The 144,179-nt window shown below is 35.7% G+C and overlaps 1 protein-coding gene across 8 annotated transcripts; it reads left to right on the top strand.

Moving 5' to 3' along the window:
• The first annotated feature begins 62,446 nt into the window (after positions 1 to 62,446).
• Positions 62,447 to 131,121, top strand: TMEM161B (transmembrane protein 161B). Of its 8 annotated transcripts, none has more exons than XM_036845981.1 (12): positions 62,447 to 62,560; positions 83,036 to 83,139; positions 94,451 to 94,534; positions 96,650 to 96,747; positions 100,220 to 100,376; positions 119,412 to 119,563; positions 120,023 to 120,083; positions 120,583 to 120,723; positions 123,433 to 123,546; positions 127,261 to 127,435; positions 128,439 to 128,535; positions 129,713 to 131,120. In XM_036845981.1, exons 1-12 carry the CDS (start codon positions 62,558 to 62,560, stop codon positions 129,988 to 129,990), a joined length of 1,464 nt encoding a protein of 487 aa, XP_036701876.1. In that variant the 5' UTR covers positions 62,447 to 62,557; the 3' UTR covers positions 129,991 to 131,120. The 8 variants fall into 8 exon arrangements, with proteins under 8 accessions (XP_036701876.1, XP_036701877.1, XP_036701878.1 ...); XM_036845984.1 differs by lacking the exon at positions 62,447 to 62,560 and adding an exon at positions 91,612 to 91,677 and having other exon boundaries at positions 83,052 to 83,139; positions 129,713 to 131,119; XM_036845982.1 differs by lacking the exon at positions 120,583 to 120,723 and having other exon boundaries at positions 129,713 to 131,121.
• The last annotated feature ends 13,058 nt before the right edge of the window (positions 131,122 to 144,179 follow it).

Genomic DNA, 144,179 nt, shown 5'->3' with positions numbered 1-144,179 from the left:
ATACTGTTCTCCATAGTGGCTGTATCAATTTACATTCCCACCAACAGTGCAGGAGGGTTCCCTTTTCTCCACACCCTCTCCAGCATTTATAGTTTGTAAATTTTTTTTTTTTTTTTTTTTTAGTTTGTAGATTTTTGATGATGGCCATTCTGACAGGTGTGAGATGACATCTCATTGTAGTTTTGATTTGCATTTCTCTAATGATTAATGATGTTGAGCATTATTTCATGTGTTTGTTGGCAATCTGTATATCTTCTTTGGAGAAATGTCTATTTAGGTCTTCTGTCCGTTTTTGGATTGGGTTGTTTATTTTTTTGATATTGAGCTGCATGAGCTGCTTGTAAATTTTGGAGATTTAATCCTTGTCAGCTGCTTCATTTGCAAATATTTCTCCCATTCTAAGGGTTTGTCTTTTGGTCTTGTTTATGGTTTCCTTTGCTGTGCAAAAGCTTTTAAGTTTCATTAGGTCCCATTTGGTTTATTTGTGTTCTTATTTCCATTTCTCTACGAGCTGGGGTCAAAAAGGATCTTGCTGTGATTTATGTCATAGAGTGTTTTTCTGCCTATGTTTTCCTCTAAGTATTTGATAGTGGTCTCTGGCCTTCCATTTAGGTCTTTAAATCCATTTTGAGTTTATTTTGTGTATGGTGTCAGGGAGTGTTCTAATTTCATTCTTTTACATGTAGCTGTCCAGTTTTCCGTCCCAGCACCCACTTTATTGAAGAGGCAGTCTTTTCCTCCATTTATATTCTTGCCTCCTTTATCAAAAATAAGGTGACCATAGGTGCGTGGGTTTATCTCTGGGCTTTCTATCCTGTTCCATTGATCTATATTTCTGTTTTTGTGCCAGTACCATACTGTCGTGATTACTGTAGCTTTGTAGCATAATCTGAAGTCCCAGAAGCCTTATTCCTCCAGCTCCGTTTTCTTTCTCAAGATTGGGCTTTTGCTATTCGGGTCTTTTGTGTTTCCATACAAATTGTGATTTTTTTGTTCTAGTTCTGTGAAAAATGCCAGTGGTAGTTTGGTAGGGATTGCATTGAATCTGTAGATTGCTTTTGGGTAGTATAGTCATTTTCAACAATGTTGATTCTTCCGATCCAAGAACATGATATATCTCACCATCTATTTGTATCATCTTTAATTTCTTTCATCAGTATCTTATAATTTTCTGCATACAGGTCTTTTGTCTCCTTAAGTAGGTTTATTCCTAGATATTTTATTCTTTTTGTTGCAATGGTAAATGGGAGTGTTTTCCTAATTTCACTTTCAGATTTTTCATCATTAGTGTATAGGAATGCAAGAGATTTCTGTGCATTAATTTTGTATCCTGCCACTTTACCAAATTCATTGTTTAGCTCTAGTAGTTTTCTGGTAGCATCTTTAGGATTCTCTATGCATAGTATCATGTCATCCGCAAACAGTGACAGCTTTACTTCTTCTTTTCCGATTTGGATTCCTTTTATTTCTTTTTCTTCTCTGATTGCTGTGGCTAAAACTTCCAAAACTATGTTGAATAATAGTGGTGAGAGTGGGCAACCTTGTCTTGTTCCTGATCTTAGTGGTAATGGTTTCAGTTTTTCACCATTGAGGATGATGTTGGCTGTGGGTTTGTCCTATATGGCCTTTATTATGTTGAGGAAAGTTCCCTCTATGCCTACTTTCTGAAGGGTTTTTATCATAAATGCATGTTGAATTTTGTCAAAAGCTTTCTCTGCATCTCTTGAGATGATCATATGGTTTTTCTCCTTCAATTTGTTAATACGGTGTATTACATTGATTGATTTGTATATATTGAAGAATCCTTGCATTCCTGGATAAACCCCACTTGATCATGGTGTATGATCCTTTTAATGCGCTGTTGATTCTGTTTGCTAGTATTTTGTTGAGGATTTTTGCATCTATGTTCATCAGTGATATTGGCCTGTAGTTTTCTTTCTTTGTGACATCTTTGTCTGGTTTTGGTATCAGGGTGATGGTGGCCTCGTAGAATGAGTTTGGGAGTGTTCCTCCCTCTGCTATATTTTGGAAGAGTTTGAGAAGGATAGGTGTTAGCTCTTCTCTAAATGTTTGATAGAATTCGCCTGTGAAACCATCTGGTCCTGGGCTTTTTTTTTTTTTTTAATTATTAGCACCTTTAATTATTATTTATTTATTTATTTATTTTTTGTTTTTTTTGTGTGTTGGGTCTTCGTCTCTGTGCGAGGGCTTCCTCCAGCTGCGGCAAGTGGGGGCCACTCTTCATTGCGGTGCGCGGGCCTCTCACTATCGCGGCCTCTCTTGTTGCGGAGCACAGGCTCCAGACGCGCAGGCTCAGTAATTGTGGCTCACGGGCCCAGTTGCTCCGCGGCATGTGGGATCTTCCCAGACCAGGGCTCGAACCCGTGTGCCCTGCATTAGCAGGCAGTTTCTCAACCACTGCGCCACCAGGGAAGCCCTGGTCCTGGGCTTTTGTTTGTTGGAAGATTTTAATCACAGTTTCAATTTCAGTGCTTGTGATTGGTCTGTTCATATTTTCTATTTCTTCCTGGTTCAGTCTCGGAAGGTTGTGCATTTCTAAGAATTTGTTCATTTCTTCCAGGTTGTCCATTTTACTGGCATATAGTTGCTTGTAGTAATGTCTCATGATCCTTTGTATTTCTGCAGTGTCAGTTGTTACTTCTCCTTTTTCATTTCTAATTCTATTGATTTGAGTCTTCTCCCTTTTTTTCTTGATGAGTCTGGCTAATGGTTTATCAATTTTGTTTATCTTCTCAAAGAACAAGCTGTTAGTTTTATTGATCTTTGCTATCATTTCCTTCATTTCTTTTTCATTTATTTCTGATCTGATCTTTATGATTTCTTTTCTTCTGCTAACTTTGGGGTTTTTATGTTCTTCTTTCTCTAATTGCTTTAGGTGTAAGGTTAGGTTGTTTATTTGAGATGTTTCTTGTTTCTTAAGGTAGGATTGTATTGCTATAAACTTCTCTCTTAGAACTGCTTTTGCTGCATCCCATAGGTTTTGGGTCATCGTGTTTTCATTGTCATTTGTTTCTAGGTAATTTTTGATTTCCTCTTTAATTTCTTCAGTGATCTCTTGGTTATTAAGTAGTGTGTTGTTTAGCCTCCACGTGTTTGTATTTCTTACAGATTTTTTCCTGTAATTGATATCTAGTCTCATAACGTTGTGGTCTGAAGATACCTGATATGATTTCAATTTTCTTAAATTTACCAAGGCTTGATTTGTGACCCAAGATATGATCCATCCTGGAAAATGTTCCATGAACACTTGAGAAGAATGTGTATTCTGTTGTTTTTGGATGGAATGTCCTATAAATATCAATTAAGTCCATCTTGTTTAATGTATCATTTAAAGCTTGTGTTTCTTTATTTATTTTCATTTTGGATGTTCTGTCCATTGGTGAAAGTGGGGTGTGAAAGTCCCCTACTATGATTGTGTTACTGTCGATTTCCCCTTTTATGGCTGTTAGTATTTGCCTTATGTATTGAGGTGTTCCTATGTTGGGTGCATAAATGTTTACAATTGTTATATCTTCTTCTTGGATTGATCCCTTGATCATTATGTAGTGTCCTTCTTTGTCTCTTGTAATAGTCTGTTTTAAAGTCTATTTTGTCTGATATGAGTATTGCTACTCCAGCTTTGTTTTGATTTCCATTTGCATGGAATATCTTTTTCCATCCTCTCACTTTCAGTCTGTATGTGTCTCTAGGTCTGAAGTGGGTCTCTTGTAGACAGCATATATACGGGTCTTGTTTTTATATCCATTCAGCCAGTCTATGTCTTTTGGTTGGAGCATTTAATCCATTTACATTTAAGGTAATTATCGATATGTGTGTTCCTAGTCCCATTTTCTTAATTGTTTTCGGTTTGTTATTGTAGGTCTTTTCCTTCTCTTGTGTTTCCTGCCTAGAGAAGTTCCTTTAGCATTTGTTGTAAAGCTGGTTTGGTGGTGTAGAATTCTCTTAGCTTTTGCTTGTCTGTAAAGGTTTTAATTTCTCCGTCAAATCTTAATGAGATCCTTGCTGGGTAGATTAATCTTGGTTGTAGGTTTTTCTCCTTCATCCCTTTAAATATGTGCTGCCACTCCCTTCTGGCTTGCAGAGTTTCTGCTGAAAGATCAGCTGTTAACCTTATGGGGATTCCCTTGTGTGTTATTTGTTGTTTTTCCCTTGCTGCTTTTAATATGTTTTCTTTGTATTTAATTTTTGATAGTTAGATTAATATGTGTCTTGGTGTGTTTCTCCTTGGATTTATCCTGTATGAGACTCTCTGTGCTTCCTGGACTTGATTAAGTATTTCCTTTCCCATATTAGGAAAGTTTTCAACTATAATCTCTTCAAATATTTTCTCAGTCCCTTTCTTTCTCTCTCCTTCTTCTGCAACCCCTATAATTCAAATATTGGTGCGTTTAATGTTGTCCCAGAGGTCTCTAAGACTGTCCTCAATTCTTTTCATTCTTTTTTCTTTATTCTGCTCTGCAGTAGTTTTTTCCACTATTTTATCTTCCAGGTCACTTATCCGTTTTTCTGCCTCAGTTATTCTACTATTGATTCCTTCTAGAGAATTTTAAATTTCATTTATTGTGTTGTTCATCATTGTTTGTTTGCTCTTTAGTTCTTCTAGGTCCTTTTTAAGTGTTTCTTGTATTTTCTCCATTTTATTTCCAAGATTTTGGATCATCTTTACTATCATTACTCTGAATTCTATTTCAGGTAGACTGCCTATTTCCTCTTCATTTGTTTGGTCTGGTGGGTTTTTACCTTGCTCCTGCATCTGCTGTGTGTTTCTCTGTCTTCTCATTTTGCTTAACTTACTGTGTTTGGTGTCTCCTTTTTGCAGGCTGCAGGTTCGTAGTTCCCGTTGTTTTTGGTGTCTGCCCCCAGTGGCTAAGGTTGGTTCAGTGGGTTGTGTAGGCTTCCTGGTGGAGGGGACTGGTGCCTGTGCTCTGGTGGATGAGCCTGGATCTTGTCTTTCTGGTGGGCAGGACCATGTCCGGTGGTGTGTTTTGGGGTGTCTGTGACCTTATTATGATTTTTCACAGCCTCTCTGCTAATGGGTGGGGTTGTGTTCCTGTCTTGCTAGTTGTTTGGCATAGGGTGTGCAGCACTGTAGCTTGCTGGTCATTGAGTGGAGCTGGGTCTTGGCATTGAGATGGAGATCTCTGGGAGATTTTCACCATTTGATATTACATGTGACTGGGAGGTCTCTTGTGGACCAGTGTCCTGAACTTGGCTCTCCCACCTCAGAGGCACAGCCCTGATGCCTGGCTGGAGCACCAAGTCTGTCATCCACATGGCTCAGAATAAAAGGGAGAAAAGAAAGAAAGAAAGAAAGAAAGAAGAAGATAAAATAAAATAAAAGTTATTAAAATAAAAAATAAAAAATAATTTAAAAAAATTTTTTGAAAAGTAATTTAAAAAAAAGAGGGGCTTCCCTGGTGGCGCAGTGGTTGAGAGTCTGCCTGCCAATGCAGGGGACACGGGTTCGAGCCCTGGGCTGGGAAGATACCACATGCCGCGGAGCAACTAGGCCCGTGAGCCACAACTACTGAGGCTGCACGTCTGGAGCCTGTGTTCCGCAACAAGAGAGGCCGCGATAGTGAGAGGCCCACGCACTGCGATAAAGAGTGGCCCCCGCTTGCCGCAACTAGAGAATGCCCTCGCACAGAAACAAAGACCCAACACAGCCAAAAATAAATAAATTAATTAATTAATTTTAAAAAAAGAAAGAAAGAAAAAAAGAAGAGAGCAACCAAACCAAAAAAACAAATCCACCAATGATAACAAGCACTAAAAACTATATTAAAAAACAAAAAAACAGAAAAAAACCGGACAGACAGAACCCTAGGACAAATGGTAAAAGCAAAGCTATACAGACAAAATCACACACAGAATCATATACATACACAGTCACAAAAAGAGAAAAAGGGAAATATATATATATATATATCATTGCTCCCAAAGTCCACTTCCTCAATTTGGGATGATTCGTTGTCTATTGAGGTATTCCACAGATGCAGGGTACATCAAGTTGATTGTGGAGATTTAATTCACTGCTCCTGAGGCTGCTGGGAGAGATTTCCCTTTCTCTTCTTTGTTCGAACAGCTCCTGGGATTCAGCTTTGGATTTGGCCCTGCCTCTGCATGTAGACGCCCTCGCCTGAGGGCATCTGTTCCCGCCCAGGCAGGATGGGGTTAAAGGAGCAGCTGATTCGGGGGGCTCTGGCTTACTCAGGCCGGGAGAGGGAGGGGTATGGATGCGGGGCGAGCCTGCGGTGGCAGAGGCCAGCGTGATGTTGCAACAGCTTGAGACGCACCATGTGTTCTCTCAGGGAAGTTGTCCCTGGATCACGGGACCTTGGCAATTGTGGGCTGCACAGGCTCCCAGGAGGGCAGGGGTGGATAATGACCTGTGCTTGCACACAGGCTTCTTGGTGGCTGCAGCAGCAGCCTTAGTATCTCATGCCCGTCTCTGGGGTCCACGCTGATCGCCACGGCTCGTGCCCGTCTCTGGAGCTCCTTTAAGTGGCGCTCTTAATCCCCTCTCCTTGTGCACCAGGAAACATAGAGGCAAGAAAAAGTCTCTTGCCTCTTCAGCAGCTCCAGACTTTTTCCCGGCCTCCCTCCCAGATAGCCGTGGTGCACTAGCCCCCTTCAGGCTGTGTTCATGCAGCCAACCCCAGTCCTCTCCCTGGGATCCGACCTCCGAAGCCCGAGCCTCAGCTCCCAGCCTCCGTGTGCCCCGCCGGCTGAGCAGACAAGCCTCTCAGGCTGGTGAGTGCTGGTCGGCACCAATCCTCTGTGTGGGAATCTCTCCGCTTTGCCCTCCGCACCCATGTTGCTGCGCTCTCCTCCGTGGCTCTGAAGCTCCCCCCTCTGCCACCCACAGTCTCCGCCCGCAAAGGGGCTTCCTAGTGTGTGGAAACCTTTCCTCCTTCACAGCTCCCTCCCACTGGTGCAGGTCCCGTCCCTATTCTTTTTTTTTTTTTTTAAACTTTGGGTTTATTTATTTATTTATTTATTTATGGCTGTGTTGGGTCTTTGTTTCTGTGCGAGGGCCTTCTCTAGTTGCGGCAAGTGGGGGCCACTCTTCATCGCGGTGCGCGGGCCTCTCATTATCGCAGCCTCTCCCGTTGCAGAGCACAGGCTCCAGACGCGCAAGCTCAGTAATCGTGGCTCACGGGCCCAATCGCTCCGCGGCATGCGGGATCTTCCCAGACCAGGGCTCGAACCCGTGTCCCCTGCATTGGCAGGCAGACTCTCAACCACTGCACCACCAGGGAAGCCCCCGTCCCTATTCTTTTGTCTCTGTTTTTTCTTTTTCTTTTGCGCTACCCAGGTACGTGGGGAGTTTCTTGCTTTTGGGAGGTCTGAGGCCAGCGTTCAGTAGGTGTTCTGTAGGAGTTGTTCCACATGTAGATGTATTTCTGATGTATTTGTGGGGAGGAAGGTGATCTCCCCATCCTACTCTTCTGCCATCTTGAAGCCATTTCCCCATGAATTCTTGAAAAATATTTATCCTCTGTTGATGGGTTACAGAGTTAAAAATATACATATACGGGGCTTCCCTGGTGGCGCAGTGGTTGAGAATCTGCCTGCCAATGCAGGGGACACGGGTTCGAGCCCTGGTCTGGGAAGATCCCACATGCCGAGGAGCGACTGGGCCCGTGAGCCACAACTACTGAGCCTGTGCGTCTGGAGCCTGTGCTCCGCAGCAAGAGAGGCCGCAATAGTGAGAGGCCCGTGCACCGCGATGAAGAGTGGCCCCCACTTGCCGCAACTAGAGAAAGCCCTAGCACAGAAACGAAGACCCAACACAGCCATAAACAAAAATAAATAAATTAAAAAATATATATATATATATACATATACATGTAACAGTTAAACTTTAAAAACTCTGCTGTTCAGTTACCATATAAAGTTATTAATGTTTTACCAACTCAACGTATCAAATACTAATAGAATTTTTATTGTGTATTTTATAGTTGTTTATACATTTTGATGATAGGTTATATACACAACCACTTATGTCTGTTATAGAGTTATCCTTTATAAAAACAAAATAATCAATCTTTACCCTCTTTAGTGCTCTTTCCTTACCTTGGGTTCTACTCTGACTAGCATTAATAATATCTGCTTTTGTTTTTCTTTTGTCCTTTTTTTTTTTTTTTTACTTTGTCTGACGTAGTATTATTTTACCTTAAAACATTCTTATTTTGTTTGACAATGTGACTCCTTGTAAAGAGCACATAATTGACTTTGTATTTTGACTCAATCTGAGAATATTTATGTATTTTAGTTGAAAAATTTAACCCATTGATTGTTACCATCATAGCTGACATCTTTGTACATGTTAACATGTCATTTTGATTTTGTTTTTATGTTTCTTTGATATTTCTATTGATTCTTAGTTTTATCTTATGAAAACTAAAATATACCTAATTATTCTAGCAATTTTGATAATATCCATTTTTATCATTCTACTAATGATTACCATCATATTAAATAAATAAATTCATGTTTCCTTATTGATTACTCTATCAAAGAAAGTATAATATGTAATACAAAGAAATTAATACCCCTATCCACCCAACGTCTGGGTTATTCTTAAATAAGAATATACTATTTTACTATACGTCCTTTTTTTAAAGTGATCTTTGCTTCTTGTTTCGAAATCATTTTAAAAACTTTTCATTAATTCTATATTTCATTGTCTCTGATGTTTACAACTAATCCTTCAATGCCTTATTAAGTTTTATATTTACCTTGTCTCTCATTTAGCTGAAATATGTCTTTTATTTTTTATCAGTTTATTTGTTTATTTTATCTCAGTTTATTTAAGGAGAACAGATGAGTGGCATATGTCCGAAGGCCTTTCATAACTGAGACGTATTTCTACTGCCTTCACACACAAATTTGTTTTTGTATGAAATCCTTGAGCCTCAGTCTTTTTTTTTTTTTCCTGAAAACTGTGGATGGTGTTCTGTTTTCCTCTAGTTTATTATGAGATGTTTATTTTGTTTATTATAAGGTGTCTAAGACAAGCTCAATTCTTATTCTAGGATAGGAAATCTGTTTTATTTTTCCTAAAGCCTTTAGGATCTTTCCTCTTGCTTGGAATTCCCTACCCAATGTCATGGGAGTATATGTAAAGAGCAGTCTCTTTTTATAGTGATGTCTTTTCATTAAGGTGAGACTGCTCAATCTATATATATCAGTCTTTCTTCAGACCAGAAATTTTCTTCTATTAGGTCTGAAGTGTCACTTCTCTTTCATTTGTCCTCTGCATTCTATTTCTATGATCTTCTCTTTTGTAGTTTAATTTTTCCTTTTTTTATTATAGTAGTTACCCTAGGGTAGCTTCCTTATTGCCAGAACATTTTTCTACATCTGCAGTTTATTACTTATGACAATGTCTTCAATTCTGCAGATGCATTTTTTAATTTCTTTCTGATCTTTCACTTTGTTCCCAGCCAACTCCCCTTTCATCCCAGTCTGTTGTCTCATCTTTTACTTCCTGATTCATAGAATCTAAATTTTCCTGGATTTAGGGAAATACAGGGAAAAGCTTTAAAAAATTTCCTGTAGTAAATGTTCTTCAAAACTGTGCTGTCCATTTGTATCATAAAAGTGATGTTTGAATTTGACACTGCAGAAAATTTTCATAGGCCTCATTTTTTTTTTCTATGCATTTACAAATTAGGAAAAATCTATCTAGTCCAGTCTTCTCCTCATTGTCTCTCTGGTTGTTCTTGGATCCATTGTCTTAAATATTAAGTTGGAGGGCTGGCTGATGTGTATAATTTTTATCCACCTTTCTGGATATTTAAAGTCTCTTTACTAATGTGGATCTGCTGGTCAAAGAAATACCTTGATCCTGCTGCCTGAGTATCTTACTATGACAAATGTGGTTTATGCTTGGATAATATGAGGCAACTATGAGTCATTCTCTTGCCATGGCTCTTCCTGGTAGACCTCCTCTTTAACATATCCAGATATAAATTGACACCCACTTTAAACTTCTGAGCCCTCCCAGCTCTTCTTTTGGAGTTCCTATCAAGTTAAATAGAGAGGTGAAACTTCAGGAATGGGTGTGGGGAGAAGTGGAGCGTGAGGAGATTGCAAATAGAACTGTCCTCCCTAGAAAGCACCTTCTGCCCAGCGTGAAGATGGTTTGCTTTTTGATGGTTGATGTGGACCTCTTGTCTTTAAGGTAGGGAAACACACCATAGGTGGATATATGGAAATCTCCCACTTTTTTTCACCCAGAGCCTGACCTGGCACTATAGCATCCTGTGCCCACATTTTAGAAAATGAAAATTTCCATTATTCTTGCTCCACTGTATTGCCTTCGCTCATTTGTCAAAGATAAGTTGACTACATTTATGAGGTCTATTTCTGGACTCTCTATTCTTTTCCATTGATCTATTTACCTATTATTTGGCTAATACCACACTGATTTGATAACTGTAGCTTTATATAAAATCTTGAAATTGGGTAGTGTCAGTCTTCCAACTTTGTTCTTCTTCAATATTATATTAGCTATCCTGGGTCTTTTGCCTCTCCATATAAACTTTAGAATCAGTTTTTCGATATCCATAAAACAACTTTCTGGGATTTTGATTGGGATAGCATTGACTCTATTGATCAAGCTGGGAAGAACTGATATCTTGACAGTATTGAGTCTCCCTTTCCATGAACATGAAATACCTCACCATTTATTTAGTTCTTTGAATTCATTCATCAGAGTTTTGTAGTTTTTCTCACACAGCTCTTGTGCATATCTTGTTAGATTTATACTTAAGTATTTCATTTTGGAGGATGCTAATGTAAATTGTATTGTGCTTTTAATTTCAAATTCCATTTGTTCATTGTTGGTCTATAAAAAAGTAATTGACTTTTGTTTCTTAACCTTGTATCTGGACAACTTGCTACAATATTAGTTCTAGGAATATTTTTGTCAGTTCTTTTGGATAGACAATCATGTCACACATTACACAAAAATTAATTCAAAATGGATCACAAAACCAAATGTAAAATGTAAAACTATAAAGCTTTTACAAAAAAATATACAGGAGAAAAGCTCTGGGACACAAGGACCAGGCAAAGAATTCTTAGGCTTGATACCAAAAACATGATTCATAAAAGAAGACTGATAACTTGATTTGATAAAAATTTTAAACTTTTGGTCAGTAAAAGACTCTGTTAAGAGGATGATATGAGGGGCTTCCCTGGTGGCGCAGTGGTTGAGAGTCTGCCTGCCAATGCGGGGGACACGGGTTCGAGTCCTGGTCTGGGAACATCCCACATGCCGCGGAGCAACTAGGCCCGTGAGCCACAATTACTGAGCCTGCGCGTCTGGAGCCTGTGCTCCGCAACAAGAGAGGCCGCGATAGTGAGAGGCCCGCGCACCGCGATGAAGAGTGGCCCCCACTTGCTGCAACTAGAGAAAGCCCTTGCACAGAAACGAAGACCCAACACAGCCATAAATAAATAAATAAATAAATAAAATTAAAAAAAAAAAAAAAGAGGATGATAAGAGAAGCTACAGAGTGGGAGAAAATATTTGAAACCACGTATCTGACAAAAGATAGGTGTATCTTCGACAAAAAGATATTCTGCATCTAGGATATATAAAGACCTCTCAAGACCAACACTAAAAAGGCAAGAATCCAGTCAGAGCATGGGAATTGTAAAAGACATGAAGAAACAGTTCATCAGAGAAGATATACAGATGGTAGATAAACACATGGAAAGATGCTCAGCATCATTAGCCATTAGGGAAATGTAAAAAAAGCATAATTAAGTATCACTAAACACCTACCAGCATGGCTTAAAAAAACAGTGACACCACCGAATGTTGGTGAGAATGAGGAGAATCTAGATAACTCATACACTGCTGGTAGAAATGTAAAATATATATTAGTGGTACAGCCATTTTGGAAAATAGTTAAATAGTTTAAAAATAATAAAATAATTTAATAGTGGTCTTAAAAATCTAAACATGCAGATATTTTCCAGCATAACAAATGTACTCTTGGGCATTTATCCTAGAGGACTGAAGACATAAATTCACACAAAAACCTGTATATGAATATTTATAGTAGCTTTATTTGTAATAGCCAAAAACTAGAAAAAAAACAACAGATGTCCTTTAGCAGGTCTATGACAAGACAAACTGGTACACCCATACCATGGAACACTGCTCAGGAATAAAAAGGAGCAAACTATTGAATCACTCAATAACCTGGAATAATATCACCAGAGAATTATGCTGAGTGAAAAAAAGCCAATGACAAAAGTTTGCATATATATGATTTCATTTACATGACATTCTTGAAATGATGAAATTATAAAAATAGAGAACAGATTAGTGATTCCTAGGAATTGAGGAAGGGCTGGGGATAGGTGGGAAGTGGGTGTGGTTATAAATGGGCAAAAGAGGGCTCCTTGTGTTGATGGAAATGTTTTGTATATTGACTGTATCTATGTCAATATTCTGGTTGTGATATTGTGCTATATACTATACCACACTGTACTAGTATCATGTTACTATTGGGGGAAACTGGGTGGGTAAGGGGTTACTGGATGTCTGTATTATTACTTACAACTGCATGTGTATCTACAATTACATCATAGCAAAAGCTTTAATTTTAAAATAAAATGTTTTATAAATAGGATATTTGAACATTTACCAAGAAACCACAAGAGTGGCAAAATGGAAAGATTTTTAAATGGAGGTGGGGAGGGAGCATAGAAGCTGGAGAGGGAAGAGAGCCTTCCAAAAATAAAGAAATGCTCATAGGCTATATTCATGCTTACACTAATGTACACATAAAGTACAGTCAAGTACTTGCTCAGGCAAAATGAACTGACTCAGATCCTCCGGTTGTGACCTACTAAAAGATTTTGTCCTGAGAGAAGGAAGGATAGAAAGTGAATCTCAGATTGATAAGCACTCTTTCTCCAGGGCATGGTTTACTTACCTCAGTATGAGACCTTTGGAAAAAGACCCCATCTGAACCTTCTAGGATTTAACTTGACTGAAATGCCATCTGATTTGCTTAGAGGTTATTTATTTTGCAGTTCTAAGCATATTAACTGAAAATTGCTGTGAGTTGGGAATCCTGTGTTTTTCACCTCGTCTTTAGCTGGTGCTAAACAACTGTAAAAAAGCAGAATTTTCTGCAATTATTCATATAGCTTAACGGAGAAACTGATGGCTTTTTCTTCTCTGGCCTCTGCTACCACTTTTCTACATTTCATGTTATATAATATCCACTTCACCATTAAATTGCTACAGCCCTAATGTGAGAGTTCTAATATGATGATAATGGCTAATCTTTACTGAGAACTTACTACATGTCAGACATATGCCAGGCACTATTTAAATACTTTACATTTATTAAACTCATTTAATCTTCCTAACAATCCTATGGGTTAGATTTTGTTATTGTCACCATTTTACAGGTGAGGTAGAGAGAGGTGAATTAATTTATCCTAAGTAACACTGGTGCTACAAATAGTGAAGCCAGGAAACAAATCCAAGTGATTTTAACTCTAGAGTTCATACATTTAACCACTGTGCTTTATTGCCTTCTGTGAAACTATACTACATAGTGAAGTATGACAGTCCTCTAATAACTGTATGATACAAACATAAGATGTGACAGCTCCTGACTAGTTGTATCTTGCATTTTGGTGTAGCTGGGTGACTGAATTTTGTTAATGGTATGTGGGCAGAAGTGATACACATCATTTCCAGGACTGACCGTAAAACCTTCTGACCATGATTTTTCCATGTGCTTTCCTCATCTTTTGGCTGAAGGGTAAGGAGTTCAAGGACCTAGAGGAGGGCAAAGCCACAAGCTGAAAAGAGCCTGAATCCTTACATTGCTGCTGATGAAATAACTGCTACACAGAAATATCCATGCTGAACTCTTGCTTGAGTGAGAAATAATTTATTGTTTTAACCATTTAAATTTGGCATTGTTTCTTGTTAGCCAATCTTGAAGAAATATAAGATGTTATTGGTAGTATTACTGAGTTCTCTTCTGTCTTTAGCTCTTTTTTTTTTCTTTTGTATCAAACCAAACCCTTAATTCCCCAAGATTTTGTTCTCAGCCCTCTTGTCTTTGGTCTCTTTACTCACTCACCTGCTCAGTAATTTCATGCTTCAGTGGTTAATTCATATGAATCCCAAGTTTCTCTCTTCTCCCATTCCTCTCACATAGAGGGTATCTTTTGGTTACCTCTCTCTAGATGTCCTCCTCCTAGCCCTTCAGATTTGTGATGCCTACAACCTACCTTGTCTTCTTCACTAATTTGGATACTACTGTAACCGAGCAGGACGCTATAGGGCCATCCCAGAACAGACCCTCCCACCATGTCTTCTGCCTGCCTCTTGTCTGTAGGACAACTTTAGCCTCCTAGGCCTCCCCCAAGTTCCAAAGAATAAATTTAATCAGAGAAGTGAGAAAATGCAGAAAGAAAGGAAAACAGTCAAGCAAGACAAAATAATAATAGTTTAGCCATTAAACAAAGTCAAGGACCTTTAGTTCCTCCTCAAGGGCTTTAGATAATATTCTGAGCCATATCTTGCAGCTACTGAAACCCCCAGCAGGTGGAAGGAGTTAACTATATGCTGCCCACAAGCACTAGACCCCAGACGGATTGAAACCAGAAGGTCGATGATGTTGACTCCCAGTTACCTCACCACCACCAAGTCAGAGGAATGTCCACAAGCTGATCACACATCCCACAACCCCCCTCTCTCACCCTGTCTTTAAAAATCTTTCCCTGAAATCCTTCAGGGAGTTTGGACCTTTTAAGCACTGGATACCTGGATTCCTTGCTTGTTGCCCTGCAATAAACGCTGCATTCCTCCACCACAACCTGCTGTCACTAGATTGGCTTTACTGCATGCAGGCAAGCAGATCCGAGTTTGGTTTGGTAACACTGCCAACCTGACTTCTCTGCGCCCAGACTGGAAACAAAATTTAAAAGTTATCTTTGACTATCTCTGTTCTCTGTCTCTCTCCTCACGATTCAATCAATTGTCCTAATATTCTCCCTCTAGAGCTCCTCTCTTTCCTGGACTTTCTATTCCATGTCTACTGTCACTATTCTTTTCTGGATTGCATAGCCTTCTCCTGAACTTTGTAATATCCTTCTAACTGGAATTTGGATTCATATCTGCTTCACTCCAGCCTCTTTATTTCCCACATAATCAAAACTTTTTTTTTTTTTTTTTTGAATTTTTTTTTTTTTTTTTTTTGTTGGGTCTTCGTTTCTGTGTGAGGGCTTTCTCTAGTTGGGGCGAGCGGGGGCCACTCTTCATCGCGGTGCACGGGCCTCTCACTGTCGTGGCCTCTCTTGTTGCGGAGCACAAGCTCCAGACGTGCAGGCTCAGTAGTTGTGGCTTACGGGCCTAGTTGCTCCACGGCATGTGGGATCGTCCCAGACCAGGGCTCGAACCCGTGTCCCCTGCATTGGCAGGCAGATTCTCAACCACTGCGCCACCAGGGAAGCCCTAATCAAAACTTTTAATCAAATCATAGCGAAGTCACCAATGGATATTAACTGCTGTAATAATTTTAAATGTCACAATTTAATATTCAAAGTCATTGAGACAATAATAAAAATAATTTTTAGTTTTATATCATTCTCCTATATCCCAGTATATACTTTATGCTTTAGCTAAGCAGTATAACATGAATCTAATCAGCCTAGGGTTTTTCCAACTACTGTCAGGATCTTGCTGTTTCTACCCACACTTCTTGGTTTATGGAATAGTGCCCTTTTGTCAAAGTCTATCCTCAAATACCACTTCATTCATGAAGCCTTTTTAAGAAGCACTTTTTATTATGAAAAAAATAAATGGACGAAAAATGGACAAAAATAATGTAATGAAGCCCCATGTACCCATTAGAATAGCTCAATAATTATCAATTCATGCCCAGTCTTTTTTCACCTCTACCCCTACCCAACCTCTTATCAGATCCCAAGCTGAACATAATCACTCCATCCTCTTTGTTTCTCTCTTGTAGCACTAATGTTGCACGTGAGCATTTAATAACTATTGGCATACATTTTATACTCTCTCCTAGATTTAAAGTCTGTTGAAGGTAAGGTCTGCATGTTGCTGCCCTTCAGCACCTATCCAGCACAACATAGTACCCTGAGTCTAAAAGGAACAACAACAAAAATTTTAATTTGACTTGAAATATCTAATGCTATTTTAAAAGAAATTATTTTCCCCAGAGTTAATAATTGTATCTTTTGACAAAATTATCTCTATACAAAGCCAACATGAGCACCAATCCTATTTTTAAATTTTCTGAGAAGGAGATCCATGTGCTTCTTTAGTAATCCAATGCCCTGTTTGGATTATCTCAATAATCACTCAATTCTATGCTGAGCCTCAGCTCAGGGTGACATTGGATAAATCATGTGGAATTAGCATAGTGAATATATTCTCTTTGCCTGTTTCTTTATTAGCAAATTGCATCTTCCCATTCTAGCTCACAAGAGAATTATGAGATTAAATAGGGTAGTCACCTATTGATTATTCAAGTTATGAACCATTCAGAATTTTTTTGCCCTTTTTAGATCTGTCGTCCAATTTTGTGTTTTTATTATTCACTAGCTCTCCCCTCAAAGGATGATGCAAAGGGAGAAATGGCATATTAAGCTTAAATTATTTAGCAGTGGGGTCAGTTAAAAATTTGGTAGGGTGGAAAATTACAGCCATTAACTAAAATGAAGATCATCTGCCCTTCATTAACATGAATGATAAAGAATCATCTGTGAAGCATTTTGAATTCCTTAGAGAAAGTCTTTATGTTTTTTTTTTTTTTTTTTGCATCTGAGTGTATGTGTATTTTTATCATGGACAGCCTTAAGTTTTCAATTTTGATATTTCACTAATACAAAAATTTCATCATACCTTAAAAGTACATATAGAATTGGAACATGAACGTCACAAAATCATTCACTGTTTCCATAATTTCTAATGCTGAGAATGAAATTGTGGGTTGTATTTAGTTTCTATTATGCTTATGCACACTTTGAAATGAAATACTAAATCCAACATTAAGTCAAAATTGGGATTATATAAAAAATTATGCAAAAACTCTTCCTGAACAGTTATATTATCCTAAGTTGATGTGAGGGAACAAGTTACGTAGGTAACCATGAGCCTAGGGAATTATCCAGCATTGTCATTTCAGGATGTTTCTGTAGTTTTCTGCTTATTTTATGTGCAGTAACTCTGATAAAATTATGCTATACTGGGTGAGAGGGAGTGTATGATCAGGCCACCGAAGATGGCTGTTCTCTTGCCCTCCGTACATCCCCTGTTAGACCAGTGCCTGCTTCACCTACACCCTCCTCACAAGACTGACCTTCCTACATACTTGCCCCAGGCCCCAGCTGGTGATTGTTCTAATCTTTAGATCAGAGCATCCCCACCTTGAGAGCTTATCAAAGGGGCGGTGAGGGGAGTGCCCTTCTGCTAGTTTCCCTGGTAACAGATGAGCCAAACTAACGTCATTTCCCCCTATTACTGGTAACCTCCCCCTCCTGCAAAGACTGTGGCCCTTGTGCCACACACACTGGGGTGTCGCTCAGGACCTTGCTTCAGACATTTAAGATACCCCCCGCCATCCATTAAACCACTGATGTCTCTGTCGCTGATTCCAGGCTCTTCCTTCAGTCTTGAAGCTGGGCAAGTACAGGGCTTGCAGGCCTGCTTGGAGTGCAGCCCAACAGGGAGTTAGTGGGAATAATTACATATTTCGGTGGTATTGGTTAATCTGGAGATTTGCAACAATCTAAGGACACACCTTTATAAAGGCCAGGGTGCTTTATCATTGATGAGGGAATATGGAGGACATGGAGAAGTCATCTAATCCTCTTTACTTGTGTTGGTAATGCCCTAAAATTGTTCAGGGAAGCTTGGGGGCCATACTGAGACATGTTGGGTGCCCCATCCCCATGTCAACCAAAGCAGTTCTGCTTTCATTGGTCTTAGTGAAACGTTGTACATGGTTGCTTCTTTTTTATTTTTAAATTTAAATGCTCACTACTAAAAATGCTTGAAAACTATTTATCACCACCACCCCCACTGGCCTCTAAGATTTCACTTGAACTTAAAGACTCTCTGACTTATCAGTTAGGATCCCGTTTTGAAGTCCAATTATAGATTGTATGATTATTAGTACAGATTATTAGTACATGCCTGAGTTAGATACTGTCTTTCAAAATCTTCATTCTGAATTCTTTTAGTTACCAGTTCTTTACACTAGGTAAATTATTGAGTTCCTTTCCTAAGAATTTATTTTTAAATTATAACCCTCCCCCTATTTGCCTCTTAATCTTCAGTTGTTCTTCACTGCTTGACAAATTATGGGCAATCTCTGTATTCTGACATTTAAAGTCCTCAATCACATGGCACCTGAGCTATCTACCATTGCACACCACCACACACCTTGGAGTGCAGCAGAGTTAAAGGGCCAGGGCAAGTTCTCACGCATGCAGGGTTGAATGAAATCTCATAGCAATAATATCAAGCAACCATATCTCTGCTATTGTCTCTGTTAATGCTTCCTATTATTAGCCCCAAGTAACTAATCTTTTAAAAAAACTCTAATTGAGGGAGAAGAAAAATGTTTTATTTTTCTTCTCCCTCAAAAAAACAAAAAAATGCTTCTTAAGTTTATGACTAACCTGTTTCTTAGTTCTGTATTTCTTCTGTCTTTGAAGAAATAGCCTATTTCCTCCCCATTTAAAAAAAATTTTCAGGATATACAAGCAATATATTTAACATTAAGTCTGATGCATCGTTATAAGGTTAATAAATGCTTAATAAAATCACCAGTTTGTTTACTTTCTGAAATCAAATAAGAAAATAAAAATATAATTCCTTTTTTATACGTATAAATGTAGCACTTCTGAAAGATGCCAAATGAAGGATTGAAATCCTTCATTTATGACCCAGATAAATAAAATAAAGGAATAAAATACAGAACTCTGTCATAGTTATTTAAGCTATTAAGTATTTATGCTGTTAAGTTTTATTTTAGGAATAATTTAGAGGAGGCATTTTTCACATTTACAACCAGGAAATTTTAAATCAAAAGTTTAAAAACCATGTGGTACATTTTAACTTAATATTAACTACAATTATGCAAACAATTAGACTTACCTGTTTTCTGTTTAGTTCTATTCCTAGAATACTTCTAATACAGTCTTAGTGACCAAGTTTCTAGACATAGCTTGCAGTTTATCAGCTTGCTTCTATTTAGTAATCATTAGAGCATTTGGATGCATTAAATAGAAATATGAGGTATACCAGATTTTGATAATATATACAATTTACCTTCAGTATGTGTGGTGATTGCCTAGTGACTATATTTATGCATAATATATCTCTATTTATATATGTCATATATAAATACATATATATTTTAGAAACTATATTATAGAATGAGTGAATGTTATGTGTCTTCTATTACAGTATATATTTTTCTTTTTCCTTGAATGGCTCTTTTCAGTTTATTGTATGAATCAGCTACTAATCACAGCTAAAAACTAGCATTGCTTTCACATTGCTTGTGTGTATGGGGGAAGTGGCAGAAGGGAGGGAGGTTGCAGGTTCTGGAAGCATAGAGAATGGTGAGGAATCTCAGTGTATGGGTCCAATAGTTTCTTTAGAAACCATAATCCAGTCCAGTTCTCCTAGGCTTTGAATTTGCAATTATTGGAGGTTAGTAAATATTGTCTTTTGTTTAACATAGTAACTTGTTTTTCCCATGTTCATGTCCTCCTATGAATGTATTATCATTAAAAAGAAATAATTTGCTATTGCTGCTTTCTCTGGAGTACCATACCTAGAGTTGCCCATGTGGGAAGCAGCCAATTGCAAATCATCCACTGCTTGGAATCACTGTCTCTTAGAAACCATTGCTTATTTACTCCCTTCCATTTGCATCCCGTTGCCTGTGGCTTGTCTCTCCCATTGAGTAGTCACATGGGCCCCTTATTGTGCTTCAGTTTCAGCTGCCCTGAGGGATTTTCACATTTTCGAATCTTCAGTTTCACTCAAATCATCCCAAACATAATCTCAAATCTGGCGAAAATCAGTTCTTTTTTTTTTTTTTTTAAATAAATTTATTTACTTTATTTATCTTTGGCTGCATTGGGTCTTCGTTGCTGCACACGTGCTTTCTCTAGTTGTGGGGGCTACTCTTCGTTGTGGTGCATGGGCTTCTCATGTTGTAGAGCAGGGGCTCTAGGTGCATGGGCTTCAGTAGTTGTGGCACGTGGGCTCAGTAGTTGTGGCACATGGGCTCAGTAGTTGTGCCTCGCAGGTTCTAGAGTGCAGGCTCAGTAGTAGTGGCGCATGGGCTTAGTTGCTCCACGCCATGTGGGATCTTCCCGGACCAGGGCTAGAACCCATGTCCCCTGCATTGGCAGGCAGATTCTTGACCACTGTGCCACCAGGGAAGTCGCGAAAATCAGTTCTTAAATGCTGTGCTATTTGTCACAAAATGGAAATGTTTTATTTATGTTACATCATTTTTATTTATTTATTTATTTATTTATTTATTTATTTATTTATGGCTGTGTTGGGTCTTCGTTTCTGTGTGAGGGCTTTCTCTAGTTGCGGCGAGCGGGAGCCACTCTTCATTGCAGTGCGCAGGCCTCTCACTTTCGCGGCCTCTCTTGTTGTGGAGCACAGCTCCAGACATGCAGGCTCAGTAGTTGTGGCTCACAGGCCTAGTTGCTCTGCGGCATGTGGGATCTTCCCAGACCAGGGCTCAAACCTGTGTCCCCTGCATTGACAGGCAGATTCTCAACCACTGCACCACGAGGGAAGCCCTATGTAACATCATTTTATTCACTTTACTTATTCCTCAGTACAACCCTATGAGTAAGGTATTCTTATTATTCCCATTTTACATATGAAGAAACTGAAGCTTAGAGAGGTTAATAATTTGCTGAAGGCCACATGAATAAGAGAAGCTAGGAATCACACCTGCTCTATCAACCTTCAGAGGTCAGGCTTTTAAGCAATGCATAATATTTATCCAGCCCTGGAGGTACTGAAAAATCTAATTAAGAGAGAAAGAAACAAAAAATGAGAGAATTTAGGAACAAATTAGTAAACAATTATACCCCATAGCATAAAACTGTTACATGGTAATAACTAGCTTTTCTAGTTCATAATCTGGACTACTATTTAAAAAAATTATATACACTGGGGAAGTAGATCACATCTAACTACATTTTAAGAGAAGAAAAGTAACTGTAACCTCTAAATGTGGGTTTCCTCTGTAACTGAATAGCTGAAAGTTACCTTGATGTCAATTAATTAACAATTTATTTTATTTTATTTTAAATTTGTATTTTATTTATTTATTTGGCTGCATCAGGTCTTAGTTGCAGCACATGGGATCTTTGTCGTGGCATGCGGGGTCTTTCGTTGTGGTGCGCAGGCTCTCCTTTGCAGTGCGTGGGCTTCTCTCTAGTTGTGGCGTGCGGGCTCCAGAGCGCACAGGCTCAGTAGTTGCGGCATGCGGGCTTAGTTGCCGCATGGCCTGTGGGATTTTAGTTCCCCGACCAGGGATTGTACCTGCGTCCCCTGCGTTGGAAGGTGGATTCTTAACCACTGGACCACCAGGGAAATCCCAATAATTAATTTTAAATTAATTTTAAACTACCATGAGTTTGCTCTCCTATATCCACTGAACCTTATTCTCTATCTCCCCAAGGAATTGCCTTTCTCCTCCTAGTCTCACTGCTTTAGGTACCACCCATCATTCAGACTTTGGCACTCAATCTCCTTCAGTTCGTTAGAGATCCCATCCATTCAACTTTAATTACTAAGCAGATGATCCTCTGTTAGATTCAATGTGACAGTCTTCAAGACAGAACAAGAGTTGAAGTTACTACTCCTTCCTTAGTTTTTTTCTTCTTTCTCATTCTTTTTATCTTAAGCTGACCCCTGGTAAAATCTATCTCATAGAACTTTGCTATTCTACACTCCAGAGAAGGCTTATCTGGAGAGAAAATCTCGGCTCAGTACAAGAGTCCATACTCTTATGCCTTTGGATATCGTCTGGCAACTGCATAGTCCACTTTCCTTATTTCCATTCATCCAGTTCCTGAACTTGACTTGGAATGCCTTTTCCTTGACCATCTGCAGGTACTCACCTCAGACTGCTCTTAGGCCATTATATTCTCTGTGATCTGTTTTTCCCCTGAGTCTCTCAGTTTAGTTTTCCTGTGCTCTCCTGTACTGTTTGCCTGGTTACATTTTAAATCAACTGAAAAAGAACCATGTTCCACTTTACTTCTGTTCATAACCCTGCATTGGTTTTCAGATTGTTGAACCTGGATTCTAGCTAATGAGATGCTCCTGGGGGAATCACGCCTTTAAAGGAAAGTGCTTCTTAATTTTGGTATCAGTTTTATAGTTTTGTATAGGGTTAACCACTGGAGGAAAAAGAGATATTTTGAACCAGTAGTCCCATTTTTACAAGAGAATTTATTTTATAATTTCCTAGGTAGGCAAAGTTACTTAAATAAAGTTAAGAATTGAAGACTAGACACCAAGTGTTCTGCTTCTCTTTTACTTTAAGGCAAATATCCCAGTTGCTGGATTCATTTTGGCATCACATCTGTGGAATAAGTATTGCATACACTGAACATGAAGTAGGGCATATGCTTAAAACAGGCTTTTTATACTTCAAACTGTAAAATTTGCAGCAAAAATAATGATAAAGAAAACAATGACAGGCATTAGTATCAAGCTTTGCTATTTTAAATATGTATCTACTTAAAATTACTATTCTAAGAAAGACCAATTAAAGTAAAATACAATCAAAAGTGAAAAGATAGTAGCACCTCTCTTTGAAGTGAAAAAAATTCCCTTGGTCCAACTAGGAAGTGCTGATTTGGAAAAATTGGTAGTTTGACACTGTGAAAGAAATAAAATTGTCATGAACAAAGGTGAAAAGGGATTGTATTTGTCAAGAAAAGGCTCCTACTGGATGAACTGTCTGAGGGCTGTGGCATGTCACATCTTGTCTTGGAGAGTTAATGACTGGTAATGTTGAAGGAATAGGTCTTTTGTCAGATCATTACAGCAGTCCTAGTTACAACTGCCTCAAGTGTAGTGACTGGTTCAAATAAGGGGCCAAAATACTTCATGTGAAACATGACTTAATCCAATCACCTTCTCCTGATTAGGAGAGGGAATCCAAGGCAGCTTTACCTAGAAAGCACTGAGGGTAAGTCCTAGGGCATGAACATAGGAGCTGCTTTTGGTCCTCAGGAAATGAGGGCTGAAGTTTGCTTGGTCTCTAATTCTGCACATGTAGTACATTGCTACATGTACTACATGTACAATGTGCAATACATTGCTCAGCCTTGCTCTGTTATGACTATACTCTTCTTACTTAAGCATTCTGAAAGAATGAGAAGAAAAAATTAAACTGGTAAATTGAATGAGGCTGGATGAAAGGTGTTATTGCTCCTGAATTAAATGAAACATTTTTATTGCTCCTTAGAAGAAAAGACAAGATCCCACACAGTTCAGGTAACTCAAGAATATCAGGAAGACACAAGGAAATTGTCCCTTTCCAAGATTACCAGAGGTTAAATTTAATGCCTGGGGTTATTGAAGGAACATTGGTTTTTCTCACCCATACTGCATACCAGATATTGATGTGTATCTAGAACTCGTTGACTAATGTTAACCTGTGCAGGACACAGAAAGGCTCCTATTGAAAAACAAACAAACAACCAAGAGACATCATTATGATGAAAAATAAATATACTTTTAAACCACACTTTAACAGTTAACTAAAAAAATATTTTCCTCTGGTTTAAAAAATATCTAAAAAGTGTTAAATGAGACAGTGCCTAGTACGCTACCCAGCTCATGGTAGGTGCTCAGCAGATGTTAGTGCTCTTTCATTCCCTTTAGTAAAAAAGAACTAATATCTTCATTTCAATTGTAAAGCAGTTCAATTACAGAGATTTGGAAAATTCTAAAAAATCGTGAAGGAGAAAACAAATCATCTTATAATTCCACTATCGTAAGGTGAACACTTAAAATATTGCTTATTCATTTTCTTACCAACATTCTAAATACTTCACAAACACAAAAATCACCTAGCAATCTTTTCTTTATGACTCCACCAACAGTAGATTTCAGAGCTAGCAGTGATCCATTCATATGCCTCTACTAGTTAATTATTTCAGAAAGCCATAGCTACAAATTGGTGGATGTCACTTAAACACCTAGATTCATCAGACACTGTATAAGTGAGGGGCATTGTAACAGAGTTGTTATAAGCTTTAAAAATTAGCCTCCATTTCTGGCAAAAGGAGAGTAGCTACTATTGAGCAAACTGTTCCACAGGTAACAGTGATAAAATATGGACAGTATATCAAAAACAACTATCTAAAGGCATGAGAATATGACCAAAAGTTATAAAAAACAGGAGGGAATCAGAAAAAGTAATTGATAAAGTGAATGACACTAAGTGAACTTCCTGTTTTTATGGGTTTTTTGGCCATCTGTTGCCATGCTGGGTGACTAAAAACCAGATAAAAACTTGCAATCTTACAGGCCTAAAGCACTAATGTTCAATTAGCCTAAAAATTGTGGATAAATAGACAAAGAGGAGCAAAAAGCTAATGGGACAAACAGAAAGCAAACCGTAAGTGGTAAGAATAGAGACAGAATAATAGTTACATTAAATATAAATTGGTTAAAAACTCCAGCTAAAAGGTAGAAAATTTCACAATGGATACTAAAAAAGCAAGACCCAACTACATGTTCTGTAAAAAAAATAATTTACTTTAAATACATGGCTAGGTTGAAAGTAAAAAGATGGAACATTATATAAACCATGAAAACAATCAAAGAAGGCTGAAGGGGCTATGTTAATATCAGATGAAACAGACTTCAAGGCAAAGGAAATTAACAAAGATAGGGATAATTCATAATAACAAAAGGATCAATTCATTAAGAAGACATAATAAAAGATCTTTAAAGCACATGAAGTAAAAATTGACAATTAAGTGAAGAAATAGACAAATCTAATCATGGAATATTTAACACCCCTCTCCCAGCAATTCACAGAACAGCCAGAAAAAAACCAGTAAAGATGTAGGTCTGAATACTACCAATTTCCTTGACCTAACTGACATTTATAGAATACTATACACAACGACTGATAGAATATCCATTCTTTTCATGTACACATGGTATGCTCACTGAAATAGATCATATGCTGAGCATATGATAAAACAAGTCTTAATAAATTTTAAAAGACTGAAGTCTTGAAAAGTATCTTCTGTAATCACAATGAAATTAAATTAAAAATCAATAATAATAAGATATATTTCCAAAAATGCAAATATTTGAAATTCACATTACATGTTTAATTAGTCCAGTGGGTTAAAAATGGAAATCACAATGGAAATTAGAAAATATTTCAAACTGAATGATAATGAAAATATATCAAAATTTATGAGATGCAGCTAAAACAGTGCTGGGAGAAAAAGTTACAGTTCTAAATGCATATGTTAGAAAAGAAATTATAAAAGTGGTAACTTAAGTTTCCAAGTTAAAAAGTTAGACAAAGAAAAGGAAAGTAAACTCAAAATAAATGGGAAAAGAGAAATAATAAAAATAAGAACAGGAAGTAATGAAACAGGAAACAACAGAAAAAATTAACAAAGCCAAAAAAACAGCTCTTTGAAAAGATTAATAAAAGTGATAAATTCCTAGCTAGACTGATGAAGACAAAAAAAAAAGAGAACACAAGTTATCAGTGTGAAGAATAAAAGAGGGTGTATCAGTACAGATCTTAAAGAATTAAATGGATAATAAGGAAATATTATTAATATCTTTACGCCAATGAATTCAACAATTTATATGACATAGACAAATTCTCTGAAAAATATAACTTACTCTACTGACAAAAAATGAAACAGAAAATCTGAATAGCGCTTTACTTGAAGAAATTGAATTTTTCACTGAAAAACGTTCTGGCAGAGAAAGCTCTAGGCCCAGATGATTTTATTGGTGAATGCTATCAAATACTTAAAGAAATAACCCTTGTCAGATACAAACTCTTTTAGGAAATGTACCAGGAGGGAACACTTCCTAAATAAATAAAATAAATGGTAGCCATTTTTAAAGTAGAGCAATGTAATTCTAAACTGAGAAAGCATTAAACATTTGAGCCTAAAACAAAGAAAGAAAATATCCATCTTAGTCCGTTTGAGCTGCTACAACAAAATATCACAGACTGGGGAGCTTATAAACAACACAAATTTATTTCTCATGGTTCTGGGGGCTGGGAAATCCAAGATCAAAGTGCCAGGATGGTCACGTTCTGATGAAGGCCTTTTTTGGCTCATAGCTGGTGACTTCTCTTTGTGTCCTCACGGAAGGGGGTAAGCAGCTGTGTGGGGTCTCTTTTATAAAAACACTAATCCCATTCATACGGATTCCACCCTCATGGCCTAAGCAACCCCTCCAAAACCCCATCTCCTAATACCATCATCTCTCAGTGTTAGGATTTCAACATACAGATTTCGGGAGGACCCGAACATTCAAACCATAGCAGTATCTTTTTCAGTTTACAGGTAAACAGCAGGAAAAGGTATAAGGAGAGTTAGCTGCATGGCTTAATGCTTTATGCTCTTGGTCCATCCATATTGTTGTAAATGACAAGATTTCAGTTTTTATATGGTTGAATAATATTCCATTGTACAAATATACTACATCTTCTTTATCCATTCATCTATTCATGGGCACTTAGGTTGCTACAATATCTTGGCTATTGTAAATAATGCTTCAAAGAACATTGGAGTGCATGAGTCTTTTCTAATTAGTGTTTTTGTTTTCTTCAGAAAAATACCCAGAAGTGGAATTGCTAGATCGTATGGTAGTTCCATTTTTAATTTTTTGAGGAATTGCCATAGTGTTTTCCATAGTGGTCATACCAATATACATTCCCACCAATAGTGCACGAGGGTTCCCTTTTCTCCACATCCTTGCCAACATTTGTTATTTGTTGTCTTTTTGATAATAGCCATTCTCACATGTGTGATGTGATAATTCATTGTGGTTTTGATTTGCATTTCCCTTATGGTTAGTGGTGTTGAGCATCTTTTCATGTGTCTGTTGTCCATCTGCATGTCTTCTTTGGAAAAATGCCTACTCAGGTCCTCTGCCCATTTTTGAATTGGGTTGCTTGTTTTTTTGATGTTGAGTTGCATGAATTCTTTGTACATTTTGGATATTAACCCCTTATCAGATGTATTATTTGCAAATATCTTTTCCCATTCAGTAGGCTGCCTTTTTGTTTTGTTGACAGTTTCCTTCTCTGTGCAAATGCTTTTTAGTTTGATGTAGTCCAATTTGTTTTTTGCTTTTATTTCTCTTGCCTGAGAAGACAGATTAAAAAAAAAATATTGCTAAGCCTGATGTCAAAGAGCACTCTGCCAATGATTTCTTCTAGAAGTTTTATGGTTTCAGGTCTTAAATTTAAGTCTTTAATCTATTTGAGTTTATTTTTGTATATGGTATGAGAAAGTAGTCCTGTTTGATTCTATTGCATGTAGCTGTCCTGTTTTCCCGACACCATTTATTGAAGAGGCTGTCTTTTCCCATTGTGTATTTGTGTCTCCTTTGTCAAAGATTAACTGATAATAAAAGTGTGGGTTTATTTCTAGGCTCTCTATTCTGTTCCATTGATTGATGGGTCTGTTTTTATGCTAGTACCATATTGCTTTGGTTACTGTAGCTTTGTAGTATAGCTTGAAATCAGGAAGCATGATATCTCCAGCTTTCTTCTTTCTCAAGATTGTTTTGGCTACTCAGGTCTTTTGTGTTTCCATACAAATTTTAGAATTTTTTGTTCTAGTTCTGTGAAAAATGCCATTGGTATTTTGATAGGGATTGTATTGAATCTGTAGATTGCTGGGGAGTATGGTCATTTTAACAATATTAATTCTTCCAGTCTGTGAGTATGATACATCTTTCCATTTTTTTGTGTCATCTTCAGTTTCTTTCATCAATGTCTTATAGTTTCCAAGTACAAGTCTTTTACGTCCTTGCTTAGATTTAGCCTAGGTATTTTATTCTTTTTGATGCAGTTGTAAATTGGATTGTTTTCTTAATCTCTCTTACTGATAATTCATTATTAGTGTATAGAAATGCAACAGATTTCTGTATATTAATTTTGTATCCTGCAACTTTACTGAATTCATTTATTAGTTCTAATAGTTTTTTGGTGGTGTCTTTAGGATTTTCCATATATAGCATCACATCATGTCATCTGCAAACAATGACAGTTTTACTTCCTCTTTTCCAATTTGGATTCCTTTTATTTCTTTTTCTTGTCTGATTGCTGTGACTATGACTTCCAATACTATATTGAATAATATGATGAGAGTGGGCATCCTTGTCTTGTTCCTTCTCTTAGAGAAAATACTTTCAGCTTTTCACTGTTGAGTATGATGTTAGTTGTGGGCTTATCATATATGACCTTTATTATGTTGAAGTATGCTCCCTCTATACCCACTTTGTTGAGAGTTTTTATCCTTAATCGATGTTGGACTTTGTCAAAAGTTTTTTCTGCATCTATTGAGATGATCATATGATTTTTATGCCTATCCTTTTAAAATCCTTAAAATATAAAATAGTTGAAAATATTAAAGTATTTTATTTGCTAAAATAATCATTTGATCACTTCTTGTTTTTTCTCTCAATTCCTCTCTGTTATACTTTTTAAGACAGGTGGTATTGCATAGCTATGGATATTTGGGGGGATTTGGACAGGGGGAGGTTGAGTTGAAAAAATCATTTAATTTGGATTTAGGGGAATATATTTAGGTGGTTCACTGTCAATTTGTGAACCATTAACTTTTCTTCCATAGTGCCCCCAATGTAGGAAAGATCTTAGGAATCCTGCTTCCAACTGTGCTGACTCACCTGGCAAAGCTACAGAGCCTAGGGATGTATCATGATGTAAGTGTGTCCCATGGTACCCAGCACTGGAAGTTATGTAGACAGTGAGGGGGACAGAGGGACCAAGCATGAAATATACACAGCTAGAATACAATTTGCTTCTATTAGCTTCCAATAATCAGAAATGCAAAATTATAAGAGAAAATGTAGGGGAAAAAGTACTACAGAAGTGTCCCAGGCAGTTAATAAAAATATTATGTTATTTTCTGGATTCTGTTATGTTTGTGGAACTACCATTTTTTAAAGATTTGTAAATTTGTAAAATTTAAAAAATTATATTTTGTTCTGATTTCTTTTCTCATTCTAAATAAACATTCACTTTCTTACCCAATTTTTAAATTTAGAATTTCAAATTATTTTAAAGAGTATACCCCAAATTGTGTAAGCTTTGGGCTGTACAAAAGTTGGATCTGCCCCTATTTGAGTTGTAGGAGAAAGTGGGGGAGAAGGGCAGGATCAGGGCAGGATACAGATGCTGCTTAATTCTACACTTTAAGAGCAAATATATATAAAATGGAGGTTAAAATTTAAATATATAGGAGCAGAATACAAAATAAGACGTATACTTTCTAAACTACTAAAATAAGAAAAAAAGCAAGCTTGATTAGTTCCACAAAAGGCAGAAAAGAAAAAAAAAGTAGTAAATAATATAAATAAAATGGCAGGAATAAATACAGTCACAATAAATATAAGTAACTTGAATCCCCCTAATAAAATAAAGCCTTAATCTAATTGGGCTTTAAAAAAAATCCAGTCATATGCTTTTTAAAAGAGTAAAGGAAAATAGACTTTTAAATTATGTTGGAACAAACTCGTATCAGAACCACCTAGAAACTTAATATCAGAATCACCTAGAGAAGTCATTACATTAGAATCAGGGGGTGGACTTTGGGATAAAGGGCTTTCTCTATTCAGGACCCTAGAAAGTTAAGCAGAGTTGTTGGCATATCTGGGCACTGACACTTGTCATTGCTTCTGGAGAAAGAAATAGACTACAGACGAACAGAATAGAAGGTACATTTATTTCTGCTCTTCACCATTTGCATTTTTGTACCTTTTTGAATTTAGTTTCTTCATTAATTTGTTTTGATTTTCTTACCAGTTGAATGTATTGTTCACTCAAATAATACATTTAATAGAATAGTTAGGGGAAATCATCACACATGAAGAATTATGTGATTTATGACAAAGGTGCAAGTCAGTGGAGGAAAGGATAATCTTTTGAATAAACTGTTCTGGATCAATTGAATATTTATATGGAAAAATTTTAACCTGACCCCTTCCTCACGTTATACATAATATTAACTCAAAATGGATCAAAGATCTAATGTGAAGAGTAAAACAATGAAACTTCTAGAAGAAAACATAGGGAAATACCTTCATGACCTTAAGATAGGCAATGTTTTCTTAAATACAAAAGCACAAACCATGAAAAAAGAGACTGATAAAATAGACTCCATTAAATTAAGAACTTTCATTTATCAAAAGACATTTTTAAGAGAATGAGAAAATGATACACAGAGTAGGAAAAGAAAAATATAAAATGACTATTGACAAAAAACTTACATCCAAGATATATAAGGCACCATTATAAATCAATAAGAGAAAGACAAAGAACTCAATTTTTTGAAAAATGGGCAAAAGATATGAATATGTATTTCATAAATCTAGATATCTAAATGATCAACAAGCATATGAAAAAAGATTCAGTATCATTATTTATGAGGGAAATGTAAATTAAAACCATAATCAGATACCACTACACACTAAAATTTTCAGAATCAGATACTACTAGTCTTGTACATTGCTGGTGGAGTGTAAATTGGGACAACTCCTTTGCTCCTACTGTTTCCGTCTTCCCTATACCCACCAGCAAATTCTCATCCTGCCAGAAACTTCTTTGCTCATCACAAGGTGATAGATTTTTCTCACACATAGTTTTTCCTTTCCAGCTCAACTGGCAAATATTAAGCACATAATAATAGTTAATTGTATAAATCTGTACCAGCCTCCTTCCTTATCTATTCATCTTACCTTTACTCTTTGTATGTTCCTTGGTTCCTTGCTGCAAGACAAAGGGACCTGTGTTTCCTCACTTTTTAGTGGATGGGGTCTCAACCTATCACATTCAGTTTAATAGGTAAACAGTTTATGCATTGATGAGTGAATTACTGGAGAGAGGATAAATGGAGAGCTTCTCAGAAACAGAAAACTTAAAAATTTTGTCTTACCCTCAAGATGCTCAATATATACTAATCACTCTACAAGTAGGGAATGAATTTAGCATGATTATGGTCATAAGAAAGCTAATCAGGACATTTAAGAAAGTTGAGCTGCTGTCACATTCTAGGCATGACTCTCCTATTTTGTCTGTGTCATTTTCATTGTATCTCATCATATAGTAATATATTTTCTTTCTTCTATTGTAGATGCCCAGAGCAACAAATCAAAAAAGAAACCCACTTCTTTTTTCTCTTTCTCCTCACAGTCATCACACATTATAACCACTGTTTTCTACGGCCACAGATTTCCCTCTAGCCTCTCTTCAAACATAACCTGTACTCTTCCAACCTTTTTTCTCCATAGCAGTCCTACTGTCAAGTCAGAGTTTTCAGGAGTTAGTGTTACCTCTTGGTCTCAGTGCTTTCAAAATTCACTTTCAGGAAAAAGAATTGATAGAGAATTCAGTTTTTTCCACAGGTAACTGCTTTAAGGAATTACTGTTTAAAATGCAAACAAATGAATTTCTAATGGTGGAATTTTAAGTTCTGACAAGGCGGTAGAGGACTGGGGGTTGGTTTTTTAGGCTAGTAACCCCTCTAACCTTTCCTCTGTTCCTTATAACTATAACACATAATCTCTTTTCCAGTAAAGCTAGCTCTGTTTTCAACAGACTACAAAGTATAGCTATCTGATCTGCCCTTAGCCCCATGTATCTTTGATCTATTTTCTTTCAGAGGTATCGCCTTCTCAAAAAGCGAGGAGGAACTGGCAAGGAGTTGAAAAGAATTCTTTTCTTTTTCCCTCCCAAACTAAAATGACCTCAGTTGCAAGGACTGGGTGATCTCAGTTTCTCTGGAAAGTACAGTGTTGTTTTTCATGGTTGGTAGTAAACAAAGAACAGAACACATCATTTGCAATACTTACCTAAAACAACCCTTCAGTTTATGACCTATTGCCCAAATTAATGGCAGCTTACAAGAGACCTATCTGTAGGTGGGGACCCTGAATATAATAAAGTGCAAGCATTCACAACTTCTATAAGAAGCATTAGCAGCTAAACAAGATCCAACCATTGCTGCCTTTGCACTGAGCATGAACATTTCCACTGTCAAGTAGGGAGACATCATTTCAACAGTTTATAACATATGGTGTTCAAAAGTTACAAACCTGCAGCTTTAACATTTTAAAGTCAGTGCCTCAAAGTATAGAAGGTCTATAATACAAAGAGATCAACAGTATTACATATTATGATAATATCTTGCCATTATTTGAACTACAAGTAGGTAACCAATGCAAAAAACTCAGAGATGGTGGGCTCAATTCTTTTTGGTGCGTGAACTGTGCCCTAGTAAAAGACAGCTATAGAACTCTTTGAAGTTCTCATTTAATTCAAACACTGCTTTGTCTTTTTGTATAAATAGTAAATTACCAAAGAAACACCAGTGATAAGAGGGTTAATATTAGTATCCTTATACCTAAGTCAAAACTGGACAGCTCAAAAAGATTTATAAGCTCTGCCCTCAATTTGTGTCTTTGACATAGCTTCTTGTTTTTACATAGACACTTGGAATTTGTTATCTGTAAGAAAAGAATGAACTTATCCAAGGAAGTGGTAGCCATGGCCTAAGGAACTAGCATGACAAAATGACTAAGCATGTTAATAACAATAATAATAATAATTGCACTTGCCATACATAGCACTTAATGTGTTGGGAATGGCTTTAAGCCCTTAATGTATATTAACTCATTTATTCCTCGCAATACCCTATAAGGTAATTATTATTCCCAATTTACAGAGGACGAATCTAAAGAACAGTGAGGTAAAATCATTTTTAACATTACGTAGTTAGGAACTGCCAGAATTTGAACCTAGGCACTCTGGCTCTGAAGCAACATTTATATCCACCTGAGTTCATTCAATTAGTTAATCAGTTATTAAGTCTTTAATCAAATATTTATCAAATATGCAGTATGTTCTTGGGCTCCAGGGCATACATAAATGAGTTAAACTATATATGGTACCTGCTCTTATAGAATGTATAGCAGTAAACACAAACATTAATCAAATAATTACACAAACAAATGTAAAATTGCAATGTGACAGGTACACAAAGGAGGGAATGTATGATGCTGAGAGTCAGTCAGGGAGACTGGGGGAAGTTTTGCTGAAGAACTGACATATGCACTAGATATGAAGGATAGGAAGACTTGAACTGGACAAAGAGGAAAAGGAAGAGATTTCAAGGTAGAGGAAACACCACATACAAATTCTCTGTTGTGAGTAGGAACAGGAAAAGTACTAGTAATTGAAGGAAGGCCAGTGACGGGCAATCAAAGAGAACAAGAGTGAGAAGAGTTCAAGACAACGCTCAAAGGGTTGGCAGGACCAGATCGGGCAGGAGTTTGGTAGGCTATGTTAGGCTATGTCTTTACCTTATGATCTTCTCTGAGTCCTAAAAGGTTTTAAATAAGGGCAGGGGTGGTGGTGGAATTACTTGAGTAGATTTGTGTTTTAAAAGGATCACTCTAACTTTAATATTGACAGTGGCATGGAAGAGGATCAATGGGTATAACTAGATGAGTGAGAAGATTGTTATAGCGGTCCAGGGTGAGAGATGAAGGTAGTCTGGACTGGACTGATGGTGGTGATAAAGAGAAATGGATAGAGCCAAGCTGTAGTAGGCAGAAAAATCAATAGGCCTGTCTTGCAAAATTAGCTAAGTCAATTTGGTCACGCACAACTATTTTGTTCTTTTTGACAGATATAAGTAACCACCAATTTTTGATATAAGTGAAGGGGGTGGTTACTTTGACATAGCTTTGTTACTAAGTCGCAGTGCAAGCAAGTATTAGACCAAATTCTGTCACATAAACAGACATTTTAAAAAATAAAGTTATTAACAAGGAGGCTTACACGCAACAGTTCATACAATCTCTTCTATAAGTTCAGTTAAGTTCCAGCTCTCTGTCCTTTTATGTACTATGATGTATTAGTTATCTATTGCTACATAACAAATTACCTCAAAACCTAGTGACTTAAAGTAACAATAAATATTTATTATCTCATAGTTTCTGTTGATTAGGGATAAATCAAGTTGGCTGGGTAGTTTTGGTTCGGGGTCTCTCATGAGTCAAGATGTTGGCTGGGGCTGTTGTTACCCAAAGGCTTGACTAGGCCTGGAGAATCTACTTCCAAGACGAGTCACTCACACAGCTGGCAAGTTAGTGTTGACTACCAGCAGGAAACCTGAGTTCCTCCCCACATGGATCTCTCCGTAACAGCTTCACAGCATGGTGGCTGACTTCCTCCAGAATAGATAATCCAAGAGAGAAAAATGCAGGGTCTGCAATATCTTTTAAGACTTATCCTTGGAAGGCACTGTCTTCATTTCCAGAATATCTTATTCACACAGGTCATCTCTATTCAGTGTGGGGGAACTACAGAAAGGGATAAATACTAAGAATCATTGGTATTAAGGGCACTAAGGATCAGTTTGAAGACTGGCTACCACATATGACTACAACATGCATGAAAGGTTCACTTAAGGTAGATGCAGTAATATTTAAAGACAGGATTCAGGCAACCAGAGTCCAATGAAACAATAGCTGGATACAGGACATTTTGGGATCAAATGTTGGTACCTTTCCTAAAGATACAGATTACGGTGCTTGCTAGATTTTTATACCCTATTCAGCAAAAGTGGAATGTCTAAAGTATATTAGCCAATCCATATAACTTGAACAACACTAATTTCACCAATGAAAACTGATTGCTAATATTTATTATGCTAATTAGCAAAATTCTGGTGTTGGTCAAGATAAGTATGACTAAAGCACTTGTCATAGCTTCCTCTGGAGTGTGGCCTTATGGCTAAATATCAGCTGACCATACCTGGGAGTGTAAGTTCCTAATTAGGGCAAGCAACAGCACTTATGATGTAGCCTAAATTAACACACATATATATTCACACATAATATCACATTATCCATGCTTAATTATTTTAAAAGTAAATTACAGACATCATAATGCCATCCATGATTTAGAAGATGCAGCCCATGAAAAGAGTAACTGTCTTGGCCAATGACAGTTACTGAATGGGACTGCTCATATTAGATAGAGTAACTTACAATTGAAATTACTGAATGGTCATTAGCAAAGCATTTCTGGGATTGGGGTATGTTGCAGAAAACACCTATATTGATTTTCATTTTTGAAGGCACAGCATTTAAGATTATATTATAGGGTTATTTTGGGAATTACATGAGTTAATAATTTCAAAGCACTTAAGATGTGCCTGGCGCATAGTAAAACTGTCAGTAAATATGATAGTGATGATGGTGGTGGTGATCGTCTAACAGATAGATAAATGCCTCTTCATGATTATCAGGTGTACTGGACACTGGGATAGATTCCACTGACACCATATTCCTCTTCAGGACTGAAGGACTTGTTTGCCCAGCTGCTGGGAATGCTGTGGCTCACAGCTGTCAAGATGTCAGCTCCATCCAGAAATTGCCTTACCCAAGGTCACACCTACTTCCTGGGAGCAGTCTTTATCCAACGACTGATCATTGATGGGTATACAAGGGCCCAGTACCCTTGTCTCAACTTGGAACACTTCTGAAGGGCCACCCTAGCTTCAGAGCCACCCTCAGGGTAGGGTTAGTTTAGGCTTTGTTATAACTATTTCACAGCCCAGCTTCTCCTCTATCCAATCCTGCATTTCACCACAAGTATTAATTCCAAGAGAACCCCCTAATAAATTTTCCTGCATGCAAATCTCTATCTCAGGGTCTGCTTCCCAGGGAACATGACTAGAAACATCAGGGGTTATTTAATGAATTAAAATACTGTATAAACAAATGCATCCTTTTTTATTGGTTGGTAATGATTAGCACAGGGTGTAAGTTTGAGATATAGGTATATATAATTTAAAATATTGTTCATTTAGATTCAAAATTTGAGATGTTAAGTTGGTGGTAGAGACTAATAGAATAGGTTATTAATTAAAATGCTAATTGTATTAAATATTATTGGAAAAGCTGTAACATATAACTATCATCTGACTATGGAAAACACAAAAGGCCATGAAAACCTTTAACATAGGCAAAGTTAGTATACAGATTCTATTTGTCAGGTTAGGCTAGGGAATGCTGCAGTAATAAACTATGCCAAAATTTCAGAGGCTTATCACATAGAAGTTTCTTACTCAGGCAAATCTGCTAAGAGTCCAGGAGTTTCTCCAGGGCAGCCCTTCATGTAGTGGCTCAACATTCCAGATTGCTTCCTTCTTCTGGTAACTCCATCTGAATGATACCTCAGGGTTCTTTGTGCCAGGAAAAACAGCACGGTGAATCACGCATAGACTTGTAAATGCTTTGGTCTGGAAGTAACATATCACCTCGGGTCACTGTTCATTAGTGGAACTAGTCACACAGTGCTGCTTAACTTGTAGAACTAAGAAGTGTAAGCTTTTGCATATCCAGAGAAAAAAAGAGAATTGAAAATATTGAGCATTGGTAATGTTAGCCACAAGAACAGCCTTATACCGTCTGAGAGACACTAATATTTTAGTATTTGTAAGGATCATCTTATAAGAGAAATTCACTTTTGGGACAAACTCTCTGTGTAGATCTTATCCTAGGATAGGAATTAATTTTAAGCTTCTATGTTTATTATGCAATTTGATTGGAGGTAAATTTAGTTCAGTATAAATAGAGAGAATCAGCAGCTAAAGTAGAACCTGGCAAGGTGTGGACAATCTCCTAAGTCATATGATAAATAGTTAAAATATAGATCACATTTGAGTGAGCTGTGAAAATTTATATAAAAATATTTTCCCAGAGGCTTCCTTAAAAATGGGATAGTAAAATTTAAAAATAAGAATAAAATATCAATAAAAGTGAGCTTTACCTGAATTTACTTTCACATTTGACCATTTATTCCTTTAAAGAAAAAGAATAAAATTACTGTTAAGTAAATACACCTCACACCCTATTTCTACAGCACTCTTCAATAAAAAAGTTTCATATGAAAAACATTCTATATTATTGATTATAAGACAGTCCAAAGCTAAACATAAAAAGTCAATGTAAACAAAAAAGTGAATAATGATACAAATTTTATTGCTTTCCAGAACCTTGAAGATAAATGTAATTTTTTTTGGTGTATAGTTGTATAAAATTGTATTGCATGTAATAAATTAGTGATCACCACAATTAGGATATGAAATTATTAATTATTCCACTACCCTAAAGTAACTTCCTCATGTTACCCCTTTATAGTCATACCCTCCCCCCAACCCTAACTCCTTGCACCACTTATTTTTTCTCTATCACTATAATTTTGCCATTTTGAGAATGTTATGTAAATGGAATCATAGCATATGTAACTTTTTGAGATTGGTTTCTCATCAACACAGTGGCCTTGAGATCCATGCAAATTGTTACATGTATCAAATTCATTCCTTTTTATTGCTGAGTAGTATTCCATGTTATGGGTGTACTACAGTTTATTCATTCACCCATTGGAGGGTATTGGGTTGTTTCCAGTTTTTGGCTATCATCACAGATAAAGCTGATTTGAACATTTATGTACAGATTTTTGAGTGAATATAAGTTTTCATTTCTCTAGAGTAAATATCCAGTAGATGGATATCTGGGTTTTACAATAAGTATATATTTAACTTTATAAAAAACTACCAACTGTTTTCTAGAGTGGCTGTCCCATTTTACATTCTCCTCAGCAAAGTATGAGAGATACAGTTGCTCCATATCTTGTCAGCACTTGGTATTATCAGTATTTTTTTATTTTAGCCATTCTAATAGGTGTGTAGTGGTATTTCATTGTGGTGTTAATTTGCATTTTCCTAATGGCCAATGACGTTGAACTATAACAAAGTCTTACATAGAGTTTTGCATTTTTACAAATACTTTTTTAAACATCTAAGTTAATTCTCACAACTATAGTGTGATGTATTTCAAGTGATAAGAGGCTGATATCAAGTAAATCTGGAAAAATCAGCCAAACGTAATAACACCAATGCAGAATCAAGCATGGAATACTATTATTTATTGATTTTTTTTTCAAATTTGTTCTCCTGATTTGCTTATAACTGAGAATGAATTTTTAAATATGTTTTTATATCTCTATTGGCTATTTGTATTTCCTCCTTAGGGTGTTTAAGTCCTTGTTAATTTTTAGAAGATCGATTTGTATGAGCTAGAATATCAGCCCACTCTCACATTCTTAAATTTTTTTTTTTTTTTTTTAAATTTTTTTTTTTTTTTAAGGCATTGTTTACTTTGTTTATTTATTTATTTTTGGCTGTGTTGGGTCTTCGTTTCTCAGCGAGGGCTGAGTTGTGGCAAGCGGGGGCCACTCTTCATCGCGGTGCGCGGGCCTCTCACCATCGCGGCCCCTCCCGTTGCGGGGCACAGGCTCCAGACGCGCAGGCTCAGTAATTGTGGCTCACGGGCCCAGTTGCTCCGTGGCATGTGGGATCTTCCCAGACCAGGGCTCGAACCCGTGTCCCCTGCATTGGCAGGCAGATTCTCAACCACTGTGCCACCAGGGAAGCCCCACTCTCACATTCTTAACAAACATTATTTTGTTCAGCTTATTAAACTCTTAAAGGCGTTTTACATATGCTAATGCCAGTCCATCCGAAACAATTAAATGTAGTTAATTAAAAATTTTTTTTGCTAAATATAAGGCCTTACAATGAACATACTGTAATATATCTTATCTCTTTACACATCTGTTTCACCTACCATATTTTAAGCTAGTGCAAGTCAAGGACAATACCTTAATCATCTTTCTAAAGCTTAACATAGACATTTACAGAGAATAGATGTTCCCTAAATTTATGATATCTAAATGAGTGAATAAACTTAAAAATCCCTATTAGTTTGTTGGATTCTGCTTGTATGGTTACAGATTCCCCCAATTTTTTGAATTCTAATTATGGCTATCTAGAACTTAGCCCAGAGTCAACGTTAAGCTGTTCTAAGGTTTGTTAAACCCCCTACCCTTTCCAACTTTGAATCAGGTAAAAATTTGGAAAATATGGGTTTTCTCAAGTCAGTGAAATACAGTGTTGACCGATATAGGGACTGTTGTTCTACCCTAAAAACCTCTGGAGAGGCTGACTGCCCTCCAGGAGTCAGTACCCATTGGGTATTAAGTCATTGCCTGAAGGTACTATCATCTAGCCTTTTTGCCTCCCCAATTTACTTGTAAGTAAATGATGAAAAATGTCAATAATGCCTTTTGGGCACAGATAAATATTGTCTACTGCATTTTATTGGCGTACTGGTCTAGTATCCCTGTCAGGAAGAAAATAAAATTAGACAAATTCTGGTTGGTAAACCCATACTGTATTTGACTGATTACTGCTTTCTCTTATAGATGCTCCCAGAGCATCCTTTTAATAATTCCTTTTACATTCTTGCCTAAGATCAAAGTAGTCCTGGTGGAGGGTTAGAGGTGTTAGGGACTCTCAAGTGAATGACTGAAGTCCCAATCAAGTAAGGATTGAAGGGAGGGTTTCCAAATGATATGGATTTCCATTCTATATCACTGGAACCCCTTTAGTTGTCCATGATCTTTTCTCTTTTTCTGAGTGTTTGAGACTGCCAGCGACTAATGAAAAAGTACCTTTTCCTATGGGTAGTTTGGATAGGATTGCAAAAAGTATTGGCATACACACAGCTGTTACTCCTGCTACAGATCAAGGGAGTGGGGAGTGAAAAGCATTTGTCAATCAAACAGAAACTCTTTTTGATGATATAAAATACTCTTTGGGGGAACTCTGAATATTAGATTGCCTGCCACATGGCTTTCTGGTTCTGGCAATGCATGGTAACCCTGTCAGGTCTCTTCTAAACTCTAACAATCTCTGTCAAAGCAAAGACTGTGGGGTCTGTAATTTGCTAACTCCACCCTTGTTCATATATTTCCTCCAAGGAGTCCCTCAGACCTTCTTCACCCTCCACCATCCATTTCATAATCCCCCATTCCCTCCAACCCAGGGAAGTCTAATCTTGAGATTCTCTTTAAAATCTGTGTATTAACTTCATAGGGTTGCTGTAACAAATGACCACAAACAGGTGGCTTAAAACAACAGAAATGTATTCTCTTACAGTTCTGAGGCCAGAAGTCTGAAATTAAGGCATCAGCAGGGCCGCAGTTTTGGAGGACCTAGGAGAGAATCTGATTTTTGTTTCCCCCAGCATCTGGTAGAGCTGGTCAGTATTCCTTCACTTGTGGCTGTATTACTCCAATCTTAGCCTCGTTGTCACACTGCCTCCTCTTCTCTGTCTTCTCTTCCGTCTGTCACATAAAGATACTTTTCATTGGATTTATGGCCGAGCAGACAATCCAGGGTGATTGATCTCTTCATCTCCAGATCCTTAACTTAATTACATCTGCAAAGACCCTTTTTCCATATAAGGTAACATTCACACATTCCAGGGATTGAGACATAGACATATCTACATCTTGCTTAAGGATACCATTTTTTTTTTCCTTCTTCTTTTAAGCTTTACCTCTTGAAGCTTTGAGGAAATTCAAGAAACCTCTTCTTTCTTCATCACCTTAGCTTTCAAGACTGCATCTTCACATTGAGCACTTTGGAAAATTCAATCTACTCCTTTGTTTCAGTTGCTTTTTTTCCCTGGAATTTCCCCTTCCCTGGGCAAATGAATATTACACCAGTGGGAGGAAACATCCCAAATAATTCCAGGTTTTAGATTTCCACTTTTCACCTTGAAGGCAGACATTTGCCCATGTTTAGTGTTCTAGCACCTATTCTGTTTACCATAATTCCTCAAAGATGGGAACAGTTGTTCTCAGGTCTCATTTGTACTCCCTGCCCCTCCACCCCCAAAAGCCTGCGATATAAGCCATTCATATCAGATGATGGATTCTAAATTGGAACTGTTAGGTACTTCTTAGAATTCCTTCTTCTATTTGGGAAGAGTATTGCTTCTTGTCACTATTTATACTACTCTTTTGAGTAATATTAATAAGTTCCTATTTACTGAGTCACTACTATAAGCCTGGCTCAGTGTTTTGAATGTGTTACTTCCATTACTCAGAACAATCCTATGAGAAAGATATACTTATCTCCATTTTACAGATGGGGAAAAGGAGACCCTGGGTAATATAACTATTAAGTGTTGAAACAGAGAATTAAATCCAAGTTTGCCTGACCCCACAAATACACATAGTTCTTTCTACTATGTCAAGCTGCTTCTCAAGTTTCCTTTGTAGAGAATGAAGAAAATAATATTTAGGGACTCTGTTTTCTCTCTCAGATCTAACCTTATACCAGCAGCTGTAAGTGGGCTTTTCCCTTCCTTGATCATCTTCTGCCTTTGAAGAGAATTTTAAAAAGCCCGTTCTTTGTCCTCTCTTAGCATTTTTTACAAGTCTCACCTCATTTGGGAGCTTCAGATTTCTTGACTATGCTTTAAGGCCCATGTTACCTTCTTATAATTATCCTTGGTATGTGGTTGTTTTCTCCCAAGGTTTCTGTCACTTCCAATTAGCCAAGCAATTTCTCCTTGTTGGTCAGAATTAGGTTCCCCAGTTGCTCTGCTGGGACATCAAATCATGAGAAAGGCAAATCAAAAACTTGTCAGATGTTTTGCTTTTAGCCCAATGAAACTTTTAGGAGGTGTCCAGCTATTTGAGTTTTCTTTTTTGATTGTTGCATTGCTACATGTATTGACAAATAGTATACTGTAGGGTATTATGGTATCAATAATGAATTCTTTTATGAATAATTGCATGTGACAGTACATGTTTGGAACCAGTTTTAAACCTCTTAAATAAAACACTCTAAAGCAGTTCCAAGCTTCCCATTGTCTATGTGTACACCTAGTCATTCTAACACATTCCTGTTTCTCATTCCCCACTCAAGTTTATCACATGGAGAAATATTTTTTATTTCTAGTAAACTAGTTTGTGTATCTCATTTTGAGCATAATCCCAAACCAGAAAGTGGAAGATAGGCTGGGGAATATGACCTCTCTGAAGTAAAGCATATGTTAGGAAGTCTATGAATTAAGGTCACAAAACAGAGGGCTGTGAATTTCTATGAAAAAAATATTATAACCTAATTTTTGCTAACCTCTAAGTGAAATTTAGCATTTCTTTCAATTGTGAACATAGGCAACAAACCAGTGTTACTAGAAGTACCACTGACTTTTTCACCAATAAAAATCACAAATATTTTCCCATCACATTACTATAGTTGTAGAAATCTCAAGATATAATTACTGTTCACTACTTTAAAATTATAGATATTATTCGACCCTCTACTAGATTTTGTTTTTCAACGCATTAATAAAGAAGCGCATGTACAGAACACTTTTGTTGAATAACTTGATTACTGTATTTTAGTATAATTGGTTTCATTCATGATCCTATGCATATTTTATGCATTTAAAAACATGATTCTACAAAGGGCTTTATAGGCTTCACCAGACTGCCAAAGGGATCCGTAGCACAAAAAATGATTAAGAATATCTATTATGGATTCTGGCATTGCGTTAAGAGCATGTAGTCTGGTGTCACATTGCTTAGGTTCAAATTCTGCTCTGTCATGGTATGACTTTGGCTAAGTTACACATACATTTTGTGCCTCAGATTCTTCACGTGTAAAAGGGAGATAATATTATAATACCTACCCAAAAATCTTGCTATGAAGATGAAGTAATATCTGTAAATGGCTTAACACAATGCCAGGCATATAGTATGTTATTTATCTCCACATGTACCCAGATGACAAGGGTTTCATTCAAATCCTATTTACATTTATTCTATGTACAGATTTTCTTTTTTTTACCATGTTGTCACTGTCTAAAATTTAAAATTACATTATAAAATATTGGCTATTTTCAAATGGATATTTGTAAAATACATGTGTGATATAAGGAAGAATTATACAGTGAAGATCCATAGGCCTCCCATCCAGTTAAAGGGAAAAAAGATACTTTAAAAAGAGTGAATATATAATTTACTATCCAAACTAGGACACTTTTGAGAGTGAAAGAGAGTGCTGTTAGTTATTACACCAGGAATATAGGCAAACCAGGACTGTTCTGACTAAATTAACAAGTATAATCACACTACTTTTATGTTCCTTGTGTTCCCCTGCCTTAGTCCATTCCCTTCTTTCTGCAGCTAGAGAAGATCACTATCTTGATTTTGTGGTTATCATTCTGTTGCTTTACAGATTTACTTCTTATGTTTGGTCTCTTAAACAAAATATTGTTTACTTTTACTGGTTCTTTAATTTATGGAAGTGAAATCCTACTGTACTATGCTTTTGTGAATTGCTTTTCTGCTCAGTGTTGTTAGAGATTCATCCATGTCCATGGATTTGTGATTCATTTTTCCCACTGTTGTATTCTACTGTGTGAGTATATGTGATATATTTAACCACTCTACTGTTGATAGGCAGTTGGGTTGTTTCTGATTTTTACTGTTATAAATAATACTGTTAGGAATTTTCTTGCTCATATATCCTGATACACATTTCTCCTGGGCCATAAGAGACATGCAACTTCAAGTTTACTAGATAATGCCAAATTGTTTTCCAAATGGATATATCAGTTTATACTCCAACAAGTAACGTAGAAGTGTTCTGGTGATATAGTCAGACTTTAAAATTTTTGCTTATGTGGTGGGTGTGAAATGATATTCAGCATGTGGTTGAGCATCTCTTTGGGTTTCCTCCTTTATGAATTACCTATTTATAGTGTGGTAGTTAAGAGCATTATCTATTTTTAAAAATATTTAAATTGTAGTAATTCTTTACACAATTATTATTACAAGTATTAATCCCTTTGCCAATAATATGGGTTGTAAAGATCTCCCAGTTTGTATCTTGTCTTCTACTCTCCTTATGATGTCTTTTTTTTTTTTACTTTTTATTATGGAAAATTTTAAACATACATTAATGTATAAAAATATGCAGAATAAAATAATGAGCTCCGATTTACCTATCACCCAGCTTCAGCAATTATCAACTCATAACCAATTCAGCTTCATTTATACTACCACTCACTTTCTCCATCTCTTAGTATTTTAAAGTATATCCCAGACATTATATCATTACGTCTAAATATTTCAATATGCATCTCTAAAAAATAGGGATCTTTAAAAATTACTATTATAAACACACAAAAAAATTTACAATACTTCCCCAATATCATCAAATATTCAATAAGCATCCAAATTTCCAATTATCTTAAGTGTGTGTGTGTGTTTTAAAGTTTGTTTGAAGCATGATCCAGATAAAGTCTTGTGGTAGCAAGCCTCTAAAATGGTACCCAATGATTCCTACTCCCTGGTATTTACACCCTTGTGTAATCTCCTATGTATGATCAACCTGTGGGTCACATATCTGTGTAATGGTATGTCACCTTTTTTTTTAATGGTTTTGATTTTCACATCGTTGATAACAAATCATATCAAGCATTTTTTTAAACTTTTTACTTTATATTGGAGTATAGCTGATTAAAAATGTTGTGATAGTTTCAGGTGCACAGCAAAGCGACTCAACCATAAATATACATGCACCCATTCTCCCCCAGAATCCCCTCCCATCCAGGCTGCCACATAACATTGAGCAGAGTTCCCTGTGCTATACAGTAGATCCTTGTTGGTTATACTTTTTATTATTTTTCTTTATATTTTTTTTGAATTTTTGAATTTTATTTTTTTATACAGCAGGTTCTTATTAGTTATCCATTTTATACATATTACTGTGTACATGTCAATCCCAATCTCCCAATTCATCCCAATCCCCCACCCCCACCACTTTCCCCCCTTGGTGTCCATACATTTGTTCTCTACATCTGTGTCTCTATTTCTGCCCTGCAAACCGGTTCATCTGTACCATTTTCTAGGTTCCACATATATGTGTTAATATACGATATTTGTTTTTCTCTTTCTGACGTACTTCACTCTGTATGACAGTCTCTAAATCCATCCACGTCTCTACAAATGACCCAATTTCATTCCTTTTTATGGCTGAGTAATATTCCATTGTATATATGTACCACATCTTCTTTATCCATTCATCTGTTGATGGGCATTTAGGTTGCTTCCATGTCCTGGTTATTGTAAATAGTGCTGCAATGAACATTGGGGTGCATGTGTTTTTTTCAATTATGGTTTTCTCTGGGTATATGCCCAGTAGTGGGATTGCTGGGTCTTATGGTAATTCTATTTTTAGCTTTTTAAGGAACCTCCATACTGTTCTCCATAGTGGCTGTATCAATTTACACTCCCACCAACAGTGCAAGAGGGTTCCCTTTTCTCCACACCCTCTCCAGCATTTGTTGTTTGTAGACTTTCTGATGATATCCATTCTAACTGGTGTGAGGTGATATCTCATTGCAGTTCTGATTTGCATTTCTCTACTAATTAGTGATGTTGAGCAGCTTTTCATGTGCTTCTTGCCCATCTGTATATCTTCTTTGGAGAAATGTCTATTAGGTCTTCTGCCCATTTTTGGATTGGATTGTTCGTTTTTTTAGTATTGAGCTTCATGAGCTGTTTACATATTTTGGAGATTAATCCTTTGTCCATTGATTCTTTTGCAAATATTTTCTCCCATTCTGAGGGTTGTATTTTCGTCTTGTTTGTAGTTTCCTTTGCTGTGCAAAAGCTTTTAAGTTTCATTAGGTCCCATTTGTTTATTTTTGTTTTTATTTCCATTACTCTAGGAGGTGGATCAAAAAAGATCTTGCTGTGATTTATGTCAAAGAGTCTTCTTCCTGTGTTTTCCTCTAAGAGTTTTATAGTGTCCGGTCTTACATTTAGGTCTCTAATCCATTTTGAGTTTATTTTTGTGTATGGGGTTAGGGAGTGTTCTAATTTCATTCTTTTACATGTAGCTGTCCAGTTTTCCCAGCACCACTTATTGAAGAGACTGTCTTTTCTCCATTGTATATCCTTGCCTCCTTTGTCATAGATTAGTTGACCATAGGTGTGTGGGTTTATCTCTGGGCTTTCTATCCTGTTCCATTGATCTATATTTCTGTTTTTATGCCAGTACAATATTGTCTTGATTACTGTAGCTTTGTAGTATAGTCTGAAGTCTGGGAGCCTGATCCCTCCAGCTCCGTTTTTTTCCCTCAAGACTGCTTTGGCTATTCGGGGTCTTTTGTGTCTCCATACAAATTTTAAGATTTTTTGTTCTAGTTCTGTAAAAAATGCCATTGGTAATTTGATAGGGATTGCATTGAATCTGTAGATTGCTTCGGGTAGTATAGTCATTTTCACAATATTGATTCTTCCAATCCAAGAACATAGTATATCTCTCCATCTGTTTGTATCATCTTTAATTTCTTTCATCAGTGTTTTAGAGTTTTCTGCATACAGGTCTTTTGTATCCCTAGGTAGGTTTATTCCTAGGTATTTTATTCTTTTTGTTGCAATGGTAAATGGGAGTGTTTCCTTAATTTCTCTTTCAGATTTTTTCATCATTAGTGTATAGGAATGCAAGACATTTCTGTACATTAATTTTGTATCCTGCAACTTTACCCCATTCATTGATTAGCTCTAGTAGTTTTCTGGTGGCATCTTTAGGATTCTCTATGTATAGTATCATGTCATCTGCAAACAGTGACAGTTTTACTTCTTCTTTTCCAATTTGTATTCCTTTTATTTCTTTTTCTTCTCGGATTGCCATGGCTAGGACTTCCAAAACTATGTTGAATGATAGTGGTGAGAGTGGGCAACCTTGTCTTGTTCCTGATCTTAGAGGAAATGCTTTCAGTTTTTCACCGTTGAGAATGATGTTTGCTGTGGGTTTGTCATATATGGCCTTTATTATGTTTAGGTAGGTTCCCTCTATGCCCACTCTCTGGAGAGTTTTTATCATAAATGGGTGTTGAATTTTGTCAAAAGCTTTTTCTGCCTCTATTGAGATGATCAAATGGTTTTTCTTCTTCAATTTGTTAATATGGTGTATCACATTGATTGATGTGCATATATTGAAGAATCCTTGCATGCCTGGGATAAATCCCACTTGATCATGGTGTATGATCCTTTTAATGTGTTGTTGGATTCTGTTTGCTAGTATTTTGTTGAGGATTTTTGCAACTATATTCATGAGTGATATTGCTCTGTAATTTTCATTTTTTGTGATAATTTTGTCTGGTTTTGGTATAAGGGTGATGGTGGCCTCATAGAATGAGTTTGGGAGTGTTCCTTCCTCTGCAATTTTTTGGAAGAGTTTGAAAAAGATGGGTGTTAGCTCTTCTCTAAATGTTTGACAGAATTCATCTGTGAAGCCTTCTGGTCCTGGACTTTTGTTTGTTGGAAGATTTAAAATCACAGTTTCAATTTCATTACTTGTGATTGGTCTGTTCATATTTTCTATTTCTTCCTGGTTCAGTCTTGGTAAGAATTTGTCCATTTCTTCCACATTGTCCATTTTATTGGCATAGAGTTGCTTGTAGTAGTCTCTTAGGATGCTTTGTATTTCTGTGGTGTCTGTTGTAACTACTCCTTTTTCACTTCTAATCTTACTGATTTGAGTCCTCTCCCTCTTTTTCTTGATGAGTCTGGCTAATGGTTTATCAATATTGTTTATCTTCTCAAAGAACCAGCTTTTAGTTTTATTGATCTTTGCAATTATTTTCTTTGTTTATATTTCATTTACTTCTGCTCTGATCTTTATGATTTCTTTCCTTCTACTAACTTAAGGTTAGATTGTTTATTTGAGATTTTTCTTGTTTCTTGAGGTAGGATTGTATTGCTATAAACTTCCCTCTTAGAACTGCTTTTGCTGCATCCCATAGGTTTTGGATCGTTGTGTTTTCATTGTCATTTGTCTCTAGGTAATTTTTGATTTCCTCTTTGATTTCTTCAGTGATCTCTTGGTTATTTAGTAACGTATTGTTTAGCCTCCATGTGTGTGTTTTTTACGTTTTTTCCCCTGTAACTGATTTCTAATCTCATAGCGTTGTGGTCAGAAAAGATGCTTGATATGATTTCAATTTTCTTAAATTTACTGAGGCTTGATTTGTGACCCAAGATGTGATCTATCCTGGAGAATGTTCCCTGCACACTTGAGAAGAAAGTGTAATTTCCTGTTTTTGCATGGAATGTCCTATAAATATCAATTAAATCTATCTGGTCTATTGTGTCATTTAAAGCTTGTGTTTCCTTATTAATTTTCTGTTTGGATGATCTGTCCATTGGTGTGAGGTGTTAAAGTCCCCCTCTCTTATTGTGTTACTGTCAATTTCCTCTTTTAGAGCTGTTAGCAGTTGCCTTATGTATTGAGGTGCTCCTATGTTGGGTGCATATATATTTATAATTGTTATATCTTCTTCTTGGATTGATCCCTTGGTCATTATGTAGTGTCCTTCCTTGTCTCTTGTAACAGTTTTTATTTCAAAGTCTATTTTATCTGATATGAGTATTGCTACTCCAGCTTTCTTTTGATTTCCATTTTCATGGTATATCTTTTTCCATCCCCTCACTTTCCGTTGGTATGTGTCCCTAGGTCTGAAGTGGGTCTCTTGTAGACAGCATATATATGGGTCTTGTTTCTGTATCCATTCAGCGAGCCTGTGTCTTTTGGTTGGAGCATTTAATCCATTCACATTTAAGGTAATTATCGATATGTATGTTCTTATTACCATTTTCTTAATTGTTTTGGGTTTGTTTTTGTAGGTCCTTTTCTTCTCTTGTGTTTCCCACTTAGAGAAGTTCCTTTAGCATTTGTTGTAGAGCTGGTTTGGTGGTGCTGAATTCTTTTAACTTTTGCTTGTCTGTAAAGCTTTTGATTTCTCCATCAAATCTGAATGAGATCCTTGCTGGGTAGCATAATCTTGGTTGTAGATTCTTCCCTTTCATCAGTTTATATATGTTATGCCACTCCTTTCTGGCTTGTAGCGTTTCTGCTGGGAAATCAGCTGTTAACCTTATGGGAGTTCCCTTGTATGTTATTTGTCATTTTTCCCTTGCTGCTTTCAATAATTTTTTATCTTTAATTTTTCCCAATTTGATTACTATATGTCTTGGCGTGTTTCTCCTTGGGTTTATCCTGTATGGGACTCTTTGTGCTTCCTGGACTTGGGTGGCTATTTCCTTTCCCATGTTAGGGAAGTTTTCGACTATAATCTCTTCAAATATTTTCTCTGGTCCTTTCTCTCTCTCTTCTCCTTCTGGGACCCCTATAATGCGAATGTTGTTGCATTTAATGTTGTCCCAGAGGCCTCTTAGGCTGTCTTCATTTCTTTTCATTCTTTTTCTTTATTCTGTTCCGCAGCAGTGAATTCCACCATTCTGCCTTCCAGGTCACTTATCCTTTCTTCTGCCTCAGTTATTCTGCTATTGATTCCCTCTAGTGTATTTTTCATTTCAGTTATTTTATTGTTCATCCCTGTTTGTTTTTTTTTTAATTCTTCTACGTCTTTGTTAAATATTTCTTGCATCTTCTCCATCTTTGCCTCCATTCTTTTTCCGACGTCCTGGATCATCTTCACTATCATTATTCTGAACTCTTTTTCTGGAAGCTTGACTATCTCCACTTCATTTAGTTGTTTTTTTCTGGGGTTTTATCTTGTTCCTTCATCTGGTACATAGCCCTCTGCCTTTCATCTTGTATATCTTTCTGTGAATGTGGTTTTTGTTCCACAGGCTGCAGGACTGTAGTTCTTCTTGCTTCTGCTGTCTGCCCTCTGGTGGATGAGGCTATCTCTGGTTATCCTTTTTAAATATTAGCAGTGTGTACATGTCAATCCCAAACTTCCTAACTGTCCCTTCCCTCTACCCTTCACCCCCAGGTAACCAAAAGTTCATTCTTTAAGTCTGTGAGTGTGTTTCTGTTTTGTAAATAAGTTCATTTGTATTTCTTTTCTGATTCTGCACAGAAGTGATATCATACGATATTTCTCTTTATCTGTCTGACTTAATTCACTCAGTATGACAATCTCTAGGTCCATCCATGTTGCTGAAAATGGCATTATTTCATTCTTTTTTATGGCTGAGTAATATTCCATTGTATATATGTACCACATCTTCTTTATCCATTCCTCTGTTGATGGACATTTAGGTTGCTTCCATGTCTTGGCTATTGTAAACAGTGCTGCAATGAACACTGGGGTGTATGTGTCCTCTCGGACCACACTTTTCTCCAGATATACCTGTGATCAACCTGTGGGTCACATATCTGTGTAATGGTATGTCATTTTTTTTTTTAATTTTTAAATTATTTATTTATTTTATTATTTTTGGCTGCATTGGGTCTTCTGTGCTGCTTGCGGTCTTTCTCTAGTTGCAGAGAGCGGGGGTTACTCTTTGTTGTGGCACGCAGGCTTCTCATTGCAGTGGCTTCTCTTGTTGCGGAGCATGGGCTCTAGTTGCGTGGGCTCTAGTAGTTGTGGCCCATGGGCTTAGTTGCTCCGTGGCATGTGGAATATTCTTGGACCAGGGATCGAACCTGTGTCCCCTGCACTGGCAGGGGGATTCTTAACCACTGCACCACCAGGGAAGCCTGGTATGTCATTTTTCAGGGTAGATCAAAAAAAGACATAAAAGGCATGGTAGCTTCTGTCTCTTTCTCTTAGATTACTTGCTTAAGGGGGAGGCAGGCAGCTCTCTGGAGAGGCATATGGTGAGAAACTGAGGTATTGTGCCAGATAGCTAATGAAGAACTGAGGCATCCTGCCAATGTGAGTAAGCCATCTTGGAAGTGGATCCTCTAGCACTAGTTAAGCCATTAAATTATTGTTGCCCCAGCTGACAGCTTTTACTGTTACTTCACAAGAGACTGTGAGCCAGAACTACTCAGCTAAGCTACTCCTGGATTTCTGACCCTCAGACACTGCATGAGTTAGAAATGTTTGTTGTTTTAAAAATTATGTTTTGGGGGTAGTTATAAAGCAATATAAAACTAATAAAGATTTTGGCACCTGGAAGTGGGGTGCTGACATAACAAAAAGCTAAAATGTAAGAGTGACTGCGACTTCCCTGGTGGTCCAGCGGTTAAGACTCTGTGCTTCTACTGTAAGGGGTGTGGTTTCAATCCCTGGTTGGGGGAGCGAAGATTCTGCATGCTGCACAGTGCCGCCAAAAAAAAAAAAAAGTGCAGTGGGCAGAAGCTGGAATGACTTGGAGGAGAGTGTTTGTAGATGCATGATAACTTTGAGGAGGCTGCAGATGAGGTCTGACAGATTTAAAGTCTTAATGGAAATTAGAGGAACGTGGCAGATAGTTTAGCAAATTTGTCACCTGCAGTTATGTGCAAAGTAGAAAATATGCCTAATGAACTGGGTGATCTAGTTAAGGCAATGTCCAGCCAGAATAATGTTAAAGATGTCACCTGGTTTCTCATTGTTGCTTATAGTAAAATGTGAGAGGGAAGAGATAAGTTAAAGGAAGAATTGTTAAACAAAAAGAATGCAGAACTTTTGGGATTTGAAGATTCCCAGTCTCTCTAGGTGACAGATGTTGTTAAAATTAGTAAATGGCTCAGAACAAGAACAAATACAGGGACTTCACTGGTGGTGCAGTCCTTAAGAATCTGCCTGCCAATGCAGGGGACAGAGGTTCGAGCCCTGGTCTGGGAAGATCCCACATGCCGCGGAGCAACTAAGCCTGTGCGCCATAACTACTGAGCCTGTGCTCTAGAGCCCACGACCCACAACTACTGAAGCCCGCACACCTAGAGCCCGTGCTCCGCAACGAGAAGCCACTGCAATGAGAAGCCCGTGCACCACAACAAAGAGTAGCCCCCACTCGCTGCAACTAGAGAAAGCCCATGCGCAGCAACAGACACAATGCAGCCAAAAATAAATAAATAAATTTATTTAAAAAAAAAAAAAGAACAAATGCAAAGCACTAACAGGAAAATATGAAGTTGAGGATGTAGTTTTTTGTTTTTTTTTTTTAAAGATTTCTTGATTGATTGATTGCTATGTTGGGTCTTCGTTTCTGCGCTAGGGCTTTCTCTAGTTGCGGCAAGTGGGGGCCACTCTTCATCGCGGTGCGCGGGCCTCTCACTATCGTGGCCTCCCTTGTTGCGGAGCACAGGCTCCAGACGCACAGGCTCAGTAGTTGTGGCTCACGGGCCCAGTTGCTCCGCGGCATGTGGGATCTTCCCAGACCAGGGCTCGAACCCACGTCTCCTGCATTAGCAGGCAGACTCTCAACCACTGCGCCACCAGGGAGGCCCCGAGGATGTAGTTTTAAAGCCCTTTAAGACCTCAGAAACATCTAGCATGGTGCTTCAGAGTATATTTATTCAGACATAAAGGATGTGCCTGACGAAACTTCTCAAGTTACAGGTTCTAAGAATTTTAAGGGTGTGGTGCATCAAAAGCCCAAGGCAGAGAAGGGTTTATATGGAAGATATTTATGGGTGTTGCTTTGTCTAATGGCGTGAACTCAAATAAAGTTCAGAGGAGATCCACAAAGTTTATAAAAGAATTATATGAACAGAATATAATGTTTTAAAAGAGGATTATATTAGTACATTTTTTGCCCGCCTGAACTGAAAGGGACAGAGCACCAAATCAAAAGAGGCTTTTGGATATCCAAGCTTCTACAGGCAGAGACAAGTACCTAGCTGTAAATGTGGAAAACAAAGGATGACTCAGTGGGTGGATCCAGAGTTAGGAGACCTGGAGATTTACTCTCAGGCCTTGGATCTTAATGAAGAAACTGCCAACCTGTTCCCAGGTGGATTTCAGAATTTCTGTGAACCTGTGTACCTCATTTCCCTCCTTTTAAACACACATCCATAGTGGATGCCCTATTTTATATTAAGTGTGTGGAGGCAGATACCGTGTGTCTTTAGTATACAGCTCTTCAGATCAAGAGGAACTCTATTTAAAGAACTGTGCTTAAGGAAGTACACACACAAGTCCTCATCTACACCTAGAATTGATTTACATTTCTAGACTTTGAGTTAATGCTGTAATGGGATGAAAGTTTGGGGGAGCTCAGGTGGAGGATGAGTATATTTGGCATACTGGAAGAGTGTGACTCTTTGGAGGTCAAATTGTGGTAGCCAGCTTCCTGATATTCATGCTTTTGCATAATTTCCTCCCACACTCTTATCAGGGATGATCTGTGGGATTAAGAGAATACAGGACAAGTAATGCATCACTTTGAGTGATTTTAGCTTGTCTCTTTCTTGGATCACTTGCTCTGGGGAAGGCCAGGTGCCATGTTGTGAGGACACGCAGGTAGCCCTGTGAATGAACCATCTTGGAGGTGAATCCTCTCTGACCAGGTCAAGTGTTCAGAAGACTGCAGTCCAGACAATAGCTTGACTGCAAACTCATGAGACACTGGGCCATGAGACCTAGCTAAACCACTCCTGGATTCTGACCCTCAGGAACTGTAAGAGATAAGTATTTTTAGTTTTAAGCTGTTAAGTCTTGGGGCAATTTGTTATACAGCAATAAATAACTAATACAAGTTCACACATTGCTTCATATGTCTTTTAGGTGAGTCTCTTTTTAATCTACATTTGTTTCCATCTTCTCTCCCTCCTGCAATATATTTGTTGAAGTTAATTTGTCCCATGATTTCCATAGATGAAAATTTTCTGATTGCACAGCCACTGTGTTTAACACATTCTCTGTATTTCCTAATATCAGGTTCAATTTTTTTGGCAAAAGTTTTTAATTAATAGGTGATGGTGTGTTTTTCCATTAAGAGGCATATAAAGTTTCCTTATTTGTCACGTTAGCAGCTGTTGATATACAATGAATAAACCTATTTATTCATTAGGAATCTTAAAATTTTCTAATTTTATCATTCATTCTTCATTTATTAATACATTTATATAAAAAACTTCCCCTCATTTACTTACCTGTGGTACAGTTCATATAGGAAAGGCAGGACAAATAATTACCTTTTTAAAAACTGGTTTTCAAAATAATGATTCCAGAACATCCTTCAATGTTGATTAGATGCTTTTTGTTAGTTTTATTATCATTAAGAACTCATGAATATAAGGACATTTGATAATTTCAGATGTTCCAATCCATTGCATTTGGTATGCCCCAGTTTGTGCTCAAGGGGATTTCAGAATTTCTGTGAACCTGTGTGTCCTTCCTGATACTCAAAGTGTTCCATCTTTGGCCAGAGGGATGCTTTTCAGTTGGCTCCTGACTCCATTTGACATGATCCTAGTAGCCTATGACAGCTTCCTTGCTAAACTGCACAACAAAATGTTCCAGGCTCATTGTGTACATTTCCTGTACCTAAATGAAATCAACTATTACTCCAAGGGCTTATGATGTCTTTTGAACAGAGATTTAAAAAATGTATTTGAATGTAATTCTTTTATAGGTTTTGCATTTACCTACTATAAGAGCATAAAGATATCTCACTATCTTGTCTTCTGAAGTTTTAAAAAGTGAAAGGTTTTCCTTTCACATTTAAATCTTTAATTCACCTGGAACTGACTTTTCTGAATGGTGTTAACTAGGGAGGTCCAATTTAATTTTCTTCCATATGGATATCCAGTACCATTTATTGAAATGCTCTTGCTTTTCCCGTTGGCCTAAAATGTCATCTGTCTTAAACCAATATCCCTTGTAAGAGTGCATCTGGGCTTCCCTGGTGGCGCAGTGGTTGGGAGTCTGCCTGCCGGTGCGGGGGGCGCGGGTTCGAGCCCTGGTCTGGGAGGATCCCACATGCCGCGGAGCAACCGGGCCCGTGAGCCACGGCTGCTGAGCCTGCGCGTCTGGAGCCTGTGCTCCACAATGAGAGAGGCCGCGATAGTGAGAGGCCCACGCACCGCGATGAAGAGTGGCCCCCGCTTGCCACAGCTGGAGAAAGCCCTGGCACAGAAACGAAGACCCAACACAGCCATAAATAAAAATTAAAAAAAAAAAAAAAAAAAAAAAAAAAAGAGTGCATCTATTTCTAAATCTGTATTTCAGTACAGACATATTTCATTTTATTGTGCTTCACTTTATTGTGCTTCACAGATATTGTGTTTTTTACAAACTGAAAGTTTGTGGCAATGCTGCATTGAGCAAGTCTATCGGCACCATTTTTCCAAAAGCATTTGCTCACTTCATGTCTCTGTGTCACATTTGGTAATTCTCAAAATATTTCAAACCCTCCACCAGACAAGAGATTACAACTCACTGAAGGCTCAGATGAAGGTTAGCATTTTTTAGCAATAGAGTATTTTTAAATTAAGGAGTGTACATTTTTTTTAGACAATGCTATTTCACACTTAATAGAATACAGTACAGTGTAAACATAACTTTTAAATCACTAGGAAACAAAAAAATTTATGTGACGCATTGTGATATTTGCTTTCTTGCAGTGGTCTGGAACTGAACCCACAATATCTCCAAGGTATGCCTGTACTCCTTCTTCTGAGAATTAGAAAAGCTAGACAAAATATAAAACAAACATCTGAAGGCATCAGAGAGAGCTAATGAGGCAGTAGAAAATCCAGAAGAAGAAAAACCCAGAGTTGTTGAACCCAGTATTTACTATACCTTTTTCTGGGGTCATCTGCTTATTCCTGAGAAGAAGATAGCTGAGAAGCTGAACAGAGCATCTGACTAACTCAGTGAGTTAAAAAGACAAAAACTGGGGTTCAGAGCCTGCCTTTGTTAACTCTACAGGCTTCAAGTTGAGATCTCAAAGGTCTATACCCTAGGAAAAAGTTTGAACTAGAAGTAGACCTTCCAATCATCTCAGCCACTAACCAGATTCAAGTGATTTTGGATTACTAGTGCCCAGAGCCCCTGCCAGGAGACATAAATTCTTTCTATCATCATTTTAGACCTCAAAGTATAATTTCATATACCAGTTCTGGCATTCAATAAAAAATAACATAACATAAATTAACAAAAGTTTTATACATAAAACAATATAAACAAAAATTCATAAAAGTAAATAAGATAATACGATAAACAACAAACACAACAAAGAAACAAGGAAGCTTCAGACAACAGCAGACCCCACAGCTACTACACACGAGTTTTAAAGTAGTTATGCTTAATATGTTTGAGAAGATAAAAGATCAGAATGAGATAGATAACTGGATAGCTAACTGGAAACTATAAAACAGAACCAAACAGAAATGCTTGAACTGATAACCAAAACCATAACTGAAATAAATGCTTCAACAGATAAGTTTCACAGGAGATTAGAGACTATTAAAGAGAAAAGAGTGAACTGAAAGGTAAGAATTATCCAGAATGAACCATACAGAGACAAATAAATGGAACATAAGGGATAAATTGAAATGACTGAATATTCATTTAAGTGGCGTACCAGGAGAGGAGAGGGCAGAGAGTGGGGCAGAAACAATAACTGATAAGAGCTGAGAACTTTCCAAAACAGAATAAGACATGAGATCCCAGATGCAAGAAGCATTACAAACCTCAAAAAGAAAACAAATTAAAAAAAAAAAAAAAGAAAACAACATTTAGTTACATCATAATAAAACTGCTTCAATTTTACTATGGACATCTTATAAACAGCCAAAGGAAAAAACAGATTACTTTAAGGGGGCAAAAATAAAACCAACATTTTTTCTCAAAAAAAAATTGGAAGCCAAAAGCAATGGAATGTATCTTCAGAATGATAAAATACAATAGCTGCTAATTTAGCAAAAATGTTCTTTGAAAATGAAGGTAAAATAAGTAGTTTCAGGATACAAAAACTGAATTTGTCACCAGCAGCCATCTACAAAGGAAATACTAGAGCATGTTCTTCAGGAAGAACATATAAGATCCCAGATAGCAGCTTAGAAACTCAAGGAATCATAAAGTACAACAAAGTAAATGTTTGAGTAAATATAAACACACATTAATTGTATAAAAATAATAATGTCTTAAGAAATTAGGAAATATGTATTAAGTAAACACAATGTATATAACATGCAGTGGGGCAGTAAATTAAGTTGATGTGTTCTCAGGTCCTTACATTGTCCAGGAAGAGTATAATATAAATTACTAAATAATACATAACTGTCAAGCTTATGGGGTAGAAGAAATGGATTAAAAATAATCAATCTAAAAGAAGGCAAAAAAGGAGAAACTGAACATAGGAGAGATGAGACAAACAGCAAATACAGTAAGTCCCCTACATATGAATGAGTTCCGTTCCAAGAGCACGTTCCTAAGTCCAATTTATTCGTTAAGTCCAACAAAGTTAGCCTAGGTGCCCAACGAACACAATCGTCTATACAGTACTGTACTGTAATAGATTTATAATACTTTTCACACAAATAATACATAAAAAACAAACACAAAAAATAAAGAAACATTTTTAATCTTACAGTATAGTACCTTGAAAAGTACAGTAGTACAGTACAGCAGCTGGCATACAGGGGCTGGCATCGAGTGAACAGGCAAGAAGAGTTACTGACTGGAGGAGGGAGAGGAGGTGGGAAATGGTAGAGCTAAAGGATCATTGGCAATAGGAGACAGAGGGCAAGCTGCAATTTCACTCATGCCTGACGTTGATGGCACAGTTCTGGTTCCTTGCTAGATTCAATTCTATCATTTTTTTCTCTTGAAAAAACAATCCAGTGATGTCTGGGTAGCTATATAGTACTGTACAGTAAAGTACACAAAAGCACAACCACTTGTAGAGGATGCACGCACATGACAATGTAAGCCAGACACGTGAACTAACTTATGTGATTGGACATGTGAATGCATGTTCGCATCTTTGAAAGTTCACAACTTGAAGGTTTGTATGTAGGGGACTTACTGTAATATGATAGATTTACATCCATGTATATTAGTAATTGTGTTACATGTGAGTCAATTAAACATTTCAATTACAAAAATATCATTAAAGTAGATTTTAAAAATATATTCTTGCATATAACTCCTCAGGTTAAAATGCTTTTTCCACCACACTTAGAATAAAATCTAAGCCCTTTCCGGGCTTTCAATGCAACCATAATTTAGCTCTTTCCTACCCCTAAACTTACTCTTCCTGTAGTCACTATGCTCCAACAAGGCAGGCCTTTTTTTCGTTCCCAAAATATTCCAAGATAGTTCATGCCTCAGGGTTTTGCATTTTTGTCCCCTCTGCAAGCAATGGTTTCCCCAATTTCTGCAAAGCTGGATTCTCCTGTCAAAAGGCAGTTTAAATAAAATCACTGTTTTAGAACTTTTCCTTAGTGACCTAATCTAAAATATTCATCTACGTTAATTCCCTGCCTAGCACTATTACTATCTTATATTTTTCTTGTTTATTTATTTATGGTCTATTATCACTAAAATGTAGTAGGGACCACGTCTGCTCTATTTACCACAGTTTCCCCAAGTATAGAAGAGTGACTAGGACAGAGTAGATACTCAATAAATACTTAAAGAATGAATAAAGCTTATTTAGGTTTTAAACTTTTCTAACGGTTTTATTGCTCTCGGTGGTGGCTGTTTAAAGACCTTCCTGATACCAAAAGGTATCAAATGATATCAAGATCCCTTTTATGTACGTTAGTAATCCTTGAAAATGTGCACTGTATAATTTGTGTAAAATTTGCAGGAGTTTTTCCACCAGTCAGATATGTAGTACAGTCCTAGATATAACTATAATAACAAGTAAATAGAGAAAAGGTTCAGAGGGAGGCTACTGAACTATCAAAAAGTTGCAATACACTTCTTTTTTTTTTTTTTTTTTTTTTTTTTTTTTTAAAGTTTTTGGCTGCACCACGCAGCATGTGGGATCCTAGTTCCCTGACCAGGGATCAAACCCGTGCCCCCTGCATTGGAAGCACAGAGTCTTAACCACTGGACCACCAGGGAAATCCCTGCAATACACTTCTGAAGAACATGTGTGTTTGTATGTTTTTCCCAAATTAGAAAGGTGAGAGTAATATAGGTGGATGTTACAAAGCATAATTTTTGGGGGGGGAAAAAAAGCTCCTTTCGTCTACTCCTAAGTAAAAAAATTAAAAAAAAAAATTACCCCCTTACAGAAAGGTTGTTTTAGAGTGGTAATTCCAGTAACGATGATTGATATATTTTTGTTACTTCCTTTTTTACTCTTTGTTCTATACTTAGTTTTTTCACGTCAAAGCAATCATACTGGTCACATTTTCCATTAGAAAGACCAGTTTAATGGCTTTTAAAAAATAGGTAGATAATATTCCACTAAGTATACATGATAGAATTTGACCAATCTCTAATTGTTAAAGTTTTTCCTAATTTTTTATGACGATAAGTATTCCTACGGCTAACATTTTTGTCCATAAATCATTTTAAGGGCAGTTTAACTGAAGTGATTTTTGTCCACAACATTCCTTTAAATGGTATTTCTCAAGGGGAAGAGGGTGGGCAACACAAGAAGGTCCCAGGCATTTATGTCTAATTAGGAAAACAATATACATTGTGCGGAGGTGGGGGGATTACAAAGGCACTGCACAAGAAAGCGTAAGTTATTATATTACTAAAGTAAGGAAAAGCAGTGGAAATTTCTTAGAGGAGCTAATCTGGAAAACATTTTGCAAAGAATATGGAGCTAGACTTCAAAAAAGTGATAGGTCTTAATGGTTGAAAACGTTCCAGATAGGTGGAGGTCCTGAAGGACGAGGTAACAATTTGTTGGTGTTCTTAAGTATTGGAGAACAGTTCTCACTCAGGATAACTCATCACAAAGCCCGAATAGTGAGCAACCAAGATTTTTTAAAATCAAAGATTGGACTCCTAACTCCCTTGACAAAAACAACCAAACTTCTTCTTAATCTCCATCATCCACATCTTTTCCCCCCTTTCATTATTTTCCCCTTTTTCTGTACCTTTGTCAAAGACTCTCATCTATTTTAAGTAATGGAAATAGGTAAATTCCTCTACTTCAAGGCATGTAACCTTACACAACATACTCTGTGGGATTAAAAAAAAGACTGGGAGGTTGCAGCTTTAAAACATGCATGCATTTTAATCTTAAAAAACCCATTACTTATAACAGATTTTTTCACACTGTAACAGAAACATTAAAGGATATTAACCAAGAGTTATTTATCAACTTGCCATATACCAAATAAGGAACATAGAATCCCATGATCTATTTAAAATGATCAGCAGATAACGAATACTGTGATTTCCTTTCATTTACTCCGGCAGGAATGGATTCCAAACTAATCATTTCAGTCTTACTGCCACATAGGAGATGCTTTGTGAACCTCAATGAGGCTGCCAGGTCTAGGGCAGATGTAAGACCCACAGTGTCAGAAAGGAGAGTAAGACTTAGCAGGATGTGTTGTCACTGACAGACTTATAGCCACTTTCCTTCTCCACATTTTCTTCCTCAAGGATCGCAGCTGCTTTCCACAGACACACCTGCCAACAGACTCCAATTCCTCTCTCCCAGTTACCATCTGCAATGCCCTGGGGCTTGTCAATTTACAACCTTGTTCCATACAGCAGAAGTGGAACGAACCCTCAGCGAAGTTCTGGATTCAACCTCAACAGGATCTGTTTCACAAAATATTTCCCAGCCCCACTCCACCTGCAGCTGTTTCCAATGTTAGTACTTATGATTCTTACATCTTTTTTAACTGTCACACTATTCATCTCCCAATAAAATTTAAAGTGAAAACTAATATAGAGTAACTGCCCTGTGCATGCTCCTTTTAGATGGCTGGGAACTCTGATTCTCAGGATCTTTCGACCATTTATAGCCTGGTTATCTGTGCTCTTCAGGTACTTTGGTAAGGAAGGTGAAACTTAACATCTCTAACCACCCCTGCCAACCCAATTTTCTTAAGTTCTTCTGAAGCTTCCTAGTTTCCCGTCTCAATTCCAGCTTTACGACAAAACTGGACCCTATGGCAAAAAGAGATCCCACGGATGAAATTGCAGATACAGTTGGGACTTAAGCAAATATCCCTAAGTTGTGAGATGAATTTCTGGGTTAAAGGTCCTCTGTATATCACTTCAAGCCGGCCATTAGTACTATGTATAACCAAATAAAAAGACAGAGAGTTGATAGGTACAGAAAACAACACAACATTTTGAGAGTATATGGGAGTTGTCTTTTGGAAAAAAAAACCTAGCACAACATTAGAAATTATACGGGAGTTTGACTTTTTTCCATCTGATGACATATACTTTTTTTTTTTTTTTTTTTAAATTTCCGTTATATTCTTTTTTTTTTTTTTGTTTTGTTTTGTTTTTTTTTTTTTTTTTAATTTTTATTTATTATTTATTTATCTATTCATGGCTGTGTTGGGTCTTTGTTTCTGTGCGAGGGCTTTCTCTAGTTGCGGCAAGCGGGGGCCACTCTTCATCGCGGTGCGTGGGCCTCTCACTATCGCAGCCTCTCTCGTTGCGGAGCACAGGCTCCAGACGCGCATGCTCAGTAATTGTGGCTCACGGGCCTAGTTGCTCCGCGGCATGTGGGATCCTCCCAGACCAGGGCTCGAACCCGTGTCCCCTGCATTGGCAGGCAGATTCTCAACCACTGCGCCACCAGGGAAGCCCGACATATACTTTTTAATCTAAATGGAAACCGTCCATACTGGAATGTATTAAATAGGCAGAATTCTCTTGCCGGTTTCTCTGCTCTTGGTAGATGTCCTTCTGGCTTCAGCTGGTACCTGTAACGAAGAAATTTCTCACGAACAAATTCCACTGCCCTGAGAAAGGATAGAGCTGGAAGAGCCACTAAAGCAGGGAGCAGAGACGACAGAGGGACAGGTCTGTAAGGAAAGTCTCCAAGAAAGGGCAGCTAGAAAAACGAGAAGGTAAAAAGAGAAAGGGCGTGGCTGAGCTGAGGCAATTTCAGTGTTGTCTCAGCAAGAGCGGGGCTTAACTGTGGTTTTCTCCCGCAAGAAATCCGCTGGATCTGGAGTCGGCTCCCACCTCATTCACCAACCTTTATCTCCATCACCTTGTAGAGAGAGGCTGCGCTCCTGCCAACACCACCCAACCTACCTCTGGATCCTCGCAGGCGCGACAGTGGCGCGCCGCCCGCCCACCTACCTACCTGTGCTGCGCCTGCGCCTTCCGCGTGCGCTCTCAAGGTCAGCGCCTCCCCCAGTCTCTAACCTAGCGCCCACGGAAGTGGCAATGAAGGACGTCCTGCGTAGCCTCACCTCTGCGTGGCGTGGGGTCGCCGGCGGTCAGCAGAGGGGAGGGACTTCCTGTCCCGCTCAGGCTGAACTTCCGGCAGAGCCGGAAAATCTTCTCCCTCGCGGTGTCGAGTGGATCCCGGCTGTAGAGTGGTGAGGGGAGGTCCCGGACGGCCCCGGCGACTCCTGGGCGCCTGGTCCACGACCTGTCCTTGGCGCCATGGTGAGTACTCCTGTGAGGGCTGGAATAACAACAGTCGGGAGGAAGGGGCCGGGAGGTCAGTCCTGTGAAGGGAGCCGGTCGGGTGCCCAGCTGAGGGAGGATGGAGCGGGCGGGAGCAGTGGGGTGAGCGGTAGGACAGGACCTACCACCTGTCCCGGGGCGCCGGGGCCCCAGAGGAAGCAGCATCTGTCCTGCTCAACCGCGAGATCTGTTCAGGAGTACGGAATAGGTAGTCAGAATGTTCATGGCTCATTTACTGTGTATGGCCGTGGGCCAGGTGGTCCCAGAGTTGACCTTGCCGGTTGATGATCTCCTCCCTTTACTCTCAGCTGTAGGGCAGTGACCAAGAAGTTCAGATCTTAGAAATGCCTATAGCCTTTCCAGGTGGACACAGTACATTCCCTTCTTGTAAAGGATCAACACCTGTCACTTAAAGAAACGGCAAAGTAAAGAAACGGCAAAGTCAGTTTATCTTTCAAACTCGGCCCTTGTGGAGTTGGAAAAGGTGTCAAATAAAAAATCTGGACTTAATAAGCAGGGTCTATATTCGAAAGGAATAGCAAGGGCGTGGGCGAGGGAACTATTGGAGTAGGGAGAGTGCCCTGACCATAAGATCTGCAAGAGTCTCATATGTTAGGCAAAAGAGCTTTTCTTTTATGGGCAGGAGGAAACAAGGCTAGAAAGAACTGGGTGTGGGGAAGTGAGATGAAAGGGATTGGACTGTAAATCAGAGAAAGTTTTACCCCCACGCAAACCTGTTCTGAGGAAAAACTGTTGGGGGGTTGTATCCTGTTTCAGACTGAGGGTGGGCCAAAGTTCAGGAACCTAGGGGAAGAGATCTTGGAATTTGGGTAATGTTTTGTTCCAGTTGCTCGATGGGGACAAGCAGTTCAACTAGTCATTTTTGAAGCAAAGAATGGGAATTTGCAGGCGCTATGTCTGCCCTTGTTATAGGTAAACGAGGTGGGTGGGTAATTCCTGAGTCTTGCTTACCTAAGTCCTATGGGGACTGTTGGTTCTTTGCAGTAAGCCATTTCCAGATCACAGAAGGGTGGCAGTGGGAGGATTTCTTAACCTTTGCTGTTTCCCAATATCACAGGGGTTTGGTAATGTTCAAAATTGTCAGTTACTTGACTGTATAAAAGATTTCAAATCCTCATCTGGAAGACATTCTGTCTTGGAATTTGGAGTTTGCCATATTTTTTCAGGATCAAATGTTGACATTGTTCAGCTGCTGTGTATGATGATTGACTTTTGAATGATTTATAGACACTTAACTGACTGTGAAACAAAAGAACTTCAAAATAATGTGGTTCCTGGTGCTGTCTACCAGCTAACCTCTGACTCTTTTGGGCACTGGTGTGTGTGTGTGTGTGTGTGTGTGTGTGTTTCTTTAAACCTCAGTGAATAGTAACAATTTGTAATCATTAACAGTTTTTTTTTCCTCCTTTTGTATCAGTGAAATTAGACAAAGATAAGGAACAGTAGAACTGGAAGGAACCAAAGATAATAACTAGCGTAACCACCTTCCTCCCTCCCCCAAACCCCAATTTTATAGAGGGAAGGATCTGACGTCTAGAAATAGGCAGTGATTTACCTAAAGTAGCGATAGTTTGGCACAGTCTGGACTATAACCCGAATCTCCAGTTCTTAAATTTCAGCTCAGTTTTTGATATCTTGGTCTGAAAAGTTGAAGATAGGGTGTAATTAAAAACTTTAAATTTATAATTGTCACAAAGAAGCTGAATGTGAACTTGTTCTCAATATTCTGTAGTTATAGAAGTAGAACCCCTCTCCCCCTGCCAGCTCAAAAAAAGGTAGTTTTGTTTTAAGCTAAGGTGAACTCACGATGTTTATCAAAATACCACTTAAGAGAATGTCACCTGGAGAATGTCACCAGGAGCCAGATAGTTTACTCTCCATTTTGTTATTGCTTATAGTTCTGAGTTAATTACTAAGCTTGCAGCTTTACCTTCCCCAACTATGAAATTGATAATGTCTGTATATGCAAGGAAAGGGTTTAGCTATTATATGAAGTGAACAAGGGTTGAATTTGTTTAGGATTCCGCTTAGTTGAATTGAGGTCTTGTGCACTGCTTGGTCCTAATGATATAATGAAAAGGGCACAGAAGTCAGAAAACCCAGATTCTGCCCATTATTATATGAATTTGGCAAAATCACTCAACATAGATAAGAATGCCAATTTCCTTCTAGATAAGTGGAACTTGATAGGAATTAAAACACCTTTCAACTCTAATATTTATGATTCTGTGACTTCACCCAGGACTTTTTTCAGAATTTTCAGAAAGTTTCTGATTAAGTAAAATTTAGTCTGATTTCCACTGTCCTGTCCCCCCATCCCTCCTTTGGTTTCTCAAGTTGGATTTTTTTTTTGTTAATCATTCACCTTTTCATTTTTTAATATATCAGGTTGGTAATACTTGGAATCTTTGTCAATATGTTTGGTCAAGTATTTTACTACTGTTTTAAATACAACCATAGAATGGAAAGCAAAGCCTTTTTTATTTTACACCTTGATTTTATTTTTGTTTTAGTCGATATAAACTCATGATCAAGACCAAAAATACTGAGTATTCACTCTTAATTTTTTTGCTTTCATGATGTGAGAATGGATAGTCCATAGAAAATTTACTAAAGGAATAAAGCTATTTTATTATACTTTTTGAAAATTATAGACAAACTTTAATCAAATAGATCTTTACACCATTTAGGCTGCTTTGTGGGAGAAAAGTAGATTAGAGCTAACTCCTGGAATTGCAGGAATCGCATGGCTTATTTTATCTGTGTAACATCCTCTAGTAACTTTTACTGTGGGATTGTGCTGCGGTGTGTTGGTTGTGAAAAAAAGGTTGTGAACCTCTGCCTTAATCAGAGTTAATGAGAAAGTTTTCTTTTTGGGGAATGGGGAGGGCTGTTGGGAAGAGATAATGTGGTATAAGTTATAAGAGAAATACATGTAATGTGTTTAAAGAATAGTACAGAGGAAAGAAATTAATTCTAATGGGGGGTTGGGAGTCATGTAATAGGTGACTTCAACTGAGTTTTGAAAAGTGGATTAGGACACCAATTCTCAACTTAAGTTCCCATAGGATTCACCTGTGATGCTTGATAAAAATGCTTATCTGGTCTCCATTATTGGGGGGTGGAGTCTGAGAATTTAATTTTTAATGAGTTTTACAGTTAAGTCTGAAAGTCGTGGTCCTTAAAGCACTTTGAAGGAAATGTAATGCAGACATTAGAAACTTTGATGGAGATATTGATGTTTTTGTGCTGAGTGATAATCAGATGTGTGGTTTGTTGATGTGGTGGATTACTTTAATTGATTTTTGAGTGTTGAACTAGCCTCAAATACCTGGAATAAATTCTGCTTTGTTGTGGTGTATAATTCTTCTTATACACTGTTGAATTTGATTTGCTGGTATTTTGTTTAGGCTTTTTGCATCTATGTTCATGACAGATACTGGTCTGTAGTTTTTGTTTGTTTTTCTTGCCTTTGCCTGGTTTTGGTAGTAGGGTAATGCTGTCCTCATAGAATGAGTTAGGAAGTATTCCCTCAGCTTCTGTCCTCTGAAAGAGATTGTAGAGACTTGGTATAATTTCTTCCTTAAATGTTTGGTAGAATTCACCAGTGCACCCTACTGGGCCTGGTGCTTTTTGTTTTGGAAGGTTATTAATTATTGGCTCAATTTCTTTAGTAGGTATAGGCCTATTCAGATTGTCTATTTCTTGTGTCAGTTTTGGCAAATTGTATTTTTCAGAAATTGGTTAATTTCATCCAGGTTATAAAATTTGTGGGCATAAACTTGTTCATAGTGCTTCTTTATTATCCTTTTAATGTCCATGGATCTGTAGTGATATCCCCTCTGTCATTTCTGATATTAGTAATTTGTGTCCTCTCTTTTTTTCTTACTTGGCTTGTCTAGAGGCTTATTGATTTTATTGATCTTTTCAAAGAACCAGCTTTTGGTTTTATTGATTTTTCTCTGTTGGTTTCCTCTTTTCAATTTCATTGAAAATAATTCACATTATTTCTTTGCTTTTGCTTACTTTGGATTTAGTTTGCTCTTTTTCTTATTTTGTTAGGTGGAACCTTAGGTGATTGATTTGAGATCTCTTCTAATATATGCATTCAATGCTGTAAATTTCCCTCTAATCACTGCTTTTGCTGTATCCCATAAAATTTGATTAGTTGTGTTTTCATTTTCATTTAGTTCATAGAAATTAATGTTTTTAATTTCTCTTGAGATTTCCTCTCTGACCCCTGTGTTATTTAGAAACATGTTGTTTAGTCTCCATGTATTTTGGGATATTCCGGTTGTTTTCTGTTACTGATTTCTAGTTTAATCCCATTGTGATCTGAGGGCAGACAATGTATGTTTTCTATCCTTTTGTTAAATGTTTTATGGCCCAGAATGTGCAGTTTGAAGGATGGATTCTGGTCAGGTTTCATCACTTTGCCACATAGTGGCAGAGATTTGGGCCTCTTCTCAGTTCTCTGACTTTTCCTCCACTTCTTTACTAATTCTTTCCAAAAGAGGCTTAGTTCAAATAATCGTAGAGACTGTTCTCTTGGTTAGCATTTGGTTGATTCAAGGTTGATTCTTATGACTGGTTTATACTTTGGGCTCTGTCCACTTTTTAGATAATTAGTTTGCTTGTTTGCTCTGGGATAGAAACTTAAAGCAAATATAATTGATTTTAGAAAATCAGAACATATTCTAAAGTGTTCATTTTTTAAGAGAGAATTTATTATTTTCTTACTGTTTTGCCATGGTTTTCCCATGTTACTAAGTCAAGAATGAACACCAACTTGCCCCAAAGGAACTTTGAAGAAATAAACCCGTTTTGTACACTGCCCTCCTACTCTTTCTGTACCACCTACCCTTGAGTTACAGAAAAAAAAAAAAAAAATCTTTAAAGTCCTGGTGAGATGAACATTCTCCTGTTTTTAACTGAAATGATTGTGTCTTTTGTTTCACCAAACACTTAAAAATCATGCTTTTACTTCAAAAGTATTTGTTCAGTCATTCATTCATTGTCTGTTAAGCAGTATCTGTATGTCATGTACTGTTCTTGGCAACAGAGATATAACTGTTTATAAAACAGAGACATTCCTGTCTTTATGGACCTTATGTTTTATTGAGAGAGTCTGACAATAATCAAATGAGACATAATATTTTTTAGTCGTGGTAAATACAATAAGGAAAGATAGAACAGAGTTAAGGAAATGATTGAAGTGGTTATTTTAGATAGCGCATTCAGGGAAAGCCACAATGAGGAGGTGACATTGAAATAGATTTGAGTTCATATATATATTCAGCCTATATACCTGGTATCTTTGAATATGTGTTTATGAACTGCACCCTAGAAAAGTGTTATAGTGTCAGGCACAAAGCTCATAGTTTCTTTAACTATAGTGGGAATCTTACAATAAAGCCATGTATTATCATCTTTCCATACAGTGAACAGAAAAATAATAGAAATGTGTTTTTTTAAATCGTATATTAGTAGGTGATATTATATTTTACTGAATAGATTACATTTTTTATGCCACATATTTTTAGTCTTTTAAGTTGTTACAGATCTTGGGAGAATATAACTTATTCACTCAAAATATTCTGATTTTACATTGTATCTTTACTTACATTAAACAGACTTAGTAATTCTTTTGTTAAAGTAAATTAAATATCTTTTATGTTTTGACCATAAACAAAGATTTAGAAAAACCTGAGATAATTTCACCTTTTGATACTTTGATGTTGAAGCTCAGGATTTAATATCTGATATTAATTAATACAGTGTTTTATTTATTTTTTAAAAATTGTAAGATGTTACAAAAACCAACTGCTCAAACATGCGTATCTTTAAAAATGACTTTGGGAAGAATACAATAAATATATGGCATTGAAAGTCTGCTTGAACCAGAACTAGATGACCTCCATAGTTTGTTTCAAGGTTCTGTGATTCTGAATGTGTGATTTTGTGAATGTTATTGATGTACTTTTAGTTGAATGTACATTGAGGGGACAAAGGAGGGAATATTCAATTTGTATGGAGTTTAAGAAGGATTTCACAAAGGATTGATTGGACTAGGTCTTTAAGGGTAAGTAGTGGAATTACGTCAGGTAGATAAGAAATTGAGTGTTACTTTTCCTCAATAGCAATAATAGCTACATTTATTTAAAGTCAATATTTATCTACTCTACTTATATTAACTTAACTAAATACTTATAAAGTTATTCAGTCTTGGGTTTTTTTTTTTTTTTTAACTTCCTACTTTTTTTTTTTTTAATCTGTGTATTTTACCTACTTTTTTTTTTTAACCTCTGTTTTACAGATGTAGAAATGGAGGCACAGCAACATTAGAGTAATTCATCCAAAATCACATCTAGTGGTGGTGGAATTTGACTTCTAAATCAGGCTGTTTGGCCACTGTAGTGTTGTGCCAATCTTATTGTTTATCTTTGATAAGTTTTAACTTATGAAAGGATTGAATTTCAAAAACATTTTCCTATAGAAGTAATGTTATAATTAGTGATTATATTTCTAGAAAATCCTTCCCAACCTAGTTACTACCTAGTATCACATCTCATGGTATTAGAGAAATTAATTATTACTGTCATGTGTAGTGCTAATGATTGGCATTTCTAACTCAGATGCTAAATACATCTGACACTGCTGCAGTAAGTCACAATAAGGATTCTGTCATATTCCTTTTACCTTAACTGGCACTCCTTCACGCCAAAGCATTAATTTCCCTTAGGCCTGGGGTTGAACTAGTAACACTGATGAAGTGTGGAGCAATTAGAGAACTGGGGATGAGGACCTGTGGTGAATTGGAATTTCTTATCAGCGTAAGCATGTAGTGTGTCACATTTGTTCCAAGCCTGTCTCACAGCCCATTTCTTTTCCTGAGGGCTCTCAGGATTGGCTTGCTCCTTTTCTTTTCACTTGGATTGCCTATTGCTTGCAACTAGAACTTTGTTCCCTCCCTGAGTTGCAAAGAATGTGGTCTTGTAGAGTATCTTGCTTTCCCTCCCAGACATTCAGCACACTCTAGTAAAGGTTTTTACTGCTAGAAGAATTTGTAAAAGTTATCTCCCCATGAAACTTCTGAGAGACCATAAACTAATTATCTAGCTAGCTAGCTAGGTATTTATTATAAAGATCCTTTAGGGAAAAAAATTGAAGTGCTAGATGATAATGATGAATCTTTGCAATAAATTCTTGGAAGTAGAGAGGTTTGGATTGTGAAGAAGAGATGAGATGGAAATACTAAGGGGCATTGGTTAGAGAAAGGGAGACTTTTCTCCAACAGTAGAAATTACTTAGGAAGTAGGAACTTCAACAAGCTCCATATTATAAATATATGATAGTAGACTGCCATCAGTTAATGTCACAGATAAGGCACTGCTAAGGCTATGGCCATTTTTCTTTTTTTAAATAAACTTAATACTTTTATCTTTGTGATAAGTAATAAAAGCCTTTTGAAACAGTAATCTTGAATTGCTTGTTTTTTATATATAGTTTTAATGTCTGCCCTTTACACAGTGCTTAGCTGATTTTTGTTATCTTCTACCTGTTGATTTCCACTGTTTGCCTACGTGCAATGATCCACTTAGAAAAAGCAGTGCCATAGTTGCCTGTTTCCTTTTCCTGAAAGAAAAAGTCATACTGGAGGGTTCTGCTCAACTAAAACTTTATTAACTTGAGTGTTTATTAAGTATTTTTATCATTTCTGAAGATTTTGGCTATTTTTATGGTGAGTATAAATAATTGATTAGAAAATAGTTCCAGTTCTTTATGGTTTATGGGCATATGCGTTTAAGTGTTCCATGACTAGAATCATTTATTTCTGGATACAGTCTTGCTCAAAAGAGAAGCCATGCCTTTTTTTCCCTCGAAAGTTTTGCTTTTATTAGTAGCTAATTCATCAGTAGAATTTTACTTCTGTTTAAGTTTATGCTTACTGACTTCCCGCTCTGTTCCCTATTGTCTTAATTAACGTTAAGACAATGAAGCCTTACTGTATCATTTATTCCTAGACAGTTTAGTTGTTTGGATAGGTCAGATGTTTCATGTTGATTATACTAATCTTTTCCTAGTCTAATTTTTAAGCCATAAAGGAATTTGAAAAGAATCTGGATAGCTGCAATTAGAATTGCCAATGAAATACGTATTCCAGTCAGGAGGGACAGATAAGAAAGCTTTGGTAAAATTCATTGTAGTATAAGTAGTAACTTTAACTGAGACGTTAGTTCTTTAAAACTATTTTTAAATTTGATTTCAACTAACATTTATTGAGTACTTATTCTTGACTTTAATAGAGAGTTTCTCAATCATTACTGTCAGAAGTAGTTATGGTCATCATAGTTCTTTCTCTTGATAGTCACTAAAAAATTTTTCAAATCATAAAGAAAATCATTTAATAAGAGAGAATTGGCCAAGTAGCTAAGTTTAAAAAAAGAAAAAAAAAAAAGGACTCTAGAACCTCTGGCATTCACAAATCTCCTAAGAGAAATTCCTGCAAACCACTATTTGAGGTAAGATGCTGGGCAGTGGGCTAGGTGTACTCCTTTACATTAACTTGGAGCTCTGATTTCTATGCAGGTCTCCTATAAATATTAGCTCATTTAATTCTTATGAGGAAGTGATAATTATTCATTCCCATTAGCAATAACCACGTATCACAGGCTTTGATGGTGGTTTAGAAATGGTAAATATGTGAATGCCAGCAATCTATTGTTTATTTAATTAAAGTATTGCAGTCATCATCAGTAAGCTTTTTTAAGATTTGGGAGATCATTTGCCAACTCCTGTCATTTTGTAGATAAGGAATGAGTCCTAGAGAGGGCTTGTCTAGTTGCTGTACTAATGCTAGTTAGTGACAGAACTACCTCGATTCTAGTGTTTAATTACTCAACATATTAAAATATTAACAATGAATGCATTTTTCTAACAGTTAATATTAGGGGTGCACATTAAGTTTTCTTGGCTTTTGTATTTGGCTTAAAATTTAGAGATAAGCTGAAATTTTTATTTTGAATTGCTTAATAAAGCTTTATTAGCACACTTAACCAAAGTTTGAAAGTATTTGCAATACTTACTGCATTAAATTGAGAGGATTATCTTATAAAAATAGCTACAACTCTTTGCGTTTTTTATTTTTAACATCTTTATTGGAGTATAATTGCTTTACAATGGTGTGTTAGTTTCTGCTTTATAACAAAGTGAATCATCTGTACATATACATATATCCCCATATCTCTTTCCTCTTGCGTCTCCCTCCCTCCTACCCTCCCTATCCCACCCCAAAAATAGCTACAACTCTTAACTCTGAGGTATGCAGAGTGCATGATGTATTGTCTTTCAGTCTTAAAGTGAATAATTTTCTTCTTTATTGTAAATAAAGTTCAGTGTTTGGCATGTATAGGAAACTGAATACAGTGAAGAACAGTGGGCAAATTTTTGCTTTATCCTTTTATTTCATCTAAAAAGTAAATATTCGACTTGTAATGAAAGCCTGCCTTGCAAGGCGCTTTTCTGGGAATGGAGTTGGGGCTGAAGAAATGAGTTAAATACAGTTCTAGTGGGGGAGAGACCCTTAAATTACAGCTCAGCATAATAAAGTCTGTTTTGGAGTTACGCATATGTTTTTTAGTAGCCAGGAAGGTTTTATAGAGGAAATGAATGTTGAGGAATGAGGAGGAATTGGTTAGAATAAGCAAGATGATTTGTAAATGTCAAATATAAATTTATTAGTTTTGACTAATAGCTTTTTTGAATATAGATCTGTAGGGAAATTTTTTATATTGTCAGAAAATACTCTTACAGTTAAGGAAGAGTGGCAGAATTTAGGGATGTCTTACATTAAACCTTTTGTTTGTTATTTATCAGTATTATAATAAAACATTTATGCCTGTTTTGCTTAGAGATAAAGTAGTTTGTTAACATCTTTAAAAATATTTAAGTTTTCATCAACATTTTAATGACTGTATGGTATTGCTTTACATGAGATATTGCATAATTTATTCAACCTACTATAACTGGAAAATTATCTTTTAAACAACTAGGGACTTCCCTGGTGGCGCAGTGGCTAAGAATCCACCTGCCATTGCAGGAGACACAGGTTTGCGCCCTGGTCCGGGAAGATCCCACATGCCGCGGAGCAACTAAGCCCGCGAGCCACAACTACTGAGCCTACGCTCTAGAGCGTGCGAGCCACAACTACTGAGCGCATGTGCCACAAGTACTGAAGCCCGCACGCCTAGAGCCTGTGCTCCGCAACAAGAGAAGCCACCGCAATGAAAAGCCCGCATGCCGCAACGAAGAGTAGCCCCCGCTCGCCGCAACTAGAGAAAGCCATTTGCAGCAATGAAGACCCAACGCAGCCCAAAATAAATAAATAAAATAAATAAATTTATAAAAAAATAAAATAAAATAAACAACTATTAATTTCAACACATATGGTGTTGAAATTAATAAAATGATTTATAAATTATATTTAATTAGAGTGTCCTGTACCCTTGGGAAAAAGCATCTTGATCCTTGTATTCTATTTGTTGTTGGTCTTCCACTTTGCCTTATCAATTTATATCATAAGAAAAATATCTTAAGTTTTTTTCTAAGTTTAATCAAATTCTGAAAAACGGCTTTCTATCATCATCTTCAGCAGAAAATCTGGAGCTGCTGTTACTGAATATAGTTATGTCAAATTCATGCATTCTACTATGTTGTAGGTCTAATTAAGATATTTAGGGTGAACCGAGGCATTTTATTGAAGGTTTGTGGTTTTGGACCTTAGTTTTAAAGTACATTAAATTTCTTATTCTGAATTCGGAAACAATAAAAATTTCTGCTTGTACTTTTTACTCTAAAGAAATTAAATTTTGTGGTGCAGAACATCAATGTTGGCAAACCGGACTAATTCTGTAAACATTTAAATTTGAAAACCCATGTCGTTTGAGTTCAAATCATAGTTGTTGATAATTATGTTTTCCAATTCCCTTTCTGTCATTTTACCTTCTATATATTATGTGTATATAATTCTATTTGTAGTAACAATTTAACTATATGAAATTGCTGTTTTGTAGGTCAAAACAAATATCTGATTTCATATGATTCAATCAATAAGTCTGTTAAATATCAATAGGTGACTTTATTCATATTCTTTAACAGCTTTCCTACCAAAACCTTTTATTTTCATTTCATTTGTTTAGCAAAGACCTCCTTATTTTCAGGTCTGTTTACTCTGTCTGTAAGGGCTGGAGCTATGATATAAAACCAGATAAAGGCCATGATAGCCTGTATGGTCAACCCTGGGATTCTAGGGATGGTCTGTGGGGAGGAATTCTCCCTGCCTATTCATGATTGTTTTATGCTTTTATCCGCTTTGGCATTATATGGAAGAATTTCTCTTCTGGGTGAAATTTAGATAGCCTTCAATTCTATTAAAGAACTTATTGGAAGTAATTGTTTATAAAAATGCAGCTTGGGTTTGTCAGTCATCTACATGTATAAGTTCATCAGACCTTTCTTAAGTTTCTGGACATCCTCTCAGTCACATTGCCAAGATCTTGACCTTGATGCGGTTATTTTTCAAGATCTCTCAAACTTTGTCCACTTTGGTCATTTCTTTGGCTCTTTTGACCAGCTACTTAATTATCCTGCAGATTTAACCTTTAACTCCATGTCTTTCATTTCTCTGATGTTGTACCTGAGCTACTGAGTCATGCAGACTTGTAGTTGCTTGGCAATTATTCATTCAGTTCTTCCATTAACTTTTATGTCAAAATTCTCACGACTTGCTGCCCCTCCCCTCTTTTGTTTTACAGATCAACTCCCTACCCCATCATGGTTTTTAGGGAATGATCTGAAGACTTTGAAGTGATATGTAATGAGTTTTCCAAAATGACTATACCCAGTGGAAAGCAGGACATCAAAAATCTTGACCTAGTTTTTCCTTATCCCACCCCAGCCAAGTTATGTAACCTTTGAAGACCTCAGTTTTTCAATTTAATATGTCTCTATACCTTTTGTGCTTCTGTTCAGTAGAACAAGGTCTCATAAAGTTTTACTTTCAACTTAGGCCTTTGGTCTCATCTATTTCTGATTCATAAGCAATACCCACAGTTAACTCCTTTTTAGAATATTTAGCAGCCCCCTTATATTGGTTCCTTCCCTTTTGCCTTAAGTATGTATATTTTCCCCCTTACAAATGTATATTTTTATATGTGAACCTTTCTAGTAACTGTCAGATTTTCCTCTTACTGCTTAATTTTTCCAAGGAATAATTATGGCCATTATTCTCATTTTATCTTTACATAATCATTTAAGTTTAATCTTTACCTACTGATACTTTTCTTGCAGAGATAATTATTAACCTCATGCCTAATTCCTTTTTTTTCCTCTAAAAAAATGTTCTTAATTTTGCTCTTGTTTTTGAAGCTGTTTTAGTTTAGGCTTTTATGGTGTTGGTTGGACTATTTCAGCAGATATCTAATCTAGCTCTTTGCTTCCAATTACTTTTACCCACCTCCACTTTATTTTTCCACTGTAGTGGCAGAGTTATCCTTCCAAAATATATTTGGTTTAGTTACTTCTGGGCTTAGGATCCTGGACTTATTTCTAAGTACCTGCAGAAGAGTCCATTTTGGGCAGCCCATACCAAAATCTAGCTGTGTGGAACTGCTCATTATTTTAGCTCATGCCATTTACATTCTTGGTACAAATAGGTGTATCTGTCTAAACTTGTATTCCTTTCCTGTCTGACAATGGGATACTACTTTAACCTTGTGACATTGGTTTAGATGTCAGCTCTGTGAACAACTCTTTCCCAGTTCTCTAATGTAGATTTAATCACTGCCTTTCCTGGAATGCTCCCATAACACTGTGCACTGACCTCTACCATACCACTTATCACATATTATTTGTGGGTGGCATGAGGGGTGGTTAACATTTTAATAGTTTGATAAAATCAACACGTGATGGAAGAAATAAGTTGTCCTCTTACCTTGAACTTAGATGTGGATTGTTTGCAAGACCTAAGGTAGACTAGATTGTAGCCAAATCAAATGGTATTTACGTGTCAAAAGATAGAGAAAATTTTAGATAGGTTTTCATCTAAAGAAATAGGATTGGAAAGTAGTTTTGTCGTTTGAAAGTTGAGAAAAACAGTTTAAATAGCCAGAATTGGACATACTTATCCAGAACTATTTAGTGTTGGAGTATTTTATACTCTAGAGGGCTGTTTTGTGTATTTCTTCAGACTTCATCTCTACGTGAATGAAATATCCCTCAATGATGCCTTTTGCTCTGAATCACTACGTACCAAGCAGCCTGTTTATAATTTGACTTCCAGTGTATCATTAAGACAGTAATGGAGTGGAGCACTTAGTGAACTTGAGCATCTGATTCACTTGATAGCTTATGTTTCACTGTATATTAATTGATAGAACTCTTACAAATCTGATTATTGCCAGTCTGTCTGATGTAGAATTGGTTGTACCAGAGAAACATGTTCTGTGTGTGTTCTGAATGGCTGAGGATACAGCCAAGGTGGGAGGCCTGTGGTAGGGTTGTTAGTCCACTTTCTTGAGTTTCCTTCAGCCTACACCTTTTTTGTCAGTGGCTCTAGGATTCTGCCGTCACTGAAACTAAAGCATCCTGAAATAACCTTTGAGACAATCCTGTTTTATTCTGTAGTTGTTTTCCTTCATGGTCAGTCACACTCAAAGTCTGATTGGTTTTCTACTGACCAAGTTTTAGTTTTGTTCTTTCCTTCCTAGTTTCAACTGTTTCTATCTTAGTCTTAGGTTTTCTCTTTAATTGCTCAATATATTGCTATGTCTGATTTTCCTTATATGTTACTTGCATTATTTTATTCTCCTACCCCTGACTGTTTAAAAAGCCTTCCAAGGTGATCTTTATAGACACCTCAGCTCGATGCCTCCTCTTGGTTTTAAAGACTCTTTAACAATCTGAAATTCTGTCTTCATCTGATTTCTCACAATTCTTTGTCATATATTAAAGTCTGCTTTGGTTGAGTTAAGCTTTTTGCTGTCCCATGGTTACTCTGTTCACATTTGTCATTTAGCCTGGAAGTCCCTTCCTTGATTTCAGTTTACTCATCCACTCTATGAAACTTTTGTATTCAATTTTTTGAATTTCTGTAACTGTTGTTCATAGTACTATGCAGTTTTGTGCTCCAACATTGTCTTAATATATTTGTTGTTACCTAATATGATAATCTTGGATTTTAAGTTCTGTTAAGACAGATGGTTTTGTAGTAGTGTCATTCGTTCTTTCAACCCTACTATGTGCCTTGAATTATTCTAAATGTCATTGCTCTGAGTATTTGGGTTATAATAGTGAAACACAGAAGTCCTTTGCCAAGTTTCTAATAATGGCCAGTAAGATATTGGATGTATGTTAGGCAGACAGCCTATACTTGTTAATTAAATTTTTGTTTGCTTTTCTCATTTATGGATATAAATAATTTCTGTAGTGACATAATTTGAATTTATAGATTTTTAACATTGTTTGGCCAAGACCCTAACTCATTTGTCACTATAATATATAATGATTCTATATAGTTCTTATCACCAACGTAAGAGAGGCTGCACCTCTCCTTCCTGCAGTACTGCTACTACCTTTAGTGCAGTTCCTCCTTTCATACCTGGGCAGTTGTCTTAGTGCTGCTGGGTTAGCCCTCATCCAGTCTTGACATGGGATCCAGAGCAACTTTTCTTAAATACTGATCTGGTCATATTACTTTTCATGGGTTTCCTTATTGTTTTCAGGCTAAATTCTAAACCTGTAAGTGTTGCCCTTTAGTATCTGGTTTTGGACTACTGTCATCCTATGTGAAGCAGATATCACTGATGGTTCATCAAGCTGATTCCACCGAGTCTTGACTCATGCTTTACTTTCCATCATCCCCTTTCACAGCTTTTTGCCCTTAGTATTCTCTCTCTCTTCTCTCTTGCTGTGTTCTCATAGAATCCTGTGCCTGTCCTCTCATAACTTTGTATTGTGAGGATCCATTTACTCTGTTAGTGGACTGGTTGCTCATTGATGGCAGGGACTGTGCTGTTTCTCCCTATTGTGTGCAGGTGGTTCAGTGCCTGTAGTTTGTTACTTGATAAATGTTCATTGAATGCACTGAAACGACTTAGTGCATTCGCTTGGAAATTAGGGGTCTGGGTTCTGGATAAGTCTGTGACTGAGTAGTTCTGTGGTCTTTGCTGTTTGGACCCTGATTTCTTCATTTGTAAATTGTTCAGAGATGGTTTGCTTAAATGCTCAGTGTGTGAATTCTAAGTTTTATGTGAATCTAGATTGAAATAACAAAGTTCACCCCTTCTTTTGTAGTATAAATCATTTGAGCATATCTAGGAAGTCTGTTTCAACATGTCTAGCTATCACTAAAATATGTAAAAAGTTAAGAAACCGAAAATAGCAACGTCATTGGGTAACAGCCTCTTTCTTTTATTTCCCTTCTTACTTATTCAAGGGGGGTGATAATTAAAACCATTTGGGTGGTGTGAGTCCCAAGTATGTATGCTGACTTGCCTTCTGATGCTCAACAATGTATACTTTGTTTCAGTCTGTTGTCAGCAGCAGAGCTAGTTTAATGAAACAAAACAAAATGTCAACTCCGCTGAGGTTGACATAATATTGTTCCAAGTTTGAATTTTAAAATTGCTGGGACTTCTGTGTTTGGTCCCTGGTCGGGGAGCTAAGATCCCACATGCCTTGCGGCCAAAAATCCAAAACATAAAACAGAAGCAATATTGTAACAAATTCAATAAAGACTTTAAAAATGGTCCACATCAAAAAAAATCTTAAAAAAAAAAAATTGCAACATGTTTGTTTTTAAGTTTGGGGAGTTTTATTGTCAGTATTGTCAAGCAAGGTAAAATACTGCTGTTTGATATATTTTATTTCTTGTAGAATTGTTTAATTTTCCTTGGTAAGAATTTTTTTAACCTACCCAGAAACGATTACTAACAAAAATTGAAATGATCATTCTTCTGTAGACTAAAGGCAAATAACTTTTTCTTGCTCTTCATGGCCTCAGGTTAATAGATGTGGAAAGGCTGAAACCTAAGTTGCCCCAGTGTTTCACCCTTCTTGGGTGCTTATGAGCTATTTCATAATTGACTTTCCCCAGTTCCAGTTATCAAGAGAATTGGGGCCTAGGGGCAATGAATCCAGACAGAAACCATCTCTTTGGTCAAGTTATTGTTTTGAGGCCCTAATAAAACCATTAAGGCCACTTGGGTCAATGACCCATATGGTTGTGTGTTTGAGAGTTCAGCCATGATGGACTTTATTGTTTCAGCGCATATCTACCCAGTTTAATAGTTTTTTCTTGTGAAATTTATGTTTGTTTATGCTTAAATTTACTTAAGCATTATCTTTTAATTAAAAATAATGAAAAATATTCAGGAAATTTGGTTTTTAAACATTTCAAAAATTCTGTTTTGTATAAACTTAGACATACATAGACATTTAAGTTGGTCAGTGAAGGCAAGTTATTTAAATGGCTTGTTTTTAAATTTCAAATGATTGTGTCTCTTAGTTAATGAATTGAAAACTTTATATTTCAATATGTTAATCCCTGGCATGAACACTGTAATTGTCAATTGTATAGTAATGTCTCAAAAGTTGATCTAAGTTTAGTATTAATAATATATTAAATTGATAACATATAATTCTATAAAATGGTTGCCATTTTGAAAATATATTCCAAGGACTCTTTTCTAAATATGTATGAAAAGGAATAACTTTGGGGACATATATTCCATATAATTTAAAAATTACTTCTCAAAAAAATTAGGTAGATTCTTGTACTGGGAAAAAAGCAACATATTTTCTTTCAGTACCACATATATAGTCACCTAACAGCTGATTCATTCTCAGAAAGATTTATTGACTTCTATTAGAAAGTTGGAAGAAAACTTCTATTATATATTTAACCCAGTATATAGATGAGGTTTTGAGAGAGTATTTTCAACTGCATTTAAAAAGATGGAAATGGCATAGTAAGGTAAATGAATGGAGTGAAGTTACACTTTTCCATTGAATGTTTTTTAGTCAAACATTAACTACAACATTGAGAATGATGTTTGCCTTTCTTGGGGTTGATCTCTTTAGTTCCTCCTTTGCCTCAATATACCATCAGTCTCTGAATTCTTCAACAATATCCTTAGAATGCATTTTTCTTCTGAGTACCAGAGATAACCACAGTAATTTAAAGCATCATCATTTCTGGTCTGGATCATTGCAGAAGCCTAGTTGCTATTCTTAATTCTAGTCAGTCCAATTTGCTGATTTTTGTTTGTTTTTGCCTTCACATGGTTTACATTCTTCAGTAGTGGGTTTATCAGCAGTTTATGCTTAGTGATTTGGAGTAAGAGGAGAGAGTTTGGCAAGATGCCTCTTTTCCCCAGTTCATCACAGTCCATCATATATATATCTTCCAGATCAGTCTTTCTGAAATGCCATTTAATACCTGTAACATTTATTAGGTGTGACTAAGATATGATTTCTGCTATTAAAGAGCTTACACTTTAATAAATTGTTATATATGTTTATGAGAGATTGTACTAAATGACCTTGAAGATACTGTGATACTATCACATTTCTTTCAAGGCTAGATTGAGGTTCACTTTGTCCACAAAACTTTCCCTGACTAAAAAAATTATCTTTTGCTTTTAAGTCTATAATCTCAAATAGACTAACCTTCTGACCTACTTGCTAATATATTTCTTGGCCTTGTTCTGCCTGAAAGAGTTCTTTGTAGCGGCATTCATTGTATGGAGATTGCAGAACTTCTATCACAATCTACATAGAAAATAGGATAGTAAATTCAAGTGATAGGAAATGTGAAAGAAAAAAGGTAAAAATGTAACCTTTGATGTTAGGTGAATATAAAAGTGGTCTGAATCTTAACCCAATTGGTAGAATTTAAGGCATTAAAATATCCACCGTGAAACCAGAGTTGAGGCAGGTTTCAAAGGCATTTTAAAAACAGTCCTGTTTAAGAGCCATTTTACTTTTTTTTAAAGAACAGTAAGTACATTTTTGTTCCTCTTTTTAAATTAGGTATTTGTTCTTTTACTAATTGATTTATAAGAACTCTATATAATATCTAACAAGCGAATTATCCCTTTGTGATATGAGTTACATATACTTTTTCCCAGTTAGTCTTTTGACATTGTTTATATTGTTTCTCTGTGAATAAATTGGATTTGATTTTTCTTAAAATCTCATATTGTTGGAGCAGTTTTAGGTTCATAGCAGAACTGATCAGAAGGTATAGAGGGTTCCGTATCCCCTGTCCTGGCATGTGCGCAACCTCCTCCACTATCGACATCCCACATCATGATAGTGCATTTGTTACAGTGGTGTACAGTCGATTGAACAGTTTGTTACAGTCGATGAAACCTGACTTTTTCAAAATTTTTTTGTGTTCTTTTATCACTTAGGAGACACGTCATTTGTTATGGTATGATTCCATTTATTTTGTTTTTTAAATTTATCTTTTATAGAAGTAACATTGGTTATTTTTTTGCAAAGTCTCCTCTATTCTTGAAATTAAAAACAAGTTATCCCATAATAGTGATAATAATGACAATAACAACAAATAGTACTAATTCATATTGACTGCTTACTCTGTAACAGGCACAATTACTAACCACAGCTTGATTAGTAGGTAGGTTGAATTATTAGCTTCATTTTATAGAAGAGGAAATAGAGGTACAGAATGTTTGAATAACCTGTCCAGAAGGCATGCAGCTAGTAGATGGCAGATTCTATCCCAGGCAGTTTGGGTCCAGAGTCCATGCTCTTAAACCAGATAAACTATACTACTTTTTAAAAAACATTTTAACGTTTTTTTAATGCACTTGTTTGGCATATTAGTTTTGAGGTAGGAATTCAACTTTATTTTTGGACTGCTTAGATAGAGGAAGAGCCAACAAAGAGGAGTATAAAGAAATGGTCATCTAGGTGGGAGTAAAGCAAGGGATTTGGTAGACCTTGTTGGGATTCTGCTGAGATTTAAGATAAGGAAGGGTAATTTGGCAAGATGAAGTGATTGTGATTGTAGGTGTTTTATAATGGAATGGGCCGAAGCAGAAGTCAGATGGGAACTGTGTGGGCATATGAGAACACAGAAACAGTGAAAACAAGTCTTCTGCAAAGTGGCTACGTATTTGAAGAAGGGGAGAGCTGTAGAATAAGGGAAAATTATTGGTATTTTTTAGAAAGGTGAAAGGTGTTAAAATGCTGATAGGAAGGATTTAAATAGAGAAGAGATTAAGGAAGATACGGGAGGGAAGCTATTCGTTGGTTAAGGTTCCTGAAAATCAATGAGAGAATTTGCTCTGAAGCATAGATAGAGGGATTTGCTTTATACTGAAGATGCTCTGTTATTTCTAGAGGGTGTGGAAGAAGAAGGGTGCAGATACAAGTGATTGTGAGCTTGTCGGTGGCAAGTGAGAGTTCTCATTGGATGCTGTTGTTTTTCTCTCTGTGAACTGGAAGATGTTCTTTACTGAGTAGAGAGTTAGAAGTTTGGTGGGGGGGATAAATTAGGAGTTAGGGATTAGCAGATACAAATTACTATATATAAAATAGGTAAATAACAAGGTCCTATTGTATAGCACAGGGAACTATATTCAATATCTTGAAATAACCTATAATGGAAAAGAATATGAAAAAATATATATGTGTGTATATATGTATTTATGTATAACTGAATCTCTTTGCTGTGATTGTAAATCAACTACACTTCAATAAAAAGAATTTTAAAAAATAGTTTGAGGGAAGTTGGAGGTGTGAGGAGGTGGGAGAAGGTTTGAATTAGGTATTACGGAGAACAAGAGAGGGATTGATGAGAGCAAACTACGGGCATTTTTGGACCTTGTTGAAGGCCCACCCACTGGAAGTTGGTGATGACAGCATGAATTAAAATTTTTTTTCTAGTGACTTTCAGGCCAGTTCTGCTATCACACTTACTATAGTTAATGCTCTTTAATCATTCACTACCACCCTAGAATTTAAAAAAATGCATACTGCTTTTAGACCTAGCCAAGGTAGTGTTTTAAGTGTGTTGAATAGAGTAACTTTGGAGAAGGATGAAAAAAACAAAATCACCATTTTTCACTTCATTTTGGTACACTTAAGTAATGGAGAACATTTCTTGGGAATAGATTTTGAATGTGTATGCTACTTTAACTTGTAGAGGATTATGAGAGGAGATCACGTATTTTAAGTTTAAACATATGTGGTCTTGAATACCTCAATGGCAGAATAATATGTATTTTGGTAGTAAATCCATCTTTCTTAAAGTATAATTTTCAAAATGTATAGAAAGCTTTTCAGCAATGTCCTCAAATCTAAATTCGTTCATTGTTAAACTTGTTTGTTTGTTTCTTTACACAGGGTGTGATAGGTATACAGCTGGTTGTTACCATGGTGATGGCCAGTGTCATGCAGAAGATTATACCTCACTATTCTCTTGCTCGATGGCTACTCTGTAATGGCAGGTAAGGCAAGGATAGGCTGATTCTGACTGGCACTTTCAAATCTTTGTTTAGTTTACCAGGCTGATTAACTTCCTAGAAGTGAAGTGCTAATTCCAATTTTCTAAAAACATGAAAAAGGAAAATAATGAGGAAAATCTAGCTTCCTTATTTCTCTTACTTGAGATATTAGTAGTTTATCTGTTTAGTACAAAGGTAATAGGGTCATGGTCAAGAATTTAGTCCCTTCCTTCTCTATCCCTTTCTGTCCATGGCCACTGGAACTATCACATGACTTTTCCAGTTACCTTTAATAAAAGTTGGTCAACAAGAGGAAGAGACTGTAAATGGAAGTGCTTAAATATTTTTACCATTGTTGGAAAAAGTGACTCAAAGCACATATCCTATCATTGGTGACTTACTTGAGAGTTTATTATGAGAATTAGGGGCTCTTTGTTTTACTGCAAATAATTTTAAACTTTAATTTAGTGAGGAGGAGATGAAGTTGTTTTGTAGGATTTTAATTTTGTTTACTGCAGTTTAAGCTACTACTGTCGCCTCCTTCTGCAGAGGAGGTAAGTTACCTTGCTGAAATTTGTACAATAAAAGTATAAAATCAAAAGTAAAGAAGGTAAATATAGGAGGTGTAGTGAGGCAAAAGCAGTAAAACTCTGCATACAGAAATACATGCCACAATCTTGTATAATTATGAAAGGTAAATTATAGATTTGGTACCATGACTATAGTTTTGCTCCAATTATTTGTCTCTAATAAATAACCAAATTCTATTATTGATTTGTATATCAATTTTCTTCTGTTTAGACCGTTGGAAATTAGAAAGCAATGGATAGCTATTATCCTCGTAATGATTTCGTATACTGCAAGACCAATAATAAGCAATTCTATCCATAAAGCTTAAATTTATTTTCTAGTTTTAAGTATATTCTTCTTCTCTAATGCTTTATACTTTTTCCTTATCAGTGTTTAAATATAGGAAAATATTACTCAGACTGCTTAAAAAGTTTTTTTGAACACTGATAGGCACACACATGTGTGTGGAATGTGTGAGAGAACAGCAGTTTAAAAATGTATATTTTATTAGCAAAGTAAACAATGACTGAAGTTTTAGTGAAGTTAAATAAAAGCTTCATCAAAGCTATTTATAAGTGAAAAAAGTAAATCATCTGTGACTAGTTTTTAACTATGTACGTTTATGCCCTGTGCAACCTTGCTTCCTTTTTTTGCTTAGCAAAAACCCTTTTTTGTAGATCATGAAAGGGTGAACATCTGCTGGGCAAATACCATTAATTCTAAATAAAAGGAATCTGAATTAATAAACTAGGTAAAATACATATTAAGGTAGCTTGTTTTCTACTAAGAATTGCACATTTCTAGATTTTTGTTTATGATGAGTCTCCAGGGAGACTTCCAGGTCTCTTTTGGCTTTAAAGATCTTTGCAGTCATGTCCCTTTTTAGTCTATAGGCAACTTCTACTTTCTTACGTAATCTGCAACACATTTGTTTCTATAAAACTAAAATTTCAGAGCTTGAAAACTGATTCTCTTTGTTAATATTGGAACAATATATTTAAAATCTTTACTCATTTGACAAGTATGTGTCATAAGTATATATATTGCTAATTTGAAGAGGAGCTCAACCTTCAAAAATGAACGTTAAGTTGATGTTTTTTGTGATCTTGATTTGCTTTTATAAATAGATTAACTTTAGTGGTAATTAATGCTGTCTCTAATTCCAAATCAGGTTCCAAGGATACCAATCAGGATTTTCTAGTAATAGTTACTCTTCTGCTGTAGTTAGTTTCATTTCCTTTCTGTTTTTGTTTGTTTTGCTCTGTGTTCTTAAGATCATCTATTTTTCTTTAATATTAATTCTGAAATTTTTAGGTCATGAAGCTATATTGCTCAATGTTGCCTAACTCTGTTGAATAAGAATATTGATTTTATCATTTTGGGATCATTATTGTTTTGCCAACCTTTTGTGATACGAAATGATACTGTTTTAATATTAAGAAAATCTAAAATCTCTTCTAAATTGCTCATGTAAAAATATTATTGAGCAGAAATGACAGTTTGCATTTTAAACCATATGATGTTGCTGAGTTGAAGGAGAAAGATCTGAGGGCCTTCTTAGATTATCGGCTCTAAAATACTTGAAGAAATTTAAAGGGAGAGGCTTATGAGGACTTTTAAAATTATGAATAGTGTAGGATGGTTTGGGAGTGACTATATTGAATAGCTATTTAATAGAACTATTCAAGTGAATAGATGTGTAGATACCACGATAGGTTAATCATGGGTATGACAGAAGAAACTTCTTTTTAGTTTCCGTATCTGTCGACTTAATATTTATTCCACTAGTATCATATCTTCAAATTGTAAGTATTCATATTTTTCTTAAAAGTTATGGCTTCTCTTTTTATCATGTAAATTAGTTTCTGTCCATATCTCTCATCAGCTTCTGTCTCTTTTAGAATGGAAGGTGTGAAGTGGCACCTGTTTGTATTATGTTGACTTAATGAGTAAGCCTGCCTATTTCCTGAAGAAGTCAGTACCTTGAAGGAATTAGCAGTTTTTGCTTATAAATTAACCTGCTGATTTTTTATATTAAAAATTGACTGGTTTTCTAGCTCTTGTTAAATAGCATTTATATATTGTAAGTAGTATTGTAGATATCTAGTTTTCAAAAAAATAATGCATAGTCTTTAGCCTGGTTTAATTCCATTAATATTACCTTTACAATGTTATAGAACTTTGAACTGATAAAATTTTTATTTCTGTTATCTCATTTGGATCTCTACACTCTGAACTTGGAAGAAGAGATGTATTGGGATATGTTATGACCTCATAAATCTTGGTGTCTGAACTTAATAAAAGTTTCTCACTCAGTTCCTCAGACAGGAATCAGGGTCAAATGGGGGTACCTGAGAGGGGTCAGGCAGCTCTCTGTGTAGATCCTTCACAAAATGATGATTCAAGGATTCAGCTATCCTTCAGGTGGTTACTTAGGGATTCTAGGCTTCTTCTGTCTTGTGGCTCCTCTGTTCCTTCTGCTGCTTTGGAGTCCTTCTATTAGATGCTATGCCGGTTGGCAAGTAGAGGGAGAGTGGGCTGTGGATTTTTCAGGAGATTCTAGGGGCCAAGCTTAGAAGTAGATATATCATTTTTGCCCACATTACATAGTCTGGAGCCCTATGACTGGTTCAGGCCAAAGTGCACAACAGGCTGGGAAATACACTTTTCATTGTACCTAGGAAGTAAAAGCAGGATGGGTAAGTGCCTAGTCCTTCTTTGCTGTAGGTGATATTGTCTCCATTTTTACAGATGAGAAAATTTTAACTTTACTCCTGTTCACATACTGAAAAATGAAACAGAACCAGGCCTTTTATGCTGGAAGTCTGATTCATAGTCTAGTAATTATTTGATTTATGACTGCTCATCAAATTCCAGACCCTTGTCCTGGAGCAGACATACTTGAACCAAGGTTTGAATTTGGTGGAGGTGAACTTTTCCACAACCACTGTGACTTCTGCTGGCAGTTTATAGAGTAATTTGTTGAAGGTTTTCTTTTTTCTACCTTTTTTCCCTAGCTGTGCTTAGCCTTCTAGAAGATACCCTCAGGTTATAAGCAGTATATGGTTTCTCTTTACTTACTTACTCTTTACTTATTTTTCTGGCTTCTCTAGGATTACAGTCACCCTTTATTCTAAGTTAAAAGGCACATCAGCATTTTTCTGATTACCAAAAGCATGCTAAGTGTGAAGAAGAGTTTAAGAAATATCATCTGTTAAAACTATACCTCTCCTCACCATTTGAGATTAAATTTATTCCACATTACTAAATTATAATTATTTTGTATTGCATTCTTCCAGTTTTTTAATAGATAAATGTTTTTCTTCTAGAAAATGTTATTCTCCTTTTTTTACATGCCTTTTTATATAACTGTCAGACTGTTGAGGCATTCCTGCTTTAACAAGAATTTAAGCAGCAAAATTTTTCTTGCCATAACCTGTGAGCAAGTATTACTGACCTTGAAAAACTCAGGTATGAAGAGTCTAGTGCTCTTAGGTTGCTCTACTCTTCCCTTCCTCCCCAAAGGAAAGAAAAATTGTGGAAAGTTGGTTTCTCTTTACCTTTACTGTGAATTGCTTTCCCTACCTAACGCAAGGAACATTCGTTCTAACCATTGCTCAGGTTGCCTAAAGACATTAGTTATATATTATGTCCAGCATACCACTGATTTGTAGCCAAAGTATTCTCTACTTTCTAATGTAATTAAAGTTCCTTTTTGTTTTGAAGTTTGCTTGGCCCCTCTTTTCATGGAGAGGTAAGTGATAGGTTACATTCTTTGTACATTTGAATAGTGGGTTTTGCATGAAGAGTAGGATTTTGCTTTTTCTCCTTTATAGCTTCCTTGCTGAACCTGCTTTCCATTTTCCTGATTGTTCAGCTCAAACCTTATGCATTTTTCTCTACCCCTTTATTCCCCTAGGCTCTCACTTTGGTCAGCTACTTCCCTTCATATGTCCCTGACTCAAAATATATTACGGTTGGATTTATTCTGATTTTGTCTCATCCTATATTGGGTAAAGAAGGTGTGAAAACACCCTATTCAATTGCTCTTAACTCTTTTTGCCTGTTGCTGGATCCAAGAATTTGCAAATTCCCTTTGGTGAGAGAAACCTACTATTCAAATGCACGGTAGGTGGGACCTATGACCTAAGGGAAAGGTTTAAACCTTAAGCTACTACCCTTATGGAATGCCTGAGTCCTTGCTCTCCTGCCTTAGCTGTCTTAACTTCCAGTTCCAGAATGTCATGATATTCTAGTAAATTTTCCAATAAATAACAAGAGAATGTATATGTATAATAAATGATATTTTAGTTACTTGTACTGAAAGGTTTTCTATGTTTTAGGTGGTGTTTGTTTTCCCTTAAGTTTTTTTTTTTCACTTCTAAATTATTATTTAGAGATTTAGAATGGAGACTAAAACTATGTTGTGGCCTATGTTGTGAAAGAGTTTTGTATGATTATTTATGTATTAAAGCTTTTTTTAAGCTTTCTCTCAATACTAAGCTTTTCCATATTTGTTCATGTTCAGATTTTCATTTTAAATTTCTGAAATTTTTACTTCTGAAAAATTTTTAAGTAGTTTGCTTTAAATGGCATTGCTGCTTAAATTTTTTTTTGAAGAATCTGGGTCAGTACATTCTGTATTTTCTGGTATATGTTTTTTCAGTGCTCTTGAACTCCTTAGTAAGAAAGGTTGTAGCCTGATATTACTTTATGTAAGAGGTTTATGCAAGAAAATTATTGAAAAATTATTTCAGTGATTTAGTGGAGTATAACACCAAGTTGGCTTTGTTATCTGAGACATGCTGACAGTCTGAATATAAGTGAAAATAGCCAAAGTAAATGTCATAAAGTACAATTTAACTTAAATGCAAGAGGTTCAGTTTTGTAGTGAGATTCTATTAATACTTACTCTTTTTTAATTTTTTTCTATTACTAACACAATACATGCCTATGATTTAGAAAAAAGATGGTAAATTGATAAAAAGGAAAAATAAGAGGTAGCAAACTATATTCCTCTCAGCTAAAGACAATCTCTGTGTAAATTTTGTTGTATTTCCTTCTAATTTTTTCTATTCATATTTTCCCCTCATGGATGTGATTATTTCATGTGTAATTTTTACATCATGCTTCTTTTGCTTAACATAAAGCATTTTTCTCTAATTGTGTTTTTGTAACCATTATTTAACATCGAATCTAAGGCTGATAAACTTTTATATCTGTCTTCTAAGCCCATATTTGAAAGGCCTAGTGCCTCAGAGGCAAGCAAATTGCAAGTCATTTTGCAAAGGAAAAGACCAAAAATTGAGACCAGAACTTAAAGTTTAGTAGATGGGAATCATATGATACGAAGTCAAACTGTGTATGAAGCACTGACTGTTGAAGAAAATTGTGCAACTGTACCTTTAGGTTTTACTTTGAATTCATGTCCTTAGATGGCTACTCCATGCTACCTGGCAGTCTTTGTGTGTTCTACTTCTCAGACAGCTTTTGCAACCCAAATCCTCTCTTCACGTCTACATGCCTGCCTCAGCCTCACTCTAAGCCCTTGAAACCAGAGCCTGTCGCTCTCATCTTCTTGCCATCAAACCCACAACCCTAGTTACACGTGCAGCGTCTCTTTGTTTTTTTTTTAATGTTTATATATTTTAATTTTGGCCTATGGAGGAGGTATCCTGCTATCAAGACCTAACTCCAGCATTTGTGATCTATATCCCATTCCCTCTGACCTTCACCCTGACTTTTTTTCTTTGGCCATTTCCTCTCTTCTTTGCCATTAATTGCTTCCTTTCTGTTGGATTATTCCTGTTAGCACACTTTTTTTTTTTAAGGTCTCCCATTAAAAATAATAGCAACAAAAAATAAACAAGAGTCACAACTCTGCCTCCCTTCCTTCTTAAAAAACAAAGCCCCTCCCATATCTATTCCTTAGTTTTGGGCCTATTTCCCTGTTTTCCATCAATGCTGAATTTGTTACATACTTGTCCTCATAAACTCGATTTTCCCACTTCCGTATTAACTATTTAGCCTTCTACCATGTTTTATTTTCCCCTTAGGTGATCTTATTCGTGCCTATGGATTTAAATACCACAATTATGTAATAGCCCCAGGTTATCTGTGAGCTCTAGATTCTAATATACAGTAGCCCTCTTGATATTTTCACTTCATGTCTCATAGGTACTTAAAAACTCAGCATGTTTAAATTCTTGATTTCTTCCTGCTCTACTCTATGTCAGAAAATGTACCACCATCTTCCTCAAATCAGAAATGTAAATATCATCCTTCATTCCATCCTTTCTTTCCATTCCTTACCTTACAAGAACTGTTGATAATGAAATATATTTCCGTGCTATTCTTGCCTTGTTCTAATTCACAGAGCAGTAAAAGAAATCTTAAAATGTAAATCAAGTTATTTCTCTTGCTTTGAAACCATTATTTTAGCATAAAATCTACACTCCATATGGACCCAAGAGGCTTTGCATGACCTGTTTCCTGTTATCTCTTCAGCCTCCCTCATGTGTTTCTCCTTGTACATGATGCTACTGCCTCCTTGCCCTTTTGGTTACTGCATTGTTCTGAGCTGTTTCATGCTTTTGTGCTTTTGGACATACTCTTCTCTGCCTGGAATGCTCTCGCACTCCATTCTTATTCTTTAGTTTGCTGGGCAAATGTCATCTCAGAGAGGTTTTGTAACCCAGTACCTTAAGGCTTGTCTCTCATTCTCACTACATATTTGATTCTTTTGTGTAGTATCCAATATATGATGTTTGTCTTTTCAAAAATTGGTTAAATTCTGCCCCAACTGAAATATAAACATCAAGAAATCAGGGACTTTGGCTTTGTTGTGGGTGATTATATCTCCGTTGCTTGGCAGAGTACTTGACCGTAGTGGGCTCCATAAATGTCTGATAAATCAACGGGTGGATAGATGAATGGGTAGATGGATGGATAGATGAGTAACAGACTGGAAGTGTCCCTGAGAGCACTCGGTACTTTTAGATTCTAGCTTTGAACAGTAATTGTTACTAATGAAGATGACCTGAACGTAATAAATGCAATTCATTTTAGAAAAATGGATTCACAAAATAAGATTAAACAAGTTTGAGAATATTTTAAAAGAAAGTGGGTCCTAGAAAATGTAAGGATCTTATAATATTTTATTATTACAGGACTCTAAATGTAACTTAAGTTTTCCTATAGTACTAAGAGTCTTTCACTGATAATTATTTCTCAGAGAAATAAACAACTAATTTTAGTCTTTATAAATGAGTTATTGCTTATGTGTTCTCCTAAATGTTATACAGTCAATTCTCATTATTTGTAGATTCTCTACTTGTGATTTGCCTACTTGCTAAAATTTATTTGTAACCCCAAAACCCATACTTGTGGTGCTTTCAAGGTCATTTATAGACATACGCAGAATGGTAAAAAATTTGAGTGGCCTGTTCCCAGCTGAGGCCCAGGTTCCTAGCTGAGGCCTTCTTGCTGTACCTTTCATATTGTAAACAAGTATCCTTTTTGTGGTCTATTTAGTGCCATGTTTTTCATATTTTTGCTTTTTGTTGGTGACTTCGCTATTTAAAATGGCCCCCACATGTAGCGCTGAAGTGCTTGATATCTAGTGCGCAAGAAGGCTATGATATGCCTTATAGAGAAAATTCACTAGAAATATTCACAGAAATCAGGAAAATACTATACTTATGATTACAGTTATTAGAAAAGCTTTGCTCACGCATGAGTTTTATTACTGTTGGCCATGAATTTAATATTAGTGAATCAACAGTATATATTAAATAAGGTACTACTTTAAACAGAAACACACATAAAACAAGGGTATGTATTGATTGATTGATGAAGATGTTGTGACCAGAGGCTCGTGGGAACCTAACCCTGTATTTCCCCTAGGAACAATGGTTCAGTGTTCGCGGCGACTTTATAGAACATAACTACCGCGAATAACAAGAATCGACTGTAAGTTAAAATTCTGGACTTCAATCGAAATTTCAGGAAGTGCCTCCCTACCCGCGTTAAGTATAGTTTAGGGAATTTTGGGTTGGGATAGATATATTTTATTGTAAAACCCTTAAACTAAGAGGAGAACTGAATTCATTCATTGATCCTTTTTGAGCACTTACTATATGCCAGTCACTGTACTAGTTTTGAAGTATACAAAAACAAGTTAAGTCATAAAATCTTCACTCCAAGCATCTGTCAGCTAGCGGAATATTCCATTTTAACCTAACCGGTCTGATACCAACTGCAAATCAATTTTGACACTGACTACCTGGAGTTAGCACAGATCCCACAGGTTAAAGGCAAAGTCCTCCATAAGAATGCCCAGGCTTCAGATGCCAGCTGCAAGTCTTTGGATCCCTGGGCCATACTTCTGACAACCAGCTACTGGCTACCAATTAGGGCGTTCCCATGACCCCCTCAGGTTCAATAATTCTGTATAACAACTAGAACTCAGGAAAGTGCAGTGATTACAGTTTTATTATAAAGATTACACATCGGATGGCGTTTGGGAAGGAGCAGTTTCCATGTCCTGTCCCTGTGGAATCAGGGCATGTCACCCTTCAGGCACTTTAGTGTGTTTAACAGCTAGGAAGCTCCCCTGAGCTTCGGTGTCCAGAGATTTTATGGAGTTTCATTACATAGGCATGATTTTTAATCAATGGCCACGTGATTGAACTTAATCTTCAACCCCCTTCCTCTTCTTGGAGGTGACCTGGCTGAAAGTTCCAACTCTAATCATGTGGTTGGTATTTCTGGTGACCTGCCTCCCTTCCCAAAGCTATCTAGAGGTCCCCTCTGAGTCCCCACATTAGCATAACAAAGACTCCCTTATCACTCAGAAAATTTCAAGGGCTTTTGAAACTCTGTGCCAAGAAATGGGGACAATGACCAGGTATATTCTTTATTATACCACAGAGAGACTGCCTTATAAACCATCAAAGGTAAATTAGGAGTTTGCCAGTAGTAGCATAGGTGTTTACAAGCAGAGAGAAGAATATATGCAGAAATGCCAAGGGATGAAAGAATTTGTGGAATAAAGGTCATTTAGTCTAGGTAGAATGTCATGTACAAAAGGAGAATTCTTGAAAGTGAGTCTGGTGCAGCAGACAGTAGTCAGATTGTGAAAGGCTGTGAAAATAGGAGGTCACAAACTCTATATTTGGCCTTGTAATGTGTGTTTTAGTTTTAATGCAAACGTTTAAACGTATACAACGAATATAGACAGAATAATATCGTGAATATATAACAAATATAATAGCTCCTGTGTATTCATCACAATAGCTGGTAGCCAGTTTGTTTCATCTATGCTCCCCTTCATCTCTCCTTCCCCCCAACATTATTTTGTAGCAAATACTATTATTATTTCATTCGTAGATATTTCAGTGTATATCTCTAAAATATATGAGCTTTTAAAAAATTACTATAATCCCATTATTACAGTGAAAAAATTTTAACAATAATTTCTTTACATCATTAAATATCCAGTTATTACTCAAATTGCCAGTATTTTTAAAACAGCAAATCAGCAGTATTTTTAAAACAGCAGTATTTTTAAAACAGCAAATCAGCGGTAGCATTTTTTAAAAATTGGGGTATTTCACTTTAAAAACCTAGATTTTTGTGGTTGAAAACTTGAAAGATCTATCAATACTAGGTGTCTTGTTTCTTTTTTATAACAGCAGGACCTTGGTCAGAGTCCTTGCCTAACTGCCTTACTCACTGCTTTACTCTGTGAGGAGTCTTGGAAAGGATTTACGCAGGCATATATAGCTTGATACGATTTGCATTACGGAAAAATAAATAAAGGTGGGATCAGAATGCATTTAGTCCAGGGGAAAGGAAGGGGAAGTTTGCCATAGTCAGAGCTAGAGAGGAAGATACGCTGAACTAAGGTCCTTTCAGGGAAGTAGGCAAGTTTAGAATTTTAAGAGTTAAAGAACCAAATTAATGATAATATGTGGAAAGGGCATGTTGAAGGTAAAACCCAAATATCAAATTTAGGTGGCCGGCAGATAGAAAGTTCAGGTGAGACAGGAAATTGAGAATGAGCAGGTGGGGGCTTGGGAAGGAATAACAATGACTTGTTTGGCTGTTTTGACTGGCTGGTGGGGGTAATAAATACAGTCAGTTGTTTTTGGAGCCCTAACTGAAGAGGGTTAGCTATAGCCAAGAGTATAAGGGTTTTGTAAATAGAGCAATTCACTTGAATCCTTATAAGGGTTTTGTAAATACAGCAATTCACTTGAATCCTTATACACATAAAGTTTGCGAATTCTCCAACTAAATTAAAGGGAGGAAAGAAAGAAAAGGAAAGCAAAGAGTACTTGTAGTTTTGAGGGCATTCAAAGGACTGTCTTTTTAAGACAAGTAACAATTCCTTCCGTGTAATGGGTGGAGAATTCTAATGTGCTTCTGTCAGCTTGCCTGCAGAGTTTGTTAAAGTAAGCCAATATGATCTTAATATATATATTAATACACTGTCAGTTGTGAGAAAAATACCTACAAACAACATTGCAGGGTCTGGCATCTAGTAAGTGCTGGTAAGTGGTTGCTGGATTTGAATCTAAACCTTTTAAGACTTAAGCAGTAGTATCTGTTTCATATTAGAGTTTTTCACCTGATATTTCCCTGCAGTGTCTTCACAATTAGGAAACTCAAATATTTGTAGAATAAGTGAATAATTCTGGTGATCTTAATTCTTTATTTAAAAGAATTACTTTTTTCTTAGTTTGCGTTGGTATCAACATCCTACAGAAGAAGAATTAAGAATTCTTGCAGGAAAGCAGCAAAAAGGGAAAAGCAGAAAAGATAGGTAAGTTATATTGCCAAGCTTGTAAGGTGTCAAATATTTAATAGAATTTATGTAAATCTATTTTGGTACTTTGGTTAAAGGAACATTTACCGATTATGCTATAAACAGTTGGTAAATCTGAGATCAAAATCCATGATCTAAAATAATATTGAATCACCCTTTAAGAGCACCCAATGTGTAGTAATCTAATATATAAGCACAAAAGTGATTATTTTACTTAAGAATTGTTAGTGGGGGATTGAATAGGGGAGACCCGTAACCCATGTCTTTACAGCTCATTTAAAGATACCAGTTGGTCTGGGTTCTTTTCCAGATTTTGCTACCACTCAGATACTGGGCAAATTCATTGGCTTTTTACCTCTGTTTTCTCATTTTTTAAATAAAAGGGGTGGACAGTATTAACTTCTTAGGTCCTGTCAGGCTCTTGAATATTATACTTAAAGTTTCTGAAGAAAACTGCCTGCTAATAAACCTCACTGAATAGACCGCAGCAGCCTCATCTGTGAAGTAGAAGGACCAAACATAGTAATTGTGAAAGATTCTTCCAGCTTTAAAATTTTGTACCCCTATTTATATTGAATTTTCAAGGAAAGTGCATGTTAGTTAGCCTCTCTAAATGGGCCTTAGTTTCCTTAGCTGGGGAGGACTTCTTAGGCTCTGATTCTGTGATTCTAATATATTATAAAATGTCAGTGACAACATATTGTCACCAAATTCCTCATGTATATCATAAAAATTCTGTTAACGTGGGCTAATGGATATATGGGTGCTAAAAAGATATCCTTTGAAGATTATTGATTATTGATTATTTGACATGAAATTGGAAGTTTGAAAAGACTGTCTTTTCTGATCTTGCTACCATTTTCTTTTTCACTTATCATTACAAATATACCTTGAAGCTCATTGGAATATTAAGTGCAAATCCTCCTTCTCTGTATTCCAGTGGTTATGTTCTTTAATAAAATATTTCTGCCTAATATTATAATTTTCAAAACACTTTTACACAGTCTTATTTAATCCACACAGTAACCCTAAATAGTCATTGTAATTTATGTTTTACTAATGAGGAAGCTGTTGATCAAAGAAGTTAAATGAGTTGTTCAAGTTCACATAACTATTAGGAGTCAGGATTTTAATCCAGGTCAGTTTTTAGTTTCTGTGTTTCTTTTTAACTATTCCACATTTGCCTTTTCACAGCTACCATAGTCAACATTTGTAAAACTTAGTTATGTAGTACAGTATTTATTTTATAAACATTTGAATTCTTATTATATGCCTTGTCAATAATTTTGTTATTTTTACAATAATTTTTATATGTTGAAAATGCTTTACGTTTACAGAAAGATGCACTAACAACACTATTCTGTTTTAGTAGCAATAATTATTATTTGATTTATTGACGTGAATTAAAATTTTTACTGAGGTTTTCCCAGTTTATACTTACTCAAGAACAAATGTGAAATTGTTTCTTGTTATTATAATTATTGTTACTGAAAGTTTATTGCTTTTGATTTATGTTTGTGTTTAAAAATTAAATTTGGAAATAATACACATGCACCTGAAGAATTCTGTTGCTTTCCTCCATCCATGATTCTTAGTAAAAGCAACTCTGAGCTAGCCTTTCACATTTCAGAATTTCTCATGCACATAAATCTTAATGTATTTTTTCAGCTCTGACTTGCTTATAGCTACAGGTCTGTTTATATGTATGTGTGTGTGTACGTGTATAATTTCAAAGTGAAATGCATTTTGTCTTCATTTCCTTTTGCTCTTGTGCCTAAGGAAAGAGATGTTAGGGCTGTCTTTAAATCTACAGGAGAGAGCAGAAAAAATGGGGTGCAGTGCTAAGCTAGCAATCAAGGTTTTGTTTCTGTCACTAGTTTAGGTAACTCTTTCCTTGGTAATCTGTATATTCTCATAATAATTTACATCCATATTTTGTAGTTCCCCTTTTAAAAACTACTTTTGAGTGCCTTACGTCCTTTTTGATGAAATATTAGAAGTTCTTCTTTTTCACTGTGAAATTTATAACCTCATTTGTAGTTAGTTTGATACAAACACTTGAATAACAGTGAGGGTAACTTGTTTTCTGTGTCACTTGTCTGATTTTTATAGGAAATATAATGGTCACATTGAAAGTAAGCCACTAACCATTCCAAAGGATATTGATCTCCATCTAGAAACAAAGTCAGTTACAGAAGTGGATACTTTAGGTAAGGGAAATCTGGGTAAAGTGTTCTGTAAATCTCAGTTTTATATTATGCTAGTGAAAGTACTTTATCTATTGTTGTTAGATTTTTTTGTTTGTTTTCCTAATCATTAAGTCCATTATATAGACTGAAATCTTTCTCAGAGCTTAGAAGCTCAAAATGACTTCATCTGAATTGAATTTGTCTTTCTATCCACCTAACTTGTAGTAAGCCTTATTTTCCCCATTTTTTAGAAGAGGCTGTCTTACACAGGTTTGTTACACAGTTTCTGTTTATGTTGAGATTACAGTCAGTTATCATTATCTCAAATTCTATTCTAAATTGTCATCTATACCAGTTTACTCGTTTTATAGTGTTGCTTGAAGAAATGCATTTGTATGTTTGTATTAAACTACCTGTATTTACAACAGTTCCACTTTATGCTGCATTTAGTGGAAAGGAAAGTGGTTTTAGTATGATGAATTAGATTAGGAATAGAAAACTTTATTCAAGATTTATTTTTACCCATTGGATATCTCTGAATAAGTCATTCAATTTTTTCCCTGTATATCGGTGTTTATAATTGTATAATAACTATGATGACTTTAAATTTAAAATGAAATTTATATGAAATTATCCAGATCCTAAAAGAGAAAGGCATCTAAGGTGATATTGTTTAGAACACTAGTTTTCAAACCTGGCTGAATGCCAGAATCACCTAAGCAGTTCTTTAAAAATAAAGATACCCCCATACCTAGCCTTGGAGAGTCAGTAAATCTAGACTGGGTTCTGGGAATTTGTACTTTTTAAAATGTTCCACGTGGTTCTGATTTTTTTTGACCAGGTTTGAGAACTAATGGTTTACATGATAAGTGAGGAATTAAAATAACACATTTAAAAAAGTAGTTTTGGTAATGCTGTGTAATGTATCATTATGTAATTTGGTCCTTCTTGGGTTAACTTATACCACCTCAGAAAAACCTTAATAGATTCATTTAAGCATCTCATAAAGAATTATTTTGTGATACAAGGTGGCTTCAATACATTTGAAAGTCGATTCTACATTTACAAAGATTGTATGTATATATATGGAAAGGGTGTCCTAGAAAATGTCAGTGAGGAACAATATAAATCAGTTGTCTGGTGTCATTCAGACTGTTGAGACTGGTTATGTCATCCTCTTTTTTCTTTTTAACTATTTTTCATGCAAAATTTAAAACATGTAAAAGCACTTGAACTTTCTGATTAGTTGTCCCATTTGTTTTATTAATCCTGTATGTGTGCTTACTTGTACAAGAATACTTATACACGTTTCCTGATTTCTAAGAGAATTTTTTGTTATTTTTACTAATAACTAATGTTTATTGAATAGTTATCAGCTAATTAACCTTAATAATAGTTTAAATTGAGTACTTAGCAGACATTGTTATTAAGTACTTTATTTGTATTAACTTGCCCTCACAGTTCTGTGAGGTATGTAACTGTTATTGACTCTTTTTTTTTAGCTCGTTAGATAGAGGAGTTAAATAACTTGACCAGGGTTACACACTGAATGTGGTAGAGCCATTTAGTGAGAATTAGGCTATTTAAATAAACTTTAAAAATTGAAGTTAGGGATAATGTGGCTTCAGCTTATTCAATATTTTGTTTTACTTTTACAATTTGGAGAACTAATTGCAAATGGTACTAGTTAAACAACTGGTCACATAACATTAAGATCATTGTAGTTAATCAGAATAACAGAGAGATATTTTATTTATATTTATGTAATCATCCATGATTGCATGCTCTGTGTCTGTGTTTAGGTAAAAGCAGAAGGTTTTCTGCCTGAACTTTAGGTACTCTCAGGAGGTTAATGCAAACCACTGGGACTGATGAACTCTCAGTTTTCTTTTTATTCCAATATTCTATTGAGAGGCATGTATATAATTACATTATTGAATACAGAAAGAAGAATATAATACTTGAGTTAAATGTATAGCCAAGAATATTTATAATTTGTTCTTTTGTTGAATGTATATATTATTGATATCCCAATAACTATCTTAAAGTCTCTCAATCTGTATTAGCTCTCTATTACAAGAACCTCTTAAAGAATGTAAGAACATTTGAATGTCACTTGGCTGTTTGCTGTGAATGAGTTCCCTGAGGGAAGCCTGTGTGAGTGTGGGCAGGCATGGAGAATTAGAACATTTACTTTAACTTTTGTTAATAAAAACTGAAAACTTTTAGATAAACAGATATTTGTCTGTCTGTTCCATCCATTTCTCTGCTATCCTTCCAGAAAGTTATTTAAAAAGCTCCACTGAGTGACTTTAGAGGGGAGGAGGGAGGTCTACAGAGTAGGAATTCTGCAGCCACTTTAGGGTAAATCTTTCAGAGTGTTGTTCAGAAGCTATTAGGTCTAATACAGCAAAAAAGCTAAAGCAGTTAAAATAACTTGAAGGCAAATTTAGTGTGTTAAATTAAGTTGAAGCAAATAAATAATTTACCCAATTATAAAAGGATTTGGAATTTTTGCTGTCACCTCATAGAAATGTAAGTTTGGTTAGTTTGTTTTGATATTTTAAATAAGTCTTATTTTGAGTGGTATTTTATTTTTAAAACAATTTTTCTGTAAACTCTGATTTCACAATATCCTCAGGTGTTACATTTTACAACTAAAATTTTCCCAAAGCAATGTAGATCATTTTATTATGTGCCAGTGAGAATGTAGGAAATGCTGTTTTAGTACGTGATATATTTCCACATTTTTAGGAGGCCTTCTACAAAATGATGTTGATACTTTAGACTGCTCCCTGGCAGAAGTAAACCAGCATATCTGAGAAGAAAAGGGGATAGAATCATACTTAGTTTCAGACAATGCTAATTTTAATGTCAGTGAATAGTTTGTTGAAGTAGTATGGCTATATGGAAAATTGACAGGCATTTCATCAGCTTTTCTTGCAGGAGTAGAAGAGAGAATAAAAAGTACATTTATTTAATTTATTATTTTAATCTGCAGTAACTCAACAAAATTACTAATCCTCCGTTTGTATGGTTAATAAATGTGACATAATGCTCAACTCTCTTGCTTCACAGAAATGAATATAAATAAACCTGTAGTACTCTACATCAAGTTGTATTCTAAAGCTAAAATATTATAGCTCAGATTCTTTTAAAAAAATCGTGATTTATAATTTCTGTAGAAGCTGATTAGCTAAAAAATACCAACTCATTTTTCAATCATATATTTTTAACAACAATTTAAATAATTTTTGGTAATCATTTCAGGTTTATTTTAATTATTTAATTTATGAGGTATTAAAATTTAGTTTTGGATGCCAACATTCTTGATCTATTTCCTGCATTTTTAGATTCTCGTATTTGCAAACCTTACATTGCAAATCATCAAACAGTAAAATCTAGCATGTTTGAAGTTAATTATAGATAAGTCCTCCTAAGCTGTTTATGAAAGGTTAAGTAAAGCTTTCTTTCTTACACCTTTATTTTTCAGCATTGCATTACTTTCCAGAATATCAGTGGCTGGTGGATTTCACAGTGGCTGCTACAGTTGTGTATCTAGTAACTGAAGTCTACTACAATTTTATGAAGCCCACACAGGAAATGAATATCAGCTTAGTCTGGTGCCTGCTTGTTTTGTCTTTTGCAATGTATCCTTCAAAACATCATTAATATTAATTTATGAATTCGTTTTCCTTTTCAGCTAACACCATTAGATCTCGTCTCTGATTTAAAAAGGATTTTAGATCGTTAGAGAATTTTTCTTTGTTGAAATCCTCTTTATTTAGTTGAAAAAAATTTTCAAAATAGAGGTAAATAGTTTAAAAAGTGAAATACAAAGAAAGATACCAGTTCCCTGCCTTCCCTTTCCTGTCTGATTCATGTCACAGAGGAGCCACTTTTACCTCTTTTAGGTATTTCTTTTGAGATTTCCTTCCATATGTTTAAATCTTATGTGATAGTGGTATTTCTTTAATTTTAGATATTATTGCATCTTTCTCCCCATTCCTTTTCCTTCCCTTCTTTTCTTTCCAAATACTAAGGAGACAGCTTTTTACTTAAATCAGTAGTTGGTTTTAGTTACACCTATGAAAATATTATTGATAGTTAAGCATTGTAGTATCGTTACTCTCCTTGAACAGTTTTCTGTTCTCGTTGTATCGAAGCTAAACTCTCTTACAGAATTATAAACCTCAGTAGTTCAGATACATCATTTCTTTCTTTTTTTTTAAATTGAGGTATAGTAGATCTACAATATTCTATTAGTTTCAGATGTACAGCATTTTTTTACAGGTTATACTCCATTCCTGTGCTATACAATATATCCTTATTGCTTATCTATTTTATACATAGTAGTTTGTATTTCTTAATCCCATGCCTCTAATTTGCTCCTCCTCCCTTCCTTCTCCCCTTCGGTAACCACTAGTTTTCTATATGTGTGAGTCTGTTTCTGTTTTACATAATACATTCATTGGTTTTTTTTTGTTTTTGTTTTTTTTGGTCACGCCGCTTGACAGGCAGGATCTTAGTTCCCTGGCCAGGGATTGAACCCACGCCCCCTGCAGTGGAAACTCGGAGTCCTAACCACTGGACCGCCAGGGAATTCCCTTTTTGTATTATTTTTTAGATTCCACATATAAGTGATGTCATACAATATTTGTCTTTCTCTGTCTAACTTATTTCACTAAGCATAATATTCTTTAGGTCCATCCACAGTGCTGCAAATGTCAGAGTTTCATTCTTTTTTTGGCCAAGTAATACTCCATTTTGTGTGTGTGTATGTATATGTATGTATATATACATACTACATCTTTATCCATTTGTCTGTTGATAAGCATTTAGATTGCTTCCATATCTCGGCTACTGTAGATATGAACAGTGGGATGTACTTATCTTTTTGAATTAGTGTTTTTGTTTTTTTCTGGATGTATATCCAGGAGTGGAATCTAGTGTTAGTTTTTTGAGGAACCTCCATACTGTTTTCCATAGTGGCTGCCAGATAACATCATTTCTATTCTGTTTTTCCATGGAAATATCCTCCTAGAGCCCTCAGTTCTCTCAACTTCCTGTGTATCTATTATCCTGGGATTTCCTTCACTATCTTCCCAAGAATTCCCTGTGCCCCTCTTTGGATAACATCATCTCCTCTTCTTTGGTTTACTCTCTTGTTTTGGCAGAATGCATTCTCCTATAGTGTCTTTAGAAAGTGTGGTACATTTTTTTTTTTTTTTTTGGAATCTTGCATGCCTGAGTTATCTTTATTTTTTTTTCCCATATTCAGTTTATATTTTGGCTCAGTACAAATTCTAAGAAAGAAATAGTTTTTCCTCAGAGTTTTGAAGGCTCTTTAGCAATTGGATGCCCTCTTGCTCTTGCCATATGCCTCCCCTCCCCCCACTCACATTCACCCTCCAGAAGCTTTTTCTCTTTCACCAGAATCCTTACGGTATCCTGAAACTTCATCATTAACTGTGTTAAGTTCTAGGTTTAGCTTTTAAACTGGAAACTCGTTTCCTTTAATACTGGGCAATATTTTTGTTATATTTTTAAAAATTTTTTATTGAAATTAAACATTCTCTCTTAAATTTCCACCTGTCTGGAGGCAACTTTTTCTAGCTCCTTTCTGTTTGATGTTTATATCCATATTTCCATATGCATACAAGGCCACTGCCTGATTTTAATTTTAGGCTTTAACTATTGTTATTTCACTCTGGAAATGAGGACTTAGCACATCTGCCTGGGTTGTCACCTGCCATTGATCATTTCCCATTCACCTTATCTTCTGACTATAGTAATGTCATATTTTAAGGAAGTATTCATTATTTATGTTATCATGTAAATGCTATTCACAGATAAATACTTGCCTTTTCATTTGCATTGTTTTCTTTGTACACATTGTTAATTCAACTGCAAACTCAGTATGTTCAGAAGCATCAGGTGGTATGTCAGTTTCATCTTCCTGGAGAGAGTTCTTCAGGAGGCCTCAGATAGGCCCTGTTCTGGATTGGTTAAGCTTCCCAACTGATGCACAGCTATTCCCCTGGAAGCACCAGTTATTATCTCCTTGGGGATTCTCTTTACATCTCTCAGACTGGGACTCTTTTTCTTATATTCCATGTCTGCCTCTTACTTGGTTTACTTTCTCATTTTGGTGGAGCGTATCCTTCAGTATTATCTTCAGGAAGGTTGTGTGGGAAATGCATTTTTTGTGACTTCACGCACCTGAAAATATTTTTACTCTGCATGAAAATTAATTGATCCTTTGATTGAGAATGGAATTCCAGGTTTTACATCATTCTCTTTATAGTTTTGAAGGCATTATTTTTCTGTCTTTGAAGTTCCATTCTTGCTCTTCAAGGATTCCAGTTGCCTTTCTGATTTCTGATTTTTCATATGTCCAGTATTTTCCCCCTCTATGGAATCTTTACTGTTTTTTCTTTGGCTACCTGGTATGTTGAAATTTTATGAAGATATGCCTTCTGTTGAGGATCTGTTTTCATCCATTGTGCTGGGACTTCACCAATCTAGAAACTCATTTTCTTGACTTCTAGAAATTTTTCTTGGATTATTTTATTTGTGATTTCCTTTTCTTCATTTTCTCTGTTTCTGAATGCTTATTTTTCAGATACTAGATTTCCTAGACTGGTTCTCTAAGGTGCTTATCTTCTGTCTCTCAAAAAATGTTTATATTTTTATATTTTAATTTTCTAGGAGTTTTTTCCAACCTTTCCAACCCTTTAATTGAATTTTTGTTCTGAATTTCTGCTATAATTTTTAATTTTCAAGTCTTCTTTTTCTTCTGTTTCTATCCCCCACCCCTCACAGGATCATACTTGTTTTTTTTTTTAAAATAAATTTATTTATTTATTTTTGGTTGTGTTGGGTCTTCATTGCTGCGTGCGGGCTTTTCTCTAGTTGCGGCGAGCAGGGTCTACTCTTCGTTGTGGTGCACAGACTTCTCACTGCAGTGGCTTCTCTTGTTGCGGAGCACAGGCTCTAGGCGCGCAGGCTTCAGTAGTTGTGGCATGTGGGCTCAGTAGTTGTGGCTCGCGGGCTCTAGAGTGCAGGCTCAGTAGTTGTGGCACACGGGCTTCGTTGCTCCGCGGCATGTGGGATCTTCCTGGACCAGGGCTCGAACCCGTGTCCCCTGCATTGGCAGGTGGATTCTTAACCACTGCACCATCAGGGAAGTCCCATACTTGTTTTAAGATTACATTATCTTCTCACGTATATTTGAGATATTGATAGATTTTGTAAAAGTTTTCCTTCCACCAAGTATCTTTTTACTCTGAGTTGATTTAGTTTCTTTGGTTTGGTCGCTGTCTTTCATGTTAAAGACTTACAGAGATCTGGTGATCGATATTTGCCTGTTTATATTTAAGTGTGAGGCACTAAAAGGCTGAATGGAAGCTCTGAGCATATGGTGAGGCAAGTTGTTGAATCATCTTGATAGGCCAGAGATCATCTTTTTTAACCTCTCTAAAGCATAAATCTTCAGACTTCTTTTAGGAAGGGACAGTTTGAACTGGTTACTTTTTAAAAGTACTTCCTTTTAGTAAATACTTAGTTTTACTATCTTCTGTTCCAACACACATATTTGCACTTTCACCCCAATGTAGATAATTACGTGGTATCTGACCAGTTCCTTATCCTTTCTGAGAGTTCTGCAGGTTGCATCTTGACTTTCTGATTGAGCTTCCTAATTCTCTTTAGTCATTTACCACTTATCTGCCTGCTTTTTGCTTCAGATTTTTACTGCTTTTTCTCTTCTTATTCACTGTATTTCTGTACTTAAAAACAAATTCCTTTATTGTCATTTTGGTGGGAATTAGGGAGAGGCAAAAAGTAAGTGGATATGCTCAATATGCTATTTCTATCCAGAAGTATTATATTATCTCTTTGGTAAGATTCTCTGTTTTTTATCTTCGTTTTTAGGAACTCTGGTTAGTGAGATGTTGGCTATCTTTGAATGATTCTTTAATTTTTATCTCCCCCTTTCCATTTATTTTGCACTATTTTCTTGATTTTTCTCAGTTTTCTCTTTTAAGCCTTCTGTTGAATTTTTATGTCAGTTTTTAAAAGACTTTTCTTTTAAAGTTCCATTTTCATAGCACTCTTGTGTCATGGATGTGTAAGTAATATCTTTTTATTTTTAAGAATATTAATGGCTTTTAAGTTTAAATTTGCACCTTGCATTGTTTATTTTCTGAGTCTCCCTCCTCCCCCTTTTTTGTTTCAATCTCTACTGTGTTAAAGATTGTTCTTGAATGTCTTGTGGTCTTTGAGTATCTGTTTATATTCAAGAAGGAGGGGTTAAAAACTGGAAGTTTCGTGCACGTGGCTGGAGCTTGTTGATTGGTAGACTTTTTAGTGGATGATTGAATAGAGGCCTGGAAGTATTCTTCGGGAACCTCTAAATATCAGTGTCTGCTGGTTGTTGGGCCTGTCGTTTTCTCCAGAGAAGAATTGTCCATTCTCCCATCTGTGGGATCTAAGTCTGACAACCAGTGTTAAGAGAGCTGATTGGAGAAGAAGGCTCAGAGACTCAACATTCAGTGTGCAGGCGTTAACTTAACTGCATGTCTGAGTCCTCCCCCTACCCTTTGTTTTCAGCTCTTCATTGTCACCCTAAGTTTTACATAATACCCGCAAGCCCAATCTTCTCTGGTATAATATCTTTAAAAATTAATTCTTCTGGGTTTTGCCAGAATTGGGGAAAAGCTATCATCAAATCTCTATAATTAGGCAAGACAGAAGATCTGGGAAGTCTAATCACACTAATACAGACATTCAGCCAATCATCTTGTTTTCATACATTTTGCAACCCTACCTTCAGAGGTCCCTGCTGTCTCCAATTCCTGACTTTTATATCATGTGTTATGAATTAATTGGCTTTCTTCTCACTGGCTTCCTCACCTTGTAGATCCAACATAGCAGAGAAAACTGAAACCTAAATCAGTTACTGCTTGTCCATCTATTTCATGTCTTCCAAAATTTGTTGAAAATTTTTTTCTACTGTCATCTCTTTTCCTATTCTTTGTTTTGAGGAGTTTTACTTTCCTTCCTGTGTAGTTTATTTAGTCAGATTTTGGGAGTAAGCAGAATTAATACTTATATCTTTTATTTTCAACCAGAGACTGCTGAACCGTCTTTTAAAGCTGTTCGTGGATACCATTTAAAATATGTGATATGATTTGACATTCGACACCACTGTGCTATCTCTCTATTGACTTTTTTGGATTGATTTAGGTATAATTTAGAGTAGAAGAGCCAGAACAAAGCCTTAAGAGTTGATGTCTTCACAAGGTTTATATTGTACTGGGTAGAAATACTGATCATGCATGTCAGTTGAGAAATATCCCCAGATATTCAGTGTTGTACTTATTCAAGAGCAGATGAAAGAGCAGATTAAATTCAAGGATTTAAAATATTACTATTTAGTTCTATAGTATTAAATATATGAAAATATCATTTAGTCAGAATAAAGACCATCCCTAGACATCGTCATATGAAACACACTAAAAATATTTTAACTTGATAATTAGCACTAGCTGAATGTATGTCTTGCTACTTTTTTCATACTTTGAGTTTTTATGTTCTCTGAAATATTGTTTATTATGGAATATTCTTGTTTTTGCTTCATTCTCTTCATGGTTTGTAGCTATGATGTATTTGTGTAGAAACGCGTATCTTGATACCCAGTTTTATTTAATGTGATACAGCCCTTAATACCTACTTACCAGAGAAATTAGAAAACCGTACTTCTTAGTAACTACTCAAATTATTGTTTATGTGAATAAATTTTTATCTTTCATTTCACTCAGTAATGCCTAATAATATGAGAGCAAAGGTCCCAAACAGTCTTCAGCACTGAACTGGCTCTGCTTAGTTTTAAGTAGCACACTCGTGAAAGGCACCAAACAATAGCATCCCTGCGGGAATCTAGTAGCTGGCTGTCTCTCTATCCCAGAGAAGACAGAAACTGGTGAAGGGCTTTATAATCCAAGCTATTTTCTGCCAACTTTGACCCTCCACAGAGGGGGTAGAGGAGAAGAAGGAAAGTAGAATTGTGTATGATTTTCCTTCGAACTTGTAGCATGTGAGAAAATGACCTGCTGCCTTCAATGGCATGCAGGAAACCAGAATTAAATGCCAGATATCCAGATTAACACCAAGGAAGAGTCTGTTAATAGCCTATCTTTTATCTTAGTTATAACATATCTGGTATGCCTTTCACACCCTATGAACAGTCTAGCTGCAGTGACCTCTGTCTGGCTTCTCTTTATTTTCTTATTGTATGTGCCTACTTATTAGTCAAACACATGTCTCCATTGATTACATAGGACAATGGCTCCACTTAATTCCAGAGTCACACATACATCAGTTGATTCAGAAATTCTCTGCAGTTGTTACTGATGAAATGTCCTTTGTTAAAGTGGTCCCCAAATTAGACACATATAACGTAAATAATTGGTTCACTTCAAAGTGAGGAAGAAAATGGTTTTATTTTTGTGGTCATTTCCCCCCCATCAGTTTTATTTGATATTCTTGTGTCGGACAACAGTTATAATTTTTACATAATCTTGAAAGTTTTAAAAGCACAAGAATGATTTTTTAAAACACGTGACACTAAAATCTTGAACCCTGGAACCTAAAACTGACCCATCCCTTGTCATCAGCTCTGCTTTCTGCTTCAACTGAGTTGTACATGCATCTAAGCTATGACACCTGCTTCCAGTCTTACTCCTAAACCCATACAAATTCTCAGCTCTACTCTCTTGCCCCTTTGTAATTCTAACCACCTATTTGTCCAAGTCTGTGTGTTCCGGTTCCACTTATACCAAGTTACATGGTATGTAGAAGGTAAGGGGTAAAGAAAGCCTTATAATGAGGATGGAGCAGTTGTAGTAATTGTCTTTCCTGTATTATGGCCCATAACGTCTTAGAGTCACTGGAGAAATGTCTACTGATTTCATAATATGAAGCATGTAATTTTCATTTATGAATAAAGAAAAGTAAAAAGGTAAAAACAGTGCTTGCAAAAAATCCAGAGATCCTTTGGTGGAAGTAAAACTTTTAAAAATTAAAATATTCTACAATTGATGGATTTCTTTTAAAAAAGAACCTTTTCTTATGAATAAGCTGTATCACAGAGTAATATTGAGTCAATTACGTGAATTTGAGTGAGAAGAAAGCTATTCTACAAAGAATGATAAAGCTTCTCAGTAGTCCTATTATATTTGGTTAAAGGACTGGATCATTAGTCACATTTCCACAGTGCTTGTATTTTACAATGTGGATGGTTTAAGGTACAAAACCCTATTATGTATGTTTTTAAGGCTATGTTTTAAAATTTTAATTTGTCTTGGTTGCCAGACATGCAAATTTTATACAAAGCAAAAAGTTGTGAATGGTTTAAATTGAAATAAATTCTAAGGTTTTCTGTGTTAAATATTCAGTTCTATATGTAGATTTGTAAATTAAAGGTCTACAGATTAAATGCTGTATTTGTTTGCTGTAAGAAATAGACAACTACAGCAAAGTAGTGCAACTTAGTCACCTCTTCTGAATTCCTTAAACGATTCTAAATTACTGTATTCTTTACAAAAATGTTCTGCTTTAGATTAATAAGAAAAACGAAACACTAAACCCTGAAGTGAACTGCATAAGATATCATGTTTCCTAGTGAGAAAGGAACAGAGTCAAAGCTATTGAATTTGAGCCAAGGTACTTTTTTTGTCTTGAAAATTTGTACATAGCGTGTTGTGTCAAAACTTGATTCTTTAACAAACTTTTGGAGATCTTCTGTGACATTAGTGTTGTCAGATTATTCACCTTTCAGGTCAGAAACCTAGCGTTACATAGAGAACTTACATGGGAGATAGGACTTTTTCTGTTTATTAATATATAGTTAAGTATGACTTTTTTTTTTCTTTTAGCTAGGATATGATAATTTTCCTTCTGAATCTAAAAATGTAAGTGTAACTTTGATTGTTTTGCTCTATTTTAATCAGAAGATTAATTAATAGTTTTTTGTTTGTTTGCTTTTATTTTTTAATAAAGCCTTTGTTTTTATGCTTTCAAAAATCTTTGGCCATCATTTCTTTCCATAATCTCATTAGGTTGAGGCTGGCTGTAAGCTGTTTTGTGGCATGGGTTTTAAAATTGCATAGTAGTTTTTGGCTTGTATCTAAGAGAATTTTAACTAAAAGTAATCGAACCTTCACCTCCAAGAAAACATGAAAAAATGTTTTAGTTAAAAATTACCCAAATTTTGTTTTTTTTTAACATTTGAAGACAGAATCAGATTATTTTGACAAGGATTTTATTTCGTACCTCATAAGAATTACTTTATTGTTAGTTTTTAATGTCCATTCTAGAGCAGATTCTTGGTATAGTTTCTCTTCAGCAAGAATGCAAAGTATAATGTTTTGAGTATTTCATTTGCCTTTTCTTATGGAAAACTAGATGTGTTAGGTTGGATCATTTGAATAGGAAAAAAGTTAGGGTTTTTTTTTTTGTTAGTGGTCACAAAGACAATATAATTTTTCACGTATTAGAAAACTTGCAGTTTACATGGAAATTGCTTAGTTGAGTGGAAACGTGATCTATTTTAAAAAGGTAATTATACATTTTGTGAAAAATTTTTGAGAAATGTCTGTGAAACCTCTGTGTTTACTCCTTAGGTTACTATACACTAGATTTGTATATTGGCAAAAAAATTGGCAGCATTTCTTATCAGAATATGATTTCTTTGTATTTCTTTCCTTCTCAAAAGAGCATTTATAAAATATATTTGAATAATTTCAAGATGTTACAGTGTAGTAGACATTTTCTTAATACGAGAATTGGGGCTTTAAAGCAATGTAAGTATAAATTATGTTAAAACATCGTAGTGCTTTGACATGTATATGTTATTGAAGTTGTTATCCTAGATGAGGGAAATTTGCCATTTTTAGAAGTAAAAATTAAGCCTGTTCACTATTTCAAAGCTCTTATCTCCAGCTCAAAGATAAATATATTTAAAATACTTCCTACTGTGTAAATCTTCCTACCTGTCCTTGATTTTTCTTTTCTGTTGTAATTTTTGTATCTATAAATTATGACCTAATTCCAGTTGTGAAATACATTGACATTAAATTAGAACTTTACAAATGTCAGCCACATGGCAGAAAAAAATATATTCCATCCCTAACATTCTCTTTATTTCAGGGGTTGAGATTTTATAATATAAAACAAAATAAGCTAACACCCAAAGTAGGTGGCCCGTTTAGCTAGGACTGAGGGGTTAATTAACAAGGGGGAAAATTATTAAAAAGAAAATGACTATTTGCATCAATGGTTTTGCATTTATAGTTTTGAATATTTACTAATATAATATTCTTTATGAAAGCCTAATGTACAGGATGATCTATGAAAGTAATAATAGCAAGATAAAGGTAGGGAGAAGCATTTACTCAAGTGAAGGTACTTGGCCATTATTTCCATTAAGTCATAAATAAATAAATGTTATATTTTTACCTAGTAAGTGTTTTTTGTTATACATGTACTGATAGAAGCCTAATTTTGGTATTATCATAATGTTATTTACATTATTGAGTTGTATTTGTGTACCAAAGGGTTAAAAATAACTATATCTAATTTACTTGGAAATTGTGGACAATTAGTAAAGAAAGATCAGATCAAAGGAAATAGCTCTTAGAGAAATTTTATTTTGAAAGCCGTTTCTATAGTATTTCATGTGTAGTTTATTATTTATTTTTCTATATGAATAACTTATTGTTAATAAGCATATTCATGGGATTAGAGAATAAAAGGATGTTTCTTCCTTATTTAGAAACAATCCATTATATAAGTATTAGAGAAATTTGGTAAGTATCTCAACCAGAAACTTTGTTAATCTCTTAGCTAGTACAGAAAGTCTCTATAAGTGATCTCAAAAGAAAGTTACCACAGTTGTTAGTGAGGAACTAAATGTGTTACCATAATGTAGTTATTTCTCCTGTCTCTTTAAAAAAAAAGCCAGATTTGTATTCTGATATGTCTAATGCTAACAAAAGTCTTCTTTTTAGGAGATTTTTGTTTAGTCTATACTGTTTGGGTCTGTTATATATTAATTGAATAAAATACACATTGCTCTAAAAATTTGGTAGGATAAGCAGTTGAGTTTTGAGTTGAAACATAATGAAGCATCTACAAAATAAAATCCGAGAATAGACTTCAGTTGGTTCAGCAAATCTTTATGTAACTCTTGGCCAGTTTCTTCTTGACCAGGAATGTACTGTTAAGGGTTGTTGCTGGAAAATACTCAGATTTTTTTCTTATTTTATAGGGAATGTATAGCTGTTAGAAAAGCTGCCTATTTACTTCTCTATAAAATAGGTGAAATACTTGTTCTGTTCTGTCCTGGGTGTAGGTATGTCACATCTTGGCCAGTGAAAGACTTAGACTGTATTGAAATCTTAAGGTTTTTATGATCATAGTGTTTAACAAGCATGGAAAGCTTTTCTAACAGTTGGTTAATGTTAATCATCATTAACATTTTACTATTTTAATTCATAGGACATGGAAATAATCTCAGTGCATATGTGTTTTACACTGTGAATTTGTGTGTAGTTTAGGTTCTGTTAAACTCTAGGACATAATATACTTTTTTCCAGAGTGGGGGTACATTGTAGATCAAGATTTTATTAAAATCTAGATTGAATTTTCCAAAATGTTAACTTTTATTAAATACTATATATACATTGTTTATATAGACAAAAAGTACTAAAAGTGTTGTATTAAAAACCAAGAGTCCCTTACCTTCTTGCCACTTCTTCTGGTCCTGTTTTAGCTGTTTATTCTGGCTTTAAAATTTTTTTCATATTTCTAAGTATAATGCTTATACTTCTGACACTTAATTCATCACTTGTAATAGTTGAGGACTTTTCTTAAACTGTCATCCTCTGTTTTCTCTTTTTTATGTTCTTAATATAGTTACTTTACAATTTTTGTTGAAATCAGTTCAGTGATTTTTAAAAATTTATTTATTTTATTTATTTTGGCTGCATTGGGTGTGCGTTGCTGCACGTGAGCTTTCTCTAGTTGCGGCAAACGGGGCTACTCTTCATTGTGGTGCACGGGCTTCTCATTGCGGTGGCTTCTCTTATTGCGGAGCATGGGCTCTAGGCGCTCGGGCTTCAGTAGTTGTGGTTTGCGGGCTCTAGAGCACAGGCTCAGTAGTTGTGGCGCACGGGCTTAGTTGCTCCGCGCCATGTGGGATCTTCCTGGGCCAGGGCTCGAACCCGTGTCCCCTGCATTGCCAGGCGGATTCTTAACCACTGCACCACCAGGGAAGCCTTCTGATTATTACACCTATATAAATATTGTTCATATGTGAGCATTATAAGATATTATATCTTCTTTTGCAGTTTTTTCATTAATTAATTTTTTTTAATTTACTTATTTTTCTTTGTGTTTATTATTAATTCCACTAGCTTTTCAAAATAGTTATTTCACAACGTCACTTATAATTTGTATTAGTTCCTCTTCCATCCCACCCCCACCCCCACAGAGATACCCTTCCCAGAGACCTCTGTTCTCTGGCTTTTATCTGGACTGGTTGACCTTTTGGCTTGCTACACAACTATCATCCTGGGACTTATTTTTGTTGTCATCCTAGGAATTCCCTTTGCCTTTCTCCCAAGTTTAATTTCCCATTTCCAGGAATCAGTGTTTTTCTCTTTCTTGGTTTGTTCAAATGTTTTGGTGGAGCATTTTACGCATGTGAGGTAACGAGTTTTAGACTTTGCAGTTTTGAAAGTGTCTTAATTCTCTGCTCTCATTTATTTAATTGATATTTTGGTTGAATAGTGAATTCTGGGTTGTCAGTATTTTTCTTCATAATTTTGCAGACATTGCTCCATTGTCCTCAGTGTCAAAAGTTGCTGTTAAGAAGTACAATGTCATGATGTTTAATCTTTTGCATATGACTTGTTTTGCTTTATTTTTCTTTTTTTTTTTTTTTAATTATTTATTTATTTATTTTTGGCTGTATTGGGTCTTCGTTTCTGTGCGAGGGCTTCCTCTAGCTGTGGCAAGCGGGGGCCACTCTTCATCGCGGTGCGCGGGCCTCTCACTATCGCGGCCTCTCTTGTTGCAGAGCACAGGCTCCAGACGCGCAGGCTCAGTAATTGTGGCTGACGGGCCCAGTTGCTCCGCGGCATGTGGGATCTTCCCAGACCAGGGCTCGAACCCGTGTCCCCTGCATTAGCAGGCAGATTCTCAACCACTGCGCCACCAGGGAAGCCCCTATTTTTCTTTTCAGAAGGTTTTCACAGTCTTCTCGTTATTTGTCTGGTTTTTGAAGGTTTATGATCATGTGCCTTGTTGAGAATCTTTTTTCATTCTTTGTGCTGGGCTTTTGGTAGGCTCTTAATTTGGAAACTTCAAGATTGGAAATTATCTTGTACTATGTCTCTGATAGTTTTTTCCCTTCTGTAATCCTCCCATCCCCTGTTCTCTTTCTCCCTCTCACTTTTGTTAGTCGGATATTGTGCCTCCTGGATTGATCATCTCATTTTATCACCCTTTCTGCTTTCTTATATCTGTGCCACACTACAGCTCAAGGTAGCTTGTATACTTGGCAAATGAGTTATAGTAGTAAGCGCTATGAGTTCAAAAGAGGAAGGGAAGGGTCTGGGCGGAAGAGGTAAATTGTAAGCTTCATGAAGGATGTGGAGCTTGAGCTGAGCCTTTGATTAGGTAGAGGGAAGGGAAGAGGGTAGTTCAGGTAATAAGTTATGATCCAAGACAGTATAACTGTTACATTTAGGCAATGGTAAATACACTGTTCTGATTTAAGTGGAGGTTTGGGGACTATTGAATGAAAGCTTGAACATATGGGCGTAGCTAGATCATAGTGTACATATCAGAATATTGTTTGTGTGTTTACACTGTGGGTTATGGGAAGGTTTTGTTCCAACATGGAGCTCAATAAGTAGTTGGTTTTAAGCTTTATCTACTCTTCAGTATGAATTCAAGATGTAGGCATTATAACCTGGATTTGGTTGCATCTAATTTTGTTTTTTTTTTCCCTTTAGTGTTGACATATTTCGTAATTTATTTAATAAATCTGTGGTAACAAAATTTGGCAGTAGGTATAATCTTTGAGAAATTTCATTTTGGTCATTTGATATCACTTTTGGCTAAAGATGTTATTTTGCTTTGTAGTGTAAGTGAAGGAGTTGGAAATTGTACCTTTATAGACTCTAGTATCCATTTTCAGTAAAAATGAAGCAGTGTTTTTCCAACCTGGGCTTGGGGCCCTCAGGCAATGAGAGAGATCATAGCTAAATCTCAAAAGCATTTCATTTGTGGTTTTGGAGTTTTTATGTTTTGTTTTTAAATCTTTTTCCTTTTTCCTTGTTATCTCCTAATATGTAAGCTCTTCGTTAGAATGCCAAGAAAGAGATGGACCTGTAGTGTTTGATAGTAGTAAAATGAACCACTAGCTTTGTTTCTTTTATTTTTAAGTTTCAGAGAAGAGATAGATGAGTAAGGAGCATGGGATTCAGAATATCCTGGAGAGAAAAGTTTGAGCATCTGTATTCTAGAATCTCATCACCACTCTTAAACAGTGTTTTGTGTTTCATAAAACTGCATCTTGAAAGTTGAAAGTTAGATGAAGTTTCTTTTAAGACTTGTAAAATTGTTCTTAACTTGCTGTCTTAGAAAACTTGGTACTCTACTTCATTGTAAGAAAAGCTACTATTTGCATGGGGAAAAGCTCCAGTAGTCCCCTTTAATTAAAAATCAGATTTTTTCTTTGTTACTTGCTTTTGTATTGTTTACACTTAATCTGGCTTAACTCTTATTGAAGTGATTAATATCACTTATTAATCATAAATATGATTAGGTTATGCTTTTAAAATTACATAATTTTAAAAATAATTGTAGTATAGACTCTTATAGTGCTGTTCTCTCCTATAAGGAGAAGTTCAGAAGATTAACCAGGGAAGTCTTAACTTTGTAGTTTTTCTTTATTAATTGAACTACTAAAAAAATCATTCGTAATGTAAATTTAAACTACAATGTGTTTATTACTTTGGTTAATTAGAAAACTCTTCCAAGAGCTTAGTTTATGCAAGATGGTTTAGAGTTATGCTTTGTAACCTTTTTTTTTTTTTTTTTTCTGCCTGCACACACAGCTGACTCCTCTCAGAGGCATCTTTCATTACAAACAATATATCTTCACCTAGGTTAATGGGATGGGTGTGCCCTGATGGTGGGGCAGGTCCTGCCTTTATCTCCCCTAGCTGGAGACTGGTGATTACTGTCAGAGTTCTGACCTGGATACATAGTCTTCCTAAATTTTTTTCCCTGTAAAGTCTTTTTACTTTAAGCAACTGTAGACTACCAGTGTCTTTGATGTGAGAGTATAAATGCAAAAAGTCTGAAATGAATGATATTCTTACAGAAAAGGAGGAGAAAATAGTGGTAGGATATATGCAATGATTAAGTTATAGAAAAGTTTAAAAAATTCACATCACATCTTAAAATGACATGGAAACTAAATGTGCTTTGTTAAACCCCCATCAATCATTTTAATTGAAATTGACATCCTATCAATTTGACAGCCCTACTTAAGCTTAATATAACAAAATCATGCCAACTTCTGCAGTGATGTAGTATAGTCTTATTGCTTGTAAATGATTTAGTAGTTGTTAGCCAAAATAGGAAGAGGATTGACAACTATGTTTAGGGGAAACTTGAACAATAATGTTAGGTGATTTTAGAAAGAATTTCGAAGGAATAAGACATGGAAATACCACAAAATTCTTCATTACAAAGTAAGAACTAGAGTGTAAATATCACTCTTTAAATTCTTACTATAATTTGCAAAGATTGTTGGTTTTACAGATATATAAGACTTGAGGATTTATTTCCCTTGTTGTAAAATAATTTAGCTTCCCTTTTCCCCTGATGTTCAATATCATAGAAAACCTGACATCTATTATTATGTGGATTAGCTCTTTTACTTCAGTAGAGTTTCAGATATCTGTGTATTGCAGTACTCTATAACCAGAGTACTGCAGAGTTAAACTGAGCAAGATAACCTTGTGTCAGGGTGCTGAATATTTAATGGAGGAAATAATGTAAACCAGTGGCATTTCCATGTTTATTAGTTTTAATTTTTACATTAGAGCAGTAATTTGTTAATAAGAACCTACTGTATAGCACAGGGAACTCTATTCAGTACTCTGTAATGACCTATATGGGAATAGAATCTAAAAAAGAGTGGATATGTGTATATGTATAACTGACTCACTTTGCTGTACAGCAGAAAGTCACACAACATTGTAAATCAACTATACTCCAATAAAAAAATTTAAAAAAGAAGTAATTTGTTCAAATACTTGACCATTTTATATATATATATATATATATATAAAATATGTATACATATATATATATATATGTAACCTGAGTTATGGTGAATATAAGAAGACATTTTTATTTTTTTAACTATATGGATTAAAAAAAATTTTTTTTATTTTTGGCTGTGTTGGGTCTTCGTTGCTGTGCGCGGGCTTTCTCTGGTTGTAGCAAGCGGGGGCTACTCTTTGTTGTGGTGTGCAGGCTTCTCATTGCGGTGGCTTCTCTTGTTGTGGAGCACTGGCCCTAGAGCTCACGGGCTTCAGTGGTTGTGGCTTGCAGGCTCTAGAGCACAGGCTCAGTAGTTGTGGTGCACGGGCTTAGTTGCTCCGTGGCATGTGGGATCTTCCCGGGCCAGGGCTCGAACCCGTGTCCCCTGCATTGGCAGGCGGATTCTTAACCACTGCGTCACCAGGGAAGCCCCAACTATATGGATTTTTAATTTCCAAATCTCTTTAAAAAGATAGTTCTCTCTAAACATAATAACAAAGATATTAATTTTTTAAAAATTTTCATTGGAGTATAGTTGATTTAAGAAGACATTTAGAATGAAAGTAAGCATACCTGGTAGATGTCTTCAGAAGGTGTATGCCTAAATTCTATAGTATTTCTGGTTATATGGATCCTAAAGCATGTATTTGTTATAGCAAATATGAAAACATGCAGAGGTCTTTGTAGTCAAAAAGTTAATAGGGTATTATCTAGCTTTTCATGATCTGGTTTTGTTTGTCTTAAAAGGAAATCAGGTACTTAATTTATAGAATGTAGAATTATAAGTAATATTATAATAGTCTGTAAAGAAATATATTAAAAAGTTGAAATAAATTCCTGGTATAGCAATTTTTAGATTGTACCTCCACCTTGCATGTAGATTGTATTCTGAAATGCTTGGAAATAAAATAATCTTCTTTTTAGAGAAATAATGCGATAAATGGCATTTCCTTTCAGATTAGCCCATGAAAGTGCATTTGATCTATAATTAGCACACAAGACCACATTTTTTTTCCAAAGAAAATAATTCTATTGCTAGTAAGTAATTAGGAAAATAAATTTTAGCAAGTATTTATCTTGAATCATGGAATTTGAGAAAGAGCAGAGAGGTTTGTGTGAAAGGGAGATTAGCTAGAGTGGGATTAACTGAGGTGAGAACAGTGAAAGTCAGGAAGGGGGATGATACTCACGGAAAAATGAGGTGCTTGACTAAAGGAGGTTAATAAAGACACTTCCCATCACACACTTCGGAGGGCCTCGTTGCCCCAGGAATAGGTGGATAAAAGTGAGCTATTCTTATACTTCATTTTTTTGTTTGTTTTGTTTTTACATTTAAAAGAGGGAACTATCTTCTAAATAAGCCTTAAGAAAACAAAGCCTAAGCCTTTATAAAACTTAGAACATCCTTCAAATTTATAACCCTGAGTGGTAAATAATTTGTATTTTTGTTATTACCATTGATAAAAGCAGATCTTAGATTAAAACTTTTTCTATATTATTTTTTTACTTTGAGTATATTATCCCAGAGAAAGAATTGTTTTTATCTCATTCTTCAAAAGGTCTGTTTACAGTTAAAGCATAGAATTAATAGTTTCAGCTTACCTAAACTACCATGTAAAACATTATTTCTATGGCAAAATTTGTTCACTGATTGTTTGAGTACCTACTATGTGCCAGGCACTTCTTTTGGTGCTCTAACTAAGCAGTGCGCAAGAGACAAGAATCCTTGATATGGAGTTTACATTCTAGTAGAGATTTATTTCAAGTTGCATTTGAAAGATACAAGAAAGTCATCTGTCTTTATTACCTTCTTGTTGGCTTACTTAGGGTAGGTGCCCGTAAGCTTTAGAGCAGCTGGGACTCTACATTTATATCCAGTATCCTAGGTAGGATCTTAATAGAGACTGGGTAATAACTATATTAGCATATTTTAAATAGGCAACAAAGGACATCTTCCTTTTAAAGAGCAAGGACGAGCGTCCTTATCCTTGCCCATCCATTCCTTAATAAGAATACTTCTGACTGTGAGGATGTTTGAATGAACTATTTACTTCTGTCAAGGCAGCTCTATTTTTAAAATGATTTCATGTGTTGCTGCTAACTACCACATAGCTTAGGTGCTGTATACAGTATCTTAGAGGCAGTATACTAAGTTGTTAGCTGAACATACTCTGGATCCAGACTGCCTAGATTTAAATCCCAACTGCCTCTGATCTAGCTGTGTGATCTTGGGCAAGCTATTTAACCTATCTGTGCCATAGTTTTTTTAAAATCTGGAAAAGTAATGATAATAGTTGGCTAATGTAAGGATGAAATGAGTTAATTGGTAATGCTTAGCACTTGTCAAGTACTAAATGACAGCTGCTATTATTTCCTATGCTTGACATATAATTTATGTAAAAGTTGCTTTTCTAGATTTTTTTGGCCAAGCACCTTATTTTGTTTGGTGGGTTTATGCTTTCAAGGAGAACAATTTGGTATACTGGAAATCTGGATTCTAGCTGTGGATCATCCACTGATTTGCTCTTGATTTGATTAATTACTAAGTGGGGGGGAGGGCTCAGATAAAATAGTCTCTTTAGTATTTTCATATAAAATTTAAATATTTAAAAATAGGTGAGCATGTTGAGCCTTTGGTTGTTTTTGAGTACTCAACAGGAACTTGTTTAAAGTATTTTGTTTTGTCATACTGTGAAATGGTGATCCCAGATGCTTATTTAGTTTTTGTGCCACAGCTTACACATTGGCTATTAGTAATTCTCAAATTTTGAATTAGTGGATGATTTACAGATGATTCCTATGATGTGTGTTTAATTCTAAATATAAACTACTTGACAGACATGCCCAATAAAAGGTAGTTCTCTAAGATAACTGGTACCTTGGCTTTTCTGAGAACTATTTCATAATAGTTTCACTGAGAACCTATTTCATAAAATTATTGTAATAACCTCCTAGTAAATTTGAGTTAGATAAAGTAGAAATACATTCTTTCCCTAATTACAGCTTAGTATGTGTATGTACACTTTTTATTAATTTAAAAATGTTATAAACTTCACTTAGATTTGCTTTGTTTTTATGTCCTATTTTCTGGAAGACTATTCAGATTTTCATAAGTTTTTCACTTACTTCCAAACGGCACTTTGTAGATAAGCATGTTGTAGCATCAAAATGAATGTTGTAGTCAAATTTTATTGGGAGTTCAGGCCCTGTAAAGATGGTTGTGTTTAACTTCCACAAAGTTATTTGTGGTTTTTCCTGAACTTTTCCTTCTGCAGCAAAGTTCTATTTTCATTAACTACACACTATTTTAAAGTAGAAGATGGTGGTGAAAGATCAGTCTGTGTTACCTTTGGATTTTTTTTCTTTGTGAAAGCAATGGCAGTCTTGATTGTAACAGAAAACTATCTGGAATTTGGACTCGAAACAGGTAATAATTTCATATCTGTTAAGTTTTTAAAATTAGGTTTGAGGCATATGTTCTGTAATGTTCTAAATAATTAACCTTTATTATTCTTAAGATCTTTTTTTTGGTTTTTTTTTTTTTAGCTAAGTTTTTGCTACCTTTTTCCAAAAATGCTGTTCCCTCCCCATTTTTTCCTTAAAGTTAAGTAAGTTTCACCAATGCTAAAGTTGACTCACATAGATAAAGATGCAAATTTTAATGCAAATTTTATGCATACTCATGGAATGTACAAATATCAAAGGGATGTTTTCAAAGACTATTTCTCCTAATAACTAAATTTTATTGCATTATGACATACTAATTAGCACATGAAAGAGCTATGCTCATCACTTCAAAATTTAAGATGTTTGGTTTTCTAGCATTTTATTTCCAAAGATTCTGTATTTTACCCCTATGATAAGAGTAAATTTTTTCCCCCTACAGGGTTTACAAATTTTTCAGACAGTGCGATGCAGTTTCTCGAAAAGCAAGGTTTAGAATCTCAGTAAGTTTTTTTAAATTAATTATTATTCGGATTTAATTTTTTCCATATTTGGTAAAATAGCATTTACTATAAGTGATTCTTTGTTTTTAATCAGTGAAAGTTCTTTTTTAAGTAGGACTGTCTCTTTTTTAGCAATATTCTTACTCATGTTTTTTACATTTGTATAAAGTATCTTTTATAGAATTCTCATTTGAATTTGCTCTTATTTAACTTAATTCCCCTTCTACTAGAGACTAAACGAAATTTATGAATCACGTGTTATTTTCTATGTTGAACATGTAGGTTAGATTGTTAAAACTGTGGCTTAAGAGATGTCTGATTTACTTTATACTTCACCAAAATCCTTTATGGGTGATTGAATAAGAGCAGTCTTTTTGTAGGAGTTTACTTTGTATTACTGTTATTATTGTGGTTTGTAAAGTAATTGATTAGAAGAATGGAAATTTCTAGAAAGTTAACTTCAAAAGTTTATCAGCTTTTTTAAAAATTTTATTTTTAGGGGTCCTGTTTCAAAACTTACTTTCAAATTTTTCCTGGCTATTTTCTGTTCACTCATTGGGGCTTTTTTGACATTTCCTGGATTACGGCTGGCTCAAATGCATCTGGATGCCCTGAATTTGGCAACAGAAAAAATTACACAGTAAGCGGAAAATGTACATAAGCACATGCAGATAAATATATGTTTTCCATCTTAATGAAGGTATATTATTGTAATGAAATCATAAATTATTGTATTTAAAATTAATAATCATTTGATGTCACACTTCTTCCTCTTTCTACTATAAGCAAGCTTCTTTCATTCACTTCTAAATTTTAAGTCCTATGTAAAAAAACCCCACTAAATTATTAAATTTCTCTTTTATCTGTTAAAATGGAAATATAAATATTTATGTTAGTTATTTTGAACTCAGAGATGAATGTTTATGATATTGTAATCTCTGCCACTGATCTAAGGATCTATGGAAATTTCTTTAAATCAGAATTTTTAAGTTAAAAATACTTATTTAAATTTCATATAAATAATTTTATTTAAATAATTTAATATTTTTTATTTAAAGTATTTTATTTTAAAATGTTTTGAAAGTAAATCTGTATACATAAGAAATGTTTGTTTTCCTTATATTATTGATCTGTTTGCAAGATTATTTTAGTTTGGGATTGCTAATACTGTACAGTGTTAAATATCATAGATTACTATTTTAGTTTTCAAATGGAGAAATCGTATTTGAATCTCTGCGTATTGTTCAGAGCCCATTTACTATATTATTTGTGGTTGTCACAGATTTTTTGTTGTTGTTGGTGTGGACACCTTGGCAGAGTGACAGATTTTTATCTTCATTTCATATCCAGATCCAAATTTCCAAGTCCTCTTTTTGTTTTGCAGTAGAAGCCTAAGTTGAGAATATTCCATTTTGATATATGTATTTATAGTCATTAAGTTTCTCTGAGTAATCATAATTCCTAACATTTCTGCTCTTTAAAAGCCTATATTTAATGATGCTGATTCTCTAGTCTTTTTACATTCTTATCTCTTACCTATGTCATTTTCCTTTATTTTAATTTTGAAAGTTTTTTTGTGTTTTTCCTTACCTCCATTTTTCTGTATATGCTTTGTGTGTGTATTTACTTATTCTCACCTCCCAGTACACACTCCTTCATCCCTCTTTTTTCCGCTCCTTTGACTCAGCATGCTGTTGGCTACATCCTGCCTTTCTCCCACCATCCGTCTCTCTAATGGCTTCTTTTAAAACAAAACCTGATTCTCCCCCTCCTCTCTACACACACACTTCAGTCCACTAACCCCAGTGTTATGATTTAAATAAGCTGAAAGAGTGGGTGGAGGGGAGCCCTTCACCAGCTACTGAAACCGCTGTGGGCTGCTCCTTGATACTAGAGTGTTCCCTAGCAACACTGCATACCTAATACTGCTGCTTTCTTCCCCTGCACCCGATGGTTTACCCAGGCTGTGGGATGAAAGAATCACTTTATAAAAACATTGAAAGCATTTAGTGGTGGTTTGGGGTTGGGGATGGGGGCACATTTTAGTTTTCTTCTCAGTAAAATGTGGCTTCTTAAGATTTTTCCCTTTGGGAATTTGGAGTTTTATTTTCAGTGTATTGCAAACTCCCCAACCCCAGGCCCCCCCCCCCGCGCCCCCTCCCACACACACACACATTGTGTTGTAGCACTCTGCCCGGATACAGGGTGTGGGAAGCTAGTTTTGTTGTGAGAGCAGCATGACTGGCACAAAGCAGCATTCTCCTTACCCCCATGGCCAGGCAGTAGGACTTGTTTCAGTGCCAGAGCTTAGATCCAGAGTTCCACCTCTCCCTGTCAGGTGTTCATGGTTTCCTGATCTGGCCATTTGCTCACATAAGTCACTATCACTTGCACTGTAGTGGTATTTTAAAGTGTGTGTGTGTGTATTTTAAAACCTCCAGTTTAGCTCCCCCAGCATGGTTGGTAATAAAAGCAGTACATGGTAATAAAATAGTCTGAAGAATTTTGTCTTTCTGAAATAAGGACAGTCTTTACCAGTCATCTATCTCTGTAGGATACAAACTTGGGACAACAATTAACAATGACATTACATCTCACACCTGAAACCTTTTGCTGTATTGGGTATTTTGCCTTGTAGGAGTAATGTAAATTTCCTTGGTTTTTATAGGATAGGGAAATTAATTTCAGGTATGTTCTTAATGCTTCAAGAAGAAATAAAAATGTGAGTCATTTATGGTTTTAACAATGTAATTAAAACATACATGTTCATTACATATTGAAAGTTTCCTCATTTATAAGTAAGTTGCTGCAGTAGCTTCCGTCTGCCATATGCCTACTAGTATTATGGACCTTGCTAATCACTGTCTCTTACTTGGAAATAATGAGAAGGCACTTTGTTTTAGCTGGGCTGAAAAGTATCAAAAGATGACTCCTATACTGAAAATCCATTGGATTCATTGATTGTGCAACGTTAGAGAATCATTTAAGTACCAGTGTATTAAATCAGGGGTACAGTAGGAGATTGTTAAAGAACACTAGAATAGGAGTGAACAGATTTAGATTTTAGTGCTAGATCTCCTTCTAACCTGTAATATTGCCACGAGCGAGTCATTTAACTTTCCTCAATCTAAATGTTCTCATCTGAACAACTAAAATAATGAGGTATTTTTGCAAGGGCTCAAATCAGTGTTAAGTAGTAATGATAAATATAAAATAATGGTGACAATAGTACCTTAGTATAGAATACTGAAAATAAGTTCCTACCTTCATTTTTGAAGTCCCAAAGTTCTGTAGTTTATTAGTGTATTTTGCTCCTGGATTTTTATGTTTATTTCTTACATACTTTCAGAACATTACTTCATATCAACTTCTTGGCACCTTTATTTATGGTTCTGCTCTGGGTAAAACCAATCACCAAAGACTACATTATGAACCCACCATTGGGTAAAGAAAGTGTCCCTTTGTAAGTATGGGTATTTGGGGGCTAATTTTTATTTCATTATATAATCAAAACTTTTCTAAAATGTTAATTACTGTGTTCACGTTTTTTAATGATAACATTAGGACACTGTATTTTTAAAACATTAATAGAAATGTTTAAAAATGTATTATAAAATAGAAACTATAGGTCATCATTTTACCTTCTTGTGATCTTCATTAATGGTTTTGGATGATTATTACGCTGCACTAATATTATCTTGTACAGTTGTAAGTTTTTCTGCTTTTTTAAAGACACTACATTTCTCTTATTTTTTTCTTAATTGTGAAAATTATGGAGGAAAAAATGAGTAGTATAAATGGAAATTCATATATTTAGCCCCTTAAGAGTTGTTAACATTTTCCATATTTGCTTCACTGTTTTTTGTTTTGTTTTTTGATGAAGTAGTTTTTCAAGTAAATTAGAGACATAACATTTTTACCCCTAAGAACTTTAGTATGCATCTCTAAAAAATAAGGATATTTTTCTACATGACAATATTATCATCATAGCTATCAAAATTAAAAATAAAGCCTTAACGTTGTTATCTAATATTAGGTCGTATTTCCCCAATTAGACAACTGTATTTTAACAGAAGAAGGTAACATAGAAACAATTTATTAAAAGACATTAATAACTGTACTTGATATGTTAACTCAGCCTTATGGAACTATGTTAGAGTAATAAAAAGATTCAGGCAGAGCTGGTTCAAACCCCAGTTCTGATCCTCACTAAAACTGTCACTTGAGGGAGATTATTTAACTTCACTGAACCTCTGTTTCCCCATCTGGAAAATGAAGATAATAGTATCCACCTCACAAGGTTATCATTGGAATTAAAAGAACACATGTAATGCAACCGGCTGGAAGTAAGTGCTTAATAAATGTTCCTTTCACTGCTTTGCCTCATCAAAATTAAAATAGAAAATCTTGACTAGTCATTGATTCCACAGTATGCATTTTTTATTATGTATTTCTTTTAGATCCTGGTACAAATTTGTCTTGAAGTGTAGAATCGGTGATGACCATGATTGTTTTTTTTTTAACACCTAATCTTATTGAACTAAGAAAGTATACATTGAAGTCATAACATTTTTTCCCCCACACAAGTAAGCTTTAATGGTAATTTTAACTTGACAGGTTCACTGAGTATTTAAAAGTAATCCTAGGGATCGTAGGTTTCCAGACCAAATCTCAGATAAACTTTTAACCCACAGCTTTGATGCTGAAAGCATTCCTAGTCCTTCCTTGAAGTTTGATCATGGAAGTTGGATTTTATACTTCTGTAATTATGTTTTCTGATTTTATATTTGCCTTAGTTTAACTAAGAAAACAAGGAAACTAGCATTTGTGACATACACCAGTTGTTATGCTGGGTATTGATATTTTACATATTTTATCTCATTCATTCTTATAGTAATTCTCTATTTATGATTGCTGTTCTCATTCCATTTTATAGATGAAATAACAGATTCAGAGGTTAAATAAGTTGGCTAAGGTTATTCAGCCAGATCTGGTGTATGTAAAGCATTTAGTAGTTATACCAACATTCATTTCCCCACTTTTAGCCTACAAAACTATGTACAGATTAGTAGTGAATACTATGCTTAAAGGAAGTAGGAAGAAGGAATTTTCCCCTTGGTATATTAAATTATAGGAAAAATTTTGTTGCACATGAAGACCTAGAGTCCTCTTCCTATAGCTTTATTTCCTTTGTCCCATTCCCTTTCCTGACCTTCATAAACAAAACAGAATTACAGTCATATCTCTGCTCCATTTTATTCTTTTTTTATTTGTCAGATCATTACATTAAGTGATTAGACAGGTGATTTTTAATTTTTGTTTAAACTCCAAAGTCCATGTTGTAGATTGAGAAAAAATGGCTGCCCATCAACCCAGGTTCTTCGTCTGTCACGTGGATTAAATGGTTTGTCAAAGGCCTTTATTTGTAGTCAGAAGCAAAAATGGATAGAATGCAGTTTCAACCTGGAAATGTATTTAAACTCATCCACCCATGTGTTCTGCTTGGGCATCAAAAAAATAAAATGTGGGCAAGCAGAGTCCATATGTGTGTAACCTTGTGAGAAGAAAACCAGAAGAGAACATAGGCGGTGAACCCTAGAATGACTTCAGGAATTTGGAGAAGTTTCTTCTGCCTGTTCTTTACCTATATATTTTGTCCCAGCTCAGACTCTTTCTTGAGATACCCCATCATATCAACTTACCAAATCCTTATGAAGTTGGTTAAATAATCTGAGTTAGCAGTACTATTTAATTAGGGACTGTTATCTAAATCCTGAACTCCTCATAAACAGAGCAGATATTTTTTGATTCACTGCCTTATACCATTCACTTCATTTCTATTACCTGTCTCCCTCAAAGCATGCGTAATAGCTGTCTTCAGAATACTACCAGTCAAGCCTCCTGGTTGTACCACACCAGGGAGCACAGTATTGTCTGTAAGCTCCTGGAAAGGTTCAAGGCTGTGGATGGTCTTGACTTTTGTGTACTGTCAGTCTCACATGACTAATACCTTAATCTCATTGTTCATTACAGTGTAAATGTATTGATAAAAAGTTATGCCTTTATGCTTCCTAACCAACAGTATGTTTCTATTGGAGTTTTATGTCCATGTTCACTCACGACCTTGTAAAAAGGAAACCAAAAGAGAACATACATAATAAAGCCTTTGTTCCATCCCTGTTTTCCCTCCACTTCATAAATAGTTCAGACCAAACTGTACACTTTCACATCTTCTCTGCCTTTTCTGTTTCCTGTACTCTTCTTCAACTTTATTTCCACAGGCAACTTCTATATTGTAGTTTTAGTCCCTTTCCTAGGTGCTTACACTGGACAGAAGGAAGGGGTGATAATGGAGCCTATTTTGGAGCAGAGTGTTGTAAGGTTTTTTATCTTTTCCCACTTGGTCTTCTTTATAGCCATCCATTCTACCCTCATGGTCTTAAGAATTTGGGGGAGACCCCTATAAGTTCCAGATCCTGTCTGGTAGATCACTCCACACATTTCAACAGTCACATATTAAGCACCTGATGTGTGCTAGAGCTTTGAATAGAGTCAGGCATGGTGTAGGCATTATTTTCAAATTACAGTGTTATCTTTTATCAAAGCAGAAACCATGGACCCCAAAAGGACATCAGAATTTACCTCTTCTTTCTAAAGTCCTTTAGGGAACATCTGATTTTGTCAGTATATCAGAATTCTTGATCCCAATCAGGAATTCAGCAGAGTGAAAGATCCTACTCAGGTATTTATATAATCAAACAAAACTGTAGCCAGAAATAGATGGGTTGATAACTTGATAGTTCCACAGGCAAGCTCCTCTGGTTTCCTTCCTTCTTCCTCACAGTCTCCAATTTAAGAGCACCCAACTTCCCTTTTCGTTTTATAGCCGTTTTTCCCCCCATGGAGGGGGGTAGATAGAGAAAAGAATCCCAAGTGTTGCTCTACTTTTTTCTTCTAGATTTATCTCGTACTGTTTTATTTCATGATACATTTATCTGTTAAGCAAGTGAAAGTATCATGTAGGTAAGTCTGTGGTAGAGTGGGATACTTTTTATATCTCCATCTGTAGCTAAGTCTAGATTTCCCCATATCTTAAATGATGAACATTAACACATATAACTAGCATGCTAGCATATTTTGGTCTTTGAGAGCACCATATCAACTTTTTGATCTGTAGAATGACAGAAGCTACATTCGATACTCTGCGACTCTGGTTAATAATCCTGCTGTGTGCTTTGCGGTTGGCCATGATGCGTAGTCACCTGCAAGCTTACTTAAACTTAGCCCAGAAATGTGTGGATCAGATGAAGAAAGAAGCAGGGCGAATAAGCACGGTTGAGCTTCAGAAAATGGTAAGTTTTATACTGCAGTCAAAATGGAAAATAGCAAATACTGAGTTGTAAATGACTATAAATAGATGGGATGATCTTAAACTGACATGTCAGAGACTTTGATTTGATTTTGGTGCTAGGTGAAGAAAGGGTCTCAATTCCCCTTCTTGCCTTAAGTACATTAAGTATCATACAGTTTGGGTTGCAAAGCTGTGGTATATCTACTTTTGCTAAATGGGACTCCCCTAATTGATTTGAAAGACATCACAATATATTGTATAGCCTTTATGACTTAAAGAGTAGGAAATATTAGTTTTAGTGACTCAATGTATTCCTTTTAACATTATTCCAAGTACTTGAACATGAAACATAAAATTTAACTTAACGGGGATTCCGGAGAAGGAAGGTACTAGGAATCCATCCACCATTATAATGGACTGGACCTATAACCTGATCGAGTCTTTTTGAAGAAATGTGGTGTTGGGTCCTCTGTTTTTTACTCTCAAAATTTCATTGTAAGAAGTGTCTATCAAGATGCAAACAACTTTTTTTATGTTTTACCTTTCATGTATTTTCATACTTTGTAATTTTACCTCTGTCGAATATAAATGGGGATTAATGTTTTTATTTATGCTCATATATGACTGTTATTGTTATTTAGTTTGATATTTTAGGTGTCTGTCTTTAGAGATTTTAGCATTTTGTTTTATATGTGAAATAGTAAGTGAATATAGGCCATTTGAATTTTAGTGGTTTTGTTTCTCCAATTTGTATTAATCACTTAAGAACTATTTTTAAGGAATTTATTTTAATATTTTCACATTTTAAAGAACCTTCGAACTGAGCCTTTCTGAAGTCAGTCTGGTGGCATTTATAATGAAGTACAAATTTATTACCATTTAGCTGTCTTCCCATGAAAGGATTATTCATCTCTTAAGCAATTCAGTTTGACAATTATATGAAAGTTTAATTCATTCATAACATGTCAACCGTGTTAGAAACTTAAGAATGTTGTTGGTTGCAGGTCGCTCGAGTCTTTTATTACCTTTGTGTCATTGCACTGCAGTATGTGGCTCCTCTGGTCATGCTGCTTCACACAACCCTGCTTTTGAAAACTCTAGGTAGGCATACCCTGACAACTGGGAAACATGTTGCTTTACTTTCTACCTATAGTTAATAATGCTTTCTGTTACCTACAAAGAATAATCCTCTTAAAATTGTTTTTCTCTTTAAAAGTTTTAAGAGGAAACATACGAAACTTTAAGCTGTGGAAGTTGATTCATTGATTTATCATCTTGATTTTGAAAATTCAGGCCCATATCGTTTTATAATGTTAAAAGAATTGTTTGCTAAAGGTTAATTCTGAGTAACTGGAGTGAACACTTTTCGTCTTAATATTTTGTGTTGTAAGAGAGTGATTTAAGATTTTGTTAGTGCATAACATTTAAATTATTACAAGGTACTTGTAAACTTATGAATTACAGCACCCTTTGGTGAGTTCTGCTTCAGATAACTTACGTTGATAGAGTAAAGATTTCTCAGTGGCAGAACAAAGTTCTCCTGTAAGTCTGTTCACTAAGCAATCCAGCCCATCTGTGGTGTTACTCAAGAATCTTTTGTTGTATTGATCATTTCTTTGCTTAGGTCAGGCAGTCTGCCAGTGTTGGGGTTTTAGAAGCCAAAGGAACTAAAAGCATTATTGGGTGGGCTTATAGATGCTTTAGAGCTGTGATAGATGTAAATGTCCTTCAGGAATCTATGGAACATAAAAGAGTAGCTCAGTTGTAAATTATGTGACTCATATTCTATCCAAAATAGGAAAGTATATGATAAAAATATTTCTGGAAGCTATTAATAATCTCTCACATTGACATCAGAGAGAGTTTCTGAGAAAGAATTTATTCTGATATTCTAGAGGTAGAAAAGATTCTAAGAAGTTATAGAGTCTGTCCCTGTCCCTCCATTAGAGGTAGTTGATTCATGGATTATACAAGAAAAAAAAATGTTTTTGTTATTTTACCAGATTTTAGTGTAGTTAATTAAAAGTAAATTAGATTTTAGCTTTTATATGCACCTCTACTGATAAGGTTAGATTATAGTCTGGTCAAGTTAAGTGAATTTTCCCCAGGTGTGTAGAAAGATTATTATTTTACTTTATTTTCAACATTGAATAATTTGTTGTACCACTAAACTTTTTGTTCTTAATTTCAAATATAAGTTAAAGAATTTATTTATTTTTTCTAAATAAGGAGCTTTGGAATTACTCTTCATGTTTTATTTGTGTCTTGAATTTTCTAGGTAATCATTCCTGGGGGATTTATCCAGAATCTATCTCTACCTTGCCAGTGGATAATAGTCCACCCTCCAATTCTGTTTACTCTGAATTACCATCTGCTGATGGGAAGATGAAGGTAACTGTTACACAAATAACAGTGGCACTGAGCAGCTTAAAAAACATTTTCACTCCTCTGCTTTTTCGAGGACTTCTGTCTTTTCTGACCTGGTGGATTGCTGCTTGTCTCTTTTCTACAAGCCTTTTTGGGCTTTTCTATCACCAGTATCTCACTGTGGCGTGAATCTCAGTTAACAAAAAAGGATATCGAAGTCACACTCTGAATTCAGATACTCGTACCCTTGAAGGTCTGACAAAAACCAGAAGAAAGCAAATACAAAGGAAGGAAAACCATATCAGAATATCTTGTTTTAAATACTTCCTCTGTATTCTCAGGGTGGATTAATGGTATTAATATTTAAAATTATAGAATAGATTGTTAACTGCTATACTGTGGCATTGGAATTTTAACTCCTTGTATTAATGGATGTGAGAGAGCTATCTACAAGTGTAATACTTCTGATGACCTTGGTTTACAGAAACCTCCATCAGTCTTTGAAACTTCTCAGATGACTCCAGTTATTGATTGGTTGCTCTTAATGGTATTAAGGTACTGTTAATATTCATAATGGCTGCCTATAGAACAATCTTCAAACTGAGCCATGCTTTAGGGGAGGGAAAGGAGCTAAAGTCACTTCTGTTGGTAATATGCGAGTCACTCTTCAAACAGCAACAACAGCAAAACCCAACAGAAAGGAATAGCTACTGTATATTACAGTAAAGAAAGCTGCATAGTAATTTTAAATTTAATGGAGTTGTACATGCTTAATATCTACAAGTACTGCTGCTTGAGAGTAGCAAGAATATTGTTTTAAAATGCATTCTAGCCAACTTGAGGGATCTTTTACAATAATTGGCTACATGAACATTTGCAGTCTTGCTATTAGGTTTGGACTGCCCATATTTTATTTTATTCTATGGTCCTAAATATAGTTCTTTTTAATAGTCTAAAGATATTTATCAATATTGATCAAACTTTTAAAAAATTACTTTGTAATCCTGCTGACTACCTGTATGTATTGTACATATATATTATATATTAAATATATAATATATTGAGATTATAAAAGATGAAAATATTGGGTTCTTATAATATTATAAGTTGCTGAATGTATTTTAAAATGTGATTGAATGAGATGTATTTGTATCTAGAAATTTTCTTTCTTTCTGGAACGAGATTAAAATACATTTTGAAAATTCATCTGAGCAAGCGATTTATTTATATTGCCTATGTGTGAGAGTACTTCTGATTTTATAAATACTTAGGTGGTTGCTGCCAAATTAAAATTCTTTTTCTGTCATTTAAAAATAATTAGAACCTTTTGACAGATTTACCAATATTATTTAAACCTATGTTAAATAGGACTTGTTTTAAATTTGTAGTGTTTGTATTTTATTTTTTATTATTTTATTTGTAGTGTTTTTACTTTATAGGGCAGAAATTGAAGTAATTCGAATGAAAAATTCAAATGAAATGGGGAAAAAAAGTAAATTTTTTGGGATGCTTTTTTCCATAGGGAATGAATATAAGAGATAAACAGTTTTGTTTTGTTGGTTTTTTTCCCAAATGAATAGAATTTAATGGTAAATATTCTTTCAAATAACTGTCTTGAGAGGCTATGTATTATGTTTCAGTGCTGTTATCACTATTGAAAGCAATTTTGAAACTCTTATTTTGGAAGTACTTTGAAGGCTTGTGGTTCATATTCATTTGAATAATCTCAGGACAGCAAGTTCCTGTCTTTTGGTGTAGGTTAAATATTTTGAAAATAGATGATATTTTAAATAAGACTGAGTGATAAAGTAAATGCTTAAGTTGGATAAAACTGTTCGGTTGAAATGAATTGTGAATATAGTCTAATGTTAGTTCATGTGTATTTCCAAAAGCAGCATTCCAAATATATCTTGAGATATCAGCATCACTAAAATAAGTATCTTATAACAAGATTACAGTGAAGTATGACATTTATTTTGTTTATGAAAGTTCTTACATGTTGGACTTGAAAAAAATCTCACCTGGTATTTATAACCATTCTTATTAAAAAGCTATACTGTGAAAGTTATAATTAAAGTTATTATTTTGATTTTCAAGGATTGTATAGTGGAGTAATATGGAGGGAAAGGAATAGAATTCATTATTGGATGGAATAACGTATTTTTGAAATACTATTGATTGACTCTTTTTAAACTTGATTCTCCCTAAGTATATTATGAACTTACACAAACTGCTTGTTAACTGAAGTGATGAGTTGGTTTAGGTTTTTTTAGCCTTTTAAAGCAAATTTTGAGAGAATGATAGTTGCAACTACTAACTGGTTTATTTAAGCATGTTGTCTTTGTACCAAGGATTACGTTAAGTGCAAAAGGGTTTGTACTTTATGTAAACCAAGTAATATTTTTTAAATTGAGATATAATTGATATATAATGTTGTATTAGTTTTAGGTGTACAACATAATGATTTTTGATACATGTATGTGTTGTAAAATGATTGCAAATAATATTTTTGAATACCCCAAATTAGGCCAGTAGAATTCTTTTATTTTTTATATTGGACTTTAGTCAGTATAAATGCTTCAGAAGTCAGTTATTTTTATATTTTTGCCAAGTCAACTAGGAACCCGTAAAATCTTGCTTTTACTATGATCTGTAGAATGTTGCTTGACAACTTGTTGGTTCCAGTCCGCCCTCCCCCCACCCCCCGCCCATTGCACTATAAAAATTAGAGCTTATTCTGTTTCCTACTCCCATTGATTTGTCTGAAATGAAAAGCATACAATTTTATCTTAATATCGAATGCATTTTGATTATCTTTGGTATTTTCCCCAGAATTTCAGTTGTTATGCATAAATGACCAGTGCATTCATGCAGTGTGGGCTCATTGTCTTACTGTTTCTAATATAAATATCATTGGTAAAATAGTGACATTTCTTCTTGAGTTTTGATTCAGAAGAGATATTCATCTATTAATGGAATTGATAGGTCCAGGAAGCAATAAGAAGAATTCATTATGAAATCTGTAATTGGAACTTCACTGGATAGATTTATTCTTTCAAATGAAAGATTAACTTCTCAGTATTGTAAAGCATGGGGTCTCAACATTCTCTGAATTCATACACACTTTCTGAGCCATCACATAATTGAAAATGGTCTGTCGTGGTATATGGCTCTATTCAGCAAAATAAAACTAAGTGATTTTTGAATGTGGATCATCCTTTGTCTTCACAGAGCTTTAGGTGGCTTAAAGAATCAGATTATGATCCTAGAGCTTGAACTCAGTGTCTCAAATAGTCATACAATCTCATCTTTTAATTCCCATTTGTCCCGTTATGTCTATACCCTGAGTTTATAGCTGAGCTGGTTATACGCCCTGAAAACTCTGACATGGGCATTAAGGATGATCAAAGAGCTAATGTCAACATTTCCCTTCTTTTTTAAAATTTTCATTGGAGTATAGTTGATTTACAATGTTGTGTTAGTAACCTTTCCCTTCTTTAAAATGGTAAACACTTTACTAATTTCATACCTAAGAAAAAAGAAAACCAGATATAGCCTGTTCATATGATCTTCTTTTGTTACCATTGAACTCCTTTTTAGCTACAGAAGATTACATTGGAAGGGCCTATCTTTAATGATTCAGAGAGTTTGTATTTTTCTATCCTATTGTTGTTTTTTTTTTGTTTGTTTGTTTCTTTTTTCTTTTTCCTTATAACTCCCCGTACGTAGCTACTCCCCTCCTTTCTCCCATTTGGCAAAAGGCTACCCATTTTATAAGTGAAGTAGCAGCACAATTTTCTGGCAAGAATGTTGATCTAAGAATCAGGAAGCATTTCTTCTCATCCCATTTCTTCCTGCAATTAGCTGTTTTTTGCACTTATTAGGCGTTAACCGATACTAATTAAAACTGAATTACCATCACTGTTGACCTCAGGTTTATCATATGTAAAATAAAATAAATAGTTTACATTAAATGTACGGCTATACATTTCCAAACCTGATATTTATTTCTGTTTATGTTAGCATCAGAAAAATGAATAGCTATTTTTGGCTTCAGGAATGATTACAGATCATGTTAGTTAGAGGACATTTATTTATTGTTAGTTGAGAATGACTTTACAAAGAACATTTTCTCCGGGAGTATTTTGGTTTGTACTCAATTATTTGTTTAATAAATATGTATTGAGTGCCTATAATATTCCAGAAACTGCCCTACATACAGCAGTAAACAACATATCAAAATCCCTGCCCTCCAGGAGCTTAGAGTCTAGTGGGCGAGTGCAGGCACTAAACAACGATGAATATGAATTGCACATGGGATAGGTTAGATAGTGATAAGATCTAATAAGCAGGGGATGGGGGGGGCATCAGGGAAGGGGGAAAATGAAGTTGGAGGGTAGGGATAAAATTTTAAATGGAGCATTGAGGGAAAGCCTCACTGAGAAGATGATTTCTGAATAATGCTTTGAAGGAAATGAGTACCATCATAGGGTTTCTTCTTATATCACTGTGGTTCATTGGTCAGCAAAACACCCTGATTACTTGGACTTTGCTAAGTGTGAGGTCACTAAAGAAATGTTTTAAGAAATGGACAATATTGTACATTCCCCTTTTCAGTTGGTGCATTGTATAGGAAGGATTATAGCCATTGAATTAAATGCTGCTTGTTTACTAATGAACTAAAATATGCAATAAGTATAATCTCTTGAGTCTACTTTTTATAGTTTTTCTGTCAAGTGCTTTTTAACTTAATTTGGACATTTTTACATTTTATTTCAGTAGAACTTTTAAAGACTCAAAGGGTTGCAAAAGAGTTGAAGATATGTCCATTTGGCAGACAATATGATGTGTATATGGCAGACAGATTTTACCCATAGTTCTTTATCTGTCAGATAATCTGTTACACAAATGTAATTACGCAAAGGGTAACATAGCTGAGGACGAATTTGGATTAATAACATCTTACAAAAATTTAAATATATATATAGCACAGTTTGAATATATTAAGTACCCATTGCTGAAGTATTAAATATGAGGGAGATATATATTTCTAAAATAGTGCTCTATATAAAAATTAGCTTTAAAATCTATTTAGTTTGTTTGGAATGTATTTTCTTTCTGTAATTCTACAGTGAAACCATTTGTACTTATGAATAGGAAATTCCAAAAGACTAAACAAATGAAACTATGTTAGTAGGGCTACTTTGAATAAGTAGCAATGATAAGTTATAGGAATTATTGTAATTGTGTTTTGTTTACCCTATATGTGTAAGCTCATTCTGTGTTTTCTATTTTTAACAATTCCTTAGAGCGTGAAATGTAATTTTTTTCTACGTATTTTTCCATCATTATAGTAGATGGTTTGTGCACCTGTTTTGGATAAGTGGCTGATGTCTAAAGTTGATAGTCTGTCAACTTAATAGTCTGTTGAAACTGAATATCTACATCAGAGAAAGAATTGAATTATAGAAAAAAACCAAAATTTTATTAAAAAATTTTTAATAACAATTTTTTAAATTTAATAGTAAAATCTTAAAAGAACAACATTGCAACAATGGGGAAAACAGTCATTTCAACTATTGGCACTAGAGTAATTGGGTATCCACATTTAAAAAAATGAACCTCAATCCCTATCTCATACTACACACAAAAATTAATTCAAGAGGGACCATATTTTTCATTGTAAAAGCTAAAACCATTAAGTTTTTAGAGGAAGTCATAAGAGAATAGTTTGATAATTTTAGGGGTAGGCAGAAGTTTCTTAGGACACAAACAATTTTAAGCAGACAGTTTATTTTAATGCTATTGCGGCTGGCCAAAAAGTTTGTTCGGCTTTTCTGTAAGATGTTAATGGAAAAACCGAAACAAACTTTTTCGCCAGCCCAAATAAAATTTCAAAGAAATTAAAAGTTTTTGCTCATCATAAAACCTGTTAAGAAAATAGACATGTCATAGTTTGATAAAATATTTGCAAAATGTGAGACAGTGGACTAATGTTCAAGATAAATGAAGAATGACTAAAAAAAAAACAAAACAAAGAATGGGCAAGAAATATAAATACTTCACAGTTAACGAAAAAGCACATGGAAAAGTGCTTAATCTCTAGCAATTCTAATATGATAGTCCTTATTACAGTTTCTTATATTTATTGCACTGAGTTCATTGAGGTTCTTAGATCACTAGGTTTTTTTTTTTTTTTTTTTAAGATGCCATTGGTTGTAAGAAGCACCATTATTTAAAATTTTTTTTTTTTTAATTTATTTATGACTGTGTTGGGTCTTCGTTTCTGTGTGAGGGCTTTCTCTAGTTGCGGCAAGCGGGGGCCACTCTTCATCGCGGTGCGCAGGCCTCTCACTATCGCGGCCTCTCTTGTTGCGGGGCACAGGCTCCAGATGCGCAGGCTCAGTAATTGTGGCTTACGGGCCCAGTTGCTCCGCGGCATGTGAGATCTTCCCAGACCAGGGCTCGAACCCGTGTCCCCTGCATTGGCAGGCAGATTCTCAACCACTGCGCCACCAGGGAAGCCCAATCACTAGGTTTTTATCTCAGGTCAAGTTAAAGACTGACTAATTTTTCCATCCTGAGGAAAGAAGTAGAAACACAGTTGCAATGCATTGTTGGATTTTACAATAATTTTTTTGATAGCGCTTTCTGCAGAAGAAGGCGTTGAAAGAAAAGAGTGTTAGATCTTTAAAAGTTAGGATGGTTACATAAAATATTAATAGTACTACCTGGGTCAGCCACAAAAGGCTTTTCAATTATATGATCAGACATTTGCAGTAAATTTGATAATAGTTTTCTTTGCCTTTTTAAAAAAGTATTGATTCTGCTTGAGAATATTAAAGTTCTTGGCAGAAGTAATAGATTTCAAGTTTAGCATTTTAATGGAAGACCACTCTCTGGTCTTGTCACTTTACTTGAGAATTTGGAAGTATGGTGTTTGTACTTACTTAACTGGCTTGCAGAACAATAAAAATTTTTTTGTCTGTTATTAAAAAAAAGTTGAATTTGTCCCACAACTCATTTATACCCTGTTCATTTTTTTCTAGTTTTTTTCCCCCCTCTGTTTCATTTTGGATAGTTTTTATTGCTACGTCTTGAAGTTCACTACTTTTTTTTTTTTTTTTTTTTTCCCCAGGGTCTAATCTGGTATTTAACTCATCCAGTGTATTTTTTATCTCTAGAGGTTCAATTTGGGTCATTTTTATTTTCTCCATGTCTCTCCTTAACGTGTTTATACTGTACTTTCTTGAACATATAGAATATATTTATAACAGTTAATTCAGTGTCTGTGTCTACTAATGTTATCTTCTGTGTCACTTTGGAACTTGTGCCTATTGATTGATTTTTCTTCTTATTGTGGTTCATATTTTCTTGCTTGTTTGCATTCCTGAAAATCTTGGACTAGAAGCCAGACACTGAAATTTGCCTTGTTGGGTACTGGATATTTTTGTATTTCTTTAAATATTTCTGAGCTTTGTTCTGGAATGTGGCTAAGTTACTTGGAAACCTAGGAGACAGTTTTGACTCTTTGAGGCTTGCTTTTAAAATGAGAGCAGCTTTTAATTTAGTGCTAATTTTTACCCATTACTGAGGAAATGCTCTTCTGAGTATTCTACCAATGCCCCATGTATTACAAAGTTTTCTCACTTTGGCTGGTGGGAACAGGAGGTATCCCTACCCCTCTTTGAGTCCTAAGGATTTTTGCGCCTGTTCCTTTCTGGTGATTCTTCCCCCAACATTGTGTGATTTCCTCAAATGCATCTATTGATCAGAACTCAGCTGAAGATGTAAAGGAACTCTGCCGATCTCTAGAGCTCACTCTCTTCGCAGCTTTCCTTTCTGATACTCTTCTATGATTTCTAGTTGCCTCACCGGGTTCTCACAACTCAGGGAGACAACTGGGCTCAGTTTAGGGTTTTGTTTTTTTGTTTTTTTCCCCCCAGAGCTGTGGCTTGAACGCTTCAGTCAGTAAGCTGGAGCAGAATTCACCTCGTAATTTTTTTTTCTCTCAGGAATCACTGTCCTGTGCTCCCTGTTCAGTATCTGAAAACTGTTGTTTCATGTATTTTGTTCAGTTTTTTAGTTCTGTAAAATTAAAAAGTACATCTGCTCTCTATTAACTTCACCTTGGCTGGAAGTAAAAGGCCCCAGCTTCTAAGTTTTAGTTTTTTTCCTGGGGACTTTTTCTACCCCACCAAGAGTCTGTTCAGAGACAGCCTTCCATTCATATATTATTTTAAAAGATGTGTCAGTCAACATCACTTGTCATTAGGGAAATGCTAATTAAAACCACGAGATACCAGAGCGTATCCACTGAAATGATTAAAATTTAAAACTCTGACACCACTAAATGGTGACAAGAATATGAAGCAACTGGAACTTTCATATTGATACTTTGTGGTGCAGCCACATTGGAAATGATACAACCACTTTATAAAAAGTTCTGGCAGTGTTTTATAAAACTAAAAACACAGCTACCCAGCAGCCCAGCAATTCTGCACTTAAGTGTTTACCCAAGAGAAATAAAAACACATTCACAAAAAGACTTGATAAGAAAATTCATAGCAGCTTTAATCATAATAGCCCCAACTAGAAACAGCCCAGGTATCCATCAATAGTAGAATAGATAAACACATTGGTATATTTGTACAATGCAATACTACTCAGCAGAGTAATGAGTGTAGTACATGCATAGTGATTTCCTTACAAAGACTACTGTATGGAAAGGGGAAAAAAGCTAACTTTTCAGTGGAGAAACCAGATAAACATCACCTTAGCCTAGTAATCAAGGTTAGCATCAACAATAAGTTAATAGTATGTATCCTTAATGTGATGAGAATGGCATGTATACCTCTTGGTATTCCTCCCTAAAATCCCTAACGTTAGTCTAATCATGAGAAGAACATCACAAAAATCCCAAATGAGGATTATTCTACAAAATACCTAACCATTATGTCTCAGAACTTTCAAGAATATCAAAACCAAGGAAATTTTGAGAAACTGTTAGAGCCAAGAGAAGACTAAAGAGACATAACGAATAAATGAAATGTGGTGTCCTACTTGGTATCCTGGAAAAGAAAAAGGACGTTAGGTAAAAACTAAGAAAATCTGAACAAAGTCTAGACTTTAGGTAATAACAATGTATGGTATTGGTTCATTAATTGTGAGAAATGTACCATACTAATGTAAGATGTTAATAATAGGAGCAACTCGTTATAGGGTATGTAGAGCTCTCTGTACTATCTTTGAAATGTTTCTGTAAATCTAAAATTGCTCTAAAATTTAAATGTTTTAAAATATGTAAATATTAGACTCCAGTAATGCACAGAGCTCATAGTTGGGTTTCTGAATGTAATAGACGATGTAATATGTTTTTCATGAAGCTAAGATGATACAATTTAAAGGACTATTATTTATTTTAAGATTGTTTCTAGAGTTTGAGATGTTAAAATATCTTTTGCTTTGAAATGATGCTGATAGTAGATTTGGTCTACTATTATACTACCACAATAAAAAGTTTATTAGTCCCTGAAATAAGAGTCTGAGAGCCATGGACTTTACCAGCCAAAATACTATTGCTTTATGGTGTTTCTCTTACATCTACTCCTACATATTTTTAAGAGTCTACATAGGTTTCTGATACTTTCTGGTGCTCTTGAGCAGAGGAAATAAAAGCAGAAGAACCAAATAAACGCAAAAAGTTCCTGCAACCTCATCTGGCATCCGGCAGTGAAAGGAAATGCCAGGATCGTCCAAAGTTCAGAATCCAAGAAAAGAGCTCTTACCAACTCCTTATCAGTGAGGTAGGAAATGAAGGCCCTAGAGAGTATGGCATCTTGGGACAATGGATTCAGAAGGTGAGTGGTAGAAAACTCTCCATAATGAAACTCCAAAAATGTTAATCATGGGTTTTTAGTCTGGGTTTTAGGGTGGAATGAGCTGGGGTTTTTTTCTTCTTAGATTACAAGAGTTGGAAGTTCCACTGACTAATCTTTTGAGGTTATCTGAAAATAATTTAAACCTCCATCAACTACTACAACTGCTATTGCCTTGTGTGGCAATAGCAAATTAAAAAAGCAAGGCAAGGTTTCAGGTGTTCTCATTAATAGGCATACCTCTATAAACTAAGTGTATGTTTTAGTGATGTGTATCCTTCAGTCAGATGTGCATTAGTTTACCCAGCAAACATTTAGTGGTTACTGTTTGCCACTGCAATGTGTGATGTGCAGGTAAATGTGAACAAGATATTCGTTGCCTTGAAGTGGCTCCTAATCTAGTTGAGAGACATGATTGCCATATAGGATGGTAAGTGTTTTGTTAAGGATTAATGTAAGTTTGATTTTTAGGGAAAACATGAAGGACAAAAGCTGCTTTGAAAGTTGGAGTTTGTGTGGCTGAATTGCTAAATGTTAAGAAAATCAAGATGTTAAGAATCATCAGTACTCTTAATGTTAAGAGCAATCAAGGCAGAAACCTCAAACTTAGCAGTTGGCATGATATTGAAAGGAAAAGATATATTCTAGAATCACAGATGGGGATAACAATATGAAATACTATTTAAACCACTATTTTAGAAGTCTGGGAATCTGAATTATCAATTTGCTTTGAGCAGAAATGCTTATAAATGAAAGGGAAAAGAGAGATGGTCCATCTCAGAATCCCTCTCCTAAAACTCCCTTTTTCCCCTAATTTATCAATTTTATTTATTTATTTATTTAAACAATGAGGCTTTTTTTTTTTTTTTTTTAATTTATTTTTGGCTGTGTTGGGTCTTCGTTTCTGTGTAAGGGCTTTCTCCAGTTGCTGCGAGCGGGGACCACTTCATTGCAGTGCGTGGGCCTCTCACTGTCGCGGCCTCTCTCGTTGCAGAGCACAGGCTCCAGACACACAGGCTCAGTAGTTGTGGTTCACGGGCCTAGTTGCCCCGCGGCATGTGGGATCTTCCCAGACCAGGGCTTGAACCGGTGTTCCCTGCATTAGCAGGCAGATTCTTAACCACTGCGCCACCAGGGAAGCCCGATCAATTTTATTTATTTTATTTTGTTTTTATTTGTTTTTAAATTGAGGTAACATTGGTTTATAACATTATGTAAGTTTCATTTGTACAACATTTTATTTCAACTTCTGTATATACTACAGCATGCTCATCACTGAAAGTTTAGTTTCCATCTGTCACCATACAGTGGACCCCCTTTAAACATTTCACTCTCCCCTGACACCCTTTCCCTGCTGGTAATCACTACTCTGTTCTCTGTATCTGTGTTTGTTTTTGTTTTATTTGGTTTGTTTATTTTTTATTATTAGTCCACATGTGAGTGAATTAATACAGTGTTTGTCTTACTCTGTCTGACTTGTTTTACTTAGCACGATACCCTCAAGTTTCAGCCATGTTGTCACAAATGGCAAGATTTCATCTTTTCTTATGGCTGAGTAGGACCCCATATTTATATACCACATCTTCTTTATTCACCCATCAGTGGGCACTTAGGCTTGTCCATATCTTGGCTGTTGTAAATAACACTGTGATGAACATAGGGGTGTATATATCTTTCAAATTAGTGTTTTCGTATTATTTGGTTAAAAACCCAGAGGTGGAATAGCTGGATCATGCGGTAGTTATATTCTTAATTTCTTGAGGAATCTCCATACTGTTTTCCATAGTAGCTGCACCAGTTTACATTCCCACCAACAGTGTATGTTGGTTTCCTCTTCTCCACATCCTCTCCAACACTTGTTATTTCTTGCCGTTTTGATAATAGTCATTGTAACAGGTGTGAGGTGATATCTCATTGTGGTCTTGATTTTCATTTCTCTGATGATGTTGAACATCTTTTCATGTATGTGTTTGGCCATCTGTATGTCTTCTCTGGAAAAATGTCTCTTCAGATCCTCTGGCCATTTTTTAATCGGGTTGTTTGTTTTTTGTTGTTGTTGAGTTATATCAGTTCTTTATATATTTTGGATATTAAGCTCTTATCAGATACATGATTTGCAAGTATCTTCTCATTCAGTAGGTTGTTTTTCACTTTGTTCATGGTTTCCTTTGCTGTGCCGAACCTTTTTAATTTGATGTAGTCCCATATGTTTATTTTTGCTTTTGTTTCCCTTGCCTGAGGAGACATATCCAAATAGATATTGCTGAGACCGATATCAAAGACCGATATCCAAATAAGTATTGCTGAGACCGATATCAAAGAGCATACTGCCTATGTTTTATTCTAGTATTTTTATGGTTTCAGGTCTTAGACCATTTTGAGTTAATTTTAGTGTGTGGTGTAAGGTAGTGGTGTAGTTTCATTCTTTTTTATGTGGCTGTCCAGTTTTTCCATTACCATTTATTGAAGAGACTGTCCTTTCTCCATTGTATCTTCTTTGCTCCTTTGTCCTAAATTAATTGACTGTATATGTGTGGGTTTATTTCTGGGCTCTCGATTTTGTTCCATTGATCTGTGTGTCCATCTTTCTGCCAGTACCATGCTGTTTTGAATAATACAACTTTGTAATATAATTTGAAATCAGGGAGTATGATACCTCCAGCTTTGTTCCTTTTTCTTCTCAGAAAAGGGGTCTTTCAGGGACTTCCCTAGTGGTCCAGTGGGTAAGACTCCATGCTTCCACTGCAGGGGGCGCAGGTTCCATCCCAGATCAGGGAAGTAAGATTCCCCCGCATGCTGTGCCATGTAGCCAAAAAGAAAAAAAAAAAAAGGAAAGAAAAGGAGTCTTTTGTGGTTCCATATAAATTTTAGGATTTTTTGTTCTATTTCCATGAAAAATGTCAATAAATCTCTTTATCTTTGTAGTTGCTAATGAAAAAGCAGAAAACACTAAATGTATAGGGCATACATTTGTCCAGAGACAAAGATAATGGAGCCTAGAGGTGGGATTCAGATTAGGGACCGTGGGGAAAGGGATGAGTTCTGTCCTGCAGAGGAGAGAGGGGCAATCTAACAGCAGAGTGTCTTTCTACATTCATTGCCAAGGCAAAGGTCATGTGATGGTCTGAGATGAAGACAATTATTTTCTAATAGACAAAATGAAAGTTGTAGCAGCTTGTTTTCCTGGATTTCTTCCAATGTTAACATTCTCTGCCAAATGTGCAGTTGTTTAAGATGGCTGGCTCAAACTCAGACTTCCCCTTGTTACACTGTTCCTGAGGTTGGATGGTGTTGGAGTGTCTGGGACATCCATTTAAGGGGGAGCTGAATTACAGATATATGTCCTTCAGGTTTAGTGGAGTATGTTTATGTGGCTTTCTGTCACTTCCATGTATAATTATTGCTGGCCATCGAAGTATAGGGCTGACTTCTAGAATATGCCTAACTCCCACTATGCTGACTCATCCAGCATCATGTCATGAGATGGGCCAGAGGTATGTCACCTAATAAAAATATTATGTTATTTTTCTGGATTTTTTGACATTTGTGTTATTTTCAAGGTTGTAATAATTGTGATTTGATGTGATTTTTCATTCCCAGTAACTTCACTTTTTAACCTAATTTTTTATACATAATTATGTATTTTTCTTAAAGAGAGTCCCCCAAATTGTTTATGCTTCAGGATCCACAAAACCTGAATCTACCCATGTTAAATTCATCTATGGGACTTCAGCTCATTCACTCTTCTGCTCTAGTAGTCAATAAATCAAACAATAATTTGTCTCTCTGCCCGTTAAAGCACAGAAGTACAAGAAGGTAACATTTTAATTTCACATTTAGACATACAAATCTTTAAAAAGTAACTGCCTGGTTGAAGTAGTGTTTTCACCTACTTGAGTTTCAGTTATGTGTAGCCAGTTATTCCAAAATGCTGCCTGACTGCCATGTAGTTCCTTCTTTGTTTTTTTTTTTTATTTATTTATTTATTTTTTTTATTTTTGGCTGTGTTGGGTCTTCGTTTCTGTGCGAGGGCTTTCTCTAGTTGCGGCAAGCGGGGGCCACTCTTCATCGCGGTGCGCGGGCCTCTCACTATCGCGGCCTCTCTTGTTGCGGAGCACAGGCTCCAGACACGCAGGCTCAGTAGTTGTGGCTCACGGGCCTAGTTGCTCCGCGGCATGTGGGATCCTCCCAGACCAGGGCTCGAACCCGTGTCCCCTGCATTAGCAGGCAGATTCTCAACCACTGCGCCACCAGGGAAGCCCCCCTTCTTTGTTTAATACTGAGAGAGGATGAAAGGTGCAGGAATGGTTCTAGAGATGAGGGCACTTTGTCACCAAGGAGATTAACAGGTCAGAAGAAGGAGGCTGAGTACTTAGAAAGCCAAGCCAAGCCACATCCCTAGTTATCATCAGTGTGGTAGTTATAAACGGAAGCTGTGGACAAAGGAACCATTCCTCACTGGGCAGCTTTTAAAACTAGCTTCCTGGGACCCTAGAAGTT

Source organism: Balaenoptera musculus, chromosome 3 (genome assembly GCF_009873245.2).
Source record: "Balaenoptera musculus isolate JJ_BM4_2016_0621 chromosome 3, mBalMus1.pri.v3, whole genome shotgun sequence".
Taxonomy (NCBI): Eukaryota; Metazoa; Chordata; class Mammalia; order Artiodactyla; family Balaenopteridae; genus Balaenoptera; species Balaenoptera musculus.
The sequence above is the reverse complement of the archived record's forward strand: the minus strand, read 5'-3'. Positions and strand labels throughout refer to the sequence as shown.

Excerpts from the sequence above, each read along its gene's own strand:
- TMEM161B (XM_036845981.1), top strand. Across the intron at positions 100,377-119,411 it reads CTTGTTTTGTCTTTTGCAAT|CAAAGTTCTATTTTCATTAA; the intron begins GTATCCTTCAAA and ends TTCCTTCTGCAG. Across the intron at positions 127,436-128,438 it reads CGGTTGAGCTTCAGAAAATG|GTCGCTCGAGTCTTTTATTA; the intron begins GTAAGTTTTATA and ends TGTTGGTTGCAG.